Source organism: Lathamus discolor, chromosome 18 (assembly GCF_037157495.1).
Source record: "Lathamus discolor isolate bLatDis1 chromosome 18, bLatDis1.hap1, whole genome shotgun sequence".
NCBI classification, from domain to species: Eukaryota; Metazoa; Chordata; class Aves; order Psittaciformes; family Psittacidae; genus Lathamus; species Lathamus discolor.
The window spans coordinates 3,091,738-3,231,118 of NC_088901.1; the positions used below are offsets into that span (position 1 = coordinate 3,091,738).

At 52.1% G+C, this 139,381-nt stretch overlaps 5 protein-coding genes across 12 annotated transcripts in view; 1 reads left to right on the forward strand and 4 right to left on the reverse strand.

Moving 5' to 3' along the window:
• The window catches only part of TMEM200B (transmembrane protein 200B), a 9,114-nt gene extending 7,875 nt beyond the window's left edge, over positions 1 to 1,239 (reverse strand). Inside the window, 1 exon segment of the mRNA XM_065697840.1 lies at positions 1,061 to 1,239. Within this exon segment, the coding sequence (XP_065553912.1) occupies positions 1,061 to 1,153 (93 nt within the window). The 5' untranslated portion in view covers positions 1,154 to 1,239.
• Positions 1,240 to 19,701: 18,462 nt separating this feature from the next.
• Positions 19,702 to 65,491, reverse strand: LOC136023226 (lethal(3)malignant brain tumor-like protein 3). 5 transcript variants are annotated; one of them, XM_065697478.1, is made up of 21 exons: positions 65,392 to 65,491; positions 52,139 to 52,292; positions 50,585 to 50,693; positions 49,900 to 50,071; positions 48,429 to 48,486; positions 47,283 to 47,371; positions 46,293 to 46,397; positions 45,900 to 46,035; positions 45,327 to 45,418; positions 44,186 to 44,337; positions 42,536 to 42,612; positions 41,083 to 41,168; positions 37,532 to 37,642; positions 35,989 to 36,103; positions 35,782 to 35,881; positions 34,788 to 34,967; positions 33,329 to 33,460; positions 32,875 to 32,936; positions 30,319 to 30,485; positions 26,121 to 26,183; positions 19,702 to 22,804 (listed from the first exon to the last, which is right to left on the reverse strand). In XM_065697478.1, the coding sequence occupies exons 1-21, from the start codon at positions 65,482 to 65,484 to the stop codon at positions 22,676 to 22,678; spliced, it is 2,382 nt and encodes a 793-aa protein (XP_065553550.1). In that variant the 5' UTR covers positions 65,485 to 65,491; the 3' UTR covers positions 19,702 to 22,675. The 5 variants fall into 5 exon arrangements, with proteins under 5 accessions (XP_065553550.1, XP_065553549.1, XP_065553548.1 ...); XM_065697477.1 differs by lacking the exon at positions 65,392 to 65,491 and adding an exon at positions 64,947 to 65,110 and having other exon boundaries at positions 33,329 to 33,457; XM_065697476.1 differs by lacking the exon at positions 65,392 to 65,491 and adding an exon at positions 64,947 to 65,110.
• Positions 65,492 to 67,174: 1,683 nt separating this feature from the next.
• SRSF4 (serine and arginine rich splicing factor 4) lies at positions 67,175 to 77,350 on the reverse strand. Its single transcript, XM_065697482.1, has 6 exons — positions 77,153 to 77,350; positions 72,364 to 72,506; positions 71,385 to 71,497; positions 69,452 to 69,666; positions 68,569 to 68,652; positions 67,175 to 68,401 (listed from the first exon to the last, which is right to left on the reverse strand). The coding sequence occupies exons 1-6, from the start codon at positions 77,257 to 77,259 to the stop codon at positions 67,627 to 67,629; spliced, it is 1,437 nt and encodes a 478-aa protein (XP_065553554.1). The 5' UTR covers positions 77,260 to 77,350; the 3' UTR covers positions 67,175 to 67,626.
• A 4,312-nt stretch (positions 77,351 to 81,662) lies between these two features.
• Positions 81,663 to 88,355, reverse strand: MECR (mitochondrial trans-2-enoyl-CoA reductase). Of its 4 annotated transcripts, none has more exons than XM_065697486.1 (10): positions 88,207 to 88,355; positions 86,897 to 86,994; positions 86,630 to 86,761; positions 84,706 to 84,849; positions 84,518 to 84,620; positions 84,134 to 84,236; positions 83,792 to 83,865; positions 83,655 to 83,715; positions 83,199 to 83,346; positions 81,663 to 82,788 (listed from the first exon to the last, which is right to left on the reverse strand). In XM_065697486.1, the coding sequence occupies exons 2-10, from the start codon at positions 86,940 to 86,942 to the stop codon at positions 82,625 to 82,627; spliced, it is 975 nt and encodes a 324-aa protein (XP_065553558.1). In that variant the 5' UTR covers positions 86,943 to 86,994; positions 88,207 to 88,355; the 3' UTR covers positions 81,663 to 82,624. The 4 variants fall into 4 exon arrangements, with proteins under 4 accessions (XP_065553558.1, XP_065553555.1, XP_065553556.1 ...); XM_065697483.1 differs by lacking the exon at positions 88,207 to 88,355 and adding an exon at positions 87,800 to 88,045; XM_065697484.1 differs by lacking the exon at positions 88,207 to 88,355 and adding an exon at positions 87,800 to 88,043 and having other exon boundaries at positions 83,199 to 83,271.
• A 7,979-nt stretch (positions 88,356 to 96,334) lies between these two features.
• The window catches only part of PTPRU (protein tyrosine phosphatase receptor type U), a 57,972-nt gene continuing 14,925 nt past the window's right edge, over positions 96,335 to 139,381 (forward strand). The window contains exons 1-22 of the mRNA XM_065697475.1: positions 96,335 to 96,598; positions 111,653 to 111,781; positions 117,415 to 117,686; positions 117,767 to 117,848; positions 118,472 to 118,587; positions 118,784 to 118,958; positions 119,533 to 119,826; positions 120,792 to 121,100; positions 125,042 to 125,151; positions 125,535 to 125,736; positions 126,464 to 126,566; positions 126,689 to 126,962; positions 128,493 to 128,529; positions 129,011 to 129,149; positions 131,931 to 132,088; positions 134,173 to 134,363; positions 135,739 to 135,811; positions 136,195 to 136,271; positions 137,823 to 137,859; positions 138,217 to 138,314; positions 138,410 to 138,526; positions 139,168 to 139,322. Coding sequence (XP_065553547.1) covers positions 96,526 to 96,598; positions 111,653 to 111,781; positions 117,415 to 117,686; positions 117,767 to 117,848; positions 118,472 to 118,587; positions 118,784 to 118,958; positions 119,533 to 119,826; positions 120,792 to 121,100; positions 125,042 to 125,151; positions 125,535 to 125,736; positions 126,464 to 126,566; positions 126,689 to 126,962; positions 128,493 to 128,529; positions 129,011 to 129,149; positions 131,931 to 132,088; positions 134,173 to 134,363; positions 135,739 to 135,811; positions 136,195 to 136,271; positions 137,823 to 137,859; positions 138,217 to 138,314; positions 138,410 to 138,526; positions 139,168 to 139,322 — 3,221 coding nt within the window. The 5' untranslated portion in view covers positions 96,335 to 96,525. The remainder of the gene's footprint in view (positions 96,599 to 111,652; positions 111,782 to 117,414; positions 117,687 to 117,766; positions 117,849 to 118,471; positions 118,588 to 118,783; positions 118,959 to 119,532; positions 119,827 to 120,791; positions 121,101 to 125,041; positions 125,152 to 125,534; positions 125,737 to 126,463; positions 126,567 to 126,688; positions 126,963 to 128,492; positions 128,530 to 129,010; positions 129,150 to 131,930; positions 132,089 to 134,172; positions 134,364 to 135,738; positions 135,812 to 136,194; positions 136,272 to 137,822; positions 137,860 to 138,216; positions 138,315 to 138,409; positions 138,527 to 139,167; positions 139,323 to 139,381) is intronic.

The window sequence follows — 139,381 nt, forward strand, 5'->3', positions numbered from 1 at the left end:
CAGAGAGATGGGAGCCGTGGGCGCTCCCCCCAGCCAAGCTGAGCCCCTTGTGCCAAAAGGCCGGCCCCATCCCGAACTCCAGGAGCTGCTGGGATGGTTTCCACCCACTTCTCCCTTGAGTGTCCACATCGAACCCTGCGTGGGGATCAGCGGCACGACCCCCTCCTCATCCCAACCTCCTACGAGGAGACTCCATGGGACAAGGTGAGCTTTAAGGTCCCTTCCAACCCAAACCATTCCATGATTCTAGGGACTCGGGGAACTGCCAAAAGCCCTGGGGTTTGGCTGGAGCAGCCGCGTTCTGGCCGTGCGAGGGTGCTTGTGCCCACACGCGAGTGTGCGCACCCATCCGTGAGCACGCGTGTCAGGGCGTGTGCATGGCAGTGCGGCTGCACGCGTGTGCCCGCGGGGGCTCGGTGGCTGCAGGAGCACGTCTGTGTCTGTGTGCGCTGGGCGCCCGTGGGTGCTCTGGGTCCGTGCGTTCCCAGTGCCCGTGTGTGCTCCATATCCATGGGTGCCCCGTGCCCATCCGTACCCTGCATCTGTGCGTTCTCAGTGCCTGCGGGTGCCCCGTTTCCATGCGTGCCCCATGCCCACGGGTGCCCCACGTCCGTGGGTGCCCCATGTCCATGGGTGCTCTGTGCCCGTGGCTGCCCCATATCCGCGGCTGCCCCATGTCCACGGGTGCCCCATGTCCACGGGTGCCCCATGTCCGTGGGTGCCCCATGCCCGTGGCTGCCCCATGTCCGCGGCTGCCCCATGCCCACGGGTGCCCCATGCCCGCGGGTGCCCCATGCCCGTGGCTGCCCCATGCCCGTGGCTGCCCCATGCCCGTGGCTGCCCGGTGCCCGTGGCTGCCCCGGTCCCGCACACTCCCGGTGCCCGCGGGTGCCCCATTTCCATGGCCGCGCTGTGCCCGTGGCTGCCCCGCGGGCTCGTTGCCCCCGGGGCCGATGCGAGTGCGTCCGGACGCCGCCGCGGCCGCGTGTCCGCCGGGACCCCCCCCCCCCCCCCTCACCCGCTCCGCCTCCCCCCCCCCCGCCCCCGGCCCCGCACTCACCGGGGGCCTCCGAGCCGAGCGCCTCCGGCCGGGGCCGGGGCCGGTCCCCGGGGGGCAGCGGGCGCTGGGCTCCGCCGGCGCGGCCGGGGCCATGGAGCGCGGGAGGCGGCGGGGGGGACACGCGCGGCTCCTCCGCCCTCCCCGTTCGCCGCCGCCGCCGTCTGGGCGGGGGGGGGGGGGGGGGGGGGCGGGTTCCGCCCGGCCCCGGGTCCCCGCCCCGACCGGCCCCGGCCGCGATCCCGCGGGGGGCGGGGCGCGGAGCCTGCGGGGGGCGGGGGGGGGGGGGGGGGGAGGGGAGGGGGGGGGGGGGGGCAGGGATCGGGGCCCCCCGGCGGGGCCGTGGGAAAGTTGGGGCAGCCCGGGCGGGAGGCGCGGAGCCCGCGGGCCGCGCTCGAGAGCCCCGGGGGAGGCTGCTCCGGGCGGCGCCGGGAGGAGCAGAAGCTGCGGAAGGAGCCGGCTCGGAGCGGGGGCTCCTCTGCCCTGAGCTCGCCAAAGGGACACAGAAAAACCCCTCCGTGAGCCCCAGCCGGCCCCACATCCCCGTCCCTGCATCCCCATCCCTGCATCCCCACATCCCCATCACTTCATCCCCACATCCCCGTCCCTGCATCCCCATCCCTGTGTCCCCATCCCTGCATCCCCACATCCCCATCCCTGCATCCCCACATCCCCATCACTTCATCCCCATCCCCATCACTTCGTCCCCATCCCTGGGTCCCCATCCCTGCATCCCTGCATCCCCACATCCCCATCACTTCATCCTCATCCTGATCCCTGTGTCCCCATCCCTGAGTCCCCACTGAGCAGCCAGCAGCATCCCACGGCTGTAACCACCACAGGCACACCACGATGCACTGAAACAACCGATCCCAGCTGACCCCTGCCCCAGCACCCCAACCCCACACACTGCTGAGGAGATCCGACCTCATTACACCCGGAGCCACTGATGTTCCGCAGGCAGAGGCTGATGATCAGCCTTTAATTAACAACGCACCGCGCTCACATTGCCCCTTCCCCACGACTGGGGTAAATCTCAGCATCAAACCAAACGCGTGCTCCCCCACAGAGCCACAAGACACAACCCTGCCGTGCCCAGCATGACTTAGCCACCAGCAGCCCACGGTCCGAAAGCAGATGCAGGGTCCAGGCACGAGGCCCTGTGGCAGAGCGCTGCCCGGGAAAGGGGTTCAGGGATAAAGCTCAGAAATGAGGGGCAGGATGAGCCCGGTTCCTCACCTGGCTCTGGCCGAGGAGCATCATCCGGTGAGTCGAGGACGAGAGGAATAAAATCCCCACTTGTGGGTGATGCTGTGGAGACGCTGCACTGGGTCCTCCTTCCCCGCCCTCTGCCAGGCTGTTAAAGGGGTGTTTGGGAAACTTTGGAGCTGCTGCTGGGAAGAGAAGGCTCCTTAAGGGGAGAGCTTAGAGCAGCTCCAGTGCCTGAAGGGGCTGCAGGAAACCTGGAGAGGGGCTTGGGACAAGGGCCTGTAGGGACAGGGCAAGGGGAATGGCTTTAACCTGCCCGAGGGGACACTGAGATGAGCTCTTAGGCAGAAGCTCTTCCCTGTGAGGGTGCTGAGGCGCTGGCACAGGGTGCCCAGAGAAGCTGTGGCTGCCCCATCCCTGGCAGTGCTCAAGGCCAGGTTGGACACAGGGGCTTGGAGCAAGCTGCTCCAGTGGAAGGGGTCCCTGCCCGTGGCAGGGGTTGGAGCTGGAGGAGCTTTAAGGTCCCTTCCAACCCAAACCATTCCAGGATCCTGCGATTCCATGATTCTGGACTTCCAGGGAAGGGTGAGGGGTTACAGCTGCATGCCCCAGGTGCCAGCTCCACCGCTGCACTGGAGCGATGCCTCCCGCATCCTGGCCATGCAGGCAAGCTGAACAAACCCAGCTGATTGGGGGGGGGGGGGATGATATTTGACTTTGGCTTTTCACACTGCTCGATGCCACGTTCCAGGTCTCCCCTTGCTGCCGCCGGAGGCCATCTGGGCACTCCACATCCAGAAGAAATTAATGCTTTTGAGCAAAATCTGATTCCTATTCAGCGGCTGTACCTGTGCCAGGCGGAGCCGGCCAAAGAGCCGGAGGGGAAGCAGCGGGATGTCGGGAGCAAGGGTCAGTGCTGCCGGCAGCAGGAGCTGGCAGAGGCACTCAGATACTGCCCATCCCTGCACAGGAGCCTGCTCTGAAGCAGTTTTCCAAGTGCACGTCTCCCCGTGGGTCCACCATGAGCGTGTTGGAAGATGATGGAGGCGGGCGTAGGGATGAAGGCAGCTGCCTGCAGGGGTTAAAGCTGGACCACGCAGGGGACAAGGTACCGTGAAGGAGGAAGAGCTCAGCCCGGCTCTTTCCTCTTTCCCCTCTCCCTCAGTGCCCAGCTCATGGAAGGGAGATGGATGCCCACGTCCCTGCAGGCTGTGGGACCACCTCCGGAGGAGCAGAGGAGAGAAGGACCCACCTGGGACAAAAGTGATGGCAGGGAGAGAAAGGAAGGGTCCTACGGGGGGCCTCTGGAGCAGAACTCATGGTAGGATGGGAGATGCGCAGGCCCAAAGGCTCTGAGCACCCTCCCCAGCGCTCTGGGTGGGCAGCTCCTACAGACACGTCTTGGATGGGGAGGAACAGCAGCAAACAGTGCAGCGAAGCACGGACACCGAGAGAGAAAACCCAACCTCACGGCAGCTGGGAAGCTCCTCTTGGGTTTGGGAGAGGGAAGGGACCCGAATCCGCCTCGCTTCCAGGGCTGGTTTATCCCGGTGGAGCCTCCTCTGCTGCCGGCCGCCTCGGCTGAGCCTGGGCAGGAGGAAGGAGAAGCAGAGAGGGAGCGCTCACAGCCAGGCTCTGAGATCAGAGAGAAGGAATGTTCCGAGGTTGTTATGGAGCGGCCGGGAGCCCGGGGCGGGGATGACTCACGCTGGAGAGCACGCAGCCGCTGGAGCGGGACTTGGCACCGGAGGCGAGAGGAGCCCCGGACCTGGAGGCGATGGGCAGGGGATCGCTGCTGCCAAAGGGGGTCACAGCCCGGAGAGGCAACGTGGGCACCGCAGGGCTTGGATGTGAGGGTTCTTGGAGCAGGGCCCCTCCTGGGATGCGCATCCTTAGAGCAGGGGCTTTGCTGGCCTGGGAAGGGGGATTTGGAGCAGTGGGGCTGGATGGGGCTGCAGCTCTGAACGCCAGCTACGAAGCAGACACCCCTTCCCCTTCCTAGCAATGGGGGAACAGAGGCACAGAGCCAGGATGTGATGTATTCCTGCCACCAAAGCGGCTGTGGAGGTTAAAACAGGCCTTGTGATGGCTCTTGCATCCCTGGCCTGTGGTCAAACACTCCTTGTGCTGGGAAGAGGCACAGTTTTGTGGCTGGAAGCAGTCTCTGGCTGAGGAGTCACCCCCCATCCCCTCCGTGGCAGCTGATGCTTGTGGAGCACGAGGATCCATCCAGTTTCCATCCAACCTCCATCCCGTGGGAGATGCTGCAGCAGCTTCCCCGGTATCCCCAAAGGTTGCTGCAGAGAGAAGGTGGAAAACTGTTCCCCCCATCCACCAAAGCCAAGGAAGATCTGGGCAATGCATTAGGGGCTGGAGGATGAGCCAGCATCTTCCCAAAGCCCCTTTCGGAGATGGGGGGGTGTTGGTGTCATGCCTGGAAGTAACCACAGCACCAGATTCCCATCCCTGTGTGATGAAAAGCTCCATGGGCTGCTCTGGAGCGACCCTGTTCCAATGGTTGAGTGTAAATATAAAGAGGCTTGTTCCTAATCACGTTGTGCAAATGTGGAGTCATCTTTAGATCCTTGGAAAAGCGATTATCTCCAGCTTTGCAATAAGAGCTTGGAAAAGCCTGAAGGCTTGAGGAGTTCTGGAAATGTCATCTGTCCCCACATAGAAAACCTGGATGTTTTCACAGATTAATGTGAATTAACCCCACCTACAAAACGAGGGAGTTCAAATGCATTTCCAAAGCTTCCACTTAAATCCCTCTTCTCTTGCCAGTGACTTATGATGCTCTTCTGCAACCTTCTCCTGTACTGCACACACCAAACCGTCCCGATGATGCTCATTACTCCCTCCCCAGTGGTACTTGCGCAGGAGGCAAGGTGGGATCTGATTGACGGGATCTCTCCTCCAGTGCCATGGAAAGCACTCCCTCCTTGCCTGACCAGGCTCACACATCGCAGGGCTCTGTGTGAAGGACGATCCGTTCCTCACAAACACCCAAAAAGGAGCGTTTTCCAGTTGACGGGAACATGAACTTGAGGCCAAAACGCAGCTCTGCGAAGCTCTGTGCAACTGAGAGTGCACAGAAACATCTCCATGCTGGACAAAAGAACTCGGGAAGATCCCGCTGCCGGCAGCATCCACATTCCTGATGACCCTGGCTCTGCAGCAGCCACTCGGGGCAGCAGGAGGAGGAAGGAGCAAGATGCTGTAGACCCAAGCCCAGCACAAGCCAGAAGCCACTTGCCCATTGCAATTCCAGCTCCATTGTGGCGTTAGCACAAGCTGGGGGAGGAATTCTGCATGGGAGCTGGTTTTAGTTTCACCCAATATATACTGCAGGTTATGAAAGGAACGGAGGGAGGGAAGGTGCCTCTTCCCATCACTTATGTACCCCCCACCTTGGTGGAGGCCTAATTTTAAGCCACCTGAAGCGTTTCGTCTCTGGAGTAGCCACCTCTGGCATCACTTCATCCTCTTGGTCACACAAGGGATGAAGGTCCGGCTCCCGATGGAAAGAGGGGCCCATCCGGGAAGGATTATCCCAAACTGCACCAGCGCGCTCGTCCTTTGAGCTATTCCCCAGCTTCCAGAAGGGCTCCTGCAGCAAAACGTTCTGGTTTGTCATTTTAGCTCTATTCCAAATGACAAAGCATTAGCGCTTGCTAATGCTGAGGTAACACAGATAGAAGCTGGAGGGCAGAGCCTCGGGATGGGATATTTCGCACAAATGGAATATTCCGAGATTGCCTTTTCATTTCAAAATGAGCCATAACAATTCCAGCTCCACGGAGCTCCTGGGGAGAGGGAATTTGTGTTTTCAACCCTCTCTTGCTGTGCTGGAGTGGGCACAGAGGTTGGGCTCTTGCAGGTGAGAGCTGAGGGATCTTGGTGATGTCTCATCCCATAGGAGAAACCCTGGGGGAATCCAATGAAGCCATCAGGACCAAGTGCAAGTATACACCAAAGGAAATGGGCTTTCAGACCCTGCTGAACCCATTGCTGCAGGAGCTCAAGAATGAGCTCAAAAGGGCAGAACTCAATTTGAGAAGTGCCTCATTGCCAGTAAGGGACGTGATCCATAGGACGGTGGCTGCAGCCACAGAGTCCCTCCAGGCATCAGCGCTTCGAATGGATGGAGCACACTGGGAGAGCATCACCCTCTGCACGCCAGACCCCAGTCCCCAGCCCTTCCATGCTCCCCATCCCTTGCTTGGCCCCTCACTGGGATCCAGCATGGACAGGGCTTGGAGCAAGCTGCTCCAGTGGAAGGGGTCCCTGCCCGTGGCAGGGGTTGGAGCTGGGTGAGCTTTGAGCTCCCTTCAACCCAGACCACCCTGTGGTTCTGTGGCTCATGGGCAGCTTGCTGTGCGGTGGCAGAGCGAGATGCAGTCTCCTGCTCACAGCCTGACAGAGGGACCCTCCGAGCAGAGGTGACACCAACGGGTTCTGGCCATGTCCCTCTGCTTGTTCCCACCACCCTGTGCCAAACAGCCCCTTCCCAAACTGCTTTGGTGCTCATTTCACCCGAGCATCTCCGTCACACGAGACACAGCACAGGACTCGGACACTTGGGCACCAGAGGAATATGTCCCCTCACCTGCCTCGGTCCACAGGCTGAGAACACACCTTTGGTCAGCACATTAAACAGCCTCATTGGCAGTCAGATAACTGAGCCCTGTGCTCCCCAATTACTGTGAATATCCCCAAAGCAGAGATGTGCCCTTAGCAGTGTTTGCTGAGTGAGCACCGGCTCCCCAGGCAGCCATGGGAAGGCTCCAGTTCTGCTATTAGGCCTCTAAAGGATTAATAATCTTATAAAAGGAATCAAAGCATCACCCAATGCAGTTCCAAAGCCTTGGCTGGTCTATTCAAGGTAGCTCTTGCAGCTCAGGTAGGAGCAGGAGGAGCCCGAGCATCATCTCAGCTCTAACATATTTATCTGCTCCTCAACCCATCAGCTGCATCACAGCATCTCTCTAACGTTATCCCATTTATCTATGTCCCTGCTTCCAATAATATCGCACAGTGCAGAGGTCTTGGAATAGGGGAGGGCTTGAGCAAGATCCCTTGGAAAAGCCCAACCTGGAGCTCAGACACCAAGCTTTCTTGATTCGGGATATTCAGCTTCATCCCCGGATACCAGCTCATCCTCTGCAGTCCCTCCCTCGGCAGATTCGGATCCCCCACCCACATGGCTTCACAGGCACAGAGCCACCGCCAGCAAAGAGCATCTCGCACTTCCCAGGGCTTGGGAGGATGCAGGACGCTCCCTCACATTCCAAAGTGATGCTCCTGGGGGACTCAGCCAGGGATTCCAGCCCTATGGCACCAGAACCCCCCTGTAGCCCCTCAGATCCTCCCTACCCTGCTCCCCAGTAACACCAGTCTGGCACTGGGGCACCCTGGTCATGCTTAAAGGTGATAGTGGTAAAATTAAGCAGAGGTGGGGTGGAGGTGCAGGGCCAGAGCAGGGCGATGGGTTTGAAGCTAAGAGGGAACCAAAGGAAGGCGCATCCTTCAGCAGCTTCTTCTGGGGATCCTTTTGGTCCCTCTGACCAGCTCAGACCTGGAGGTTTATCTCAGACCCTCTGGCTGCTCAGTGAGATGCAATGTGAAGGCCTCCTGCGGTTCACCTAGTGCTGGGATTCACCTAAAGGCCACATTTCCACCCAAAACGAGGCAGAGCAGAGCTGCTTTGCCATATGGCATGGCCAGCGAGCAGCAGCTCTGCACAGATTCATCTCGCAGCATCTTCTCTTGAATGAGAAGATCAAGAGGAAGAAGGAACAGAGAGGGGACGTTTCCTGGCATCCTTCTCCTTCCCTGTTGGAAAGGTCGGATGCTGAGGATGGAAACCCGGCACACCAGCTCTGTTTAGGAAATCTGTTGGGCTTCAGCATCTCTCTGTGCTTGACCTTCCCAGTAAAGGCTGGGCAGGGATGCGAATGAGCTCCATAGATGGAGGAGAGCAATGAGAGCTATTAATGCTAATGGGTGGGAAGTGGCCATGAATAAATCAGCAGCATCTTTCCAGCCATCAAAACCTGAAACCCTCCAGTATGGAGCGAGAGGCAGAGGGGATGTCAGGATGATGTTAGGTGTATGACAGGGGCTGCTGGATGCTGTTACCTACAAACCCAAGGGACTTGAGCCTGTGGACCCCCACCCTGCTGCCATGGGGTGGGATCATGGATCTCACCTCCTGCCCCATGCAGAAACCCCTTCCCAAAGCCACCCGTCAACATCAGTGAGTGAAGCTTTTCATTCCCAAACACCTCCAGGCTGGATCTGCGCAGGGGTCTCATGCTTGTCCTGCCCTGTTGATGCCGCAGATGGGAGAGAAGATGCGGGGAGGCATCACTAGTTCAGACCTCCCTTTAACCAGACACATCCTTCTACCTCCAGCCATCCAGCCTGGCCTCGGTAATCCCAAATCCTAGGTATTAGGCATTTAATCTTGCATTTTATCATGTCTCCTCTTACCAGGGGGTCTGAAATTAAAAGGGAAGCCGGGAAGAGCTGAGCTTCTGCGGGTTTAATTGGTTCTGGCTGGTGGGTAAGGAGGAAAAGGCAGCGGCTTTCCTCAGCGTTTCCCAAGGATCTGTGGATATTCCGGAAGAGGGGAAGAGACGCAGCATCACGGGAGGGAGGGAGGGGAAAACATTCCCCATCCCTGGACAGGGGAGGAACTGGTGTGTGAGCCCCAGCCGGGCAGGATGGAGCCGGGCGGCTCCATGGAGCTGAGCCAGCTGCCTGCCGAGAGCATTTTCCATGATGCAAACCCGGGGAAGGGGGAGAGGGGCCGAGGCGGGACATGGGGCTGGTTCCTTTGATGTCCTCTCCTGCCTCGCAGGAAAGCGGGAGGCATCTCCCTGGCCGGGGCTGAGGCTGGTCCTGGTTGGGCTGAGCACTGGAAGCAGCAGCAGGATGAACCGGGGATGGAGGCAGGAGCAACGAGCAAGGGATCCCCATTTCCAAGCACTGGTTACAGCTCCCAGTGGTACCCAGCACAGGTCCCAGCATCCACTGATACCCTATGGACTCTGGGATATAAAAATCCCAGTTTCCATTCCCTCCCCCCAGCCTGCTACACATCCCCTGGACATTCCCAAGTTTTATTCCAGAACAGAAGTCCCAATACAGGATACTTCACCACTAATGCCACCTTGCTAGACCCCCTGCATCCTACTGCTGCTAACAGAATGGAGCTGCCCTGGCTAACAAAGACACTTGTTGAATTATTATTAGCACAATGAAGAGCTTTTAATTGCATGTCCCCATCCCCCAGATGTAAGCAGGGACTGCACTTCGACCTCAGTTGAAATATGTGTTAGCAATAGGTATATACCTTCAATACGCTGGTTTCCAGCTAAAAATCAGCAGCTCCACAGCTGATGGGATGCAAGAAAAACCCCAAACGGTGAAGCTTTAGCCCCACTTTTCCGTATTTACCAAAATAGGGGGAAGTGGGAGCTCCAGCTTCCTGACCAAAGGGAATCACTCTGTGGGATGCTGCAAACCCTCACCGCTGCCAGGCTGTGGGAGCTGCTGCAAGATGAGGCTGGGATGAACTGCACGCACTTAAGGAATAATGCAACCTGCCAGGCACTTAATGCAGCCCAGATGAATGGAGCTGACAGCTGGAGCTTACCCAGGTAACGCTGCCAGAGCAAGAGGGCTCTGGGGACAGGCGATGAGCTCTGGATAAAGTAGGACACTTTGGGAGCTGATGCTGCGAGTTCCTGCCCTGCGGGGTGTGCAGAGGCCAGCCCGGCTCCGGAGACGGGATCAGATGGGGAGGTGGGACCTTGCTCCTCGTGGTGATGCTCTGCAGCATCCCATCGCACTCGCAGGACCAGGCTGTGCTGCCACGTCCTCGCTGCTTGAGCCCTCTTCAGTTCCGAGGGCACTGCTGGTGATATGTGGGTGATAAATCAGCCAGAAATACACAGATTTAGGCCACTCAAGTGGCAAATCCCCCCCTCACACCCCCCGGCAGCGAACGCGCTCCCCCCGGCTGTGTACCTGCTAAAGACTGCAATGAAGATGAAAGTCAGTTTTTGCAGCAAGTGCATTTTCACCTTAGAAATAAGAAGGGGAAAAAAGAGTGTGATGGGTGAACCCTGCTCTCTTATATCTTCTTTACAGCACATTCCCCCTGCTCCACCTCTCCTCTGGGCCAGCATCAGCCTCTTCCATGTCCCTGGTACCCTCACCAGAAGCCTCCTGCCAGGCCAAGGGTTGGATGCAAACGTGTAACCTAAGTACAACATCAGAAGACACCCTGATCCCCTGCCCCATGCAGGGAGGTGGGGCAGACCCCCCGCACATCAGGATGGTTTCATGTCACAACACTGGCTACACACCCAACACATGAACAACCCCAAACCAGCCCCTCTGCCAGCACCCAGCAAGGAAAAGGTGCCCACAAGTAACACTTTGCAGCTTAAACCCCCTGGAGAATTAGGCTCTGCCTGCTCCCAGCCAAGCATCCTCAGCACATTGCTCCATATGGCAACCATTACTGCTCGCAGCACTGGAATCATTTGCTCCATGCTCACACACACACGTTCTCTCCCCTGCCAGCCTCCTGCCCCTCCTTGCTCATAATCAACCCCACATGGTAAGGAGCAGCCGTGCAAACCCAACCTGCCCCCCCTGCGGAGCGCTTGGCTTCCCGTGCAACTCAGCTCTGGATCCTGCTCCATCGCGTGCTTTGGATCCGGGGGAGAAACACCCAAAAGGGCTCCTTGCATCCAGTGCTGGGCTGCTCAGTACAAGAGACAAGGAGCTGCGGGAGAGGGTCCGGCGGAGGCCACAAGGATGCTCAGGGGTCTGGAGCATCTCTCTCATGAGCAGAGATTGCAGGAGCTGGGCCTGGTTGGTCAGGAAAGAGCAGCCTGAGAGGGGATCCCATCAATGCAGATCAGTATCTCAAAGGGGGTGCCAGGAGGATGGGGCCAGACTCTCTCCAGTGGTGCCCAGCAACAGGACGAGGAGCAGTGGCCATGAACTAACACACAGCAAGTTTCACCTCACCATGAGGAAGAACTTCTTAATACTGAGGGTGTCAGAGCCCTGGGACAGGCTGCCCAGGGGGGTTGTGGATTCTCTCTGGAGACACTGAAACCCACCATGGACACGTTCCTGTGTGCCCTGCTCGGGGTGGCCCTGCCATGGCAGGGGTTGGACACGATGATCTCCAGAGCTCCCTTCCAGCCCTGCTGGTTCTGGGATTCTGTGCAAGCTGCTTCTCCGTTCCCCAGGAGCAGCCCCGGCTCGCTCGGGGCAGGTTTGGATGCGGCGGTGGCGCAGCGCGTGCAGGCAGGATGAGCGAGGCCAGGAATGCTGTTTGCAATTCCAGCAGCCCTCCCCGCGGCGAGGCTCTGCTCCGTGCTGCTGGACCTCAGCGAGCTTCAAAGCCCTTGGCTGCAGTTCCTTGGCACCGGGTGAGCTTTCCTTGATCCTCTCCAAGAGCCTCGCTGGAAAGGACTCGGCTGCCCGGGCTGATGGCACGGGGCGGAGGTGAGGAGGTTGATGCATGGCAAGGGATTCGGGAGGTGAAATAGTACCAGTTCCTGTGCGGTAGTGAGGGGTTTTGCCTAGAAAACATCCAGCCTTGTACAACCCATCCCAGTCCATACGTATGGAGATAGATCCGTAACACTGGTGGGTCACTGCAGCCCAGCATGAGTCCCAGGACGGTCACAGGCAGTCAGTGCAAAGGCAATGACAGCCATGGGGAATGCTGGCTATAATCCCTGGATTAAGCCATGCCGATTTCAGAAATAAAGACATTTTATGGCCACTAAGGACTGAGCAAGGGAGGAGACACCAGGAAACAGAACCAGGATGGAGTGAGTGGGAACAACTAGAAACAAGGGATTTTGGGGGAGCACAAGGCATAACTTTCCTTCAGGGAACCTGACACTGTTTCCCCCAGTGAGTTTCCAGTTACAGACTGGCTAATGGAAAATCCTGGCATAACTGTGTCCATGTTGTAACGTTATGGAAAATACCACAATGAGATTAGGCTCCTCCAGCGAGCAGCGTGGCAGTGTGCACAGACACTACCCCATGTCCCCTCCGGCATCTCCTGCTCCCCACAAAGATTCCAGGGCTTAGGAACCTTCCTAATGCCCCCAAACACCATCACATTGTGGGTTTCTGCCACTGTAGTCACGAGCTGGAGGGAGTCAGTGAAGGTCTTGAGGGGTGGTGGCTCTGGAGGAGGCTCTCCAGACCTCGGATCCTCTCCAGCTTCACGGTTTCCATCAGTGAGATTTTTCCTGGAGACATTTCTGGCTCTTTCCGTGTTGCTTTCCATGTCCCACTGAATATTGCATGTGCTGCTGCTCCCCAAGGAGCGACGGTCTGAAGGAAGGCTGATTCTTTGCAGGCTTTTCTAGAGCTGCTCAATGGCACCTCTTCTCCTCTGCACATTTCCCACCGGTGTTCGCGGGCGTATTGGGGTGTGATCATCAGCTGAAACCTGCCAAGAAGCCAGGCTCGGTTGTTAGAGCATCGCTGGGGGCTGCAGCGGAAAACCAGGAGCAGCGTCTTTCCTTTTCACACGGGCACATGTTGGAGGCTCAGCGGAGCTGGGTGCTGGCACGCATGAGGGGTCTGAGCCATCCAACCCATTGATTCCCATCCTCCTTGCCAAGGGGCTATTTGGCTGGAGATCCTGACCCAGACATGGAGAGCGAGGAGCTAAACCCAGGGTAAAAAAGGGCAAAAGCCAAGGAGAAGAGGAGATGTACAGGTCTAAAGGGAAGGTGGGGAAACTGCTGTGAGGCAGGAACTGTACAAAGCTCTGCTCCTTACAGAGGTGCTTGTAGAGATCATTATCATTAATTTATGTAGCCCTACACTTGCACTAGAGGAACTCAAGAACTAATTAATCAGCAACTGAAGAACAGCCCTGGCTTGGCTCTCACCCAGGGAGAAGCAATTCTGGGAAGAAACAATCCTGTACCGAGAGGGAGCTCGGCTGTGGGAGCGCTGCTTTCCTCTGTGTGCTTCGTCTTCCTCGAAATGATATGAAATCTGGGATGATTTTCTGGGAAAAAGGGAAACAAATCAGTTCACAAACCCTGGAGCTCTCCCAAGGCAACAGGGCAAGCTCTTCTGGCGTCTCAACACGACCGAGTGGGCTCCCTCCCAGTGATCCAGGGGAAAGGGATCAACTGATAAGCAGTGATTTTTGACTCCATGTGAAGTCAAAGTCTCCAAGCGACTGTGTCTAGATGAAAACCAAGGGATAAAAAGGAGATGCCATTTGGGAGAGTAATTCACTAACCCTGCTAATGGTGCTGGAGCAATTACACAAGAGGCTCTAATAGGCAAGAAAACAATTAACACTCTGCCAAGGGCTCCAGTGGTGATTTTATGAGTCCTGCTGGAGCTGAGCTCCCAGAGGAGTATCAGGGTGGGGGTTATTTCTTCATCCTTTTGGGACTATTTCACACTCACACGCAGCTACTGAAGTTCTCCATCGTGGATGTACACTGAGCTGCAGTGAATTAGTGCACCCTCTTGCCCCGAAAGAGCTCCAAGGGACCTCACCTCCAGCCCCACACCACAACCCTCCAGCCAGGGAAAGCAGCCGATGGTTTCCTCAAGTCAACCAGCACTTGCTGCACATTGCGAGGAGCTTTTTGAGGTTACGCACACCCGGAGCCCGCGCAGGCCTAAGGGAAGAGGAGAAAATCCCTGCCATGTTATTGTAATAAAACATGCAGTAAATACCACTGAAAGCATTCCATACATCCTGCCTGTGGGGACTCACCACGCCTGACCTCAGGCATCTGAAAGTCAGCCGTCCTCTGGGCTCTCCCAAGAGCTAAGTGGGGGAAGTCGGTGTTTCCACACATCCGATCCCAAAATAGCTGGGTAAGAAATAGGATTCATTCATTTCCACAGATGCTGGTTTCTTCTCCCTTGTCCAGTGCAGGAGCAGAGATGCCACAGGAGGAGAGGTTCAGCTTTTGGAGGTGATGCCAGTTGAAAGGAATTGTACATTCAACATAACCCTGTTTATCTCTGGACCACACCAAGTCACACAAAACACATCCCATCTCCCTTGCGTGCCAGGGAGGAGGGATGAAAGCAGACAGCACTCACATGCAGCAGAAACAGGATCATTTGGAGTTCTTGTCCTCACTTGCCCTCGAACTGAGCAGTTGATGCTCTGTGTTGTAGCTATGAGCATCCCATCTGGGTGACGCTTACCTTGAAACCAGGCAAGAGCAACACACGATGGTCCCTCATAGTCTGAAGCTCTTAGGCTTCTGCCCAAGAAAGAAGAGCACACTGGGAGTAACAGAAGGTAAAAGCATCCACATCTCTGCCATAGCAGGTCATACCCCACGAGATCAACAGAGGACTTGGTTTTCTTTATCCCTTCCAGGCATTAATCAGTTTTAGTGCTAAACAAAGCTGCCTCTCTGAAGGGGAGGTCTCCTATTTTAAATCTTGTGGCAGAGGAAGCTGTAGATGATGTTAACCAGACGTGTCCTCTTAAAGGGATGCCGTTGCTACTGCTCTGGCTGAAGATTCCGAAGGTCAAAAGATGCTCTGAGATTTCACTTTACTACATCCTACTCCTCTGTGAAGACACCACTACCAAAGTCCTAACATCTAGGACTTAAACACGTATTCCCAGATGTTCCTATTGACAAAGCTCATGCAGAAACATCACATCCATCTCACCAGGGTGATGGAAAGCTCCTGAGGAGGAGGTGGGCAGTTGCACCCAGCAGAAAGCTCCATCACCTCACCATCAAGACTGCAGTACCCCAATGGCTTGGATACCTTTCCAGTGCCGGTGAGAGCTAAAGCTCACGGTTGACCTCTTCTGAGTCTCCAGCTGGGGTGGATATTGGGTTTTGAGGGGTATTAGCATGTTAAGCTCCTCCTGGTCATCACCACAAGCTCTTAGTGGCTACAAGAGGATAGGGTTCATTTTGATAGAAAGGTTTTACACTTGTACTAAGATGGAGTTCTTAGCAACATCAAGTTGAAAATATGGTGGCAAGATGCAGTAGTGTTATCAATGACAGCCCTCCGGGTGTTTAATGGAGTTTGGCTGTAAATGGAGGGAAACAAGCACTGGTTTTAGGGCAAGAGCAAAGCTTCTGTGGCTCCAGCGCGGAGATAACTGCAATAGTAAAAGAAGAAGATTCTGCTTCTTGCCCTGCTTACATCGAGTGCTCATGCACATTTTATAAGAGAAACTGCTTGGGTACATAAACAAAATGACTCACTCTGAAACTGATAACGGAACACCACTCTGGGTGGCTCCATCCCAGAACTGCTTTACTTATTTGAAATGTAAATGATTTATCTCCTGCCTGGTTCAGGAGTTGCTCGGGGCAGTTGCCTTCCAAATGGGTCGCTCAACACAGGGTTTTGCAATCTCCTGGGGAAGCAGGAAAGGTGGCAAGGAGCACATGGAAACCCTCTTGGCTGATGTGTGGAGAGGAGTGTGGGCAATGGGCCTCCCTATCCCTCGGGAAAGCATTCCCAGAGCTGCCTTCCCTGGAGACTTGCTGCGAGGGCGCTGCAATGAGATGAGCAACACAACCACCAGCATCTCTCTCCCACTCACTCCAGCTACATCTTGGATGCTCACTTCTCCTTCCAGCCCAGCCTGGTGAGCATCAGAGGAGCAGAGAGATCCCAACAGCATCCAGAAGTCTTCCTCCTTTGAGCACTGTGCGATTCCCACTCATTTTGGGTCACCCCCTCTTGGCTCCTGCCCATTGCCTGGTCTCTCTTAAGCTGGATGAAATCAGTGCTACTTGCTCCTACCTATTCTGGGCTTTCCAGCCACTGCAGCCCATGTGGGTTCATGCAAGTGTGTGTGGTGGTGGTCATGGATGGAAGACAACTGATGGTGGGAGAGCAGCAAGAATTGATGCTTAGGGAAGGAGCTTCACAGGGCAGCAGGGCTGAGGAGGCAGGACCAGAGAGAGGACAAACAACCCAGGGAGAGAAATGGAGAAGGTGGCACCGAGCTCTGAAGGCTCATTAGGTTAATTCTTTCAGTGTGTTGTGCTCTGGCAGAGCACAAGGAGGAGGGAAAAATCCATTTCATGGGGGGAATAAAATCAAATAAATCATTTCCACTGTCATGTTTCTTCTGAAATTAAGATGCTTCAAAGGTTTTTTTACTGAAACCAAAGAGCAAAACTTCCCCCAGCCATCGCCCAGCACCAGAGACATGCTTGGGAAAAGGGAAATTTATATTCAAGCCTCCTCTCTGGCCTCTTCCAATTGCATCCACAAGAGAGATGAGTTCAAGATGGTGTGAAAACCATCTAGAGAGACTCATTGAAGAGTTGTGTGGTCCCGCTTTGTAACACAGACATACCACAGCTTCCCAGGGCTGCATTTACTGCCAGGGATAACAAAACTCAGAGCCACGGTCCCGGGTACCTGAGTGGGAAAACTTTGCTGCAGTTTTAGGAGCTGCTCTCAGGTCTCCCCTTCAGGAGCCTTCTCTTCTCCAGGCTGCCCCAGCCCAGCTCTCTCAGGCTGGCTCCAGAGCAGAGCTGCTCCAGCCCTTGCAGCATCTCCGTGGCCTCCTCTGGCCTCACTCCAGCAGCTCCATCTCATTTAACAAGACCAGTTCTTATTTCAAAACCACCCAGCCAAGGCCAACACCCTCCCATCACCCCCAGCTCTCTGGAGGCTGCAGAATCCCGGATCCAGCACAGGGGCTCTGCTGGATCCACCAAGGGAGGACACAAAGGAGGCGAGGACGGATGGACACTTGTTTCATGGTGCAGATGTGCTGCATGGGCTGGAGGTGGTGGGCAGGATGCTCCTTTTCCCTGTTGCTGGCTCTGCCCCCACCAGCCACATTTGACTCTTTGGCCAATGTCCACATCAGCGTTGGTAAGAACAAAAGGAGCTGCTCAAAAGGGAGCTCAAAGCTCTTTGCAAGCAATAAAATCACACAATCCCGTCAGCACCACCAGTCACACCTTTCCCAATGGGAAAACAGCATGATTTCCTAGAATCATGGAATCCCAGCCGGGTTTGGGTTGGAAAGGATCTTAAAGCTCACCCAGTTCCAACTCCTGCCACGGGCAGGGACACCTTCCACTGGAGCAGCTTGCTCCAAGCCCCTGTGTCCAACCTGGCCTTGAACATCCCTGGAAGTGCTCAGGTTGGACGGGGCTTGGAACAACCAAGGAATTTCATTAAAGGAAGGCACCGAGTGAAGGTTTGAGCTCTTACCTCAACACAGAGGTGGGGATCGCCGTCCTTGATGGGGCAGAGCTGCTAGAGGGGACGAGGAGGAAGAAGCAGAGGAGAATGAGGTCTCTTTTGGAGGTGGAGGTTAAGGGGTTCACCCTCCTGCCTCAAAGGAGCTTGTGCAAATGCAGCCCTTGAGTCACAGCTGCCGAAGCTCAGGGTAATTACAAGGTTTGATGAAGCTTTGCTCTGGTGGCTGGGGCTACACTGCAGGGCTGCAGGCAGGCAGTGAGGGCAGACATCTGGCTGAAGGATGGCAAGGAGCTAATGTGTGTGGCACATCCCTTCCACCAGAAATCAGAGACCCCAAACCCCACCAGGCCATCATGCAAGGGCCTTGGAATGAGGGAAACATCAGCCCCAAGGAGCACAGTGAGAGATGACCATGGCACTACCTCAGCCTTCAAACAGGCAAAAACCAAACTACAGGTTTTTCCTGCCCAAGGAGAACTCGGGACAAAATATTCCATGTCTGCCTGAGCTGAATAATCCGCAAATATAATCAGGCATTTGGGTGATGAATGGACCCTGCTCTGTTGTCCAAAGCTTGCTTCAAAACCAATCCATTTCACAGTGAGATTCAGCATCACAAGTGCAAAGACGCAGCCAAGCATGAATCCCAGGGGAACTAACAGAGCAAGGAAAAAGTGGAATTGGATGTTACCGAGTGTGCAACAAGCATCCCAGCTCAGCAGACTGGGGATCCGCTCACGGGAATGAAAGCAAACAAGCTGAGGTTTAAATAGAAGCAAAAAGAACCTTGGAAGGGAAAAAGCAATGAGAGCAAGTGTTTACCCTGGTGATGGGATGGGTCAGGAGCTGTGGCTGGGTGCCAGCTCCCTGGTCTTAGCTTCTTAAGGGCTGCTACAGGGAGTCTGCGTCCTGGTTCCTTCCTGCCCTCGGCTCAGAGATGTGCTGAAGGTGCAGTCTCTGCCCCTTGGCTCTGATCGGGTGAAACACCTCTGAGAAGGTTGGGAGGAAAACTTCTGGCACCTGGTCTGGGGGAAAATCCCAGTGGAACGCTCATTGCACAGAGGTTTGCAATGTGTCAGCCGATTACAGGTAGAGCAGGAGCAAACACCCAGGGGAGTTAATTCAAATTGCTGTGGGGTACACAGTGAAAAAGTCCAATAGGGCATTAAGGAAGATAAACAGAATCCCAGACTGGTTTGGGTTGGAAGGGACCTTAAAGCTCATCCAGCTCCAACCCCCTGCCATGGGCAGGGACCCCTTCCACTGGAGCAGCTTGCTCCATGGCAGGGGGTTGGAACTGGGTGATCTTAAGGTTCTTTCCAACCCAAACCATTCTATGATTCTCTAAGGGGAAACTGCTGCCTGCATTCCCACTGCCAGGTGTAAGGGGAGGAGAAAGAGGGGCTAAACTTCAGTGATGGGCAGCCTGCCCTGGAGCCAGCCCTGCCTCCCTGCGAGCACGGGGTTGTCGGACCCAAACATGGGAAGAACGAGTCAGGTTTGAACTTATATTAGTTTTATTCACATTTCCAGAAGAAAGCATCAGTGGAGCGCAAGGTCAGGGCCAGTGTGACACAGAGCTCAAGGAATTGGTTTAAAACAGGCAAAAAGCCATTTCAGAGGCTGAACTGAGACAATGGGTTCCAGTTCAAGTACCAGGAATTTCAAACCTAAGCATGATGGAAAGGATGTCAAAAGCTTTAAAGCTTGCTGTGCTGTAAATCCCTAAGCAGGGCAGGAAAGTAGCAGGCAGGAAATCTTCTACAGCTGAACGAGCTTATCCCCTGGGCTCAATGTTGGCGGGGGGGTTTCCCTTTGGTTGTGGAGTTTTGCCATCAGCGTTGCCAAACGTTTCCATCCGACTTTAATGGGATTCATTACCCAGAGCAGAAATTTGCTGCTACTGTATTACCAGGATGATCACTGGTGATGGAACAGAAGGATTTTAACAGGACTTTCTAGCAAAGTGAGCAGGAGAAAAACATGATGGCTCTGGATGTCAAAATCAGGGCCACGGGAATGAAAGCAAGGAATAAGACCCATTTTAACTGAGAACTGACAATTCCCAACTGTACTGCCGGCCCATAGGAAGTTGTCCCCGCTCCGGGTTGCTTCTAAGTAACAGACTTCTATTTCTAAGTGACTTCTGGGTTCAGTTGGGCCAACAGCTGGCTTCTGCTGACACTGAGCACACAAGGAAAGCCTCTGAAACTCTGGTGGCATTAACCAGCTCCAGGGCCACTCACCACAGAGCTGCAGCTTTTGCCTTTCTGCTTCAAAGTGCATGTTTCAAATTAGACAAGAAGGCATCAGGCAATCAAAGGCATCTGCAGACCCCTCACCTCGACACAGGCCTCCCACAGCACTGGGGAAAGGCAGAGTTTGTCCAGGCAGAGTCTGGCAGCAGAAAGAAGTCACCGAGCCCCACGTGAAAGTGAGCGGAACGGCATCAGCAACCAGCGAATTCCCAGGTTCTGGGGCTCGAAGATGAGCTGTTTGTCTGGCTTGTAAGGGTTAGGGAATTTTAAATGTGTCCAGAAAAACACTGGAAATCTTTCTGCCCTCGTGTTATTGCGAAGTTGCTTGATTTGATTAGAAACCAGCTATATTTGGGAAGGGAGGCAGCAATAGATGTGTGCACATTCCTGCTTGCTCTGCAAAGACAATTACTGGATTACAAAAAAAGGCACAAGAAGCACATTCCTCCTCCTTCTCTCCCTAAAAGGGCTCCTCCTTCCTCCTTGCTGAACGCACTACTCTTGCTGTCACTGAACAACCTCCAAGTACTCATTTTCGTCTTTGATCCAGCTGGCTTGGAAGCCCCTAAGATTAAAGATTTCTCTTCTGTTTGAATCATTTCAATGACTGAGATCTCACTGCTTGTTTCACCAATTCTCTTCAACCTCTATCTATATATAGTAAAAGAGATGAAATGTTATAATTTGGTCTACTGCTGGAGGCAATCTGCTGTCCCCCAACCCAGTTTCCCAAAGGAAGGAGGTAAACCAGAAAATCTGGCAGAACCTGCTTGGTAGGAACAAGAACAAGGTGGAACTGCCCTCACCCACTTTGCTGGGCATCACAGAGGGGAAGCAGAGCAAGGGCGGGCTCAGGAATATTGAGCAGGTCACTGGACAGCCAGGAACAAGCCAGTTCAGCTACAGATCCTCTGCTCCAGTTGTCAGTGAACAATTTACTTTGCCTAGAAGGCGAGCTGTGTCAGTGCAGGACATGCCACTTACAATTCAAGTTGTTACACTGATGCCGGATGCACACTGGGATAAAGGAATGCGACTCTTTGGTGAATATCCTGGTTATCAGAGTAAAGATGTGGTTTAATAAATTAAACTCGTACCTTGCCTAGTGCTTAACACTGCATTAAATCACTCTCCTGCCATTGCCTGGCTGATAGTTAATGTTTCACTTATTAAATATCCCACCAGCCCTACGTCTTCCCTGTGGAAGGCTTAAACTCCTTAACATCTTATACAAAAATAGAAAGCAAGAAGACAAACTGCTCTATATATTAATCCAGGGCTGTATGGCTTCAGTGGTGTGGATTCTGCTCTGTTTACAGCTTTAAGGAACTTATCACTTTAGGCAAGTCACAAGGACCTTCCCAGCAGCTGGAAGGTTGGACAAAGGACATGGAGTGATGAGGGAAGGAAGATCAAGTGTGTTCCTTGTGTCACCACACAGTCACAGTGTGTTCATTCTGTTCCCAATGGCTCTCAGAGAAGCTGCAGCAACAACACTGGTGACAAAGATGCCAAGGAGGGAGTGTGTGAGGTGCCTACAGATGGATCACATCTTATCAGGAAGTGCCTGAGAAGCCCACGGAAATCCATGGGCAGAGCTGATGGCACAACACACAGCTGTGAACACACAGAGCTTGGAATGGTTCACACAGACAGGATTCAGCCTGGCAGCTCTGAATGAAGTGGTGGGGAAAGACTTCCCCAGCCAGGATGGCTCTAACTGACCTCCAGAACAGGTATCTACCTCATTTTGCTGTCTGTTTGAACCCCAGTTCCCCTCCAGTTAATCCTCCCTGTGTGCTCTGCCTGCCTTAGCAGAGCCATGCCCTGCTGCTACAGCACAGCAATTCTTTGGTAGGACAGACCCAAGTCCAGCTGGAGCTGAAAAGGCTGAAGCAAAGTGGACTGTTCAAATAAAAAGCGAATTCTTTCTAGGAACAACTGTGTATCTAGACACACAGAGTGGTCACTGCTGGGTTTCCAACTCGTTCCTATCATTTGTCTGACACTGGAGAGGCCAAGAATGAACCCATCAAATTCCCCAGTGCCCCTGATCGTGCCGTTTTGCTGTAAGATCCTCCTGGTCCAGGCAGCAGTTGCACAAAAGCACTGATGGAAAAATTATAGCTAAAATATTCATCTTTGTCCCCTGTGGGAGATACCTTTATGAGAGATCTCTGCCTACCCAAAGCCTATCTCCACAGGGCTTGCTTCCCACTCTCTGGTGACATGAGGAAGAACAGTTTGCTTGTTACCAGAAATGACGCAAGCCATCACTGACGAAACCCTTTGCCCATGCTACCTTTCCGTGGTGGAAGCAGCCCAGCAGCAAGGGTACAGTCAGGATCAGTAGGAGAAACTACAAGATAAAAATGAGTCCTGAAAAGGGCATCTCTTGAGTCACAGCATTGAAGGATACAGCTGAGTTGCTCTGAAGTGCATCTTTTCCCTATTTTCTGACATTCTTTTCTCTTTCCTACTTTCTTATTCTCTTTTCCCAGAGTTTTTACACATATATTAAACATGCTGGTGATAACTCAGTCTTTCAGGCACTCTCATCGAACACAGCAGCCATTTTACTCACAGCTTTCTTCTTCCTATTGCAGCTCCACCAGTGTTCCCCTGGATTCCCCTTAGAACCGGAGGTTTCTTCTAGATCTCAAAAAGAGATTGATATAGCAAACTCAAACTCAATTACAAAATATAATAATATCCTCTTCTTGGAAGTGAAGCTGCCCCGTATTCCAGACTATGGCAGGAGTTTGATGTCTTGAAAAATACTTTTAATAAGTTCTACTTAAAATACGTCCGAGTCCCAGTCTGCACGTTACGTTGTAATGCTCTCAGCTGAAGATCTGTTCCCTGTCAGTTCCTCGTGGGCTCTGCCAAAGGGCTCTTCTCAGATGTCTTCTGCAGACTTGAACATGAGAATGGCGTTGTAGATCTTCAGTGCGGGACCCAGCTTGATACTGAGTATTTTAACTATGTCGCTCTGGTTCAGGAGCAGGAAGGCCTCACCATCTATCTGCTAGAAGTTGGAAACACGAGAGAAGATGAAGATTAGCATGAAGAGATAAGCAGGATTCTCATTTCTGGTTGCTCAATTAAACAACGTGCTCTGAACTATGGAATAAAAGTAAAAATACTGGTCTGAACACTGAAATCTTGTACTTCTGGCACTCACCCCCTTGCTGCCTTTTCCAAGGATCTCAGACCTCATCTACCAGCCCTGCTTCTAGAAACAGAGAAGCCCAACTGCAGGCAAGGCTTCTGGAGAGACCATCAGGAAGATGCTTGTTCCATAGACTTTCTACTCACTATAATTGCTCTGAAAAGCCAACAACTGTCGAAAATCCTACAGCCCAGTCACAATCTGCAGCCAGAAATGAGATCAGGAAATCCAGACCGCGTGTTTTCAGGAGGCAGCTATCCAAGAATTAATATATTACACTGATCTACAATGATTAGGAATGTAACATCACCGTTACCTAGTACATTCATTACACACTGTCCTTGCAGAGATTCTTCAACCCCTCTTAAGCTGTTCAGGGTAAAATTTAAAGCCAAACACCCTTTCTTTTTTGGTCAGCTCTGCTAAAAACCTTAAAGATAAGCAACGTTCCTGAGATGCGAACATCTCTCACAAGCAGGAGGTACCATGCCCACAGACAAGGCTTTCTTTAAAGGGGAAATGCGAAGCTATTGTGAATTTGTGACACTAAATGGGCTTGCTTACCACGAGGTAAAAAGAGATTGTGTGCTGTATAAAACAAGGCATAGTAAAGATATGTCATTGTCTGGACTTACATACACACCCTCCTAATCCATCAGCAAGGAAGCATTTGAGTAGATTCAAAGTAAGCAAGAGAAAAACTTACTACCTTGTGAAAATACAGGATACTCTACGTAGCAGTGAGTGAAATCGACATCTGAGGTTAAAATTTACTTGGCTGTACTACAGCATCCACAGAGACAACCCAGATATAATTAATATAAACCCCAAATGCTGCAGGGAAGAAGCCAAAGATTAATGGACACAGACAAACAAGATGTGTCTCCCTGAGTTATTCCATTAAAGTCCATTTACAGAGACTGACAGTGTCTCATCCTCTCGCTTGATGTTTACCAGTGCAGCAGATCACACCAGACACTCAGCTCATCCACAATAACAATTCTTCTATTTCCAGAGTCTTCCCAACTCGGACTTTTTTGGACGTCAGTGACTGGGGGAAGAGGATACGTTGAATAAACTTGGACCAATGTATAATGAAAGCAAAGAGCTGGGAGCCAGGAGCTTTGGTTTCCCCTTCTCTAACCACACAAGACTGTTAGCAAGTTACTTCACCTCCCAGTACACACACTGGAACAACAGCAGCGTTCCCTGTCCACAGATGGTCATACACCATCCTCAAATCATATTTGCAAGCTGCCTGGAGTCTCCACAAATGCAATAACATGTTAAAATAGCTTGAAACAAATGGACTGCTGCTTAAATTGAATAATAGTCAAAAGTAGCAGAAAACTGCTGGAAAACAATCCTGCATTTCAAAATGCTTTTGAGCCCAATATTATTGCTATGCTTCATTTCCACTGTGTCGCCTCAAATATGCTTCTTTTAAACAGACCTTTCCTGAACTGGTCCTAGAAACAAGCACAGGATCAGTGCCTGTGCTTTATGATTCCTCTCTTTGTTCCAGCTTATTTGGATGGGGTTGAAAATTCTGTGCACAATTTGTTCTCTTTGTTCCTAATGTAAGCAGCAACTTATCCCTCTCCCCCCCCCCCCGCCAAGAGAAGGCTGCAAGGGATTTATTTATCCTAACCAGGAGCACTCAGAGGCCTGATTACAGCTAATGGACACTGGAGGTGGAGTTCAGCAGATGCCTCACTCACACCTATGCTACGGCCAAAGCCAAGCTGCTCAAAGGGTTTTCATTTCAAACTGACCGTTTGGGTTGAGCATAAACTTGAAATCAACCCAAGGCCCTCTCAGCTGGCATTGGGAATCATACTTTGAGGCTGCAGAGAGGAAGGTATTAAAATAGATGTGGCTGTGCTGCTCTCTGAACCAGAAAGCGGTCACAGTGTCCAGGACCTGTTTAAATTATGGCCAGAAGAAATGAAATAGGTTGTGAGTGGCTGGATTCATGAGCAGATTTGTTAGCTCCATCTCACCTCTGCATACAGCTTCACTGGAAATCAGGAGGCACCTTTTACACTCAGCTACACTGAAAGATTGGCTCATTTGAATAAAATTCATTATTCCCACTGCAGTCAAGTAAAGAGTATTCCGGAATATTGTTTATTCCAGAGCATTAAAGAATATTGTTACATTGCGAATGGTGCTTTTTACCAGTTTCTGTTTCTTTTGTTTTCTTTTGTGTGTGTGCATGTTTTTAAAGCAAGGCAAAACAAACTACAGATACATAAACCCCATAAGATGCATCACGGCCTGACTCACCCGCAGAGGAAGCCAGCCCTGGGGAGCAGTCATCTGTTAAAAACCTGCCCTTTCCAGCCACTACAATGTGCAATGCTTTTCCTCAGTGCAGAGGGTGTGCTCAGCACCACACAGAACAGAGAAGGGGCAGCCCTTGCCCTCAAGCTCTTGCAATCAGGGCGGTAGAGTGATGACAGAAGAGAAGGAACATCTGTGCCAATTAATCAGGGGCTCATAAAGATCCTCCAAGTCACACCTGCAATGTGAGTGGAAGCTGAAGCATTCACAGAGCCCAAGTATCTATGATCCATCTAAAGAAGTGAGCTGAAAACCAGGACAGCCACATCCTGTGCCTGCTGAGGTTTCTCTGAAGTCGTGGTGGTTCTCCACAACCAGGCAACAGAATCCAGCCCAGCACATGGTAGCTGTGGCAGGACACACCACACGCAGGAGATGCTCTGATACCCCAGCCACTGCTTCATCAAGGAAAGGTTCCCCTCCTGCTCTCTCCTTAGCCCATTGGGGAAGCCAGAGATTCCTGGGAAACCCTACAACTGCCAGCCTTGCCAAGAGAAGCAGGCGTATGTGCTTGTTAGAGGGAGCAGATGAGATCTCCACTGCACCATTCCAACAGGACATCTTTAGAACGATGCCAAACCCATCACACAATAGTCCAAGACAGGATGTTCAGCATAAGCTCAGTGATTGGAACTGCAGGGGAAAATTTAAAGCAGCAGAATGCAATTAGCCGGGCTGGAATTCAGCTCCATGCTGAAGTTGCCTCCTAAATGCCACAAGCTCTTTAATGATGAGTCAGAGTATGTCAGTGCATGAGTCTGTGATGGGGTACAAACCACCTCACTGCCATGAGACACGCAGTGGCACAGTGCAGGATTTGACTTACCTCTTCCCTGAATACAGATGCTTGTTCTTTGCAACCAGGCAGACGCTGGATAAAGCTTACAACCTGGAATTACATGGGAGAAAAGAGAAACACAATTCAAATGGGATAGCATCAAGCAAAAAGCTCCTGTTTCTGCATGAGAGTTCTATATACAAGAATGTTTAAAACTAACACTTAAAACTGTACCATTAATGAAGGGTACAGTTGAAAAACATTACTGGGTTGTTGCTGCAACACCTCTGCAAAGTGTATTTTGGTTATTAATAATAACTTTTGACCACTTCTCTCCATTGCTCAAAAGGGTCCTCATAAAACATCAACTAAAAGCTCTCTATGGTTAAACTGTTTTAAACCCATCCACAACTTCTCTTTCTCTGTGATACTGCTGGGAAGTAAAACTGAAGAGGAAAATGAATTTAGACAGCTCCACATGATGACATGCCTTTAAGAGACAAGATAAACCAAGTGAGTGAGTGCTGCTGGTTTACCAATGCACAAAGGAGTTTGAGGTTTATTTAATTCGTGGTGGGTGCACAGGATCCATGAAATCAACAGGATTAAATGGGTAAAAGTTTCATTTGACATTTCACATCAGGGAAGAACCTTCCTAAGCAGGAAATCTGTGAACATTTGGAATAATCTCCCCGGAGACATACAAGCAGCCCTTGGATTACATTATATAAGAAGCAGTGCGAGGAGCAGCCGTGAGCACAGCAGAGGGTGAGTTAATGTGTATTGTCTTCTCCAGCTGCAGCTTCACTGGTTCATAGAAGATTTGTATATCGAGGCATAATCAGATCAAGCATCTCATGCTAATTGGATGCTCCCTTGCAGGAACAGCTCTGTTTCATGAGGCATATTCATGCGAGTTAGTGCAGATGTGACATTTCTTTCATGAACACAAACAAACAGTTAGGATGGGTCACTCTCAAATACAAGCTTCCCTTCAACTCAGAATTGCCAGGCTCTTGACTCGTGTCACTGCATCCCCAGCTGATCCCATATTCATTCCCTTCCCCCGGTTCCAACCACGCGGATCGGAGCTGTCAGCATGGCCTCGGGCTCTGCTCTGCCCCAGCAGAAGCTTGGTTTTGGTAACAGCTCCGACTCCCGTGGTTTCCATGATGTAATCTGAAAGCAGAGCATCCCTCTCCTGCTTCACCTCATCTTCTGCTCATAGGGACAGCTCCATTTTAAAGGGAACCCCTAAACCCCATCAGGCAGTGGCTCCACATTTTCTTCTGTAGAAGTGCTATCTCCTATTATAGAGGATTATTACAGAAATCTCCCATTATAAACAAGTAACAAAATACTATTTTCTTTTTGAATTCCCCTCCCCATTCCTTATTATTATATAATATCATTGTACTATTCTACAAGAAACCTGGAGAAGGGCTTTGGACAAGGGCCTGTAGGGACAGCACAAAGGGCTTGAACCTGCCAGAGGGGAGACTGAGCTGAGCTCTTAGGCAGAAGCTCTTCCCTGTGAGGGTGCTGAGGCGCTGGCACAGGGTGCCCAGAGAAGCTGTGGCTGCCCCATCCCTGGCAGTGCTCAAGGCCAGGTTGGACACAGGGGCTTGGAGCAAGCTGCTCCAGTGGAAGGGGTCCCTGCCCGTGGCACGGAGCTGGAACTGGATGAGCTTTAAGGTCCCCTCCAATCCAAACCAATCTGTGCTTGTATTTTAGAGGTGTTGGCCAGGACAGGAGCACAGTGGGATGAGGTTCAGGATGCTCAGGGCTTTTCCTTTGAGGTGAATGCCTGCTTGCCCCTCCTGCTGGGAACAACCTCAATGCTCAGAGCTATCTGGTGGAAGCATCTTACACTATGACTGCCACTGGTAAAGGGAAAGAGGGTGAAAAAGAGCTTTATGGAATTCTGAGAACACCTCAGAAACTCCATGTGACCGTATGGAAGGCGCTGATGCAATCCCAGATACACATGATGTACTGAAACCAGCACAGTACTCATACACCTTGTTGGTACAGCTGGAAGGAAGCCTCACACACCTCTTCAGTACCAAGTTGTAGCAGAACTGACAACACCTCATGAGACTACGCAGAGAGGAGCTGGGTTTAACTGGGATTTAGTAACCCACAAGCAGTTAGCACAAGGACAGTCCCCCCAAGGTATTAGCATCTGATGCAGGATTAAGTAATGAACAATACAACTGTAGCACATCTTAATACTCTTCTGTGATTGGATATCCTTCACTAGTTGTGCTCTGAGAACATGACAGGAAGCTTTCAATAAATAACCAAGCTGCATTAAAGTAACTACTCTTGTTGTCTGTTCAGTGTTAGCAAGAGAGTTTTAGCTTGAGGGCCCCTAAACACTGCTGCTGCTCTGCCATTTCAGCTGTTCTCAACCAACAGAGAATTAAAGCAACATTTTTTTCCTTAATGTGGGTTTTATAAAATGAAAGCAGCTCTTCTGTCTGCAACCAAAGGAGGATTTTACACCCCCATTGCTCCTGTTTCAGATCAGCAGAATGGGCTCCTTTGTGCAGCAGAGTTCAAAGCACAACCCAAAGGCAAGTGTTTGCCCTGTAGGGAGATTTAGGATCCCAAATGTCGACAGATCTCATCTACTTTGGACTCACTACAGCACAGAAAGTCCTGATGCTTTCATCTGCCAGACCTGGGGCGACATTCCACGGCACATGCTGATCCTGCAAGTGCTCGTACAGTGGCCAAAGGGATTCCTAGGGGAATCTGTGATGAACATGATTTGCAAAACCAGAACCCACTTGCCTGAAATCCAAGACAAAACCTGTAATGACTGTAGCCAGCTCATTGTGGTGCTGCAGCTGAGGGGGTTCATGTGCCCATTCACACTCCTACTGACAGCCCAGAGTTCACCCCTTGATTCAGGCTGCAGCTCAGTGTATTCTGGGTTCTGAATCACTGGATCCCGAGTGCCCTGCATTCCTGCCCTGTGCTCCCTGCTTCCATTCATCCCTTATCAAACCCCAGTTAAATTTACCCAGCACTTGTTTTAAAGGTCAATGGCAAAGGGCAATTTGTATTTGGCTTGTGTCTTGACTCGTTTCCTCCATGAACCAGCCTCCATGTTTTATCCAAGAGAAAGAGATCCTGATTTCCATGTCAGAGGATTAACTGCTTTCTGCCTTTATTGATTTTCTAAAAGGCCTTTTGGAAAAAATCATTGGAAGATTTCTCAAAAGAAAGATGAGAACAGCAAAGCTTTCAAGGAGATTTTTCTCCTCCTTGCTATGAATTTAATTCTAACTCATTTTTATACCAAAACCACCAAACAACAAAACCACCAGCAGAAAAGGCCCATGTTTTAAAGCAGCAATGCTAATTGCTCTATCCCCCTCACAACTGCTGTGGTTCCCATCTCCTGGGATACTGCAGTCCCACCGGACTCCAGCATGAAGAGCAAAGTCAAGATTGGATTCCTGTGATGGAAAAGGCACTTAGGGAAAATGCACTTTCTAAAGTCTCTGAAGATCCTCCCCGCAGCATGACAAACAGCACCTTTTTCTTGCTTTTCACATTACCTCCATCCTTGCAAGTACAACATCACAGCACATCCCTCTCGAATTAAATGGGCTGTGATTAAGCACCTGGATCCAAATTGTCACCATTTCCCATGCAGAGATATAAGTATTATTTATGCCCAAGGCATCAAGGCAAAACCTGACTACTCAGCACACAAAATCTAGCGGCTTTTTCATATGCCACCTAATTACAGGAGACATCTCAAGAGCTAAGGCTGCACAGCTCCCTCTGTCAGGAATGAGGGCAGGCTGTGGGCAGTTTTGTTCCAGGGGAATCAGGAGGAGTGGCCATGCACAGTTTGGAATGAGCTGCAATGTAAAAGTGAATCAGCAGCAAAGTCACAGGAGAGGGGGAGGGAGATCAGAGAGAAACAGGAGCCTGCTGTCAGAGTCATGTTGCAGGCCTGAGGACTAAAAGATCAAGGGGTAATAAAGAAAGGGAGGGAATCCTACTCAGGGAAATAAGCCATGGACACCAGAGTGTTAGGAGGGATCCTTCCCCTCCCTTATAAAGGGACTTGGGTATAACTTCTAGCTGAGTCAGCAAAGCAAACAGAAGAGCATTTCCTAGAAAAGGAAAGAAAATAAAGAGATCTTCCAGTCTGCACTCCAGAAGAGGAGGGCTCTGCCATTCCTGCACCCCAAGAGAGCAGAACAGGGACCAGGTAACTCACCTCTTCCACAGTCCATTTGGCCACGTGTTTGGCTGTGAGGCCTGAGACCTCTGGCAGGAGCTTGCAGTGCTTCTCCCAGCAGAGATGGAGGCGGTGGGTTGGGTTAGAGGCCAGGGAAGGCATGAAGATGGACTGGTGGAGGGCCTGCTGGAGATCCAGGTCAGGGTCTGGAAAAGGAAAGAGGACAAGTCAGAGCAAGGCTTCAAGTAGGAGCAATTACAACAGAGCAGGAGGGAGGGTCACGCAAGGCAGGGTGAGCAGACGGCCAGGCAGGGCTGCTGCATGGCACACTGAGCTTCCAGGGCGTTCTTCCCACCCTCCTGAGAAGGAGAAAGCAAAAGCATGCTGAGATTGCCAGGCTGGAGGCTTTATCATTAGCTTCATCCCTGGAAAATGATGTCATGCTGCTAACAGAGAAGATGTTTGCAGCATTTTATTGACAAGGTGGAGGAGTTCTGGTAACAGCATCTTCTGCTGGAAACTAATGGCATCGTTCCAGCTTACAGCTGTAGCCAGCCTGAGAAGAGCACTGCGTGTGCCAGCTGATGGCCTGGGCTCACTACCTCCCTAAGCAGGCTCTCAGGTCAGGGGTGCTGCAGGTTACCTCCATCCATCCACTCCCTCTTGTGTCATGTGTCAGCTTTAAAAATCAAGGCAAGAAAAGAGGAAGAAATCACCCCTCCCTAATGAGATCACTGAGTAGTGCAGAGTCATGGTCCTAGGGGGACTTGCCTGGTTACACAACAGGAAGTGAAGCGGAGCAGGGAAACAAGATGGGAAACATTCCTCTGGTTTACAGCAGTTACCCTGTGCTGTCCCCTCACCGCCTGTAACTAGCCCCATCCCCTTGTAACCAAAGCTGGCCTCGGCTGCATCTGCTCAGTGTGAGCACAAAGGGCTGGGAGCAGGCTGGTGTGGAAGGATCTGTGGGGTGTGCAAGTCACAACATGTAAAGCACAGAGGAAAAACAGTGTCAGAAAGAAAAAGCTGATTTCCTAGAGACTGGTTTGGGTTGGAAAGGACCTCTTCTTTCTCTTGTAGCCCCTTTAGGCACTGGAGCTGCTCTCAGGTCTCCCTTTAAGGAGTCTTCTCCAGGCTGAACCAGCCCAGCTCTCGGAGCCTGGCTCCAGAGCAGAGCTGCTCCAGCCCTCAGAGCATCTCCATGGCCTCCTCTGGCCTCACTCCAACAGCTCCATGTCCCTCTCGCGCTGTTGCCCCAGAGCTGGATCCAGGACCTTGCACTTGGCCTTACCACCTCCCTAAAGGATGTGGGACAGCATCAAACACAGGTCTCTATTTCTAATGATGAGACCAAAGAGGTAGGGTTTAAAAAGCATGAAGCCTGAGTAAAAACTACTTAGTTCAGGAGCTGGTGCTCCTGGTGATGACAGGGCAGAGGACAGTGCTCCAGGGGGGATGTCACCCAACCCTCCCCTGCCTCCCTGCTGCAGAAAGTCCTATTCATGCCCAAGGTTTTACGTCCTGCCACATCTCTGTGGGGTGGGCACTGCCACAGACTGTCCACTTCACTAAGCCCAAATCCTCAGGGGTAAGTCCTTGTCCAAACCACGACCTAACCAAGTAACTTTCCCTTTGAGAAAGAGGCAGTGTTCTAACAGTTAAATGTTATGGGATGGAAGCTCTTGGTAATCACAAAATTACAGGTCAGTGGATTATTGCAGCATTTCCCTCCACTGATTTCCATCCTTGTCTTTCAGGTGAATGTGAAGGGAGGACAGAGCTTTCCCTGCCAGCTGCAACTGCAGCTCAGAGCTGGCCAACTTCTCCAGCTTGGAGTGCACGAGGCAGCACGAGGTAAAAAATGAGTATTTAAAAAGCAAAACCAAGCAGCCAGGCACCTGTCCCACTTTGTGCCTGCTTAGCTATTTTGGATTGAAGACTTATTACCATGTTAAATCCTCCTAAAAGCCTGGTCAGCTCAGTTCTCTGAAATGGCTTTTTATAGTAAATCTGAGAGTTAAGCATATGGTTTGCTAAAGTGATATCAGAAAGCTTCTCTTAAAACTTAACCTGTCATGTACCAGGGGAAAAAAACTCAGGCACTTTCCATTTAATTGCTCATTTTCTTTTCCATTCTCAGGAGAACCTTAAAAAAGTAACAACCAAAATGACTCAGATTATGTTTCTGAATACCCCAGGGAGTCTAAAGAAAGAAGTTGATGGAACTTAAACTATCTGCCAGGTTTTCAGCAGCAATCCCTTGCAGTCTCTGCTGCTCTGACAGCAGAATGGTCACTGTTTGGGGAACAAAACCCCCCACGCCTCTTCAGAGGAGTATGTGGTGGTACAGGAGCTGGTGCACGTTTGTCACCTCAGTTAATGAATATGAGGCTTCGCTTACGAAGTTCTTTCACTTCTAGGTCATTTTACCCTTCCTCCTCATTTTAAAGGGGCTATTACCATTACCATCACCTCTACCATGTGCTTTCTCTTGACTGTGGGATCAAAGCGAGCTGTCAAGTTTTCAGTGCTCCTTGTGACTGATATATTGCACACACAGCACACACACAGAAAAAGAAGGAAAACTGAACCAACCTTTCCCATTGCTTTCCTGTTTCACCAGCTGGAACTTTATATACGCATGTGAGCATCCAAGCCTGAAAGCATCAATTACAAAACATTTCAGAAGATACACAAATTGACCTAATTTTTTCTCTGCACAGACACTAATGGGACTTACAGGAACCAAATCCCTTTCCCTCTTAAAATAAGCAATAGCACTGCTCCATCCCTGACCCCTGTCTCCAAGCTAAGGACTGTGCTATTAAATCCATGGCTAGAACTCAGACGTGAGTTAACTGCACAAAAGAGAGGGCCCAAAATAATGGGAGGAAGCGAGGAGATTAACCATGTCATTCTACACCCCTATTCTGCAAACCTCTGATCAAATGGGGTCTGTTTGATGATTTACATCTGTATTTCAGATCTAGCAGCAGCATCAGGAAACACAACTGCTAATGAAGAAAAATACACCAAAAATCCTATTTACTTTTTCTGTTTGGCTTTGATGTCTGCAAAGGAATCCTCTTCTCCCCAGTCTCTCTCTTGATTGCTTTCAGACTGTTCCGACAGGCTGTGAACACTGCTTTGACACGACTTTTCACTGTCTTGGGCAGATCTTCTGGCAAGACACATAAATGACAGGAGCTCAGCTGACATCCCCTGTTCCCTTTTCCCGCAGGAGAGCAAAGCCGGCTGCTCCTTGCAAGTGAGAGCAGCAGCTACCACCTAGTGGTAGCAGCTTTCCTCTCCCCACCATCATTACTAGTGCAGTACAAAGTGCTTTTTCTACTCTTCAGCATGGATTGAAATTATGCGAAGCAAATCAGTCCTTGAGGACAGGCTCTGATCCCAGCAGGTACAAGAAACCCACTGAAACATGAGTTCTGGTGAAATCAAGGGATTTAAGAGTTTGAATCCTAATACCTCTGGGTAACATTTAAGGGTCTCTATGACTTGAGTCTGATGCAGAAACTGAGCTAAGAACAAGCAGTAGGATGTTATCTGCATATTGAATTCAGACCTCCCACTATCAGGAAATAAAATACTTAGGAGAATAGGAATATATTATAATTTTAGAATGCCATTTATTCTGGGAGAATCTCAAAGCTCCCAAGAGAGCTTTAGGGTAACAGTGCCACTGAAATGAAATGAGTTCTGGTGTTCAAGTTAGGAAATGGAGACTCCTGAACATCCCTGGGATGGGAGGAGGCAAACTGGCCATGGTGTGTCAGGGCGGGGACAGAAGGATGCCTTTTTCTGGCCAAACAGATCTTGAATATGTTGTAAATCTAAGCAAATAAACAACCTTTTGAATGTATATAAACCCTCCTATACAACACAGCCCAAAAGAAGTGCTGGACTTTGCCCTAGTGAGACTGGATTTGTCCGGACTAAAGGTGACAATAATAAAAACCTTCATATCCACAACACATTTTAACTGCCTCCTGCAGGCCAAGAACTTAACACACAGTTTGCTTCAGTGCTACTCAATTCCAAGCTTTTCATGTAAGAAAATAAAGTATGAAGGAGCTCAACTTGTTTGCCAACTACACATATACAGCAGTGCAATGCAGCAGGCTCTGGGGTGGATTGCAGTCACAGTGTAATAGTGCAACATAACCTTGCTTGACAGTTTTAGGACAAGGAAGCAAAGGAAAAAGAATATCTTTTAAATTGAAACAGCAAGGAAAAATTTATGGAGACAGAATGCAATTTCCTTTGTTGGAATGTGCCCAGAGCAGCAGGATTAAGGAATCAAGAAACCTATTAAGGCATATGAGGGTACGAAAGTGCACTGCTCTGGGTTAAGAGTGTCTGGGGCATGGGTCAATATTACAGACAGATGAACTCAATGCTCTGCTGCTTCTCTGCCAGTTCCTGTGGTTTTCAGCCTTGTGAAATGGTTTTGCTCCCCAGCACCTGCCCAAGAGAAGGGTTCAGCTCACCGGGACTGTGGAGAGTCCTCCTGAGAAGACTCTCCTGCTCCTGAGAGAAATGGGGCAGGAGTCTCTGGCCTCTTGGCTTTTGGCATGCTGCTGCTGGGGGAAGGTCTCTCCCCACTCAGGCGGTCCTGCAACAAGTTTTCTCTGTTGAGGTTCACCTCAGAATATGGGCAGCCAACTAACCTGTGTTAAAGAAGAGAGAGAGAAGAGAGAGATGATGATTCATGTTTTTAAGTCATTAAGTCTTCCCAGCCTCAGGCAGACATCTCCATCAACAGACCCACAAAAAGTGAGACCAGGTACACCCAGGGAGATGTTATTACCCAAGTTTAGGTGCAGGAAAGAAGCAGGGCGCTGCATGGCAGAATTAGAAACCAAAGTCATGTTATTAAAGAGTCACTTCAGAGAACAAGAGCAAAGAGCAGTTCTTCCTCTGTAACCTGCTTGTCTGAACAGTAATTCATGAAACAAGAGACTCCTGCAACTTCCACTCTGAAAAATTCAAAGCCCTTTGCCACATTATATACTGCTAGATCTTCAGACCTCCCATCTGATATGGTTTTCTTGCTCTGATATAGTTTAATCAAGAACAAGCTTCCTTTGCCAAGAGCACAGAAGAAATCAAAAGGCAGAGTACAAAACATGAGCTAGCTCTCCTCACTCCTGTACTTTAATAATCAACCCACACTCTCCCTTTTTGTCTCCTTGCATGCTGTTCTTGGGTATACTGGTTTATACAAAAAATCCTTCAGGAATGTTGGAATGTCGGAATAGGAGTGAATCTATGTTGGATTGCATTACAGTTGTAATGATTATACTGGTGTAAACAGAATCGAGGGTGAAACAGCACCTTTAGACACAAGAGGGAGCTGCAATTACAGTTACAACTCTCTCCAGACTAAACACCCTGAGGTAATCTCAGTGCAGTGCAGGTGCTTGTTGCTGCACTGTTAGCATGGACAGCAGGCAGACCCCATCCAAGAACTCCAGTACTTACGTATAATGTGTTCCATAGCGTGGTCCCCTCACGTGGCCGATCCCATGGCAGCCTGGAGTAGGACATGCTTGTCCCACTGCTCCCACTCGATCAACAGCTCCTGGGCAAGAGAAGAAAGCAGTCAAAAGAGATGTGTCTGCTCCTGCATCTGAGGAGCAGACTGCACTGAGGAAAAGAGTCAACGTAACAGTATGAGATCTACTTTACCTAGAGGCACTTGCAAAGCATGTCCAGTTTTTGCACACCAGCCTACTGGATGGACATCGGGGCTGTCTGCATCGACCCAGAAATCATAATGACGGTCCCAGCCATCAAAATGTACCTAAAAGAAGCACAGCCTTAGTGAGACACAGTTAAGGACATGACTCAGCTTTTATTTTAACTTCCCCCTTTGTTTCACCTTGCTCAGCTTGGGGCTGATTCATTCAATCTTTCAGTCCAGCACAATGGTTCTTTGTGCTCAGTGTAACCAGTTCTCTTTTTGATCCTGCACGTACGTTTTACAGAACAACCAGACTCTGGGGACACACTCAAATCACAGGGAATGCAAGAAAGCAGAGACCACGGAGTGCTCTAGCACATTCCATGCTCAGACACCAAATCTATGCAAACACAATTGCTTTATTAATTGTCTTGTTTTGCAAGAATCCCAAAACACCATGAAATCCAACAAGTTTGGTGGCCTGTACAGTGAACAAGCTAGAATTTTCTGCTGGGTGAAGAAGTAACAGAATCCCAGACAGGTTTGTGTTGGAAGGGACCTTAAAGCTCATCCAGTTCCAACCCCTGCCACGGGCAGGGACCCCTTCCACTGGAGCAGCTTGCTCCAAGCCCCTGTGTCCAACCTGGCCTTGAGCTCTGCCAGGGATGGGGCAGCCACAGCTTCTCTGGGCACTCTGTGCCAGCGCCTCAGCACCCTCACAGGGAAGAGCTTCTGCCTAAGAGCTCATCTCAGTCTCCCCTCTGGCAGGTTAAAGTCATTCCCCCTGGCCTGTCCCTACAGGCCCTTGTCCAAAACCCTTCTCCAGGTTTCTTGCAGGCCCCCTTTAGACACTGGAAGACTGTTCTAAGGTGTATGAACTGAGTATCATGCTACTATATACTGGCAAAACTTGACTTCTGCTTGCAATGACAGTGATGAGACTGAGAATCAAATGGCTAATGGGGAGCAAACTCCACTCCTGAGCACATAATCATCTTTTAGGAAGCAGACCTGTGGCTGAAAAGCCTCTATCAGTGCAGCCTCCACTTTAGCTGGCTCATCCTTGAATTTCTCAAAAGCCAAAGCACAATGCACATTTCTGGCAATATATTTACGTGCAAAGAATTAGTTCAAATCCATTTAGGTAGCAAATTTACACTGGAGGATGAAGCTGCTTCCCACATGTACCAGGGTTCAACTTGGTTTGGGTTTTCCTTGAAGTATGCTAGGAAAAAGCTGTCAGGTAGCTTCCCATCAGCAGAACATGAATGCTGCCTTCACTCACACAGACACTGCTAAAAGATGCCAAATCATGCTGTCAAATGCTATTTCAAAATAGTTACATTAAAGCAGTAACTAACAATACCAGGCAATTCCATTTCAACAGGGCAAAACAACAGGAATCATTTCCAGTTGGGCAGGACTGTGGCCTGCATCATCTGCAAGGAATTTGCTTGCTGCTTCTGAGACCAAATGGGTATTTCTTCTATGCTGCCAATCACTATATTCCTCTGGACAAGGGCTCTGCATTTTGAAGCAAGGTCATACCTTAATGCGATGGTCGTCTTTGTCAACTATTGTTGCCACTCTTATCAAGATGGGATTTCTTCTGTCCACGGCCTCTAACTTCATATTAACTTGGAAGCCGTGAGCAGGCCGCTGAAAGAGAGGATGTAAGCAGAATGCTAAGTCTGGGACTTCAGAGCTCCTCACCTGCTCGGAATGAAATGTGCTGAAGTTTACATGTACCACTCCAACCCCTCTGCAGCTTCAGCCCCTGATCTCACCAGCAAACTGCTTCAGAGGTGCACAGCTTCTCTGGGCACCCTATGCCAGGGCCTCAGCACCCTCACAGGGAAGAGCTTCTGCCTAAGAGCTCATCTCAACCTCCCCTCTGGCAGGTTAAAGCCATTCCCCTTCTCCTGTCACTTCACGAAGCAGGTTTTCATCTACTTCTTATGACAACAACTGCGTCTGCTTGTTACCAACGACTGCTGAGAACTGTGGTGCTGGGACTTGAGAACGGCTGCAGTTGCTACCTGCCCTTTCCCTCAAACCCCAGCAGCCAAAGGGCTCTGTAAAACCTCCAGCGTGGCCTCTGACCTGATGCGTGCCCCTTGCAGCACCCACAGATGTCACCTCTCAGTAACAGGCAGCATTTACCAATCCTTCCATTTATCTTGAATTGCCTGACTGCAATTCCTGCTCTGACCTCCACAGCTGGGGGGTGTGCAGCACTGGATGCTCATTCCAAACACGTCCTTCTTCACTCCTGCACATTAAGGTCAGGATTTTAGCAAGAGATGATCAATCGTGTCTTTGAACCAGATCAGGTTAATGAAAAGATGATTATAATCATTCTTCCCTCCTAATCTTCCTTACCCTTCCTAGTGCTGGGGGCAGGGAAGGAGGCCCACTTCTGAGCCAAGGGGATAACAGGCTCCAAACCTCCTTTCTCTTTAGTCTTTTCACCTGGATGCAGACATTTACCCAGAGGCTTTCAGGCACATGACACACAGGAAGCCAGGCAATCTAAACTGCTTTTAGTTTTAAGACTGTCTTCTTGAACCCAGCCAAACTTGCCTGTCTTCCTTGAGGAGCCTGAGTGCAGGAGAACAAAATCCTGCCCTGAAGATGAGCCAGGCTATTTATTTAAGTCTTGCTGCCTTCTGGCAATAGCTTATGAATGCTTTTGAATTGACAGCCCATGGAACGAAACAGTGATGCTCACAATGAAGCCGTCTCCTCCTGTGGCTTTGGGTTGGGGAGAAGGCAGAAACCCAGACACAAGATCTGCTATTTGGGCTGATGATCAGCGTCTCCAGATGATGTACAATAGCTCTTTAAACCTGTTCAAAACTAATTCAGTGAGAAATGCCTGTTCTGGCTCTCAACCTGTATTTTTATGTACTGATTTCCTGTAATTGCTAGCTGGAATAATAATAATAATAATAAAAGAAAAATCGATAACTGTGACATGTATTTGCACTTCAGACCAACCAAGCCAGGAAAATAATGAGGTTTGATCTTGAAAGAGTTCTATTAACTGTTGATATATCAACTGCCTTTTTGTGTGCATCTCATCTTCAAAACAGAGTCTTGGATGCTAATTTATATTCCAGAGTTTCATCAGAGCCAGAACTGGCCCTTCTGCTATTCTCTCAAAGCCAGATACCTGAAGGAGCAAAACAATGGCTGCAGAGATGTCTGTAAAACAGGGCAAGAGGCAGACAAGGCAGTTGCATTCCCCCTTGGGAAGACACTTCACTCTGGAAGAATCCAAAAAGGGGCCACTCAGTGCTGCAAAGGCTCCTGAGCAAAGCTCCTGTCATCTTCAGCTGACAGTTCTTAACATATATTCTGAAAATCTGAGGGAAGAATGCCACAATGAGACATTTCTGAGGACTTCAGACTGGGAGTTTTACAATGGTTGTACTTCACTGTTGCTTTTTGTATCATATAATCTCAGAGTGGTTTGGGCTGAAGGGACCTTAAAGCTCATCCAGCTCCAATCCCTGCCACGGGCAGGGACCCCTTCCACTGGAGCAGCTTGCTCCAAGCCCCTGTGTCCAACCTGGCCTTGAGCACTGCCAGGGATGGGGCAGCCACAGCTTCTCTGGGCACCCTGTGCCAGCGCCTCAGCACCCTCACAGGGAAGAGCTTGTGCCCAAGAGCTCATCTCAGTCTCCCCTCTGGCAGGTTAAAGCCATTCCCCTTTGTCCTGTCCCTACAGGCCCTTGTCCAAAGCCCCTCACTAGGTTTCTTGCAGCCCCTTTAGGCACTGAAGCTGTTCTAAGGTCTCCCTTGAGCCTTCTCTTCTCTTCTCCAGGCTGAACCAGCCCAGCTCTCATAAAGACTTTTATTACCTTTCCAAAATATTTGTCTCTACAAAATGACTTCCATTGTTCCCCTATTGTGTAGCAGCCCCATTGCTGCATTCTTTTTGCTCTTGTATTCTGAAGATTCTTGGTTTCCAGCACTGTCGGGATTTTACCTCAGAAAAAGGCTGAGTCTACCCCTAGGAGCAACAAACATGCCCCAGTGACAAGCTTCACTCATTATCCTGCACACTGGCCCCAACGTGCTCCTTCACATGCTGTGCTGCACGATCGAAGATGCTGTCTGTCCAGCGCTGGAAAACCTTAATCCAAAGGATGTTTGGAGTTCAGCTGTGCTGCAGATAACTCCAGCTGTGGCCTTTCAGCCCTCTAAAGAGGCAAAACCAGCCTCTCTCTACTTCCACCTTGCAACCTTCAACTTCAAATGGACACCTGCTGAAAACTAGCAATTATCAACCCTGTCTGGCTGGATTTTTACCTCCCTTATCTGAGGCCTCCCTGATTGCTTTTCCTCCTCAGTCCCAAAATGCTGACCAACAAAATATACAGGAGGGCAGCAGGTATTAACCTGCAGCTCTTCATGGAAAGGAATCAAGTCGAGTGTCATGTTGGCACAGCAAAGTTATTAGACACATTGCAAAGGTGAGCAAGAAGCTGCTAAGAAAAACAAGTCATCAACTTTAAGGTATGGTGTTCAAAATGAAGTTATTTTAAAGGATTTTGTTTCTGCTCACAGTGAGCTTCCAGCAAAATGCACTGAGCTCCAAGGTAAGAAACAAAACCTTGAGAGAACCATCTCTGAATTTAGATGCAGGCCAGTGATATCCACTTATGACCCCCATGAAAGGAGAGTCTGGAACCAGTTCAACCAGCACCAGTCCTGCTCTGGTGTTACCTAGGAGATCACCCAGTCAGGCCTCAAGCAGAAGACTCCTCTCTGCCCTCTCTGAAGCAACGTACTGCCCTTCACACATACTTCTGACAAGTACAGTTATCTGTGTGGACTGAAGGCCCTTTCCTTAAACCTGCTGATGGAGCAACTGAAGATGTTTAGTCAAAACTCTTCTCTAAGACAGCTCTCCATGGCTGTGTGTTCTGTTTAAGCAGCACTGAGAGATGATCTTCATTCAACTCAGGCTTAAAGTAAAGGAAAAAACTTTTTGGCACAGCCATGGTGAACCACCATCAAATAAAGCACCTTGCAGCAAAGGGTCGATAACAGCGGCTTCCCCCACCTTCCAAAGAAAGAGATTCACCAACCAGTTTGAATGCTCTTGCTGGGGCTGCCTGGGAATTCGTTTCTTCCAAGTATCTCTCCCATGAGAAAGCTTTGGAATCCTTGTATCCTGGAAAAAACAGAGAATTACCATTTCAGTAAGAAAAAACACAGGTTTATTGTTACAAACAACAGAAAGGCAGCTATGCAGCACATGGTTATTGGCTTCATTTAGCACTTACAATGGATGGCACTGGAAACTGGTCTGTTTATTCGTACACACCACAAAGGGCAAGCTTCCCCACAGGGCTTTAACCCTGACCTGAAAAACCTGAAGAGTTCATGTGTGTACAACTTTATCAACCCTTATTTGCTAGAGAAAGCTGCTGGTGAGAGGGTTCTGGGATGTGCGGTGGTATCACCTGATTCATTTCCTTGTTTCTTAAGGTGTGAGTGCCTGCAAGATTGTAGAAACTTCTCATGTCCTGCTACCTACTCACCCATAGCTGAGGAAACCTGGGGTCTGGAGATAAAAGGTTCCATCAGCGTTACCATAATCTCAGACATCCACATGGATGTGCTGCTCTGACAACAGTGGATGTCTCTCCCTGGCAACTACATTTAAGAAACTGCTCTACTTTTCTTTCCCCTTCCTATTTCAGTCATCCTTAGCCTCAGTATTGTTTCCTTTTGGCAGAGGGTGCAATGACTAAATGTGTTAGACAGTCTGCAAACTGCTGCATGCAGATCTCTCAACAGAGACATCAGAATTGACTGCAGGAGTGCTGGGGGCACAGGCACTTGTGCTCGGAGATGAGGAACTGCACGCCACAGCCCTGGTGCTCATTTCAGGAGCAGGAGCAGATGTGGTGCTGCTGAAGAGGAAGTGTTTACAACCCCCTCTGCATCAGCAGCAAAGGCACAGAGGCTAATTCCTCCAGTGCAGAGGGATGTTATTGTGCCATCCACTCTACTAACACAGGAATTCTTGCTCCAGGGCTGTCAATTTAGCAAACAGCAGACATCATTGTTTTCTAGTCGTTATTTTTAAGGTGAATGAGCACTACCGAGGACTGAAAACAACACTGATTTTCCTCTGCGTTCTGTCCTTTTTCATTTGCCAACATTCTCTTCATTTACTGAATTCCAGTGCAGCAGAAAGAAATGTGACTTCAGTTACTCCTTCACTTCCACAAATTCCATCTGTGAAATCGTAACACCGAGTCCTCTTGCTTCCAGCTCACCTTAAAAGCTACAAATACTTCAAGGTTCTTTCCCTTCTGAAACCAAACACAATTACAAATCACAACCCCCTGTCCCAGTTCTTGAAAGAGCTATGAAACAAAACAAAATGCAGAGGCAAAAAGAACAAAGACTAATATTGTTCAGTCTGAAGAGGACTGAATGGAGCCTGGAACTTGCAAACGTAATCATGTGGAAGGTAAAGCTTGCAGGTTACTTGACTGAGGCAGGAAATAAGTCTCACTCTCAACATACCAGGTGGTGTTGTCAGTGGGGTTCCAGTTTCTTGGCAGTAGCCAACAGGACGGATATATGGGCTGCTAGCTTCACACCTGAATCAAAGAAGGAAAGTTGGCACCAGTTAATTTCCAAGCACCAGAAAAAACAGCATCTCAAATGCTGTCTGATACGCCTTTGCTGGCCTAGCAGATGCTTTCAGTGGGTGTGGAAGACAAGCATTACCTCGTCAGAATGTCTAATGCCAAGTGTTCAAAGCATTCAAGCTGTCCCCAAAACTAGGGAAACATAAAAGAGAATGTCTGGTGCTTTAAAAGCCAACAACAAACTCCCCGCACATGGACTATACCAGCCACAGGGATCATCCCAGGTCATCCCAGCTAAAATGAAAGGAAGCAAAACCTAAACCCTCGTTCCTAAGTGAAACAACATCACTGTGGAAAAGGGGAAGTGATTTGTAAGGTCTTTGCCAAGACCTGCACATAATCCACTAACTCTAGCTGAAACCTAGTGGTAGCTTGCCTGGCTCCCTCTCTGGTTGCATGTTTAGGTCTTCTGGGTCCCTGAAGGAGGCAACAGGCCACTGTGAGACAGCCCCGTCTGTCACATGTGCTCCAAGGAAGGGACCAAAGCAGTCTTTCAGATGTAGGCAAAAGCCTGTGTATTTTCAGGCAAGCTGTACTTTGAAGCTTTGCTTGCCTGTGTTTCCCATTAAAATTTTCAAATTCCAAACAAAACATGGCACGGAAACAAAGCTTCCCTGGCTCAAATAGTAAAGGGATGAGATCTAAAGTCCTGCAAATGGAAACACTGGTGTTACAAAGCTCTCATGACATATTTATGGCAGAGAAAGAAAAGACAAATTTGCCACCAAACAGGTCCCTATTCTGAAAAACACAGACAAAAGAAGATGGGGAGAGAACAGAGGATACTGAGCGAATCAGTGCTGGTTTGATAAGCATGTGTCTTGTGTTGCTTTTACAAGTTCAAAGCAAGTTAATCCCTTGATGTAGGCTGGAAAACAAGAACCAAAAAGGGAAAACATTTCTTAATATTCCACCTGGCTCCAGCATGAGGGCAGGGGATCAAGATTCTCAGGTGCAGAGCAACCATCGTGCAGGTCAGGACTGAAAAGCCTCAATGTTGGCAATCATTGTTATTTTCAAAGGGGTTTAGCCAAACTCTGCTGAAGCAAATGGAAATGCTTTTCACTGATTTCAGTACTGCCTGCTTCCAAGCTTGCAGAGAGACATGCCAGCAGCCACTGCCGGTTCTGGAGGAGAGATGTTACCAATTCCAGGTGGGATCACCAGTGGAGCTTGCTCTTGCTTTAGCTCTGCCAGAGGAATGGATAACGGGAGCACTCCCTGACCTGACCCAAGTCAGCCAGATGCATTCCCTCAAATGCTTCTTACTTCAAATCCTTCACAAGCAGTTTGAGCTCACCCCACTGGTGTTGCACTGAGCCAACCTCCCCCAGTAACAGGGAAAGCTATTGGGCAAAGCACACTTGGTAAAAACCCAAAGTAACTACTCAGGTGCTTGAAAACTGATTCAAGATCCCAACTTCAGTGACTACACTTAAAATATTAGATACTACCTTTAGTGTAAGAGTGAAATAAACCATAGTCTGCTTATAGGTATGTATTAGAAACAGCATCTCTTTACCAGTAGTCATAACTCTCATCCCAGTTATCGAAATGAACCAGCAGGCGGTTATCCACCATGTCTGTGATGGTTGCGACACACATCAGTGACGGGTTCTTCTTGTCCACTGCCTCCAGCTTCATTCCCAGACGAAAACCAGAGGGGGTGACAGGCTGAGGAACAGGACATGAGGAAAGGGACATCAGCCACATTCTGGGTCAGGCCACTTAAATCACCCTTATAAACTCATTTGTTGCAGGTTGTAACCCCGAAACCGACACACCAAAACACACACCAGCTACCAGCAAGAGGGCTATAGACAAGATTTCCATGTGTTCTGGCAACAATTGCTATTATTCCTAAGGAAGAGTGGATGTAGTTGGGAATAACAGAATCGCCAAGTACCCAACACCACTACAGATTCCAAGGCTAAGAGGCACACACCTTGCAGTGATGAGTACTGGCTGAGGATAAGTGTGAGCATTGCAGGTCCTATCTTATTAGTGGAAAAGTTAAGAGAGTCTTCAAGGCAAAGAGGTGACAGTTGGAAGCAGAGCAGAGCTGCACAGTTAGGCCCCGATCCTACTGAAGTCAGTACTTTGCAGCATCAAATCTGCAGCATGAAATCCATAAGATCATGGAATTTGTGTCATCCGAGTGACACAAAATGGGAAAGAGTGCTATACAGGAACTGAGGCTAACAACCCAAAAAGAAAGCAACAGTGGCTGAAGGATGAGAAATGCTCACGATCCACAGCCTCATAATGAATCCCACGGTGCACATCAGGATGTTGCTGGAAACCAGAAATTATTTTGGAAATGATTAAATTAGAGGGAAGTGACACAAATATCTTGACTGTAGGGACACAGCAAAACAGACTGGTGCAATATATTGACTAAATGGTAGTGTAAATCTTCTCCTCCAGTATAAAGGAGGAAGGGAAATACAAATTCTCACTCTGGAAAGTCAGTGCCTGGGGGAAGAAAGAAAAATTGTACTCGTTTCCCATCTTCAAAATAAATCAGAGCAGGAAGCAGCTTGTATCTGATTGTACCACGGCTGCACCTCTGCCGTGAGCGCATTAAAACCATGTCAATATTCTGGTCAAAACTCACTCTGCATCAGACCTATTTGTAACATCTTATATTCAATATCACTCACAGTGCTGAGGGTCTTAAAAAGGCTTTTTGGAGCTGCTTGAGCTTTGCAGTTCTTCAAATAGGAAGTCCAACTAAATTCTCCCTCCTTGAAACCTAGAAAGAGAGATCAGAAGATTGTTTTACACAGCCCTGTTAGGTTCAGATTGGGTTTTCAGAACCGGAAATGATCTGGGTGGGATATGAACTTTGCACAGTCACTGCTCCTCCCCAGTCTTCAAGGCTATGCATTTCAGCTAAAACATCTCAAGTCCAATCATTAATCTCAATCTTCAGATGTTTCTAGAAAATGGAATGCAGGGAAGAAGCAAGTTCTGAACCCCAAAGAGACTCCCTGCTTTCTGCACTCATCCAATAGCTCCTAATTTGCCTATCAACATCAATCTTTGACAATATCAAAAGGAAGCTGTTCTGTTCTTTTGTGATTCACTCCCTTAGTTCCACCTCTTCCCTTTAAGCCATTCAGAGCAATTTTCACACTGAAATCATACTAAAAATGAAACATGCAGAGTCAGGACAACCAGTTCTCAGCAGAATTTATGGTTTCTTGTACACCATTCTATGTGTTGTTCCATACCTTTAGGAGGGAGCAGCTTATGACTTGTTTTTTCACACCAGCCAACAGGATGGATGTCTGCGGAATCAGCATTAACCCAGAAGTCATAGCACTCTGGATAACCATCAAAGTGTAATCGCATTCGGTACCCTTGTACCTAGAATAAGGGGAGCTCTGGTTATCATAAAGGGTCATACAGAAGTTAAACACTAATCGTTCCTTTCATTTTTGGATTTAGAGATCTATCTAAGATCTCATTTATTTCCCCAAAGCCAGCTTGATTTTTCCTCATTTACATCTCCCAGTTTCCATGCTCATTCCTCATTTCAAACAGTTTAGAACAAAACTGGTCAATGTGACTTCCCTGCCTAAAGTATATGGACTTTTGGAATCAAAGTCAGGAAGAGCAACTACCTCAGCCACTGTGAGAACGCAAAACCGAGAGGGGTGTTCAGGATCCAGCCCTTCCAGTTTCATTCCAGCCTTAAATCCATTTCGGCCTTGTGGGAATGACTGATACTGTGATGGGGGAAAGAAAGAAAGATTGAGGTTTAATGCCTAAGATGAAACCTAACAGAGAGCAGCCATTATGTTCACTTAAAGCTTCAAATTTTCAACTCAGAAGAGAATTGCATCACTAACTGATTGCTGCTTTAACAGACGGGCACAGGTACAGAGATCAATAATGCCATAAGCACCATAGGTCACATTTATTTGTCATTCTAATTCATCTCTTGAAAGAACTGAACCATGAGGGTGCTGCAATTAGCTACGAACAAATCTTCCAGCAGATTCAGAGCCCAGTGTAGCAGGGCTGGCACAACTCAAGAACCAGGAAAGCTAAAATCCCTTTGCCTGTGTCAGCATGAGGTCAGCAGTCCAGACTTCCCCAATGAGTAACTTCTCATCTCCTAATGGTACAAGGAACAAGACACGTTTGATCTGGAGCCCAGGTACACAGTTGTTCCAGAAAAACCACAGCACTCACTGACTTGCAGTTTTCTACTGAGGAAAGCTGGACAAGGTGTTGTACAACCACAGATGAAGCACAGGACACGTGAAAGACATTAAGCTCTCTCTCTCTCCAATGCTTCCTGGAGGTTGCCTAACAGCCCATTTATTCCGAGCAGCCCAAAGCAGATTAGAACAGTCATTGCTTATTTGGGAGTGAGATCCAACCAGCATTTTTACACCCTGGTCTGGGACGAGTCTCACAGGGCAGATGCTTGTTTCCACAGTGCTTCAGGGCTGGAAACAAACATGTGGAGGTTTTACTGCACCAAAACAACTCATAAATGTAACTGCTGGCTTGAGGGTAGGCTCTAATTCTACCTCCACTGTGTTAGTAATTCTGTGATGCTGCCTGAGAAGAAACATAGCAGAAGAGTTGAAAAAGCTGCCAACCTCTCTGAACAGTTTTAGGGGAGCAGCTGGCATCCGTTCCTCTTCTAAGTAGGAAACCCAGTTCCATACCTTCTTCTTTCCAGGAACAACTAAGCAATCAAACACAAAGAGAAAAATGAATGTTTCTCTCTGATTCCTCCCGCTCTGCCCTCTCTTTTTCTCCTCCCATGTACACACCAATGCTGTTCTGCAGTTGTACCCCAAAGGAGGCAGTGTTAGCCAACTTTTCAGGCAAGGAATGAATTCCAGCAGGCGGAAACCCGTGCTCATTTCTCATTAAAATAAAAGAAGTTATTTATTATATCCCAGGTCCAATGAATTGTGGCACTCGGATTGCTGGCAAGCTGCCTGTGGAGAGTTGCCACTGTAAAGTTTGGACAAGATACAGTAACTGAAAATTGTGGGAAAGAATTCCTTCTCCTGAGATGTCACAGAGGAATAAGGGGTTAGATACAAACTAGAAGACAGCATAGAAGAGGCATATAATGACAGCTGAAATAAACCTAAAACAAATGAAAAGCCAAGTGAATCTTTGTTCAGTTCACAAGATTTTTTAGGTACAGATATACACAGATATATTTATAACCTGCTAATACCACAATGCATCTACTAGAGAAGCAGCTATCAGTACACAGGTGATGAAAACAACATCCTGGGGAGGTGCTTGGATTCATTCTAGTAGGACCATGGTTACAACACAGAAAATTACATTTTAAATGCACATTAGAAATCTCCCCCAGTTACATACGCTAACTCTTTTAAGGTATCTAATGAAGATAACCCATAGTCTATAATCAATCACATGTTGTTCACAACTTATTTGCTATTTGGCATTTGTAGTCTGTGGCTACGAAGCTCTCTAAAGCCAAAAGAGGAAAGATTCTTGTTGTCTTCAGTGAGCTCTGATCAGGTTGTCTCCTTCCAGCTCCTCTGCACTGTGCCCATCACAGAGGAAGATCTGCTATGTTCTTGCTAATACCCTTCAGAAGACTGCTGTGGTAAGAGGGTTATGTACCTCATCAGCTATTCTGCATGTGAAATGAGCTCTACTGTCCTTTCCTCTCCTGTTTACTATGATTCATTTTATAATAGCTAGTCAAAATAATCTATAAACATTAAAGAAAAGAGACTATGAGCTTAGCTCACCTTGTTTTATTGGTTTAGTGTTTCTGCGGCTTTTCATATTATTTGATTTATTCTTCTCCTAGACACAGATATGTTAAAAACAAGTTTAGCAATATTGTTTTTTCCTCCCTCTTTGATCATCTCACAATGCAGGTACAATAAGGATGTAACATGTAACTAACAGGACTATTAGCTATCATTATTTTCTTCTGAATAACCCTGCAAGAACATTAGTAGGGTATGTTACATACATAACTTTGATCCTGCAGCATCCCAAAGTGCTTTACAAATTATTTTATATACGCTACTAAGGTTCATTTCAATGTGGCTACTGAAGAAAAGCAAGGGCCCAAAATCTCTATTACAATGCACAGGATTTGCTTTCTGCAATGCAGAATTTACTGCTCACGTAAGCAACATCAATGTAATCCTCCATTTCCTTTCACAGGTCTTATGTCCATCTATGCCAGGGAATAGATACAGCAAAAAAAGTCATTTATGAAGCCCTGAAGGAAGCAGAAGCTTCAAGTAACTACTATCATAGATGAACATCCCAGAAAACATGGTCAGGCTCAAGCCACACTGCCATTCCCATTTCTTCTACACGGTTTTCAAACTCATGTTTAATTCACCCAGGGTTGTTGCTTCTCAAAGCAAACCCAAAAGGGCACAATCTGAAATGCAAAGCTGCCTACCAAACATGGCCCAGAAGAGACAGGGGGGCAGTTTCAAACAAGGAGGAAGGGAAAGAGACAGAATGCAAGGACTTCTGAGAACATACAGACTTTACAACATCTTATACACAGCACAGGGAAAAGCTGAGCAACAAGATGAGTTCAACTGCTCATGACATCAGAAGTTCCAGCTTGCATTCCCAACAAACACCTGCCCCAGTGTCTCTGCATTACAAAAGCATGTGCAATACGTGAAGAGAAAGAAAATGGTTCAAGCCTGAGATGCTACATATGAGGCAGCTGAGTACAGGCTTGCACAAAAAAGCCCCTAAAGGGAGTAAGGTGCTTAATGAAGGGTAAGAAAAGATCAGGTCAGGACTGAGGTACTTGTGTTCATCTGTCATTAATACAGGTTTCTAGTAGTGCAGCGAGTGTACTTCCAAGTACCTAATAAAAGGGAATCAAACTCTGTGGTTTGACGCTGATCTTCAGCATCACATCATAGTCCTGAATTGTAGTTTGGAGGCATGCGGGTTTATTGCTGTGAAATACACTTGGCGCTCAGGGCTATACCTACACCTATACACTCACTGTCTGAAATCCTGACTCTGACTTCACACAAGCTATCCACCCTTCCAACTTCCCAGACTTCACACCAGATATTCTTATTACTGATGTAAATCAGGCTCAGCCCTGGACCAATCTCCTGGGCACAGCACAACCTCCCTCGGCTCAGCCTGCATTGCACACTGAAATCTGAGAGAGCTGGCCCAACTTTCACAGTTCTCCTTAAAGAAAACACATGCAGCCTTATTTACCTCATCCTCATCTGCATTTTCCTCGTCATCCTCAGACTCCAGAAGCAGTCTTCTCTTCCTCCTGAGACGTTTGACAGGTCTGTCAGCCTCGTTCACCTGACAGCCACTGCTGGGATTAACATTTCTACTATTTCCCCTGTTTCTGCAATCATCTTGAATGTCTCTGGTATCGCTAAACATCCAAAATTGAAAACAAAGGCAAATTAAAAGTGCAACAATTGTCCTGCGGCATTCCCAGTGCCTCTGTGCCTCTTTAGGAGAGTGAACAGCTGAAGAAGTGAATCCCATCTGCAGGATTTGCCAGACAGGTATCTTTTCAAAGCATTCCAAAGTGCTGGCACATCTCCCACCACCACAGTTTGAAAGGGGTTTTAATTCTGCCCTTTTACAACTCTACAGGAAGTTAAGACATCATCCTTATCTGTAAGGTGGGGAACTGAGACATCAAGCAGGCAGCCAGTATTTCTCCAGGCTGTGAAGAGAAGAGAAAAAGGGATGGAGCTCTGGAGAGGAGCTTCCCTTGGTCAGGCACGAGAGCTTCAAGGGAAAGAGGAAGGTCACTGGCAGCTCTGCCATGGTAACACTTGTTTTGAGGACTTCATTCTCCTCACAGCAACACTTTTCTCTACCACAATGTTCTCTTTAGATGCTTTCAAACACAGAACAAGAATCTGGGGTTTTTTACCTGTCCCTGTGCTGCTGGGAGCCCATCTGAGTACAGAACTTTCCATTCCCAAAGCAATCCATTGGCTCACACAGTTGGAAACCGGAGCAGGGCACGGCTTCTGTGGGCACTGTAGAAGCAAAGACAGACAACTATTACATTAGAATGTGAAAGCACCTTTCATGCAATTAGTCCTGTCAAAGTCCCTTGCAAACTTTCATGAAGTGACCCTTGGTAGCCCATTGAGAGGCAGAGTGAACCCGTTTTGATCTGTAATGTTTTCAGTTTGGAGCAACCTGCCTCCTGTACAGGTGCTAAAGGAGGATGTACACTCAAGGCTAGAAGCAGGACACTGCTACAAATCTTGTTATAGTTCTGCCTTGAAAGTAGTAACCCTCTCCCTTGAAAGAAGACAAATGTCAAACAAGTCCATCTTGCTTGAATACTTTTAATATGGTTGGTTAAGTTGAAAAACTTCTGCCTTTATATATACTTTGTGCATGGGAAAATCATTCATAGGCAGCCGCTAAAAACAGCACATTATTGATGGGAGAATAGAAACAATTATTTCTACATCTAGCAAGAGATCTATGGCAATCTTTCATCTGAATGAAAGCATGAAAATGTAAGGAATAACTCCAGCATCTCATTTACGTTTATTTTCTCCTATGATCTGAGTTCTTCCTAATGCAAATTACACAGTGATACCCATTACCAGGCATCTGCTCTGCACTGATGCTCAAGTAACCTGACGTGCCAGTTGTGCACAGTGGCTCCTCCACACACGTCATTCCTGTTCTGCATTCAGTGGCAGTGCTTGCATGCACTGGTTTGATCAATCCAGTTCTGAACGCACCATTAAACACTTTAGAAGACAAACCCCCCACACTCCAGAACACCGAGATATGAGTCACTTTGCTTTTTCTTTAAAGCCATTTTCTTAGTCTCCCTCCCAGCACTTGCACTCATTCTGTTACGACAACTGACGTTACTCATTTTTATTTGATTGCTCCCTCTAGCCGAATATGGATGTCAGATGGTCTTGGCTGGAATTGGGCAGAGAGGCCGCTTGCACACAGACGCCATGCATACCTGCCCGTATCACAACTTAAAGCCTCTCCCTGTGCTGTCAGGGACCAGTGATTCCAAGCAGGGAAAAGAGAACAGGGAAATCTTGGAAGAACAAAGAGCACTTGAAGAGCTCTGCTCAAGTGGAAGTCACACTCATCCATGGAATAACCTGGACCGGCTTCCCAGAATCACCCCCTCAGGAGATCCTAGGACACAGGTTAAAATTCAGCATGAGAGGGATGCTTGACCTCATCAACAATCTAGTCCAGATCACTTCTACAACCAGTTACACTTCCCCTGCACACAGGTGAGTGCAGTGTGTGCACCAGCTACCATTACGACTACACAGTAATTACACTCAAACTACTCCTTAAATATTGGCGGTCAGACAGTGACTCATCCGCCATGCTGCACCTGGAGCTCCACAAAACACGCCTTTCAGTCAGACCCGCTTCTAGAAGCTGTTTCAGAAACAATATTCTCTCCCACAGCAAAAAAGCTCACCTTCCAAACCAGTGCTAGAGGCAGCAGAAGTGTCGGGAGCAGCAGGAGCAAAGCTGGTTGGGCTGGCATTTACTGCTAAGGCTGAAAGAGTTTTTATGGCTTCTGCTTCTGCTTCGGTAATGACTTCTAACAGTCCAAACTCATTTAAACAGAACTGTAGGTTAAGAGAAGAAAGCAAGCAAATAAGTAGGAGTGAAAGGGCTAGGAAGGGGGGCAGGAAGGAACAGGATTCCCTGAGGAGCAACTAGGTATGGGACAAAAAGAAGTGGCTGAATATAAGTTAGAAAGCATTAAGTAACAATAAAAGCCAGAAACACCCAACAAAGCTTTCCCTCAAAGTGCCACCAACAGGCCCCAAAACTACCCCAGCAATACATTTTGTGGTCCATGAAGGAAAACAACATTAATTCTACCTGCACTGCATGTGCTCCCCTTATAAACCCCAGACATCTGATGAACACATCGGGAGAAACACCCTCAGAAAAGCAGTTTAAGCCAAACCTCTGCTCTGATGGTTCAAATTCATCCAACACAGCACCATTACATTTATTTCAGCTAGGACATACAGCAACTTCCCTAAAATCTCAGTGCAAGCAGAAACCACCCAGCCATTGACAGAGATGTCACATTCCAGTGGAGAACTGGTCCAATACGTCTCCCAGCTGGTGCTGGCTGGGCTTTAATGATGTCAGCATCTGGAGCTGCAAGAGGCCAAGCGGTTCCCAACCCTTCTTCAGTGACACTTGACAGTCTGCTGGGAAATGAACTTCCCAGAGGGGCAGAGGAATGCAGGGATAGGCAGAGGCTGTTGATGAACAGCCGGCACTGAGAAGTAGCCTTTCATCATATGGTAAGTTCTTTCTTGCACAGCACCTTCTTAGTGAAAGGCACAGTGGAGCCCTGACTCAAAGACAGAAGGCAGAGTCTCAGATCCAAACCAAGCATTCCCAAATAACCTAGTGTTGTAGTTTAAGCCCAGCCAGTAACTCAGCACCATGCAGCCGCTCACTCACTCCCGTCTTTCTTCCATCCCTGGTCCCAGTGGGATGGGGAGGAGAATCAGAAGAATGTAAGTCCCATGGGCTGAGATAAGAACAGTCCAGTAACTAAGGTATAACAGAAAACTGCTACTGCTACCATTAATAAGGGAAGTAACAAGGGGAGAGAATAGAAAACTGAGAGGGGAAAGGAAAAAAAAAGGAACACAAGTGATGCCGAATACAACTGCTCAGCACCAGCCAACCGATACCCAGCCCAACCAAAGCAGCGATCTGGGCCTTCTGGGTACCTCCCCCCAGTTTCTATAATGGGCATGACGTGCTGTGGTATGGAATACCCCTTTGGCTAGTTTGGGTCAGGTGTCCTGACTCTGCTCACTCCCAGCTTCCTGTGTCCCTCCTCATTGGCAGAGCGTGGGACTGAAAAGTCCTTGATGAGAGTAAGCATCACTTAGCAACAACTGAAAACATCAGTGTGTTATCAACACTGTTCTGAGGCTAAAGCCACAATAAGGAACCACACCAGTTACTAAGAAGGAAAAAAATAACTGTTACAGCTGAATGCAGGACACCTAGAAATATTCCTAAGAGAAGCCACAGGCAGCAGGTAGGTAGATGACATGTACCAGGAGTAAGTAAGACCAGGAGCTGCAGTTTCCGAGCTCCCAGTCTCAACTCCCTGAAGTTTAGACCCTCAAGAAACTACGAGCTGCCTTCCATGGAGGCTCTGCTCCAGCTCAGACATGCCTCCCATCCCTGTATATTCCTTATCCTACTGCAGGCCGAGAGTAAACTCAGATGCAGAACAAGACAACCCTGTGCACACACAGTGAAGCACTCTCACCGTGGGGCAGCTATGGAAAAGGAATGACAGGCAGCAGACTTCAGACTCACATCCTTTAAGGTTAATGAAATCTCAGGCAATGAAGGAACACTTCATCTGCCCAGCTAAAATGATTAAAGTGTGTCAAATAGTGTCAATGTGCATCTTTTATTAGTCCCCATCTGCAAACGCAACCGAGCACCGAGCAATAGATAAATAAATGAAAGAGTCACCTCTGTGATGAGCAAACAGCTCTAAAGGTCACTCCCTCCTTGATCCTACTGCCTGCAACACAGAGTTACTGAACTCCACATTGAAAGAGACAAGTCAGAGGTGGGCTGCATTAGCAAGCTCTGCTCCAAAGCTTTTATTCACAGCACTCGATTAGACCGAGATCTTTTCTCAGCCATCTGCTCTGCTCAAACCTGCTAAACCCAGTTGAAAAGCATTTGCTTCACCTCTGAAGCAGGCTCCTCATTGTATTGAGAAGCACCGCTCTTCCTCTACTCCTGCATGCTTCCTGAGCTCAGGCTCCCGCCTCCAGCACACTATCAAAGCCTTATTCCCAATGTTCTTCCCTCTATTCCCTTTTCTTTATCTGAAAACTGTATTTCTTAAAGGTTCAAAGATGTTGGACTTGCTTCTAAAAAGCTCCCTTCTTCCTCTGCAGCCCTGAAGAGAAGAGCATCATTTTTATTTCAGCAAAAAGAGAAACAATCCATTGCAGAGAAAACAGAATTCCAAATGGACCAAGTTTCCTGCAGGAGACCATCCAGTTTAAAAGAGAAACCTATCGCCTTCCTCAAATGCTGCCAGAGAAGCAGCACAGGGGTGCAGGTCCCTGGGGTGCTGTGGCTGGTAAGGACAGCTCAGCATCACGAGCTGGAGAGCAGTGGAAGGAGCATCTCCAGAGCATTATGTGCCATTAAGCAGCAGAGCTCACACGGAGCAGAGCTTGCAGCTGGAGGTGGGGAAGATGCCAGGGTCGCTCTCAATTAGCAGATGGGGCTCTGCATAAAATGACCTGTTCTGATTGAGCCCGAACCAGGCAAGACACAGGCTGTTACCTCCTCCTTTAATGATGTGATGGTGTCCCTGCAGCCACATGAACTGGGGGAGCCCAGCACCAGAAGCCAAAAAACAACAAATATCTTTATGAGCTGTTGCTGATCTGATGGTGAGGACTGGCTGAGCCATGGAAGCAACCTCCAGTGTCATTCCGGGCCTCTTCAAGGCAGTATCCCTCATTCCTACATTCTGGAAAGGCGTAACTGTGCTATCAGGACTGCATCTTCCTTTACACAGCGGAGTTCAACAGAGGATGGTTGCTAATATGAAATCCACACAAATAATCTGTCTTTCCTGAGAATTTTTTGAAGGGAATTAAGGAAAAATATCTTTGTGCACGCAAGAACTGGGATATAGCAGGAAGGAAGGGGGAAAAGGATTAAACAGCAAAAAAAGTGACATTTCTGGAAGGAAAAAGAAGTGCCTGGCATCTTAAGAATGAAACAGTTTCCTGTGGAGGCAGTTACCATGTTTCAGCTAAACCTTTCTACCTGTGGTACTCAGTGCTCTTATATACCTAATATAAAACACAGTGTTATCTGGTGTCTTTCAGTCTAATAAATAACACGGTACTTTGTTGATTCTCTACTCTTAAGAGGAATCAATACACAGGAAGCTGCTTCCGCAAAGGAATGGTACTGCTGTTTAAGAGAAAACACGTGGCAAGACACTATTAAGCTCTTTTAAGAAGCAGAAGTATAATGACTAATTAAATACAGGGCAAAAATTAGGCCACTGCAAAATGATCACCCAAAGGACCTCCAAGAAAGCCAGTGGAGCCAGTTCCACATTAATTGAGCAACCTGGTCTAGTGGAAGGTGTTGGAACCGTGGCAGGGGTTGGAACTGGATGAGCTTTAAGGTCCCTTCCAACCCAAACCATTCCACGATTCCATGAGTTTTATGGGAGTGTAAACCAGTGATTCTGAATGCTGACGCAATACCAACAATCAGATTTTTCAGAGCTCTCAAGTCCCTTCAGCTCCAATTTATTTCACTTGAAATTAATCTTTCTCCCCTCTGAGATTCAGAACTTGCAGCCTGGAGGGTAATTTTATGCATTCATTTTCAGCCATCAGAAGTGCAATCGAACTGAAATAACAGTTGAAAGCAATCTGGGAAACAGTCAACAGTCACTCACCCTCCTCTAACAGAGAACACCACGTCTGTGACCATCAGATCTTGGTTCTGATTTACATGAGACCTCTATTCGTCACTATCATGAATAGAGAAGATACAGACAACTGTCAGAAGTTGCAAACCCCACAATTACTGATATGAAAAGAGCCTAAAGACTCAACCTCACAACTTGAGAACATTTGCCTTTCAGAGAAAATGTCTTTCTCATGCTGGGCTGAAATTAATGGGATTTCATGCCTGTGTTGTGTGGACATTACTGAGAATGAGGAAGATCAGGCCCATAACTTCTATTAGCAGAAAACAATTACTTAAAACACTTCCTGCCTTCAGAAATCAATTGAGAAAAAAAGGAGAAGGGGAGAGGGAGCATCATCAGCCTAAATCGGCACTAACACTTCACCAGTTTCTCAGTATTGCGGACCCAGTTGTTTAAAGCAAAGTGTTTTCCCTGCGTGACTTTTCTTTGCAACCATAGACTATATTGCAAATATCCTGTGCTGCCAAGGGCAGGGTGGCCTCTTGCATTGTGTGTTCCGTGGTTTCTTACTTGTATGTTGCTACCAGGCAAGGTACCAGAGCTGTCTGTCCAGTCTAAGGCATTCAACATATCGCAGTCTTCTGTTGGGACGTTGATGAATCTCTCTGAGAAATCCTGTTCCACCTTTCTGCTTAGTCTTTGGGCTCTTTATTTAATGATAGGAAAGAAAACTGGGGTGTGGAAACAAAACAGAACAAAAGAGGCACAGAATAAATAGGCCTGTTGCTTACAGTTCACAAAGGCGTTTTTAGAGCAGTATTTGTTTCAAAAGATAGGGGAAAAACATTAAAACTTGTATTTTGTCCATGCTATTTAACTGGAATGAAAGTGAAGAGCATTAAGCAGATGTGCAGTTTGAGGACAAAAAGATGAACCAGTTGTTTGATTTCTATGATGTTTTTGCCAATCCTGGCATCTCTGGATTCAGCAGGAGCTTTGGTCTGGATATGAGGAGTACCAGGATTTTAAATTACAGACACATAACTACCCAGGTGGATGCACAAACTCACACACTATGTACAAATAACAAGTCTGTACAACCTGGAGGAGAGCAGCAGCAACACACAGCTGTTGCCAGGTCCCTCTATACTGCTGCATTGTCACAGCTCTGCTCTAGAAATGCTATAAAGCTCTTAAAATGCTTAAGCTCCACATACTGCTTTTGCATCCCAGCAAATAAACTAATGGGCTCCATTATAAGACTTGACTAAAAGCCCTACTGCTGCATGGGATCCCTGTAGCCAATTACTCAACTGTTTTCTGCAGTAGACATTAACCAAGCTCTGACCATAAATTTGCTGTACGTTCCTGCTCTTTAAATGTAGTTGGAATATTTACAATCTCAGAACGTAACTGCTTGTTTAAAAAATAATAAAAACAAGATTCACAACCTTCCCTTCAGCTGTCAGCTCAACTCAGTTTCCATTATGAGCAAAACCATTGGTGCTGAGGGGGAGATTGAGATGAGCTCTTAGGCAGAAGCTCTTCCCTGTGAGGGTGCTGAGGCGCTGGCACAGGGTGCCCAGAGAAGCTGTGGCTGCCCCATCCCTGGCAGTGTTCAAAGCCAGGTTGGACAGGGCTTGGAGCAACCTGTTCTGCCTTCCATATGCTCAACCTTCTACCTACAGGTTGAAAGTGTTTAATTCAGCCAAAGGCAAAACCACAGAGCTGATGTAGGATAATAATGCTGTTTTGAGCACGCCTGCAGCTCTAACTCAAGCACCACAGCTCTTCTTGAGGATCTTAACTGGGTCAAAAGCAGGGCAGATGTTTGTAAACGGCAATGTCAAGTATCTTTGGGTATCACAAGGAGGAGGAGCTCCTCCTTTTCCCCCAAAGTATAAAATCCCAACTACTCACAATCCTGCATCATAGGGATCAGTGGCACACTGGCTGTGTCCAGGGGGTGGAAGCTGGAGCAGAGGAGCATGAACTGCAGCACCACTCAGCTTCCAATGGCTTTAACCGAACTTCAAAAACATGGAACATCTGCACCCCATGTCCTTGGCTACATGCACAGACCAGACCCGTGCCACGGCTGTGGGGAGAGCCATGGATCCCACTAAACAAGCCTTATGGAGGGTGCTATGGAACAACTGCAGCCTCCATCCATTAGTGTTTGATGTACATCTGTAAACCCTTGTTTGTAGCCAGTGTTTTGCTGCCAGTTTCAGCAAAGGAAAAGGCATCACTTTTTAGATGTTATTCTTTGCATTTAGGCTTTAAAGCTCAAGCACCAAGGCTATTTACAGAGCTCCCTCTGGGACAAGGAGTTTGGAAGATATTTGGACAGGAGTAATTAAGTTGTAGAATTGACTTAAAACTGGGCCAGGAAAACTGTCAAAAATCACAATGTAGAAAATAATCTTGTACTAACCAGAGAAGACCCAATACAATAATGGGCCTTTTCCACTCCTGTGTTTTATAAATCCAGTAAAACCCCTAAAACCATATATAATAAAGAAATTACCTTCCTTATAATGCTCTGAATCAGTAAAATCTACACTAAAATCAAGATAGCCCAATAAAAGGAAGCAAACTGTGCAATTAAAAAGACAGCAGAACTAAGTTGGAACATTTAGAAGAGCTGTAGCGAGGGAGGAATGTTCCCCATTTGTCCCTCTCTGTGATTGCTTTTCATCCTTCACATTTTAAGACTCAGAAACATTAACACAAGAGAAGATAGAGCAAAACTCATCAGAGTCATTCAGTCACAGATTCAGACCTACACAATGAGCAGTGACTACCATGCTGGCAGAGATGATGCTCCCACCCAGAACTCTGAACCTTAGATGGGGAACCCATAGGCAGAGGAGGTTGGAAATACTCAGGTTTTGGTCTCATTTCTGCTTCTGAACCACACAGCAGCCTTGAGAAACTGCTTCATCACTAGTGCAGAAAACCAGCAATGGCTTTTCACATCCATCCTGCCTTAGCTAAGAGACAAAAAGAAAAGCAAGCAAGCAAGCAAGAAGGTGCAAGTTCCTACAAACAGATAAAGAGTGAAGGCTAAATGGGTGGATGGGGGTTTGCTGTAGTTCTCTACACACCATCAGACCTAATGGGAAGGAAACATTTCACCAGAAATCCCATTTCAGGTTCATTTCTAAGGACATAAGGATTTCAGTGTCTTTATATGAGGGTACATGTGAGAAGCACAACGGTGCAATAAACCCAAAGACTATAAATCAAGCAACACCACTAAAGCTTGCAGCCCTTCTGGCTAAGCTGCCATGTACCAGGAGGCAAAATTCCATTTGAGAAGCAGCTGGCATCCAGAAAACCATCTGATCCTGTGCTGTTCCGGGAATACCCGACTTCCAAATCACCTTTCTTCCCTGAAACAAAGTGGGAAACCAAGCAAAGCTGGTCGCTTCAGTGTAATCTATGTGCACTCACAGCGCGCTGGTGTTCAGAGCCTGCTGCATGCCCAGGTTCTGGCAGGACCTGGCAGCAATGCCCAACACCTCTGCCAGTCTGACCTTAGTGAGAAGCACACAGCAATTTAAACGGAAACAAACAGTATTTCATGACTTGTTGCAGGGCACAAAGGATCTGCTCTCACGACCTGCTCTGCACACTCACCAGTTCAGACACAAAAGTCATTTGCTTGTCCTTTGCTATGGTGGTGAGTGATGACACTTGACTCACTCATCAAAACCTACTACTGGCCTCAGGCAAGCAATATTTTGCAAGGCTGAACTAATAACCATTACCAAACCCCAACCAAACAGCTTTACCTCCAGGAACCTCATCAGTCAGGGATTGAAATGAACCTTCAGACCCTGCAAGGGAACTGTAGCAATGCCTCAAGAGAAAGTGTTAGTAGCCCCCAGCAAGCATTTAACAGCATGAAGAAGTCTGAAGTGCCTTCACCATCTGTGTCAGTGAGGAAAAGAAAAAGATACAACTCAGAATTAAGGAATTCCATGCTCCATCCATTTTACTTCTTTCTAATTTTTGTTTCTCATGAAAAGAGAGAAAAATTGTAACTGCACACCAAGGAAAATACTGCTCTGAAAGATCAGAGGGAGAAAATGGTCTATGAAAGGAGACGGACGCCTTGAGCTTGCAGCATAAGGAGAAGGAAACGCTTTTTGTCTCAGGTCTGCCATGGGTCATCTAAGACAAACCCCTCTGGGTTTGGGGAGTTTTCCATGTTCATTTGTACCATACTGCCCTTCCCAGGTTACCCTGAGTTCACATATGGATTATGCTTAGGTAGTGCTGAGCTGGGTGACAAACAAACAGGCACTGTGACAACTTAAATCCATTTATAAGATCAGGCAGCAGCATTGTGAGTTTACTCTAAACCCAGCAGCTGATCCTAGCGCGAAGCCCAAGCCAACATCGTACTTTGTAAGCTGCTATCTCTTGGTTTCTTGACACAGTTGTGTCAAACATACACACGGACACACAGTTATGTCAGCTGCTGAAGAAAAGCAGCGCCCTTTCTGCAATGCACTGAGAGCATCCTGACCTAGTCCAAAGGGAGGGATGCAAAAGAAGGTACAAAATCAACCTCCATTCCCACAGTTAACACTTTCTGTTCATTGATGGAAAGCAAGGGACCGAAGCACATCAATTTTCTGACAACATAACCACTGCAGTGCTGGGGAAGGGAAGTGACTCTTCTAATGGGAAACTAAAAGTTCACTCACACCACTGACATATTTAAGGCACAAAGAGTTAATTTTGCAGTAAGACATGCTCTTAAAGTGGAAATAGTTGATGAAAACACTAAAGAGGAGGGATGTCAAACCTCTGCACTGCTTATTTTATTCACTTCTGTTCTAAAGCCACTTTTATTCCATTGGACATTTCTGAACACTCATCATTTCCCAGGGAATGATTTGGGTTGATTATCTAAACCCCAAACATCTGGAGTTAACAGGACTAGTCTGAAGCTATAAAATAGAGAAGTAGAGAATAAAAGTGCACTAAATCGATGAAGCAAGCTTAAAAACTGCGATGAAGTGTAGGCTTGGCTTGCAGCTCCATCTGATGCCAAAGTCAAGAGGTAGAGCCAGGCCAAGCGCCCCAGTTCTGCACACATCATGTGCAGCACAAACTGCAAACCACATTTTTCTTCTGGTATTTGTTTTCTAAATAGCTCAGGCGAGCGTTGCAGTGGAATTGTTATTTGCAGATTTAGCATTACAACAGAATGAAGGAATTAGAGGAAAATCTGGCACAGATGGTCATATAAAAACATCCCAAGTTCTTTCAATTAAGCATCACATGCTTCTTTGTGTTAAATACAAAGAGAAATTGCTACAATATCGCTGTCCCTGCTGCAGAAAAGATCAGGTCAAAAATGAATCTTCCTAGAAGATCATGGGAGTGCGAGAAGTGAAGCGTTTCGTCAAGGAACTAATGAAACAACCACCTGGAGAAGTCAGTTTTCAGATAATAAGTAAAAAAGCCCAAGTTGCACCATTTCCCACCCCTCCTTTCCCATCCGGGGTTCCAGCAAGTACAGCTGGATTGTTATCACAGCCAGGAAAGGTGCGTCTGGAAAGAAAATGGGCCACCTTTGTTAGCAATCCAACACTGCACTAAGTATGTACATAGTCCTTTTCATTTCCTAAAGGACTTTGTGTGTACTTCAGAGCTTCACCCCCAAAACCAATGTAAGCCACCCAGTCCTATGCCCTCTCATCTGAAATGCTGCATTATACCAAACATAAATATATTCCACCCCCAAAGTGGACGTAGCTCCAGCACCAAGAGGGAAATGAGCCCAGGCTGTGTATTCAGGAGTAGACAGGATGGAGCTTTTGCTGCCAGGTCCTGCATCACGCTGCCATCCCTCTCTATCCATAAGGACATCCCCTGAACACAGTACAGGGAAGGAAGCATCTCCTTAGAGCCATGAGAAGGGCACATGTGCTTATTCACAAGGGAAGTGAAGGCTGAAGCTACTGTAACTTACCCCGTAAGTTTTCTGCAGCTATTTTCTCCCTGCTCCAGCATTATCAGAATTCATGTTCCAGCTTCTGGGGACACCGTAAAGTACCATCAGAGGCAGTAAAAACCAAACAACAACCCAACAAACTATGTGCAAAGAGTAAAGAAAGGGTCACACAGGGACATGGAGCAGCAAGAATGCAAGATGAGCCAGCACATACTACCTGAAAAGCCATTCTGATGCAGGTTGAAAGACACAGAACCTGCCCGCAGGCCTCCCAAAACTCCTATCACCATAGTCCACCTCAAAGACACTGTGCCTTGGATCATCAGAGGTGCCGGCAGGGCCCGAGCTCCGCACTGCCCTGCTACCAAACAGCAGCAACACGTGAGGAGGCTTTGATCTGCTTCACAACCGGCCAGAATAAACTCTGCTGCTGTTGCTCCTGCTCATGGCTTTTGCTTGAATTCAGTGTTTTGTTTGGTTTAAAAGCTACAGCATAAATAAGGTTATCAAAACAAATCCTGCTTGGTTCATGAATACGGCTTCTATCTCTGTTTGCTCAGATCTACCACGCTTTCATCCCATCATTTAGCTGGATTCAATCAGAAATGAAAAAACAAAACAGGAGATGAGCCAAATGATGCTAAACCTAATAACAAAACATCCACTCCTTGGAGGTATTTTACCAATAAGCTGAACCAGCCTCTGGAACTAATCTGCCAAATTGAGCAGAGCACATCTGCACACAAACCTCACCTGCAGAGCTGTTAGTGCTACTAATGAGGACAGACAGGGCTTGGTCGGATCCCTGCTTGCTTTGACACCAATGGATTCCATGTGTCAGAGCTTTCAGCCTTCATTAACAATAAACGTTTGGTCCTTTTGCCCCCCAGCATCTGATCTTGTTTTTCAACCCATGGTGCAACCTTCTTCCCTCTCCTCTACCTCCAGACAATGAGTGCAGGCGGGCTTGAGAGAAGGCTGAAATGGATTCAACATTATAAACTATGAGAGAGAGGGGACAGTGTGTGTCTGGGGAAGAAGATCTGACACTGCAACTCAAGAACCACCTTGTTATTCCACATAAAGGCTACAAAGGTCCAGAGCTGCTGCTGCTGGGGCTCAGTCTGGTTTTGTCCCAATTTAATTATGTTTTCCTAATACTCAAACTGTGCAGTTGTGATAATGGGACTTAGGCCACCATAACCTCTCTGTGTAGAGGTGAGGCACGGGAAGGCTGAAGAGATGATACTCACACCTTCATCTGCATCTCCAGCATCATCCTGGGAGAAGCTTTACCCTGCTCCCAGCATCAGGCTGGCAGCCTGGGGCACTTCTCACCTCTCAACAAATACCAGCATTCATATGGAAGAGGACAAGGAGGTTATACAGGGGCTGCACCCTCCAATTCATATCCTCCCCCCCCCCCCCAGAATGTATGTATACCTAGAAGTGTGTGTATATATATATATATATATGTAGGAGTGTAGATTAAAAAATATACCTGTAAGTGTCTAGACTAAAAGCTTTGCATGAAGGTAGAAGCGAGATAAGGGAGAGCCAGCCCATCTCCCGCAGATAAAACAACACAGTTTCAAGTCAACCATGATAAAGTAAAATTACAGATGTTGTATTTAAATGAATTCTACTTTGAACGGTCCAGCTAAAGACCTGTGCTCCTGCTACTGCCTTAAAATACCAATCAATAAGGAACTGGTGGTAAAAGGTGCAGACAAACAGCGCGGCTGAGGCAAGGAAAGCTCACCCTTGGGCACAAGAAGTCAGTGGGTCAGGAACTGTCTTGCAGAGCACATCTGCCTGGCACCGCTCACCCTCCTTCAATGTACTTATTATGGCAATAACCCCACAAAAGCAAGATAAATGGGTACAAACCGGAGCTGTGCCTGGTGGTTGTAGCCAGCAGCTCCAACCCCAGCCCCGTTTCCACCTCTGTCCTCGTGGTGAATTACAATTTATTTCACACACATCCAGCCTTAATGGGATTATTCACAATGAAGGCGCAATCAATTTTAGGCCCAAAGCAGAGCGCAGAAGCCAGAAGTGTTCTCCGCTTTAACTGCATCTGTAATTACTTTCTAAGACTACAATCGAGCAGCTTACCCTGGGGACTCCTCCTCATTATTATTACATATCTTACATGGCCAAGTAGAACACACACCGAGGAGCAGACCCTCAGAAACGGATGATCTAAATAGACAGGACAAGAGCAGGGAAGCAAAACACCAACACTAAGGAGACACCAGGCTCTTGTTAATTGCTGTGCACAAGGATGTCTGCAGCATCCAACATCCTTTTCCTTGTGCTGCAGGATACAGTAACACCTGAAGCAAGGCGCTCTGACACAGTTTGGCACAGATCTGAGCTCTTTATCCCTTCAGAGTAATGACAGCCCAAAGCACGTGCAGCTCTGGTTCTGGTTTAAACTTATCTGCGAGAGAAGTGGCTCAATTAGAGTCAATGTTCTCATATTAGAACCCAAATCAACTCCCTGTGGCACCGAGCATCAATAGAACTGTCCTAATCCCTTCCTTCACGCACCAAACAGCATTGAGATTGTCCTATCCTGATCAACACTTTGAACATGGTGCAGTTATCCTCTACTACCCGGCACCGGCCTCCCCTCTGCTCATGCATTAACGCTGTTACCATTCACCCCGTTAGCATCAACTCTCCTCCTTGAACTTGCTGTCAGGAAGTTTCTTTCTTCTCCCCCCCCCCCATGCAAAAATCGCTATTTTCAGCCCTTTCTGCCCTCGGGGAGGTCTCCCCAGCGTCTGCTGCACTCTATTTACGCCTCTGTTTTAGTACCTTTTGAGTTTCCACGCTCCCCAGCGGCTCCTCCGGAGCTGGGCACAGCGCTGGGGAACCCCGATGTTCTCCAGCACCTCCCGTGGCCCCGTGACAAACGGGACCCAAAACCCCACCCCGGAACGGTAAATACGGGCTCATCCTGCCCCGTATCCCGTGAACAACTTCCGAGCGCGTCCTCAGCGCCGCTTTACCGCGGTCTTTCCCCTCCACAGCGGTTTAAAACACACTTTCCCCACCCCGCTCGCAACTTCAAGCCGAGGGGCACTGCGGGGTTTCCTCAGCGCACAGCGGCAGCGGACCCGAGGGGCCGGGCCGGGGCTCCCTCAGCCCCGCGGCGCCATTTCCCCTCACGGACCCCGCGGCTCCGGCCCCGCCGCCCCCCGCCACAAGATGGCGGCCGGCGCGTTCCCTCTCCGCCGCCGCCGCCGCCGCCCGCACTCACCGCGGCCCGGGCCGGGGCCTCTCCCGGGGACCGGCGCTGCCCAACTCCCGCAACAACTGCTGCCCCGCCGGGCCCGCGGAGCGAGCGGCGCATGCGCCGAGGTCCCGGCCCCGGGTGAGGCGGCGCCGCGGGCAGGGCGGGACGGGGTCTGAGGGGGAACGGGGCGGCGGCGGTGGTGTGGGGATGGCTGGCACCGGGATGGGGATGAACTGGGACGGGGCAGGCATTGGGATGAGAATGAACTGGGACATGGAAACACTGGGGCAGAGGCACTGGAATGGGTTGGTACTGGGACTTGGAGGTACTGGGATGGGGAGATAGTGGAACAGAGAGGCACTGGGACAGGCTGGCGGTGGGACTTGGAGGCACTGGGACGGGACTGGACACTGGGACATGGAGACACTGGGACATGGAGACACTGGGACAGAGGGGCATTGGGGCAGGAAGGCACTGGGATCAGGCAGGCTCTGGGACACACAGGTACCGGGATGGGAATGAACCAGGACACGGCAAGCATTGGGACAGGCTGGCACTGGGATGGGGATGAACTGGGATAGGGGCTGGCACTGGGGTGGGGATGAACTGGGATAGGGGCTGGCACTGGGGTGGGGATGAACTGGGATAAGGGCTGGCACTGGGATGAGCTGGTTCTGGAACAGGCTGGCACCAGGATGGGGATGAAGCGATCCGTGTAAAATACTCCCCCCTACGCCCTGCATTTGTTTAACTCCTTTTGCCTGTCATCCAACATCATTTCCTCTGTGCTTGAATCCTGAGGCAATAAAAGCAGCGCTGGTGGGATTTTTAATGGGGCTTTGGGGTTTTTCCATGGCGAGGAAGGAGCACGAGCAGGCCCCAAGCTGTGACCACTGAAACGCAGTTGGGATTCCAGGGGAATAACAAAGGGGATTTGAAACGGCTCATTTGGAATACACAGGATAACGGCCTGCATCCCTCAAAACACCCGGCTTCCAAATGAGCCAGAAAGCAAACCAATTCCTCACCTCCTCTGTGCCCGCCAGCCCCAGCTAATCCCTATTGCTGCCGAGGGGGTTTGAAGCACACGCTGGGCCCGGGTTTACTCAAGGAGCCAAAGGAGATCACAGCTAACAAACCCATCCCTGTTCAGGCTCATGGACTGGTTTTAACTGCAGGGAGCTCGACTGGAATCCCTATTTCGGGGCTTCTTGCCCTTTTCTCTCACTGCTTTGACTTGTTTGACACAAGCAGCCCTGCGATTCAGAGCTGGCAGGGTTTCCATGGACCATGCATGGTCTGAACCTTCATTCCCGGAAATTCCTAAGCAACAATTCCCCCATTTGGAGGGGCCATTAAGTGCTGCTGCACAGTGCCCGGAGCAAAGACTGGGTTGTGCTATCCCAGTCTGCAACGTCCTCGTCCCACCTGGGCCTTCCCGTATGGATCACGAGTGAAATCCCAACCGCACAATCATGGACCATGAAATCCCATCAGAAGCAATAGTAAAGGGGTTTCCTAAAGCAAGAAACCATTCGCTGTGAGGAACACTCCTGCAAATTCAGGCTTACACCGGTTGATGTAAACCACCACCAATCCCAATGTCATGGAACCACCACCAAATGTCATCAAGCAAAAATAGTCTTTATTCAAATCTCATGGGCACAGGAATCACTGTACTTTGCAAGACAGGGAAAACATAAATAGAATAAAAAATAATACAAAACAAGGATATTGCCACAATACAGAACTCTACTTTTCCCCATGGATTGCTGCAAGTACTTCTTTCCCCCCTCTCCCCCCCCCCCCCCCCACTTTTGACTGTGCTATTCACAACTTTAAGTCCAAAAAACATGGAACAAAAGTAGTATGAAACTGAAGACTCAGCACTTCCACTAAATGGTGTACATCAAAGGGCATCAGTTCAAGGGCAAAGTCTGCTGAGGCCATCGTACCCACCTATCAGTCAGCACTGCAACCCCATCTACCCACCACGGGGCAGTGCACACTCCCTGCAAGGCTCTGCCTGGAAAAACAGGGCAATTTGGGTGCTCTGGAAGAGGTGGAGTTAAAGAGAATGAGCAGCCTTGCACCAGTGAGCACTGCAGGGAGGCAGCACTGCATGAACACTGAGACATCCCATCGGGGTTCCTGAAAATATACAGCATCAATGTGTTCTCTACTTCAATCACTTGCGCTAAGACTACTACACATGTACAAAAGACTCCTCCAACTGGTCCACGTGTGGATGCAGCAAGGTTAGGACGTGGAGCGAGACCTTGACTGCGATGGGGAGTGTGACCCAGAGGCAGACCTAGATCTAGACTTGGACCGGGACCTAGGCTTTGAAACAGACTTAGACCTGGAACGAGAATCTGATTTGACATTTAGGTTTGGCTTGGATATGGACCTAGACCTGGAGCGAGACACTGGGCATGTGGCTGCATCCTCACCCTCACCTTCTGTCTCCTTTTTGACAGGCTCTGATTTTAGATGCTCCTCTTTGGAGTCTGACCTGGACCGCTCGTGGCCATCCTTCCTTTTCTTCTTGCTACCTGGTTTGCTGTCTCGCTTGCTGCGCCTCTTGCTTTTCTCATACTTGCTGCGGCTCCTGCTTCTACTCCTGCTATTACCCCTGCTTCTCTTCCGACTTTTCCTTTTATCCTTACTGTGGCTCCTGCTCCTACTCTCATCCCTGCTCTTGCTCCTGCTTCTAGCCTTGCTGATGCTCTTCTCCCTGTCTTTGCTTCTACTCTTCTCCTTGCTCCTGCTTCTCATGCTCTCCCTCATCTCTTCTCTGTCCTTACTCCTGCTCCTGCTCTTTTCCTTGCTGCAGCTCCTGCTCTTTGCTTTCTCATCACTGTTATGGAGAGTGCTCTCAGATTTATCTTTGCTTTTGTTTCGGGATTTCTCTGCACTCCTGCTGCGGCTCCTACTTTTATCCTCTTTACTCGGAGTCCTGCTTTTCTCTTTTTGGCCTCTGCTATGGCTCTTGCTTCGACTATGGCTCTTGCTTCTGGAACGGGACACAGACCTGAAAGCAACAGGGAGATCCACTTTAGCGTGTCTTGGACTTGACTAGCACTTAAATAGTGGGCATAATATGGTTGGGGGAAGGAAAACAATGTTCCTACTGCAGATTTGGGATGATGCTTCTCATTTAAGTGGACAGCCCCCGTTTCTTCCAACACAAAGACATACCTGGATCTTGATCTACTCTTGGAGTGACTGCTACTGGCACTGTGGCTCCTGCTCTTATGGGAGTGCCTGCTTCGAGAGCGAGACCTGGAACGAAATCAATCAGCTCAACATTAGCACATGCCCACAGAGAGCTGGTGATCCCCTGGTCCCCTGTGGGTAAAACCCCACAGCATTAAAGCATCTTTCAAGCAGCTGTACGGTGAGAGTGCTACACAATAAAGTTACAAACCTAGAGCAGCCTCCTCCCCACTGCCACATCTGGAAGTGAGCAGGGTTGCTCATCTGGAAGAAAACAGGCAACCTTACTTAAGATAAGGAAGCACGACTCATTTCCCGGAGTCTGAATCCAGTGAGACACTAGGACAAGGCTTTGCCTGCAGGCTCTGGTTTCCTAAGCAAGCTGTTCTGTGAACAGGAGAAGTCTGCTCAAGTTTTCTTGCAACGAGTTCTACCCCAGAATGGAAAGGGGGAAATACCTGGGGTTGTGTGCTGCACCAGTTCTCTCCATCAGACAACAATCGGCTAACCTCTGAGTTAACAGGGAATGGGTGAGGGGTTCTGAGCTGAGAAAAAACTGTTGGTCCTGGTGCTTACAGCAGAACACAATGTTCAGAGCTTAAGTGTTAAAAGCACCTTCTGTCTCATCCTGTGTGCACAGCTCCACCTGCCATACAGCTTTCTTCTGCCAGACAGCAAGGAGTATGGGCTTGATGGAGTTGAGAAGAACAGCACCATACTGCAGCCAGCAGATACATTCACCAAGGGAGACACTGCTGAGCAGAGGCCTCATGGCCCTTGGTTACTTGCAGGTTACAACAGGGACATGCTGTATATTCATGTCACTGCAGCTAGAGTGAGCCTGAGCTACATTATAGACACATACCTCGAATGGCTTCGGCTCCTGGAGTAAGAGCGGCGCCGTCTCGATCCAGGTCTGTCTTCCACTAATCTAATCTTCCTGCCATTTACTTCTGTCCCGTCCAGCTTTTCAAGGGCTCTTTTCATGTCAGAATAGGATTTGAACTCAATCACACCTTCATTTTTCCTTCCTTTGTGTGCATCTGCATATGTCACTTCCCCTGCCTGACGCATATAATCCTAGAGGAAGAGGACAGAATAACCGTTGCCTCAAATCCAGAGACAGGCTTCCAGGTTGACCCTGTCCATTCCTGCAATGAGGTCCACTTGGCCTCTTCTGTTTACAGCAATGGCAGCAAAGGGTTTAACCAAAGAGCATGTGCAGTGCCAACGCCAAGGATTCTGAGCAAGCCAAATAACAGACTCTGCTGTCAGGATTAGAACCAAGGTGGTGATAATCTGGAGCCAAACAGTTATTTAAGGTTTCCCATCTCAAGTCTAAAGGCAAATAAACTGGACTAGGATAATTTTCCAGTTAAAAAGTAATTAAGGATATCAAATGCTTGCTCTCTAAATCATGTTTTCAAAGGTAGCCTGGGAGAGGTGATAAAGGTTGAATGTGAAGAGGCAAAAAGACTACAGGCAAGTGGACTTCCCTTTGTCCTGCACTTAGGTAACATCTTCTGGAAGAACCCTCCAGTAAGTAAAAGCTCAATTCATTTTCCCACTTCATGCTTCCTGGCTTCCCTGTTTCATTCATTAAACACCTCTGTTTAGCAGGGAGGGCCATTCTGCCCTGCTTTGAGCAAGCCCTCAGCCACTGTAGACTCTGGCTGCGATGGAATGAGGGCACAGAACCCCAGCTCAGTCTGTTTTCAACACAGCTACTCCCAGCTGAAGTCCACTGAAATGAAAGCTATTCAGACCCCAAAGCAGTGCATCCAGTAGAGGATTAATCATGCCATGCTCTACTTACAAGTTTTAATACCAGAAGCAAAGACAAGCTACTGATGGTGTGAAGCATTAACAACAAAAGACATTTGAAGAATCTCAGTACATACCTGAACTAGTGTTACATATTCAATTACAGACCAGTTTCTACCACGTCAAAGTTAGTCTAGAACAAGTTTTACACATCCTTAAAAGGGAACCATAAAAGAAAGCGTTCCTGTAAGATCAAGGGCTTTTAACCATTGCTGCTGTGTTTGATAAGGAAATAACTATGCTAAGTTTGAGATGGATAAAATATCTTTTTGCACCTACTATTGAAATCCTGCTCCCTCTATCCATGATGTAGATAAGTGAATACTTCACCTCCAGTATACTCAGAGGTACTGGGGGCTACACAGCATTACCCAACACTTCTGATAATCCCCTTCCACTCTTTTGGACTTCAGGAAATACTAGCTTTTGGCAGAGGCTTTGCCCCATTGCTCCCTCTGGAAGCATCCTTTCCCTGAAACTCTCTTTACATGGTGTGGAAATTCTTAATAGAGGCTGTGCAAGAACAATGCTGCAATTCCCAAACAGCTCCAGCACCTTCCAAGTGGAGGATGAAGGTCCAAAGGGACAAGGGGAAACTTCTCCATCACTACTGAATCCTACCCCCGGCATGATCAGAGTCTGTTTTGACAGGGCTTAAAGATAAAACACATCTGTACGTGATACAGATGGCTGGTTTGTGTTAAGGGAAAGAGTTATTCTCCCACTGTCCAGACGCTAAGTCTGTAGGTGCAGGTCCTGATGTTGCATTAATGATTTGACATATGCAAATACACTTCCGTATCAACTTAAGGTGTGTATTGCTGCCAAAAATCTACTTGTATGCCTAAGAGCACAGACTATCGAGTTGGAATAAAGAACATGGGTGCATAGGTTTTCCTTGTGGAAACAAGACACTAGCTGTTTTACCCTTTGTGCTCTTTACTAGCGAGAGGGTAAAGAAAGGGGCCCCATACCTTAAGGTCTTGCCAACTGCAGCGGCTTGACAAATTTTCCACAATCAATCTGTATTCTGTACGGGTGGGAGGACCGTACTTATCTCTTCCGCTTCTTCTATAACCATATCCACCTTTAGGAGGTGACAAGCAGACAGCAGTACTTCAACTGGGGCAATGGAGCGCTCGCTCTACATCCACACAAAGACTTTTCTGCCCCGTATGCTTGCAAAGACATTAGAGATTCCCCCCCATCCCCAAGCCTAAATTCCATCCCCCTTGTAGCAAACATTACATAGACCCAAAGCATTCAGAAAAGTTTACTACAAGCACACTATTAAAGCAAGGCACGTCATTAGAATTATGCTATGAGGAACATGCAATTAAGTTTAAAGTTAATCTTTAAAACAGTTGGAAAGAAGCAACCGAATTGAGCCAGTTCACTCATGTTACTTACATTGCTTAAAGGCTTTCTGAATATCTGACATGAATAAAGCTTTTCAGGCACCTATTTCAGATTAATCTCATCTGTCTCTAACCCTTGGGATCCTCACCACCCAGGTCTAATGGGAAAAGGTTGCGGTCGTCAGAGGGCCACAAAGGTCAAAGAGCCACTCATGGAAAGGTAACCCAAGGCCAGCAAATGGAACGGGCAGTCATCTTAGCCTCAAAGGACTCTTTCAATTAAAACATTGAGGTCTTTGTTAAACTATGTTAAACATCACAGTGCAAATAAACCATTCAAATAGTTAAAATGAAATGATAATAATAATAAAAATGGTACGAGAAACTGTTTTATTAAGTTATCCATTAAAGTCGTTTAATACAACAAACAAGTTAATAAAGATTGCGATCAACAGTTACATTTACAGTTACAGAACACTAGGCACAACTTGAGAGCAGTTTCTTTTAAAATTACTTTAAATAAAAAGAAAATCAGCAAAAAAACCAATGTTTTATTTAAAAGAAGTCACGGATACAAATGCATGGGAGTGCTTACTGCGTCCGGAACCGTAACTGCTGTCGCGCCGCGGGCCTCGGGCGTGCTCCACGATCACTCTCTCCCCACAGAGATCTTTACCATTGAGCTCATAAACAGCATCATCTGCATCCCGGAGATCATCAAACTCAACAAAGCCGTACCTAGGGAGAGGAGAGGAAAAGAATCACCCCAGGAACTGATCCCGAGCTATCTGCGCTCAAGGACATCCCACAGCAGGCTTCTGCGGAGCCCCAAGGGCATCCCTCTCTGTGCTGTTCTTCAGGTGAGCACTGGTTGTAACCTCCTGAAGACTCCCTTGGCATTTGATGGATATCACAGTCTCCAAGTTCAACGGATCAGGATTTATCCAGATATTTTAAAAGCCCTGCGTTCATTCGTGGTTCTATTAGGAAGTTACCTTAATTCCTACGCTTCAAATGAATTTGTTCATCTCCACAAACACAAGTGGTCCGTACACCTATTTAAACCCCAGCATTGTGTAATGCCCATTATCCCGATGGATAAGGGGAAGAGGACAAAACGCAGAGAGCTGTTTACTGGAGTTCAGAGTCCACCTGCAGCTGAAATCACTTCTCCAGTCAGATTGGATCCCAGAGTCCCCCAAGCAGCAGCCAAGGATGCTGCAGCCCCATCACAGCCTCTTTTCAGCTGCTGTAGGCAAACACATTACCCTGAGCTCAGGTCTTAGCAAGCCACGGGAGGGAACTTTGGTGAGTGCTGGTGTTTTAAACAACTCAGAACGACCCCAGCCTCCTCTCTCAGGTCCCCAGCCATGGCTCTATCACCATTGCTGTGCGATGGTACCTGTGTTAACAAACCCCTTCAGAATGCCTCTCAGCACTTCAGATAAACGGCTGCTTTCACATGCAAGCACCGCAGCTTCACGGAAAGAAAGAGTGATTGATTTATAACAACTGAAACAATCACAGTCATTATAAAACCATTCCAATTGCAACTTTCTTCCCTTCAATTCCAAAAATAGAGCAAGCAAGCGCAAAGGTTTAAATGAGCTCTTACAAGAACAGGAATCACTGACGGCTGAAGTGCCTGGTACCACCAGCACTTGCAATGCCATAAAGGCACAGATATTTGACGCTGGAATAATGGGGGAATATCTGAATGTGATCGGAGCACAGCATGGAACTTGGCCTTCCCAGTTGTTTGTTGGTCACCCATGTTACACACCAAAGTATGGCACCCCCAGCAATGCCCTGCTGTGCAGCACTAGTGGGCTGGCACCAAATTCCAATGGGAATTTGCTCCCAAGATGGTCCTCCCTCGACAGGATTCTGTCCAGCAAAACTGTGATGGAAAGTGTTAACATTTTTCCTCTCTTCACTCATTCCAAAAGGGAATGCTTACCATTCACCTTTACAGGCTTTTTCACCTGGGGATATAGAATCATAGAATCAACCAGGCTGGAAAAGAACTAAGATCATCCAGTCCAACCATTCCCAGCACTGCCAAGGCCACCACTGCCCCATGGCACTGAGGCCTCGTCTCCACGGTGTGTGAGCACTTGCAGGGACAGTGCCTGCAGCCCTGCCCTGGGCAGCCTGTTCCAATGCCTGAGCACCCTCTGGGGCAGGAATTGCTCCTCAGCCCCATCTAAACCTGCCCTGGTGCAGCTTGAGGCCGGTTCCTCTTGTCCCATCCCTTGTTCCTTGGGAGCAGAGCCCAGCCCCTCCTGGCTCCATCCTCCTGTCAGGCACTTGTAGGGAGCCATCAGGTCCCCCCTGAGCCTTCTCTGCTCCAGACTGAACCCCCCAGGTCCCTCAGCCGTTCCCCATCACCGCTGTGCTCCAGGCCCTGCACCAGCTCCGGTGCCCTTCTCTGGCCCCACTCCAGCACCTCAATGTGTAAAATGCAAGCAGCCCTGGAATAAGCTCTTACTCTGATGGAAAAGGAAAAAGCAGGAGTTACAAGAAGAAACTTCCAACTTCTTTTTAAGACAAACAAGCTCATACAAACCTTGAGATCACTGCATTCAGAGAACACTAAAAGTCACTCCCCACATCACTCATACATGAAAGCAATACTGACCCACCTGTTAAATGTGTGTAATGTTGCACTGTCTGATCTAGAAACTGAATAAAAGCCTTCAGAAGCAGTTTTACACCACAGACAGCCACAACTGCTGACACAGCCTTAACTACAGCAATCTGAACCTGCTGGTATATGACAGCGGTGCAAGTAAATCTTCTCTTAAATGTCTACTATTACTACTTCATATGTGGCATAAAATTACTTTCTAAAAATGCCAGTGCGATTTACTCCAGGTAATGTGAAGCTCCACCATTTTCTGTCCACGTCTCAGAGAAGGGAGAAGCTACAGGAGCATGTCTTCATCCCAAACAATCCCAATATTCTGAACCTCCTAAAAGGTGGGATTTGAAGTGAAAGGAAAAAACATGACTTTCTAAAACTGCTCAACACCCCAAACCAAAGGCAGACCTCATCCTTCTCCCCCACCTGCATCACTCCTCAGTCCCACTGCATCATCCCAGCTGGCTCTGCACCCTCCTCTCCACACCAGCCCACAACCCACCTCTACAGCATTCCCTAGGTGCCAGTCTTTTTCTCCGCTGCTCAGGAATGGCTGGTGCTGAGATGGAGCCCAAAAGCACCCATTCCACATGCCAAGAAGGACCTCGAAGCTGCTCTCAGCCAACACACGCAGAAATCCATGAAGCTTCCATGGGTGGCCACCTGCCTGAGCTCAACCTGCAGCTCCAGGGTGGATCAGGAGGCTCCCAATAAAGAGGGATGCACTCGACTCCCACCCTGCTCTCCTTGCAACAGATCAAGTTGATGGTTTGGCAGCTTCCTGAATCCCCTGGTACACAACTGCTGGCTATGGCCAGATGCTCTCAAAGTGTGCTCACTGCACCTCCAACATTCCCCCTTGTCCTATGACTACAGTCCCTGATGAAGAGCCCCTCTCTGGCATCCTTGTAGCCCCCTTCAGATACTGGAAGGGCTGCCTTAATTCCACTGGAATTAAACCCCAATTCATTAGCAGGTCACCTGAGCATCATTTGGGTGCACTGGGTATCATTATGTTGTGAAACCAAGTTGATTTTGTTTTAATACCAACTGCTCTAATTGAAGTTAATGGCATTAAATATTTTGGTGGGGACAGTGCAAGGAAATCAACCCAAGAGTAGCCTGATGAAAGCACTTCAGAATATAAAGCTGTAAGAGGAATTAAATCATTGAGTTAATCCTAGAAACACAGGTTGACCTCTAACTCACAGCGGAAGCAATCTGCCACAGAAGCAGCAAAGAGCAGGTGAACAACTCAACTACACTGAGCTTCCTTCTGTTACCTACAGCTTTAGAACTCTGTCTCCCCCAGGTGAAGTCACCAAACTGCCTCTAGATCTGGAACAGAAGTGTTATCACACACAGAACTCCTGGATTTTAGATACAGACCAGCTGTGCCTTCCTCCCCCCTGTATCTGTTACCATTCAGACTTAAGACGCCACAAGTTCGGGCTGCTCAAGCACACCCCAAAGTCCTGCACCCACAGCACCTCCCTGCAGGTGACACCGAGCTGGCATCCTCAGGCTGGTCTTTGGTAGGTATTTATCAATAAAAGCAAGAAAAGAAGTCCATTAGGCATGTGAGTCATAACTCAGCAGTGCTACAGCTGGTAGGAAAGGTTGGTTGGTTTGGGGTTTTTTGCCCCTATTAAAATGTTACTCAGCAACAGGAAAACTGACCTCCCAGTAAGCCACTTTCAAGGATACGCAGTGGGACTGAAGAGTGCACTCGGATATTCCAGTTATGGGCAAGCTTTACCGCAGCCTGAAGCTGCTGGTTAAAACACTGACACATGCACACTCATTGGTTTCAATAATGGATTTTATTCACCTTATAAACCTGTTGTATGTCCACCTACCAGTACAACCAGTGGTAAAATTTAATGAGCCTTTTTTTTATGCTCAAGGACTAACTTTTACGAGAAATTCCTCTTCTCCACTTCTAAACTGAAATCAAGACATCTGGGCTGATGATGATGATAATAATAATAATAATAATAATCCATCTCCCACTCCTCCTTCCTAAGCAACACTTCAAGAGGGGTTTCTTGTCAAAAGTAAAGACTCCAACACTCACAGGGGTTAAAGTGTTGGGGGAAAAAAGACTACCAAAAGGAGGAATTTGTGTTCTCTTGGAAAATCCACACTTGCCAGTCCCGGGGAGCAGGATCCGGACCCTCTAGAGGCAGCCAGGGCCGAGCTGCTGGAACAGCACAGGGGTGAGAACACGCAGGGATGTGGGGGGCCTGGGCACCCCCCAGGGGATGATGCCTCCGCATGTGCAAATAGGTGGGGGTCCAAGAGTGGATTCCTGCTTGTGAAGGGGGGGGGCTCTGGCCACGTGGGGTGGGTGTTCACCCCGGGGTGAAGAGCAGCCTGGGGAGCACAGGGGAACCACCACAGGGGTCAGGACATGGATGATCTCCTCCCCCGATACCTGCAGCAGGACTCCAGCATCATGCCCTCCTCCCGTTGCCATGGCAACCCATTCCCCCCCCCCCCAAGGCCCAAAGCATCCTGCCCTCCCTCCATGCAGGCCCAGCCGCCTTGCCCACCCCGTTGCCGTGGCAACCCAGGCGTCCTCACCCCTTCCCCATCACCACAGACACCCGGGCCCACAGGGAACCGGTGGTGGCGAGGGGGGGGAATCCTTCCCTTCCGTCCCAGCCGGTACCGGGGGCCGGGCCGGGCCGCGCTCCGCCGGCGGGCGGCAGGAGGGGCCGTGCCGGGCCGTGCTCACCCATTCTTGAGGTCGACCTCCAGGATCTTGCCGTAGCCCTTGAAGAAGCGCTCCACGTCCCGCTCCCGCGCCTGGTAGCTGAGGCGGCCGATGTACACCCGCGGCATGGCCGGCGGGGGGGGGCCGGGGGAGCGGCCCGCCGAGGGGCGGGGCTGCACCGGCGGCGCGCCGCGGGCAGGGGGCGGAGCTAAGGTACGGCGTCACGTCATGACGCAGCGCGGGAACTGGAGGGCGTCCTTAATAGGAATACAAGGAAGGCCACGCCCCCAACCCCGCCTGCCGGCTCTTAAAGGGGCCACTCCTCTGTGTAGTGTGGGTCTCACTTAACCGCATATAGGGGTATCGCCTTTCCCGTATGGAGGGGCAGTATCGATTTCCTCTTTCCCTATATGCAGGGCACTAACGAGAGGCCCCCATGCATCAGGGCGCTCGTGGGGTGATAACAGGGTGTGTGGGGGTCACCCTTCTCCATGGTCTGGGGGCTTATGTGGATGCCATTCCCCATGAACAGGGTGGTGTTGGAGCCTGCCTTCCCGTGGTCAAGGGCATGTGGGGGTCTCTTCCCCTATGTACGCCCCCCATGGGGACGGTGGCAGTTCCTCTTCTCATGGGTTGGGGGCACCCCACAAGGTCCCCCATCCCCACATGCCAGGCATTGGTGTGGGGAGGTCCCCATATACCAAGGTGCTTATGGGGTCCTCTATAGGGGGACCCCATATACCAAGGTGCTTATGGGGTCCTCTGTAGGGCAGGGCCTTGTGGGGTGTCCCCAGTACAACAGATACTGATAGGCCCCTCCTTCCCCGGGCACGGACAGGGAGGGGTGTCCCCATCCCCACACCCGGGGTGCTCAGGATGCCCCATGGCATCCCTCCCTGGGGACACCCCCCATTGCCGGCCATGCTCAGCCATTCCTCATTCCCATCAATGAGCTGCGACACCCCTCTTGCCGCTCCCTAAATGCCATTTGGGGGGGGGGACACACACACACATATTTCCATTGACACATCGGGTGCCTAAATCCCACCGAACCCCAGCAGAGGCTCGGGGGAACGTTTCAGCTTTAGCAGCCCCCCCCCCCTAAAGAACCCCCACCCTCACCCCCAAAACCCCCATCCTGTGCGTGTGCAACGCCAGCAGCCGCTCATCCGACAAGTGGAGTTAAACTGCATTACTTATTCCTTCGCGCCCTGGTGTAGGAGTAAAGCGCTCGGGAACATCACGTGCGAGGGAGCTCTCAAACGCTTGTTAGGTTTTATTGCCGAGCCAAACGAGGGGATTAAAGCTTTGCATTAATTTGTCTGGTTTATGTCATCCTTAGTGGTGCTTTTAACCCTCGCAGAGTCCTCTCCATGCTTTTTCCATCCACTTGCGGCATCGATCAGGAAAGCTCTGGGCCGCACGACGCTGCTCTGCCTCCATAGTGATGGGAGAGCCCAGAGGAGACGCTGGGTTCGATGCTCTGCCTCTATGGGGCCATTTCCCTGCTGGGATTTTACAGCAGCCCAAATTCTCCATAGGAAAAGCCAAGAGGCCAGCGCTGGGTGCAAAGCAGCCTGGCCCATAATGGACCCCATCAGTTCAATGTAAAGGTTGGAGGCTCCGAGTTTGCAGCAGCGGAGAGCTGAGCTCCTGTGGTGCCGAAAGAGAGCTGAGGGGATGGGAACATCCGCAGTGGAGCACAGGGAATACCACAGAATGATGGAAGCGTTTAGGTTGGAAGGGACCTTAAGGTTCATCCAGCTCCAACCCCCTGCCGTGGGCAGGGACACCCATAAAGGAGCTGCAAGTCCTGGCCAGGCCTTCCCCAGGAGCCGCAGCTCGGCTGGAACAGCCACCGAACGGGCAGAACATTCCCATAGGAATTCCCCCTGGAGCAGCAGCGGGTGCACAGAGCGGGCACACACAGGCGCGATGCTCAGCACCCAGCTCAGGGCTGTGTCCCGGTGCTGGAGCCCAGCCCTTGCTGCCATGGCGGTGGCCGGGGTCACCACCAGCCAGGCTGGGGCCAGGGGAGGCTGCGGAGCTCAGGGTGCCCCACGTGTCCCTGCCGTTGTGGCTGGTGCAGCACCTCCTGCGGCAGTGGGTGAGCTGCGGGACACAGTCCCCAGCCTGAGGGACACGAGGGAAGCTGAGAGGGAGCTGGATGCTGGCCCCGGCCCCAGCTGCGGGGACCTGCAGGATGCTGCAGAGGCCACGAGCATCCCCCCGGCGCACATGGAAAGGAAGGGCATTAACGCAGGGGTCACTTCTGGCCTCACAACAGCTCTCTCCAGGAGAAGACAACGCGGCTTTCCAGCAACTTCTGCTGCCTTCTGCTTCCAGGGGATGGGCGCCATGCATGGAACCGTCATGGAACCATCATGGGCCACCGGTGTCACGGTGATGCTGGAGGATGGAGAGGCCGCCGGTGCCACGGCCGCTCAGTCTGCTGAGCGGCAGGACCCAGCCGGCCTGCTCGGGTACCACTTGCAGCCAAGCCCAGAAACCAAGTGGTGATAGAGATGCCTTCACCAGGGGCATCCTCAGCTGCGGCCAAGCATCAAGGAGCTGACACGGGAGCACCTTGGGGTGCTGCCGCCGCACCTCCCACAAAGGAAAGCACCCGTCAGGGTTTGCCTGATGCATCCTGCGCCCTGCCCATGCAGTTCTGTGTCTGGGAGACCTCTGCCAGACCCAGCCCGTCTGCACCCTCCTGCTTCCCCTTTGCGCTCCGGAAGCTTGTCTGCTGCTTCCAGCTCAAGCCCATCTGCTGGGGCAACAATGGAAGCTGCGGCCATTGCAGGGAAACCCTTCCAAAAGGAAGGGCTCAGCAGAGGGGAGCCCATGAGATCTTTGAGGCCAACGTGAGCGGCTCCCCTGCCCAGCTCCACCTCCATGGCTTCTGCCGCATGGAACAGGGTAAGGGCATAGGCACCCCATCAAGGAGCTGCCGCAGGGCCTGCGCTGGGGCAGGTACGTGGGTTCCTCCGCACACAAAAGACCCCCCAGGACAGCCGGGGAGGGAGGTTCGTGTCCAGATGAGCTAAGGCTTGCCCACGGAGGAGATGGGATGGGAGCAAAGGGCTCCTGCTCCGGACGCAGGAGCAGGAACGCTGACAGAGGAACTTTGGGTTATTTCTGCTGCCTTCGTGCCCCCGAAGCACAAAGACTGTGCCATCACCCGCCGCTTTTCTTGTGCTTGCTCCGTATCTGCCTGCACCAAACAGATGTTTCCATCGCCCCATGGCAGCTGCTGCCTGCTGACAAGAGACGCCCCAGCACCAGCACCGTTCCAACAGGCCACGCGCAGGCGCTCCGAAACGAGAGGTTTTGGGGTTTCTGGACTGGATTTGAGGCTTTTGAAGACCCTGCACTTCCCTGCTCCCAGCTGCACCCACACGGGTGGGTAGGGCTGGCCTAAACGCTGTCCTAACCCCAGGTTTGAAACGCACCAGGAGGTCCTTTCGAATCCTCGTGTTTGCCATTTCCGATGCGGATGCCGAGTTACCGGATCCCTGCCTCTCCTTGCACCCATCGCAGCTCACTCCTCTCCTTTGCACTTCATAGGTGCTCTTCTACCACCACCCCTATTCCCAGAGGGATCACCCCAACCTCCTCAAGATGGAGACGGTGGCAGAAGGTGCTGGTGAGCGGTTGGGAACGGCCGCTGCAGCCCCCCCCCGGCCCCAACATGAAGGACACCCATGGGAGAAGGCAGCAGCCTGGTGCTGAGCCAGTGCAGAGGAGCAGAACAGCGCCCAGCCCTCTGCAGCCACCCCGATGTCACCCCCCCGCCATGGGGCTCCCCGTGCCCCATCTGCCCAGCCCGATGCAGGTCCCCGGCGATGCCCACGGTGGTGGCAGCTTCTCCCCTTCCACGGCAGGGCCAGGCTCCAAGCACCGCCATTGCCCAGCCTGGGCAAACCCTGCAGCTGAGGGCAGCGGGCTCCATCTCGATGGCGATGGAGTAGAGGTGATGGAGCTGAGGGAGCAGGGAAGAGCCGTGGGGCAGGAGCAGGTTCATGCAGGAGGAGCAACCGCGCTGCTGTCTGGGGAATAAACCTTTCCCAGCCGTGGCCATTGCCTCTGCAGCCTCGCTGTCTCCTCACCCTGGCTCGGGGCTGATCCAGACCACGGTGCCCACTGAAAGCCCCCAGCACCAGCACTGCATTAGGCAGTGAAAGGCTTTGCGATGCCTTTTGGAAGGGACTCCAGGCTCTTGTCCCCCTGCCCTGTTGCTCTTAGGATGAGCCCCATCGTTCCAATGGCTGTCGGGAAACAAAGGTCTTTGCCTTAGGGCAGTGCTGGGTTTGGTGCCCAGGAGGTGCTAATGCAGGAGCAGTGTCTGCCCCAAACCACATCCGTCCCCCAGCTGCCTTTAGCGGGACGCTGCTTATCTGCAACTGTAATTGAAGCTTTATAGGATAGAAAACCCTGGCATTTGTGTCCCTGCTTGCGGTCCTGAAGGTCCCTTCCAACCCAAACCATTCCATGCTTCAGGACGAGGAAAGGCCCAGGCAGCCAGGACCACTGGTGCCACCCTCATGGCGCACATCCCCTGCCCACCCTCAGGTGAGCACGGAGACATTTATTGTCAGCAGCTTGGAGAACCAGCCTTGTACCGCACATTGAATTCCATGGGGTTCTCCTCACAACCAGCAGCAAAACTCAAGTCAAATCCAGGCCTGGCAAAAAGCCCCCCTCGCCCTGCATGCAGCCGGCCGTGAGCTCGATGCCACCACCCCAGCATCACTGCTTGTTCTCAGTGCTCCCGTCCATGGGTAACTTGAGCTTCCTCCTCCCCTTTCTTTGCTGTTTGAGGTCGGGTTTGGGATCAAGTGTTGCCAAAGGCAGGAAAACCCCCTTGTGCTCAGGCTTTCATAAGCCTCCCCTGCCCCTGTCCTGCAGCACAGCACGGGCCGGGTGGGGAAAAACCATGTTAAAAGGTAGAAAAACCCGTTTTTCCCTGCGTTTCAGTGTAGGGAATGCCCTCAAACCATGCTGCTGCACTGGGAGGGGGCACACAGAGGTGGCGCAGCGGCTGCAGTAGCGAATGCGGCTGGGAGAAGGGCGCTGCGATACCCTGCAAAGTGACCCCAAAGCACCCAAGCATCACCCATGGGGGCAGTGCGAAGAGCAGAACCACACTGGCACCACTAATGCGGGCAGGAGGCAGCCCCGAAACACTCGTGTGAGAGGGAGCTGCTGCTCTCCTGCCTCCCTGAGCTGAGCCAATGCAGCCCCTGCGCTCCCCGAGCATCCTCTTGCAGCCAAGCTCCCCCCGGCTAAAGCGAGATGCAGCCTCCCTGCACGTCGATGGCGCACGCTGCCAGCCATGCGGAGCTGCGGAGGGCTTTGAACCTTGAACTAGGCTCCTCAAAGTGTAAAAAAAGACAAAAATCAACGGATCTGGAGGTTTCCCCCCATCTCTGAGCCCCTCCGAGGCAGCCGGGGGAAGCGTGGCTGTGGGGAGCAGCACCGAGCTGCAGCTCAGAGGAGCAGGATCTGCTTTGAGGACGTGAAGGGCTTCATGGCAGCTTCCAGAGCCTCCTTGTAGTCCTGGAATGGGACCTGGGTGCAGGCGGGCGTGGTGAGGTGGCCCCCGCGGATGAGCTGGCACAGGGCATCCATCATGGTGGCCACGCTCTGCTGGTCTGCGAGGGAAGGAGGGAGCTCTCACCCCTGTATCCCGGGCCAGAGCCCCGCACGAAGCCATGCAGGGTGCTGGGGTGTGATGTGCGGATATATGGGATGGGGCAAGATCGCCGTGGTGGAATTCCAAATCCATGTCCCAGCCGCAACACCCAGTGCGGGTGCTTCACCAGCCCCAAGGACTACACAGCACCAGAAGCACAGAATGGTTTGGGTTGGAAAGCACCTTAACATCATCCAGTTCCGACCCCCTGCCATGGGCAGGGACACCCCCCACTAGCCCACATCACCCAAGGATCCCTTCATCCCGGCCTGGAGCGCTGCCAGGGATGGATGCTCTGCAGGGTGGTTCGGCACCTATTCCGGTGCTCACCCATTGCATCAGTGCCACCCCTCAGCACCCCAAGCTCACCCTGCTCGTGGTCCTTCCTCCACTGCGTCATCCAGAAGCCGCGGAGCCGCACATCCCGGAAGATGAAGGCGCTCTGTGGGGAGAGTGATGGGAGAGCCCAGAGGAGACGCTGGGTTCGATGCTCTGCCTCTATGGGGCCATTTCCCTGCTGGGATTTTACAGCAGCCCAAATTCTCCATAGGAAAAGCCAAGAGGCCAGTGCAAAGCAGCCTGGCCCATAATGGACCCCATCAGGTAAATAAAGAGAAGATTGGAGGCTCCCAGTTTGCAGGCATCTCCGTGGCCTTCTCTGGCCTCGCTCCCAACAGCTCCACATCCCTGTTGTGCTGCTGCCCCAGAGCTGGACCCGGACTGCGGGGTGGGGGGGGGTCTCCCCAGAGCGCAGCAGAGGGGCAGGATCCCCTCCCTCGACCTCAACATGCCCTGAGGGACACCAAGACCACCTCCAGTACTCACCGCAGGCACCATCACAGGCTGCTTTGCCATCCCACCATAGGTGACCATGGTGCCTCTGGGCCTGGAAGAGGAAAGTGGGATTTGGTTATGTGGTCCCCAGTTCCACCTTGCCCAAGCCATCACCCGGTCAAACTTACTGCAGATGCCGCAGCATCTCCGTCGTGCTTTTGCCTCCGACGCAGTTCAGGGCGAGCCGGGGCTTTGGGATGCTCTGCAAGAGTTTATTGAGGGGATGCCCAAATTTTAGGGCTCCTTTTAAGGCTGGGATCATGGCCCTTGAGAGAGCAACTGCCTTAACCTCAACATGTACTTGGGGGCAGCTAAGATCTGTAATCCGGCCCTCACAGTAGCACCAAAAGGCCTCAACTCCTGGAGCTAAGTCCTGATCTAGAGAGAGATTTGTCCTTCCCACCATTCCTGCACCACCGGGCTGCAGGGAGAGCCCTGGACGGTCTCAGGTGGCATCAGCATTGGGGTACCTTAAATATATCTTTCATTTCTGGCTTCCTCAGCATCTCCTCTGTGACAACATGGTCAGCACCCAGGGCCATCAGCCTCTCCACCAGCTTTGGGAGATCAGGCCTGGGGGGGAAGAAAAGAAACCAAAGACTCAATGAGGCAGAAAGCAGAGGGTCACCTTCTCCTCCCTCCTGCTTGGACTGGGGACAAGAGGGCAGAGGCTGGGGGACCCCTTGGAGCAGCAAAGAGGTGAAAACCCTGGGCTGGATGAGCAGGATGACCAGATCCAGCTCCTAAACATACCTAAGCATGGCACCCACCAGCTTGCCACATGGCCACCTCCAGCCCAGGCTGAGGGCAGCTCCTGCCCCACAGGAGACCTTCTCCTCTCCCCATGGACCCACCTGTCCCTCACCACGTTGATGGTCTTGATGCCAGAGGCTTTGGCAATCTGGATGACAGCCTGGCCCACGCCGCTATTGGCAGCGTTCTGGATGACGGAGTCACCTGGATATGAACAAACCCAGAGCTTCACTGCAGGAATGACTGGCAAATCCACCTGGAATACTCCTTCCACCCAGCCAAGCCGTACCTGGCGCCAGGGTCTCGAAGTCAGCCAGCATGCGGTACGCTGTGCAGGGGTTGACGCTCAGGGTGGCAGCGCACAGCACCGGGATGTCACTGGGCACCTTCAGCAGCATCCGCTCAGGGAACACCCCCTGCGTCCGCCACGTCCCTGGGTACCAGCAGCATCGCAGGCAGGAAGGTGGGCGAGGAAAGGAAAAGGTGATGAGACCTCAACACACGCCACAGCCTTGACGCCGGTCACAGCAGCATCACCACACGTGCGGAGTGCTTTATGAAACATACTCCCCTATGGATACGGCCAAAACATTGCAAAAGGCAGGGGATGGATCCCCTGTTGCCTGCTGAGATTTATCACCCAGCCAAGTCGAATCATTTCCCAGAGGGATAATGAGACCAGGGCTCCCTGGGTGCAGGGAGTGCGCAGAGATAATGGAAATACTCCCCATCCTACAGATGAGCCCATATATTCAAAGCCAATTTAGTTAGATTTACTCCCTCTATACTTAGATCCGATTTAACCCCCTACCATCCATTTACTTCTCCTTTTTATGTTTAAAAATATCACATTTGGATCTCAACGACATCACTTGCCTTCTCCCATTAAGCAAGAAAAAAAAAGCCTTTTAAGAAGAAACAGGCAAGGAACAAGCTGCTGCACTAAACCAGAACCCATCATTTGTCTGGCCATTGGCATTTTGGAGGAGCACAAGAGACATTTGTTGGAAAATAAATCCCCCTGCTTTCCCATCAGAGCACTATTAAAGAGAACACTGTAATGAGATGTAACCATGACCTTGCACAGGGTAAATGCTTTATCCCAGGTCCTTAAAGAAGTTCTAAGCAGATGTGACAAAACATGCTTGTTCGGAGATGGCTGCGATGCTTTTTATTGGCACAGAAGCCCCATAAAGGGTCTATGCTATAGAAAAGAGAATTATTTCTAAGTTCAAGTTTAGCATAAGTAATGGCATCGCTGTTGCAAGTGCTCCAGGTTTCTGCACTGCACGTGTCCCATGCACAGGAGCCTCTTCCCTGGGGACCCCCATCATCCCTGGAGCCCCCCTGCATTCACAGAGCATCACTCACTGTGGTCAGCGATCAGACACTAAGCCTGCTTTGAAAAGAAACATGTTAAAACTAAAAATAACCCCTGGAAATAACAGAACTTAAACCAAGATATAAAGAGGTGAGAAATGAAGATGCCTTGGATGCAGGCTTGGGGATCCCAAAAATCCCGAGAAGATGCTCTGCAGGTAGGGGGGATGCAGGAAGAACTCACCAGGGAGCAAGGATCATAGAATCCCAGCCTGGTTTGGGTTGGAAGGGACCTTAAAGCTCATCCAGTTCCAACCCCTGCCACGGGCAGGGACCCCTTCCACTGGAGCAGCTTGCTCCAAGCCCCTGTGTCCAACCTGGCCTTGAGCACTGCCAGGGATGGGGCAGCCACAGCTTCTCTGGGCACCCTGTGCCAGCGCCTCAGCACCCTCACAGGGAAGAGCTTCTGCCTTAGATCCAACCTGAACTTCCCCTGTTTCAGTTTAAACCCATCACCCCTTGTCCCATCGCTACAGTCCCTGATGCAGAGCCCCTCGCCAGCATCCTTGCAGCCCCCTTCAGACACTGGAAGCTGCTCCGAGGTCTCCACGCAGCTTCTCTTCTCCAGGCTGAACAGCCCCAGTGTTCCCAGCCTGGCTCCATATGGGAGGTGCTCCAGCCCCTGATCACCCTCGTGGCCTCCTCTGGCCTTGCTCCAACAGCTCCATGTCCTTCTGATGCTGAGGACACCAGCACTGCACACAGTGCTGCAAGTGGGGTCTCAGGGGAGCAGAGCAGAGGGGCAGGATCCCCTCCCTTGTCCTGCTGCTCACACTCAGGTGATCCAGCCGTGCCGTGGCTCCTGGCCCTGAGGATGCCGGGTGCGCACTCACCAAGTCCGGAGATGGCCGGGATGACCCAGTCCCCGGGTTTCAGAGCTGCCACACGACTCCCGACCTCCAGCACCTCCCCGACACCTTCATTGCCTCCCACAGCCGGCAGCGGGGAGAGGATGGCGTACGTCCCTGCCAGGAAGCCGGAGGTGAGCATCACACCCCAGGCCTCCCCATCCCAGGTTCCACCTCCAAACCCTCTGAGACATCCTGCTGGGAGCATCCCGCAAGATCCGACACGCACAAAGGATGCAGCCGCAGCGGTACCTTGGATCATATTGATGTCAGCGGGATTGACTGGAGCTGCCAACATCTTGACATGGACATCGGTGTCCCCCAGTTGGGCCACTTCGATGTCCTTCAGTCTAAGCAGGGAGACACAAAGGAAAAGTGCATTAACACAGGCTTGGCTGATGTTCTACCACCAACTACTTGAAATCCCTTTCTTTTTCCTAAGGGAGGTTAAATACTGAGGTTAAAGTTAATACCATGCAGCACCTCAACCCTGAGCCAGCACCATGGCTATGAACTGATTTCCATCCCACTTAAAGCCCTACCAGACAGACTTTTGATGGCAATAGCCAACCACCCAACAAAACCTTGGGTCACCAAGCAAGCAAGTCACTGATCTTAACAAATTCAACTGGTTACATACAAAAATGCAGCAGTTTGGGGATTTTGGGGCTTATCCTGCCCCGCTTGAGCATTACAGGAAATTGGGTACCAGCAGCAGAAAGCAGAAGTGATGAAGCACAAGACTTGCAGAAGCAATGGGGCGAGGGCAAATCAGCAGCACTGTTGCACAATGGCCATAAGGGAAAAGCAAGTGTCCCTGCCCCAGAAATCCCCCCGGGTTTGGCGTCTGGCTGCACCCGGATGATGTACGGGCACCTCCTGTGTTCTTAGGGGTGATCTGAGTTGGCGCAAGCAGGGCAGCGAGTCCTCGAGGTGTCCTCCCTTGGGAAAACAAGGCACCAAATCCACCAAAATGGGACTTTCGCCATACCCCCCCCGCAGTGCACCCCACTGCAGCCCCCCTGCGCCCCCCTGTACCTGCACCCCCGCAGTGCACCCCACTACAGCCCCCCTGTACCCCCCTGTACCTGCACCCCCGCAGGGCACCCCACTGCAGCCCCCCTGTACCCCAATACATCCCATGTCCCCCCTTACTGCACCACGGCAACGGGCTCCCCGTGTCGCTCATAGAGCAGACCCCGGGCCGCTCGCAGCACCCCGGCTGCCGCACGCTGCATTTCGGATCGGCTCGGCTGGGCTCGGCTCGGCCCGGTTCGGCTCGGCTCGGCTCGGCTCGGCTCGACTCGGCTCGGCTCGGCTAGGCTAGGCTCGGCTCGGCCCGGTTCGGCTGCGCTCGGCACCACTCGCTTGAGCCCGGCGCGGTCACCAGCAGCGTCATGAGGGTAGCTCCGCCTCCTCCGGGTCGGCCCCGCCCTCCGCCCTCCTTAAGGCGGCCCGGCCACACGTGCGATGAGCCGGTGGGGTCTCTGCGGGGCAGCCCGAGGGTCTCCCGGCATCACCGGGGCCGGGCTCCTGCTTCGGGGCTTGTAAAAAGCTATTACCTGTGACATGGGCAGAGCCGTGCCAGCCCGGAGGCCTCGGGGATGGGCACAACGGGAGCTGTTTTGGGGAGAATATCCCCTTTCCGGTGATTTATTAACTGATGGCTCCCGGCCGCACAGGAGGGGATGTCCGTGCTTCCCGTCGCTGGGGGAAGCCGTATGGCAAACGTGCATCAGATGATTCCTTCAAATAGCAGATGCCTGACACAAGTGGTGAGACAAGAACAAGTAATAAATCCCGATCGTGATTTAATTCACTGTTTTCTATAATTATCTTGAAGGAAAGGTCTCATTTATCCTTCTAATTAAAACTGAAGAGATCGGAGGGGAAAAAGGGAAGCGCAGGCGCCTGTCTCGCTGATCTAGCTGTCACACAGAACAAGCACCGGGTTTAAAACTAATTCCTGCTTCCATAGAGGGGATGGAATCCTGTGATGGTGCTGGGAGAGCTCAGTAAATCCCGGTCTGCTCATCACAGTCTGCTTCTGTGTGCGATTGGCAGGTTCCTTCGTTAATGCCATCCCTCCCCTCGCCCGCCTGGCACGTGCGGCAGTGGATGAGAGCACCCAGGGCATGATGTGGGGGTCTACAACCAAACCCCTTTGGACAAGGGCCTGTAGGGACAGGCCAAGGGGAATGGCTTGAACCTGCCCGAGGGGAGACTGAGCTGAGCTCTTAGGCAGAAGCTCTTCCCTGTGAGGGTGCTGAGGCGCTGGCACAGGGTGCCCAGAGAAGCTGTGGCTGCCCCATCCCTGGCAGTGCTCAAGGCCAGGTTGGACACAGGGGCTTGGAGCAAGCTGCTCCAGTGGAAGGGGTCCCTGCCCGTGGAACTGGATGAGCTTTAAGGTCCCTTCCAACCCAACCCAGGCTGGGCTTCTGTGATTCTAAGATTATCCTGCTCTACTCAGCCCTTTTCAGGCCGTACCTGCAGGTTTGGTCCCAGCATCTTTACCCCTGGGAAGGAACAGTGCTCAGGTGGCTGAGCGTGGTGGGCACCATCTCCACCACGACCGCTGCTTTAAACCAGCATTTGGATTGAATCACAGCAATGAAAAATAGGATTTTGATCTCCTCAAACCCTGCAGCTTCCCGAGGATGCCCAAAGCGGCTCCGGCATGGAGGAGGATGCTCGCCTGATGGGAGGAAGTGCCCACACTCTGCACCATGTGGCAAAGGGTTAATCACTAATTACACCAGCATAATGAGCTGCTTTTCCATACCCTTGGAAAAGTATGGATTCCCAAAGCCGGGCTGGCAGACGATTTATGATTATTTTGTTAATGTTTCTCTTGTAACAAGCACAGTTTCCTGGTGATTAATGGCCACTTCAGAGCCTGGAATTGCATTTTTGTGTTAGTTAGGAGAGCGGCATGAAAACCCACTTTGTAGCTGAGGCTTTTAAGAGTAGATATTGAGAGGAGGAAGAGGAGACGGTTCCTCAGCACCCGGTGCCGCATTGGGTGCTCCAGCCAGGGGAAGGAGCGATGCTCTTGCTCCCCTCTCCTTTAACCCCCCAGCATTGCTAATGAGCTGTAATTTATCACAGCATTGATTAATTAGAGTTATTCGTTCTCATTCGTGGCTGGAAAGCAAACCCACTGTTTATAAGGTGGGTTTACCCTTGCAGACATGGAGCCTGGGTGGATGCAGGGATGGGTTGGGGAGAGCTGGGTGACACCAGGGTGACACTTGCTGTGATTTAATCCCTACACCCTCAAGAGCTGGTTTAAAAGGGACACCTCAAGCCCAGTGGGTTCAGCCTGACCCCAGGAGCCCCGTGGGTGCTGCCCTACCACCGGCTCTCCCGGCCTGCATTGAGTTAATGTGGGACTATCCATTAACTGCTCACAAGATGGACACGCTTTTTAATTAAGGAGAGCAATAATAATCCGTTGCCTCTTTGGTGGAGAAATGAAGGCTTTGCTTAGGAATGATGAAGAAAGTTGAGGTTTTCTTTGGGAGATGCTCAGTGTTGCGTCTCAGCGGCTTTCCCATGGCAACCAGATGTGGTCCAAGCTTTGCCGGACCTCCTGGAGACCCAACGCCGTTGCAGGTGATCTGGGTTGGGATGCTGGGCTGGGATCCAGCATGGACGGGGCTTGGAGCAGCCTGCTCTAGTGGAAGGTGTCCCTGGCCATAGCAGGGGGTTGGAATTGGATGATCTTAAGGTCCTTTCTGATTGAAACTATTCAAGCTCTGGCCTTGAGCACTGCCAGGGATGGGGCAGCCACAGCTTCTCTGGGCACCCTGTGCCAGCGCCTCAGCACCCTCACAGGGAAGAGCTTCTGCCTAAGAGCTCATCTCAGTCTCCCCTCGGGCAGGTTCAAGCCATTGCCCTTGGCCTGTCCCTACAGGCCCTTGTCCAAAGGGATTTGTTTGTAAGCCCCAGCACGAGGTTCTCACCCGCATCATGCCCTGGGTGCTCTCATCCACTGCCGCATGTGCCAAGGGAGGAGAGCTTCCCCCTTGCATGAAATTGAATCAAAGCAAACCAAACAAGCTGTAAACCCGAGTGAAAAATAGTAATAAATAAATGCTGCACGCGATATTGCTCCCTCCTTTCCTCCCAGCCGGGCTGTAACTGAAGGCTGGATGTTCACCCTGCGCTCAGGCTCCAGCCTGTCAGCGCTGAGACATGATGATGAGAAATTGGAGCAATATCCAAACCCCAGGCCTGGAAATAAAGAGCATTTGTGAGCTGGGATGTGATCAGAGACCCAAAATGCCCCTGCTTGATTTACACCCCCCTCTCCCTAAAAAAAGAACCATCCCGAGGCGATACCAGAGGCGATGGCACCGAGAGTTTTGGGGTTAAAAGTGGTTTGTAACAATCCCAGGAGCAAACATTGATGCTCCCAGACAGCTCTGGAAAAGGGGAGGGAACTGACTCTGACCTTTGCATCCCAAATAACGCGGGTTTTAACTGTTCTGCACAGCACCGCTGGTGGATGCTGGGTTTAGGGAAGTGCAGAGCTCTTCCCTCGCTTCACCCTCACCATCATAGAGGTCTTTCCAAGAGGTATAAAAAGAGACAAAAATGACCCAAAATGAAATAAATAAGCCCCAAACAGGCTTATCCAAATGGCATGGATCTTTAGGCTAGGCCTGCCTAGATTTTCCAACGAAATCCCTTTAAAATCCCACAGGGAGAATGTGGGGACATGCAGAGATGAGTCTGAGGTGGCCGGGGCAGTGCTGCCCTATGGGACAGCTCCAGAGCATCTCCCTTGTGGGCCGGGATGCTGCCATGGGCCCTGCTGGTGGTTTCCTTTGTAGACTTAGGGCAGAATGCATGCAGCTGATGGGAAATGCAGGAGTAGCTTCAGAAAGCTCCTTCTGAGATGGAGAACAAGGTTTCCTCTTGCAATGAGTGCCTGGGGTGTAAAGCCAGCAGTTTCCTGGGTGCATGCGGTCCTCACGCTCAGCCATACATTGCACAGCTATGAGGCGGTGCCACTCAGTGCTGCTGGCGCAGCTCCTGGATGAGGATTTCGCTCTGGGTGCTCCACTGATCCTTGGGCTTCCCAGTTCACTGCGGAGAAACACCAGCACCCCTTGAGCACAAAGCAAAGGGTGGGTTGGTGAGGGGACGGGTCTTAAATAACACAGAATCACAGAAGGGTTTGGGTGGGCAAGGACCTTAAGATCCTGCAGTTCCAACCCCTGCCATGGGCATCTTCTAACATTTCCCTGGCTATTTCCTCTGGGAAGCTTTGTTCATTCTTTGCACTGAACAGGAATAGGGAGGTTTATTTGGATGAGGACACAGAAGTTATTTCATCCTTTCAGGCTGAGATAACTCATCTAATAGCTCTATTACATCCGGCCACGGCACCGCGTCGGGTGTCTGACCACTCGGGGCTGGACAGACGGGGAGGAGAGCGGCGGGATGAGATAATCTATTTTGTCTGTTAAGAAAGAGAAAGGGGTTTTGAGCATTAGTAAAAGGCAGGTGATTTGAGAAAATAGCCGAGACTTATTAGAGAGAAAGAACAGGATGGGGGTATAATAGGTGGAGGTATAGGAAAGGCAAAAGGGGAGGGAGGTGGAGGGAAAGAGGGAGACTGACTATAGGTATAAAGGGAAAAGGGGGGAAAAAAGGCAAAAGGTAGAAATTTGGGTGTGAAATTGCTTAATTTTCAATGCAAGGTGCTGGGGGCTTTGTCCCTGCAGCACTACAAGAGCTGTATCTGCTCCGCTTGGAGTGATGCTCAGGGAGGTAATGACTGACTGGATGCCCTATGGGTTTAATGGGGGAAAATGGGGCATTATTGTGCTGGCAGCAAAATGGGGTATTCTGAAGTGAAATTAAGAATTAAAGGGGTTTGGGGTGGAAGCCTTGGTCAGTGTGGAGATGTTTGTTCACTGCTTTGGGTGAGGCGGGTGGGTGCTGCAGCTCCATCCCATGGGTGCGGGATAAAGGCTTGGGGCCTCTCCTCTCCCTCCATCTGCCTTTTGATGGGAATAACTGGGAGCAAAACAACCCTCCCCAAAGCACAGTTGACTCCGGAGAGGTTCAAAGCCCCAAACCTCAGCTTTTTACCCTCAACCAGGGAGAAGCCAAGAGATGTGATGGGGCTGCGACGGCTGTGATTGAGGCTGCTGTCACCAGAGCTGAACACATTTCCCCTTCGGATGGGAGGGATGGTTTCAGTCGAGACCATTGCAATCACAGCAAGGCCTGTATTTCCCCTGCAAATGACTATATTTGAAGAGTGATTACTTCATTTGAACTCGATTGCTCCTGCAAAGCACTCGGGGGCTGATGGCAGCAGGGAGAGGGGGCTGGGAAAGGGCTCGCCCTGCAGGGTGCTGAGTGGTCCCTGTCCCCCAAACCCTTGGCTCAGGGTGGAATCAGGGATGGGATTTGCACGCCAGCAATGGGACGGAGCTGGGTCCTGATGGGTCGTCACCATAGCTTGCATGGAGCAGTGCTGTGCTTCCGTCCCCCCTGCTTCTCTTTGTCCCTCCTTCCCTCCATGCAGGATTAGGGCTGTGCGGGATGGGTGCTGTGCTTGCACCCCCTGTCCCTGGGGTACTGCGACAGTCCCTTTGCCAAGCTTTCCCAAGTTACACAAAGGGGATCGAGCTGGATGTGCTGGAGAGAGAAATGTCCTCCCCCAGAGCCCTGGGGGCAATTCCTGCTTGTCCCAAACCTGCTAGCAATGGGAATGCACCCCCTCAGTGCGTACGTGCATCCCCTTGATGCAGCCCCTCTGTGCATGCATACATCTCGCCCGTGCATCCCTTCCATGCCCCCTTCACAAGTCCCTTCCATACACCTTTCCATGCGTGCGTCGCCTCCATGGATGCATGCATCCTCTCCATGCACGTATGCATCCCCTTCATGCACGCATGCATGCCCTCTGTGCACACATCCTTTCCATGCGTATGTACATCCCATCTATGCAACCTTTCCATACAGACATCCCCTCTATGGATGTGTACATCCCATCCATGCGTGCATGCATCCCCTCTAAGCATCCCTTCCATGCATCCCCTTCACGCATGCATGCGGCCTTTCATTGTCCCCTCCATGCATACATCCCGTCCGTGCAGCCAGCAGTGCCACCCTGCCGGGGGGCTCCTCCAAAACCCCTTTCCTGAGAGGGATCCAATGGGAGCTATTGGATTCCTGGGGCCAGGAACAAGGCGCCTTTGTGAAGCCGATGTTACCCTCCAGCTCCTCTCATGCAGAATTGGTCCCCATGGCGGTGGCAGGTCCTGGGTTTTGGATGATCCTGGTTACACGGATCTAGTACCAAATCAATCCCGGAGCTCACCCGAGGAGGTTGGGATTGGGAATTCCCCCGCTGTGGGGTGATGGAGCAGGATGGTGACCCACTGGGGGATTAGGGATGTCTTTGCTGTGACAACAAACCCCTTCTTAATTTAGGGGGGGAGAACCTGCAGGGCCAGCCCCATGCCAGCCCCCTCCTGCCTTCACATCCAAGTGGCTTAATTCCTTTATCAGGGCACTGTTTTAACAGGCTTTAGCCTCGTAGGGATAGGATTTGTCCCAGTTGCTCCATCCTTGGCACGGGACAGCCCTGTGCCTCCTACCCTGTGGCTTTTCTCCCCTTCTCCTCCCCCGTGGAATGAAGGCCCTGCAGAGCATTCCCGGTTTTCCCGTGCGCAGTCATTAACTGATGCTCCATCCTATGATTCACCCAGCAAAAACCTCCTCAGCTCCCAGGAAAAACATCATCTTTGCAATGAAGTTGCACTGATGCAGCTGGCGCTGGGGTTAAACCCACGGGAGCCACAGACTTTCCCCACTGGGTACCCCAAAACCCAGCTCCTGATGCTTCCCTGTTTCCCTGCTGGGTGTTTCTCCAGGTCTGGATTTGACCCCTGATAAATAAGCCATGGACACGGAGGAGCAGCACAGCAACATCCCTGGCGATGAACCTGGAGAAACCTTTTTGGTGCTGGCAACGGCATCATCCCGCTCCCAGGGCCGGGATCTTCCCGTTGGATTCACCCATGTCTCTTGCTGGGTGCCGGCACTGATGCTGCCGGCTCAGGGCTGCATCACCACAGGGCGCTGCTACTGCTGGTGCTTCCCGTTGCGTGACTGGGGGACAATGCCCCATATTTCCAGCATCATTCCCTCCACTTCCCAGGTTTTCCTCTGCTGGGGCAGTTTCCCCACCCTGGAGCCGCACGCGGTGACGCGGGCACGGATCACGCTGGGAAAGCTGAGGGAAAGCTCCCCCTTTCCTCACCCCAAACCTTTGGAAAAACGTTTTCCTCCTGAAATAGGGCCGGAGAGGATGTCGTGAACAAGGAGCCTTTCATCCCCGCTGGCACGGCCGATGGGGACACCGGGGGCTGCCAGCGCTGTGTCCCTGCTGCAAAGGGACGGAGCTTTTCCTCCTTCCTGCTTGCTCCAGGATCCATCCTGCACCTCCCACCCTCCCTCACCCCCTTCCCATGCAAGGGACGGTGGCTTTGCTGGGTGCCCCCGCCACCCCCATGGAGCCTTGTCCGTGTTTCCATGTCACCATCCTGCGGAGGAAGCATCAGACCCTGTCCGTTGAGGCCATCCAGCGGGACACGGCAGCATCCGGGGGGGATTCGGGGGCTGAGGACCCCCGGGGTGGGCAGGACCCTTCATCCACAGGGCCCTTGGGTGCTGGGGAGCACCCACCCCGGGGGGTGTCACCCCCTTTGCTCCGCTCTGCTACTGCACCCATTGCCCTGATACCCCAATACTCCCTGCCCGTACCCCCCCCCCCGAACACCCACTCTGCAGCCGGGCACCCCTGAAACCAGAGACCCCCCTAAAGCTTTGCACCCCCTTGTACACAGTGAGCCCCCCACAGCCTCCCCCTGTACCTGGGGCACCCCTGCATCCTGAACCCCCCCTTGCATCTGGGGACCCCCCAAAGCCTTGCACCCCCCTGCATCCTGGACCCCCCCTGCATCTGGGGACCCCCCAAAGCCTTGCACCCCCCTGCATCCTGGACCCCCCCCTGCATCTGGGGACCCCCCAAAGCCTTGCACCCCCCTGCATCCTGGACCCCCCTGCATCTGGGGACCCCCCAAAGCCTTGCACCCCCCTGCATCCTGGACCCCCCCTGCAGCTGGGGACCCCCCAAAGCTTTGCACCCCCTGCAACTTCCCACCCCTGCACTCGCGCACCCCTGGAACCGGCCCCTCCCAAAGCCTTGCACCCCATTGCAAGGGAGCCCTGCCCACACCCAGGGACCCCCAGACCCCCCCTGCACCCCCAGACCCCCCCTGCGCCCCTTTACACCCGCAGCCCCTCCTGCAACCGGGACCCCCGGGCTGCCTCCCCCCGCGCTCCCTCGGGGGTCCCGTTCACCGGCAGCCTCCCCCCCCCCCCCCCTCGGCTCCATTACCGGTAACTCCCCCCCGTCCGGTACCGCCCCCCCCCCCCCCTTTCCCCATCCCACCGACAGGAGGCGGGGCTGGCACTGCTCGCGGCGGCCGGCAGGGGGCGCCCCCGGCCTGCCCGCTCTGCCGGTGCCGGTGCCGGTGCCACCGGTAGCGCCGTGTCCCGCGCGGCGGCGCTGACGTCAGCGCGGAGCGAGAGGCGCCGCCGCCGCCGCCGCCGCGCGGGCACCGCCGCTATTTGAGGCGCGGGGCGGGCGCGTGGCCCCGCTGCGCCGCCGCTACCGGAACCGCGGGGCCCGGACCCATCCCGCACCCCCCCCCTCCCCCCCCACCGCACCGGTACCGGACCCTCCGTGCACCCCTCCCCCCCCCACCGCACCGGTACCGGACCCTCCGTGCATCCCCCCCCCCCCATCCTCCCGGGCCCCTCCGGTCTCTCTGCGCCCCGGCCGCACCATGCGCAGCGCCCCGGCGCTGCTCCTCGCCCTCGCCCTGCGGGTCTGCGCGCTGGACACCGAGACCCCCGCCGGTAAGAACGGAGCGGGGTGTGTGTGTGTGGGGGGGGCACCCGGTGCGAGCTGGTTCCTGCCCGTCCCGCCGCGGGTGAGCGGCCGCCGAGTTCGGGACGCTGGGGCTTGAAGGGGGGGGTTTGGCTGCGCCGCCCGCACCGGAGCTGAGCCCGCGGCCGTAACGGGGCGGCCCCGGGAAGGCAAAACTTCCCCCTGCGCTCCGGGTGTTACCGGATGCGCTCCGGTGCGGGGCTTGGGGACCCTCACGGAGGAACAAGTGGCGGCCGGGGCTGGTGCCGCCTGCACCGCCCGGCTCCCTCCGTCCCTCCCCCCGCGGCTTTGGGTCCGTGTCCTGCGGTGTTGGTGTTTTACCACGTCCCCGCCGAGCCGGACCCTGCGAGGGGCTGAGGAGGAGGAGGCACAGGCGGGGTGCGGGGAGCCTCGGGGGGCAGCAGCGGGGCTGTTGGATCGAGGGGCTCCCGAGCTGTTACCGGGGGCTGCGAGTGCGTTTTACAGCGGGGGGAAACTGAGGCAGGGGGAGAAGGAGCTGGTTCTTTGATCCGAGAGGACCCCGGTGCTGCAGCCTCCGGCTCCTGGGCGATGCTCGGTGCGTTAAGGGGTGGTTTGTGGCTGGTTCGTCAGGCTGTTTCACCTCTAGAAACCTGCGTGTTGGTGCATTGATTTTTAGGGGATTTTTGGTAGTGGCCTCCCTCCAAACAACTATAAATAGTGGCACCCACCAGCAGAAAGCAGAATAAGTCTGACCCGTGCGGCGGGGAGACGAGGGATGGGTGGATGGGGGGAATATGAAGTAGTTGAGGCTCTCTGTGGCTCATGGAAGGTGGAGGGAATGGGCTTCTGTGCGTGCTGGGTTTGGGGTAGATGCTGCTCTGTGCATGGAGCAGCCCCTGCTTCAGGGCAGAGCAAGGAGGCAATGGGGAAACTGAGGCACGCAGCTGGGGAGGGTCTCGGAGCCCTCTGCCAGAGCAAGGGGGTTCTGCACCCATCCGGGTGTCGGGGGGGGGTCCTGAGCTGTGCTGCTCCCCGGTCCTGGGGTGTGTGGTGTTGATGGCTGAGCTGCTGCAGGCTGTGAGGGGCAGGATGGGGAGCGGGGGCTGGGGGGGCTCTGTAGGGAGCAGAGACCCCTTTCCCCTCTGTGAGCTTCCTTCCCGGCAAGATGGCACTTGCAAAGGGCAGGATCCTGGTGTAAATCCTGGTGTAAATCCAGGTGTTTATTCCAGCGCTCCCCTGGTAGATGCGGAGCAGGCTCAGCGCGGCGGTGAGGGGCTGCCCCGGCGCCCCTGGCTCTGTGGCAGGCTGCTTCCTCCATGAATCCTGGTGCGTTCCCTCCTGCCGATGTGGCTTGGCTGGCGGCAGGGATGCTGCTGCCTGCAGGGACCCCAGAGCCAGCCGTGGGGCCAACCGGCTGCTTGTCTCTGTGGGTATTTGGAACCTGGGGGGTTTCTTGCTGCTCCTTTGCATGGAATGGGTGTAGTGTGATCCCTTCTAACCGAGACATGGAATGCCTGGGAGCTATGGCCCCTCCATGGGCAAGCGGCTGAGCTGGGGGAGAAGCCGTGTGCCCTGGTCACAGCCTCCCCGCTGCTTTGGGATGCTCCTTGAACAAAGTTCTGCGGTTCATTAGGATTTCCCAGTGATGAAGCTGTCGGCACACGGCTGTGTCCTGCTTGTCCTAGAATCCTAGAATCCCAGAACCAGCTGGGCTGGAAAAGAGCTTTATAATCATCAAGCTCAACCATTAGAGTCCGGGAGGAGGTTTGGATGGTGGGTACCAAACCGAGCAGTCCCTTGCGCTGTGCGTCAGCGGTGGGGACCCGCGAGCTGTCCCCGATGGGATGCACCAGCTTCATCTTTTCCCTTCTGGGCTCTTTGGAATAAAACCCGGAGCCTTCCCTCTCCGAGCTCGGAGCAGGCTGGGTTGAAGGGCTCCAACCTGGACGGGCTCTGCTCCTTTTCCCTATCCCTGCTAGGAGAGGGCGCATCTCCACTCCTCTTGCACTGGTGCACCCCAAAACTTCAGCCCTAAGTTGCATTCCCTGTGGACCCCAACCCGCATCCCGCCATGCTCCCGGGCTGTTTTCCAGGCGCTGCGTGGCACTCCCGCTGTAATTATGCGGAAGCTGCTGGCGCTTGGCTTTGCCTTCGTTAGCAGCAATTAAACACACGCAGTATTTGGGTTTGCGGCTTCCACTTCAGGGCTCGGTGCTGCTGGGGGGCCCTGGACGTTTGAGGGCGGCACCTCCGGTGGCACTAGGGCTGGTTTGGGGGGGGGGGGGTCTGAGGGGTGCTTGGGTCGGAGGAGCCCCTCAATGGGGTTCCTGTCACCCCCAGGGACAAGCAGGCTGGAGGCAGCACGGGTGACCCTGACCCCTGTCGCTGCGTTGTCTTGGCTGAGTGAATGGGAACTGCGGAGCAGACGCCGTCCCCGGGGCTGGGATTGGGGTTGGGAAGCACAACGACCCCGTTAACCGTTAACCACAGCGTCTGCAGCAGCGGGGTCACGGGAGGATGCTCCGGGAAGCGGGATGCTGTGTCTGCCTGCCCCTGTGCGGGGGCTGTCCCCAGGCAGTGCGGGTGCTGGTGCTGGGGTCAGTGTTTTGTGCTCTCTGTGTGCTCGGGTGCCTGATCCTGCTCTTCCCGGCGTTTATTTCCCTCCACCTGGCTGCCGATGGGCATTTTCATGCCTCCCCACCCCATCTGGCATTACGTGTGCCTTGTCTGCTTGTTTCAGGCTTGGATGTTTTTCTCCTCCCTGTTTGTTCTGCCAGGGAAGAGTCTCTTTCCCTTGCTTGCTCCTTTATGTGTGTTTTTAATGCCGTGGCCTTTCCTGGAGCATCCAGACAGTGCAAACACCCCTCAGGCTCCTGCGTGCGGATGCTCCGGAGAATCCCATTGATGTGACCAGGGCAGAGGCTTCCAGCTCCCAAGCCCTTGGCTCTCCAGTGTCCTCTCTCCACGCACTGGAGCGTGGTGGATCTTCCTCATCTGAGAGGGTGAAGAAGAGTTTAGGGATGCTTCAAGTGATAGGGATGCTCTGAGTGATGCTGATGCTCCTGGGTGGACCTGTCCCTCTGGTTCCATATCAGAGATCCGCACTGGGAGGTGGCAGTGCCCGTTTTTCCTCCCCACCAAGACTCACTGTTGCATTTGCCCCGTTTTTGCCCTCTTCTTGCTCCAGATCTCCCGTTTCATGTCTTGACTCTGGGTGTTTGGACCTGCCCTGGTCTGCTTTCGGGAACAGGGATCCTGGTGAGTCACCTCCTGGCTCAAACTGCACATTTTTCCCTTTATTATCCAAACTAAGACAAACCAGCCCCATTCCAGCTTCCTTGGGAGCTTTCCCGGAGCAAAGCCCAGCAGGAAGAAGAGGGGAAGCAGAGACACCTCCTGGAAGACAAAGGCAGAGGCTTGTTGGTGGCTCTGGCTGCGACAACCTCCCTGCTGGCTCTAGGCGCTGGTTTCCCCTTGGATGGAGCTTTTCCATTGCATACAACCCATCACCCCATCCTCGCTCTGCGGAAGGGCTCCGAGCCCAAAGCATCCCATACACATCCTCTCCTGGGATTTGCTGCTTTGCTTTTAGCAGCCATGCAAGGGTTAAGCACGAGGAGATGGGGAGGCAGAGGCAGGTAAATCCCCGCCGCATGCTTGGAGCTGGGAGGTAGCGCAGGCTCTGGGAGCCTTATCCACACATCTCTGCCATCTGCCTGCTTAAAGCTCCATAAATAAGCTTTTTAATAATCTATTATTAACATGCACTATAATTGTCTTATTAGACATGTCTGGGAACCTTTAGTTACCGCATGATTAAATGTCAGGATTCCCAAACCTCTTCTCCCTGAAGGCAGCTTGGGATTTGCTTGGGATCTCACCCTCCGGTTCCAGGCTGGAGAAACCCACTTGAACATGGGGAAACTGAGGCTTTCTCCTCTGGGATAAGGAGGATTCCCAGCAATTAGTGCCCCGGAGCTAATTGCCTCCTCCTTGGCAGCCTTAAAATAAATAAGTCCTGGAGATGGAGCTTTTCCTTTCCGCTGCAGGTGGCCTGGCAGAAGCTGCTGCTGCTTTTTCCCTGTGCTGGGATGGATGCGGATGGGTGATGGGATGGATGCGGATGGGTGATGGGATGGATGCGGATGGGTGATGGGATGGATGCGGATGGGTGATGGGATGCCGGCCTCCATGCCTAGAGGGGTCCTGGGGACATGGGCCCTGCCTTTCATTTTAAAGGCAGCAGTGTTGGTCCTGCTTCCTGGATGATCGTTTACTGCAGCTCATCCCCTGGCTGCTTTTATGCTTCTCCAGGTCCTGCCTGCGTTGTTATGGCCCTGCTTTGCAGCCAGGCTGCTGGTGATGGGGTTACAGATATCCTGGGGTATAGCATAGCATGGGTTTCCTATAGGTTTAAGAGGCTCTTTGCACCCCAGTTTCTCTTGTCTGGAGAGCAAATCCAGGCATGGACTGTGGCAGCTCTGTGAGCTGGGATGGGGCTGTCCCTGTGGACCTCTGCCAGACCCCACATCTGGGTGCTGATGCTCTGCCCACTGCTGGAGCAGGCCAGCAAAGCTGCCCCCATGGATGTGGGGCTGTTCCCATGGGGAACCATCCGTCAGGGTGCCAGGGCAGCCCTGAGGTAACGGTGGGGCTGCAGTGGGAGTGCGGGGAGCGTGATGCTCCTGCAGTTTGGGGTTCAGTGGGGTCCTGGTGTGTGGTTTCCTCCCCTCCTTCCCTGTCACACTCACAGTGAAAGAGCCTCCTGACTGGTTTTGGCCATAGATCTGTGTATCCTCACCTTCCTGCAGCCCCAAAGTGCTCCAGATGTTGAAACAGGAACCAGGGGAGGCTTGGTGGGTGCTTGGCACCCCTCATGTCCCCTCACTGCAGCTGGATGTGTGGCAGGCAGAGCAAATCTCAGACTGCTTTTGTCTTACCCTGTTTTCTTACTGTGTTTTACTTGATTTGGCTTAAAAACCCTTGGAGGATCACCCCCAACAAGGTGATTGTGCTGGTGCAGGGCTCCCTGGGGCTGCATGGGGCTGGCAGAGGGTCCATCCTTCCCCATGCTGGGTACTGGGCACCCTTTGGTCTGGGAGCCCTACATAAGCCAGTAGACAGCTTTGACTTCCTAGACCCCCTCCTCCATGGCTCAAACAATATAGAATCAAGTCTATAGAATACAGAATCAAGGTTGGAAAAGACCTTTAAGATCATTAAGATCAATCTTTACCCCAGCACTGCCATGGCCACCACTAACCCATGGCACTGAGGGCCTCATCTCTGCAGTGTGTGAGCCCTTTCTTGCCATCATTAAACCAATCAGGGTTGTGGATGCAGCTTGAGATGCTCGGAGCTCTCCCAGGCCAGGACCAGGGGATGGCGATGACCTGATGGGTCTTAATGAGGCCACTGTCCCTGCGGCTGCTCGGGGTGGCTGCGGGTGACAGTGTGTGGACATGAGCCGCTGGGCACTGGAGCCTGGTGCGCGCTTCGTGCCAGAGACCTGCAGCCTGAGGAGCCCAATTAGCCCAGTGGAGGAGCGAGTGCTGCTCTGCTCAAGGTGCTTCACCCTGCGATTGGCTCATAGGCTGCTGCATGGGTCACCGGGAGCAGGATGTCACCGGGAGGAGAACAGTGACCAGTCTGGAACAGGAGATGCAGTGCTGCAGCCCAGCCACTTCCCTAGCGCAGAGCCTCATCTCTGGGATGCTGCCCGGGGTTCATCTTGCTGCCTGACAGGAGATGATGGAAATGGCTTTTTCTCTGATGGGCCAGAGGCGATGGAGCAATCGTGGCCGCTCTCTTACGGAGGTGAAGGCAGGCGGAAGGATGGACTATGGACAAGCTGGATTTTGTTGCTTGGATGGACTTGGAGGTGTCCATGGAGCTGCTGTGGTTTGGGGATGCTCTGAGGGGATCTTCAGGGTGCAGTCTCCTCTCTGTCCCATGCTGTGTGCCCTGATGCCTCAGTTCCCCCCACATCTCGAGCTGTGATGGGGCAGCAGGTCCCTGCGGATCCATCCAAGGATGGTGTCTCCTCTGAAGCCTTTCCCCTGCAGCTGGCAGCCCGCTCATGGGGACAGGGAACTGGTGTGGGGCAGGGCAACCCCACACATCCTAAAGTGCCAGGCCCTGGGTCATGCACAGCTTCTAACCCCTCCACAGCGCATCCCTGCCCATCAGCAGAGGCACATCAACATGTGCTTAGCACAATGGATGCTCCTCACATCATGGCTGGGTGCTCTAACTGGGGTAATGGGATTAGCAGGGTTGGGGGATCCCTGGTCACCTCAAAGTCCTCTCTTCTGTGGGTTAGGTGGCAATGGGGCACCCATGGAGGTGGGTGCTGAAGCTTTCCAGGGTGTTTATGAGGAAGGAGCAGCTCGGGATTGACTTTCAGAGCCCCCCTCCACTCTCAGGCTCCGTCCTTTCTCCATGGGGATGCGCTGCAGGTTTGGCCACTGCCCAGCCAGGTTTTTCCCCAAGGACTTTCCTATTTCTGCTCATTTTGGACCATGTTTTCCGCTGTCTCCTGAGTGCTTACATCCCATTGATTTTTTTTCTGCATCCAGGAGCCAGGCTGCTTTCCTCGGGTCCTGACAGTATCAAAGCGAAGCAGCGCATCCCTGTGTTGGCCTAGTTCTCTTTTCATTAGCTGAACTTCTCATTTCATAGCTCACCTGGGCTCCTGCCTGGGGAGCTGCTGCTCATCGTGTCTGGCTCTGTGCAAAGGGCTGTCTCCTGCCTTGGTTCCCATGTTCTGTTGGGGGAGGATACATCCCAGTTCTTCCCTGTGTGGAGGCGCTGGCACAGGGTGCCCAGAGAAGCTGTGGCTGCCCCATCCCTGGCAGTGCTCAAGGCCAGGTTGGACACAGGGGCTTGGAGCAAGCTGCTCCAGTGGAAGGGGTCCCTGCCTGTGGCAGGGGTTGGAGCTGGATGAGCTTTAAGGTCCCTTCCAACCCAAACCGTTCCATGATAATCGGTGTAATCCTGGTGGTTTTAGCAAGGATGCTGCAGGTCAGGCCCCCTGCCCTGTGTGCTCGCTGCTCAGCAGCGGTTTTCCTTTCCCTGTAGGATGGAAAGTCCTGAGCCTTCCCATGGGGAATGTGGTGTGGGTGCTGCATTGGGCTTGCTGGAAATCCAGCTTTGGAAGGGGGCTCCAGGCTCAGAGGGAGCCTTGGTGGGTTGAAGAAAGGGGGCTTGGGGTGCTGCTGGGGAGTGGGTATTGGAGCAACCAGGAGGAGGGAGTCAGGATGGATGGATACATGGATGAGCCCTCTCGGCTGCCAGCACCATCCATGAATCCATCCTGCACCGGGCCACAAGTTCATCTTTGTGTGACCAGCCTCGAGGTTTTGCTGTTGGGAGCATGGATTCGAGCCCGTTGTTTCTGTGCGCTGAATCTGCCGGGTCTCAGCAGTGCGGCAGCATCCCTGCTGGTGCCGTGCTCCTGCCTGCTCACTCTTAGAGCCAGAGCAGGCAGGGGCTGGTGTCTGCCTGCGTCTCAGCTGGGTTTTTATAGGACCTATGAAAACAAAGGCGGTGGGGGCAGACTTCGAGCAGCTTCCTGGGGATAAGGAACGGGAGGTTTGATTTGGTTTGGTTTTAGCATCTGCAAAGCAAACCTGGTGCTGCCAGCGACGAGGGGAGGTATTAAAAGCAATAAATAAGCTGGTGAGCAAAGGCATCCGCAGGCTTCTGCAGCTCTGGATTTACAACGTGTTGTCCCCAAGTGCCACTGCTTTTATACCCGATGTCTGCATAGGTGTCTGCACCCAGGGCGCTGGGGGAGTGGTCTGAGCAGTTAATAACCTATGGGTGGCACTGGGATGCTGATGGAGACCCTGAGGTGAGTTTGCTGGAGCTGCTGGGTTTTAGCACAGCCGAAAGGATGGATGAACTGAACGTGCTGATGGGGTTGTGGGGCTCGGTTGGTTGTATCCCCCCCGTTTGCCTGGCTGTAGGGTGCCTGGTTTGGTCCAACGCTCTTCCCCCAGAGCCATGACAGGGACTCCCTGGGCACAAAGGGGCTCAGGGGGTTGATTTTTGCATTGCCCTGAGACCTGCTCCTGCTCTGCCCTTCCCTTCCTCCTCACTCCTCTTCCTCCCACCCTGATCTCCCCCTTGGGGCTGGGGAGCGGATGCTGGGCACGGTGAGGACCGGATGGCTCTGCCGCTGGCTGCTTTTGCCACGTGAGGGCTCCTGGATAACGCAAGTGGCTCCGTTTTCTGCCTTGAAAGGCCATAAATAACCCAGGCGAGCCGCTCCCCGCGGCCCCGTGTGCTGGCACCCGCTCCATCACGGGAGGATTAGCCCACCGGTGTGCGTCGCTCCTGCATCCATCACCACAGAGGTGGTACCCGGAGGGGGGATGACGATGGGAGGTTTCCCCCATCTTTCTCCCCTGCAAAATGGGGTTAATTTGGAAAACTTGGTCTTTCCCATGATTTCTGCAGCTGGTGTCGGAGCCCCTCGGGGCTGGGGTGGTGCTGCTGCTGTGTCATAGGGCAGCTGCTTTCCCTGCCTGAACTTGTAGCAGGGACCATCCCCGTGTCCTCAGGGATTCCCCAGAAGCACCTATTCATCCTTGGGGCTCACGGTCCTGGTCTCTCTGGGTCCATAGGCATGTATGGTTGTTAGCTTTTTGCATTAGCCATGGGGACCTCGTGGTGATAAAGGAGTCAGGGGACAGCAATGAGCTTTCCTCTCCCTCTTTTTAATTTCTTTTACCATTTTCCCCCCTTTTATACCATTTCCCCCCCTTTTTTACCATTTTCCCCCCGGGTGCCAGGTCACTGCATAGCCCAGGAGCTGTAATTGCACAGTGAGGATCGATACCAGCAGGATGGAGGTTTCCAAAGGCCTGCCTTGTTTTCCTTTGTATGGAGTCGAAGAGGCAGCCCTGAGGGTGTTAATTAAGTGATGGTTCATTATTAAAGCACTTGTGTTGCAGGTTAGTGGCCTCCTGGCCAGGCAGCCCCAGGGGGTTCCTGTGCTGCAGGACCCGGGTGTGAATAACAGAGGAGTGATGCTGGCCCTTCCCAGGGGACCAGCGCTGGCCAGATCCTGGTGCTGTGCAGGGACAGCACTTGGATGTGGTGTTAAATGCACGTAGCCACCTCTGCCATGGGGCTGGAACCTCTTGGCTTGTGCCCCACAGCATCATTGCAGGACAGCCAGGGGGTGCAATGCTTGGCCGCATCATTGGGGTGAGGCAGCACCCTGGTCCAGCTGTGCTGATCCCTGTGGGAGCTGCTTTTTGGGGTGGGAGGGAAGGGGAGCTGCGTTTTGCAGCTGGATGCGCCCTAAGGAAGGACTCTGGCCAGCAAGATCGGTTACTGCCCCGTTACTTTTAGATGCATCTTCATGGTAAGGGGATGCGTGGTGCACCTGGTCCTTGCCCATGCACAAGCTGGCCCCGTGGCATTGCAAACCCTTCAAGACTGGTATTTTCCTGCTTATATTTGCTCCCCTCAGGCTTGGGAATACCTGTAACACATCCCCATCTCCCAATTCCACCTCTGTCCCCATGCCAAAGGTCCTTGGAGGCTTCTGGGACTGGGTTCTTGCTGCAGGAGGTTTAACACCTCCATGGGAATCCACAGGTAGAAACCATAAAGAGTCTTTAACAGGCGAAAAGAGGGAGATTTATGTCTTCTGTAGCTGCTGGTAGATGGATATTGTTCTCCTTGTCCCATGCTTTCCAAACACTGAGGTTATCAGGCATAAGTGACTTATTATGCAAATCCTCCATCTTAATATCGGGCTGCTCTCTCCCTGGAATTGCGTTGGCTAAACCCCATGTGCTATTGGAGCTGCTAATGTTTACACATTAGCTTCTTTTGGCTAATATACGAGGCTTCAAGTTGCAAATTGATGTTTCTTACAGCTGAGCAAATTATTTTTCTATTAAATGCAATATTTAAAACGATTTGGAGAAGCAAAACAAACGACTGGTGAGCATTCCAATGGAGCTGCTTTCCATATTCTTCTAATCAGCTTTTGGCAGGGCCAAGAAATTGGGTGGTTTTTCCCCTCAAACATTTCCATCTTATAGAAGTGGGGAGCAGAGAATGCAGGGAGGGTGTTCACTGTGATCTCTATGTGATGCACAAACCCACTTGGAGGTGCCTGTTGCCCTTTGAGAGTGCAAAGTGCGGCGAAGGCGGGGATTTAGCTCCTCCTTGCTTGGACTGGAAGAGGTTTCCCCACTGATGAGACTGAAATCCCAATGTGTTTGGGCTTGGCATGGAGCTGGTGGGATGCCCGGTGTGGAGGGGTCTCCATCGGTGGGCGATGGGGGATGCTGCAGTGCAGGACCCGGTCTGCATCCTGGTTTGCTTGGTGCTGTGAGTCCTGTAGCATCATTCCCTTGGGAAGTGTGATTCCCGTGCAGATAGGAACGCGGTTTCTGGTCCCATATCCGTTAATAACCTCGCCCGGGAGCCTGTGGTATGGTACGTACGAGATGTTGCTGGATAAGAAGTAAATCTCATTTGCAGTATGCGTTCCCTATCCCCCGTGTCTGCTGGCGCCCGGAGGAAAGCAGCTCCCACTGTTTCCTTCCCAGGGCGCCTTCCCGTAGGAGTGTGCCGAGGAAATCACCTTTAAATAGCAGCCGGGATCTGGGAGGTGGGAGGCTGGCTCGGCTCCACCGGGGTGCTGGGATAGGGATGGCATCTCACCAGCATCCCAGCAAAGGGATGCTGTCCTGGGGGATAAGGCCGGGCTGCTGGTGTTGTGGGATGTCTGCCAAAGCACCTCCGCACCTCAGTTCCCCCCATGCAGCAGTGGCATTAACCACGTATCCTTTGGTGCAGGAAAAGAGCATCTGATACGCACTGAGAGGTCTTAGGTTTGATAGTCCAGGGCTGTGTGACTTTGTGTAGCCTCCGGCTCCGTCCCTGCTCCTGGGAAAACTCTGGATATGGGAGACTCACCCCTGCCTCATCTCGGTGTGCTCACGGGATGGGTTGTAGCCCTGATTCGCTGTGTGGGGTGTTTGGCTGCTGGAGTGATGCATGTTGTGTCCTCTGGGTACCCGAGTCCTCATTTCCTCCTGATAATTACCTGGGATGGGGGAGCAGGAGCTGCTGGAAAAGGCCAGGGATGAAAAATGAATGCTGATCCTGAAAGCTCACCTGTGTTAGCTTTCCTGGCCGGTGCCTGCATGGCACAGTGTGCTAGGGGCTTGTGTCCCCAAGCTGCATCCTGAGGATGACCATGGGGCTAATCCAGTCCTGGCTAAGCCAAGATGGGAGCAAAACGGGCTTTTTCCCATTGATTGGCTTTGCTTCGTGTTGGACTGGGAGTCCTGGATGCCTGCCTTTACTCTTGGGAGCCCATGCTTGCTAAAGTTTGGATATAAACCCTTTCTTAATAAAGCCTTCCCACTCTGGGACATGTTATTGCTGTAGCATCCGCATCAGATGATGCTCTGAATGGTGCAATGTCATTACTCTTGCGGGATACTGCGAGCCCATCGTGGGTGGTGTCAGGCCGCCCTTTAGCACTGGAGCCTTTTCAAGGCTGCTCGGTAAAAGCAAAGAGAAGCCCATGGAGCACGTCCCATGGTGCAGGAGGTTAAACAGAAAAGGTCTAAGTATATAATTAACTTTGAAGTGAGAAGAGCGTGGACCTGGTGGATGAAAGAGCGCAGGGCGGGCTGGTGGGCAGGCAGCCACATTCCTCAGTGGCCACGGAGATTTGATTGAATGCCCTCCATTGTGCTTGGTAGCTTGGTCTTCCTTTTCCTCCCTCTTCTTTGTGAATCCTTCATTCCTCCTCTTGCCTCCTTGGTTTTCCTCCTCTCCAGCCCCAGGGAGGGGGATGCTGAGCGGCAGCGGTACCCAGGGGATGCTGAGCGGCAGCGGTACCCAGGGGATGCTGAGCAGCACCAGTATCCTTATCCCTGGTGAATGCATTAACTCTCCTCTTCTTTTTTTGTTCTTTTAAAAGAAAAATTGGTCCATCTGGTGTTTAACCCCCATATTATTGCATACATCTCTGCTCCCCTTTGCCTGGTGCTGCAGTGGTACCCAGGAGGGGTGCTGGGTGGCACCAGTACCCAGGGAGGATGCTGAGCAGCACTGGTACCAGTGTCCCTGGCAAGCCCCTTAAGCCGCCTCTTTTTACTTTCTATCTAAGGAATATTGGTCCATCTGGTGTTTAACCCCTATGTTAGTGCTCATCCCTCTGCTCCCCTCTGCCTGGGCATGCCAAGGTGCCATAGGGGTTTGGAGTGGGGTGTTGAATGGGGTCCAGCTCATCCTTAGCATGGGGTACTTGTCATGCATTGGGGCAGGCTCTGGGTTTAGGTGTTTTGGGGTGTTCAGGCATCCTCTCGGATGCATCACCCCCCCGGGAGCACAGCATCACACCCCCAGCAGTATTTATAGCTGCCTTTGCGCTCACATTGCACCTCCTGCGCTCGCTGCCTTCATCACACTGCCCGGAGCTGCTGTTAGCCTGGCCTCCAGCCAGCACAGGGACTGGGAACTGGGGGCTCCTTGTTTCTGCCTGGTGATTTTTAGGGCACATCCAGACCTGGAGCAGTGCCACAGAGCCCATCCTACTGCTATTAGCCCTTAGCATGAGTATAAGCATCCCTGTTGCTGCAGATGGATGTTGCAGGTCACAAACACTTTGAAAGCTGCTCTGGGTTTAACCCCTCTGATTCCCCTCCAGAGCGGGGGTGTTGGCATTTTATTGTTCAAGTGTTAATCTTTATGTCCCTCTTAATCTTGTGATGGGGAAGGAGAAGGGGCTGGAGGTCAAGCTTCCCCCAACCCTGCCCTTGGGATGGGGAGAGGTGGTGCCAAAAGCATCCCATAGCTCATGGAAACTGAGGCTCTGCAAAATGCTGCTTATTTCTTCCCCTGTGTGTACAAATCAGAGCCGAATTTGTTGGTGAGGTGGAGCTGCCTTCGTTTCACACTGTGGATGGGGGGAAAGCTCATGTTGGGAAAAGCCATAACAATAAACCTGTCCGAGGAAGGAGATGGGTCAGCTCGGCTGGCTGCGCCTCCATCAGCGGAAGATCTACTCCATGTAATTGCATTTTAAGCTTCTGGAGCCTGGGAATCATCTTGGAGGTGGCCAAAGATCCAGCCTTGGAGTGGTGGAGCAGTGGGGAAACTGAGGCACGGGAGCAGATGGAGCCAGGGGCTGTGCTGGGGATGGCAGCGAGATGCAGGTGATGGAGATGCAGCCCAGGAGAAGGAGGTTTCATTGCCGCTGATGCCATTAGTGGCAGGGAATGGTTTATTGGGAGCAGAGGAATCGCTTTTCCCTGGGAAATGGGGCTCTGCTAGCCTGAAACGCTGTTTGTCTCCACTTTGGTTTCTCACACCAAAAACCCCAACACTAAGAAATGCCTCCATCCCAGAATATCCCATTTCAGCAGAGCTTGGAAAGAAACACTTGGGTTTTTTCTCTCTAAACCACTTGGCGCTTGGTTCCTGACACTGTTTTATTTGGGTTTCTTTTATTTTCTTCCCTTTCCTTCCTGGAAAATTTTGACAGATTCGTGCTCCCCCCCCCCCCCCCCCCCTTCTCCCATTGGGAATCAGAGCCAAGTTTCAGACTCAAATCCGGAGTGTCTCAGGACGGTGCGGGGGCACATCCGCACGTGGGCTGGGCAGACGCTCCATTTCGGGAAGGAGTTTAGGAAAGCTGTGATGTCTTGGTGCCTCCAGGCATGTGAATAGGAGAGAATTTGTGAAGAGGAAGCGTCTTGTGCTTCCGAGAAGAAGAAAAACAACTTGGGGGGTGTGTGTGTGTGTGTGTGTTGGGGCTGGGGGGGGGGGTGGTGGAATTGGTGACTTTTAAAGTCCTTTCCAACCCAAATCCTTCGATGGACTTGGTGATGGCGCTGGAGTGTGCCCTTGTGCTTTAATGTATGAGTGTAAAATGGGGGGAAGAGAGCGCCAGATACGTTCTTCCTTGTGAAATTGTTGGGAATCATCATTTCCTGGGCATTTCACAAGCATTTCTGCAGTGTTTGGACTCGTGTTTGCAGAAATGAGGCGTCCGCATCCGAGCATCCCCCACCATGGGGAAGCAACAACCGGTGCCTACAGCAGTGGGGCCATTAACTGGCAAATCCCCCCGTGGTGGTGGGGAATTACTGATGTAATTTGGGGATAAACCAGGAAAAAAACAGAAGAAATAATCCCCTGGCCCTGCTCCGCTTCAATGCGGGCCCATTAGGGGGATATTTGCCTTTGTTTGTTCTGCTTGCTCAGGGCTTTCTTGCCCTCGTCAGCCCAGGGGCTTGTATGAATTAGTGCTGGTGCCCTGCTCCTCCTGTAATCTGTGGGTTTAATGGAATAATAGGTCAGTGTTAATGAACCAGCCCTGAGTGGCCCCATGGCAAAGCTGGCTGGATGCAGCGTGGGGGGTGATGGATAAGGATGTGGGATACGGGGCTGGATGCGGGATGTGCGGCTGGTTGGCATCGCAGCGTGCTGTCTCCACATCGCCTTGGTCTGCATGGGGACGAATGGCCTCTTGGCATTAATTCCCCTCCTCAGTGCTCAGTCGAGCACCTTGCAGATAAACCCCAGCCCCCTGATAGATAAATGGAAGGGCTCAGAAGTGCCAGCCCCCAGCTTGGGGGGGGGTTCAGCGGGGCATTTGTAGGGCTGTGATTGCTGCAGAGGTCCTGCCTGAGACCTGCTGTTGTTGTGTCAGGCTATGGACAGACCCCCAGAGAGCTCAAGGTGAAATCACAAATCCTCGTGTCACAGTCCAGTACCTGTTTGTTGGGAGAAATCCCTTGTTCCGTGGCTGGCCCCTGGGAAGCGAAGCTGGAAACTGCATCCTGCTCCCATGGCTGAGCATGGGAATTGAGACCTGCCAGCTCGTTTCACTGGTGGGGGGACCTGAATGGGAGAACTGGGGGATTAGCAGCAGATGGACCATAACCTCATTGCAGATGCATGTAAAGGGATGCTCTGTGTTTTGGGGGTGCTGCACGCATCCAGCAGGGCTTCGGGGAGGGCCCAGCCATGCAGAGGGGTCTCAGTGATGCTGATGGTGTCTCTCTCCGCAGCTGGCTGCACCTTTGAGGAGGACGGAGACCTGAACCAGTGCGAGTACAGCCAGGGGGAGGACGATGACTTCGGGTGGGAGCTCATCCGCAGCTACATGGTGCCACATCTGACGGCTGACCTGCCCCACGGTGAGTCCTGGTTCCCCTCTGTGTCCTCAGGGACCTCTGCCCTCACCCCTTGGTCCTGTACCCCAGAGCAGGACCCCGCGGCTCCTCCTGGTTTAATCCCTGCAGTGTTTTACCCTTGACTTGTCCTCGGCTGTGCGGGCAGGGTGCCATGAGCTGTGTCAGTCCTCAGCAGGATGCTGCGTGGCCCTTGGGGACAGGGGATGTGGGTCCCTGCTGCTGGGGTGGAGCAGCACAGCAGGGACCACGCGGTACCTGGAGCACTGTGTTCAGCTCTGCGGGCCCCAGCACGAGGGACGTGGAGCTGTTGGAACGAGTCCAGAGGAGGCCACGGGGATGCTGCGAGGGCTGGAGCAGCTCTGCTCTGGAGGCTCGTGCTGCTTTTGCTGGCTCGTGAGAGATTCCCATCTCTGGAGGTGTGGAAAAGAGACAAAAACGTGTTTCTGGCTTTTGCAAGTGTGGGAAAGGCTGTGGCTGCGAGTTGGAGGCATCTGAAGGCTCAGGAGCTGTAAGGAGGAAAATGCAAATGGACTCTTCTTTTCCCTTTTATCTTTTTAATCTGATTGCTTTAAAACCAGGTTCTGTTATTTCTGGGTCCAGGCTAGGGGAGCAGAGCCGTGGGGGGGAGCTCCCTTTCTCCCATGGTGTGGGCATCATGCCTGGGTGGCATTTGGGGCTTTGCTTACTCTTAGCTCCTCACTGTGACCCGCTTGAGTTGGTGCCCATTTGCCCTAAGGGATGCACTGGGCTCGAGATGCTCCTTGAGTCTGGGTCTGCTGTCTCCTGCCTGGTCCCAGTGCTCCGGCTCCTTGTCCAGCCTGCAGGCGGGCAGGTCCCATGCTGACGATGGGGGTTGCTGGTGTAGAACTTGAGAGGAAAAATGACTTTTTTCCTCATTAAAACATTAACTGCTTAATAGAAAACTCTTTTCTGCTCCATCAACCTGCCTCCAGCTGTTTATCTTGTGCCTTGTTCATGCCAGGGCTTAATTTGGCTTTTCCCCTCCACTACCCTTCCTCTTCCTTTACCTTCTCCTCTTTCCATTCCTTTTCCTTTCTTGCCTGTGCTGATGCAGGGTGAGGGGGAGCAGCCCTTACTCTGCCTCTAGAACTGCTCCTCCCTTGATGGTTTCCCAAATAACTGCTTTTAATGGGACTATCCCAATTCCTGTGTGTCCTAGGGGAGGTTTCCCAAGGCTGCTAGGAGGGAATCAGAGCTGAGGATTGAGGTGGCTCGGGATGGAGAGTCTGGAATCGTGTAATGAGTTGGGTTTTCTGCTTGGTTTTCAGCTGTAATTTAATATCACAACAAACTGCCTGCGTTCAAAGCCTGCGGGATGGAGGGGTTGGGTGGAATGGGGCTGCATGAGGAAATCGCCGTGGTTTTGGGGGTTGAAATGAATGCAGTTTAACTCGACGTGGATGTGACCATCCCAGGTTGGATGCTGGAAGCATGGAGCATTGCAGGCTCCAGCCTCGGGGAAGGGCACCCATCCCCGATGCTGATTGACAGTGACACCCAAAGGGGCGCTCATCCCTGTAGCTCCCTGATGCTAGGTAGGGACTGTTTGCTCCTGGTCCTAGGGCACCCAGTGGGTGCAGGAACCCTGTTTTGGTGCACTTTACCCCAGTGCGGGTAAAGGCTCCTCCAGCCTTATCTCAAGCTGGTTCCCCCCCAGCAGCTTGGTGGATGAAGAGTATTTCACATCCCTGGGCCTCTCCAGGGAGCACTTTCCAAAGGAGTCTCGTGGTCTTAGATTAAAATGAGTTTTTCTTGGAGATCAGCCAGTTTCAAGGAGCGTAGGATTTATTGGAGCGGATGCTGGCTGCCGGCCACCTGCCTCTACCTTTCCATCCCTCTTGCTTTTTGCTTTCTTCTTTGGTTATGGGGCTTTTACCCCTTTTCTTGCCTTCTGGACTTGTCTCTCTTACACCCATAGACAATGGATGGGTGTCTCCCATGTTGCAATTGTGGTTGTTTCATTCTTTGAAGTGATTTAGTTGTTGTTTTGTCAAGGAGCAGCTGCAAGGAGCCAAGTAAAGCAGGCAAATGAGGCTGCACCGTCACTGCATCCGCACCAAAATAACTCTCCCTGGGTCCTTTGGGTGCCTTTTGCTCCCGCTCTCCTCCACGCATCACCTCTGTGTGCCAGGCTGATCCATACCTCCCTTCAGGTTCATGTGGGGCTATGCAGTATCTACCCTCGTGGAAGCCCTGCTCATCTCTGCAGTGTCCCTCGGAGGACAAGGATGCTCTGTGAAGCTCCAGGTTCTTCCCTGGAGGTGCAGGAACCTTTTCTTGCAGCTGATTGAATTCACAGGTGGAAATTCATAGGAGATGAGCTGGGTTGGGAGAAAGGGGCAAAAAGCCTCAGTGCAGGCTGTGACCAAGCCATTGTCCCCATCCCAACAAGCTCTGCTGTCCCTCCGTCCCTCCGAGGTGTCATTCCTTCAATAGTTCCAATAGTGCCAATAGTTCCAGCATCACTTCCCAACCAGCTCCTGCTACATAACCCATAAAACCTTGGCAAATTCAGCTTCATTCTTGGCTCTTGGGGGGGAGTTACTGCAGTCTGTGGCTCTTGGTGCTGGGCCTCCCCTGGGAGACGGGGCTTGGTGCACAAGTGGGAAGCGGGTACCCCATTCCCATGACACACTGAGGATGAAGCCAGCACAGGAGGAGGCACTGCTGGGCTTCATCTTCCACTGGGATTGCCAGGAGGCAGATGCTGCGGGGCTCAGACCTGCTCCCCTGGCACCCCTTGGCTGGCAGAGCCACCCTCTGCCTGTCATCCTGCCTGCTGCTGCTGCTGCTTCTAATGGCAACAGGGATCGTTGTTTAGAGTTGTATTTTTATCTCTCCGTAGTTTTGGAGGAGGAAGAACTTGTCGAGACAGGGACAGGCTCCTCTTCCTGCTGGGCTGCTTTGGGGTTTTCCCAGAGGGATGCAGGCAGGACGCTCGGGAAGGGCGGTGTGATGGGGCAAGCACAGCCTGAGCCTGAAGCTGGAGATAAGATCCTTTGGAGCTCACTCATCGTGGCCAAGATTATTGGAGGTTATCCTCGAAGACCTGATTTGAATCCCAAGGAAGAGGTGATGATCCCACAAGTGGGAATATCCAGCTGGAGACCCTGTGTGAGGATGGGCAGGCAGGGGTACCAGGCTTTCTGTTCATAGCCCCCCCTGCTTATTTTGCAGCTCAACCCTCATCATTATTGACTTCTGCGTCGCAAATTGATGGCTTTTCCTTAGGGAACATCGCTGGGACTTGTTTCTCTTTTCATTTGCTTGATTGAGATGTTATTTAGTGCTTTTTGAGTCTTTTTCTCTTTCTCCACAGGGCAGTTGGGCTCTTCTCTAAAAGCACACCTGAAAACTGCATTAAATCATATTGCTGCCGCTGAGCTGGGGGGGGTGCAGAGGGGCTGACTTGGTCTTTGTTGGGGATGAAGGGGTGCGACAGCTCCCTTGCACCTGCATCTTCGTTCAAACTGTGCTTAAATTGAGGATCAGAGGAAGGATTTAAGGAGCTAAGCACAGGTTGATGGGTGCTGAATCCCATCCTTCAGCTGGAAGTCTCAAGCAGGGAATGCCCTGGGGCTGTTTCCACAGCTCCCATTTCGTGGGAGGCTTGGAAAGGATTTTCCCCCATCATGATGTGTGGAGCAGGTTTTTTTTGCTGGCGATGCCAACACAGGGATAGGGCTCAGAAACAGCCCCAGCAGTGATTGTGCAGCAACCCTCTAGGGGCTGCGAGCGTTCCTGCCTGGCTCTCCCTATAGCTCTGGGCTGCAGCAGGGCTGGGACACCCCATTGCTGCTGGTGGGAGCACCCAGGCAGGGCTCTGGTGCCATTTCATTGGGGTGCATTAAAGACAGCAACCAAACCCCCTCACTGCACCGGGAGCAACCCCAGGGGCTGACAATGCGGTTTGGAATCCCCAGCCACCTCTCTGTGAGGAGGATTTGTCTGGGCCATGGGATGCTCCTGTGGAGGATGCAGCACCTCAACACAGGTACCTCTGCTTCTCCTGCAGTAAAAACCCCAACCCATACCCTGGTTTGAAGCTGGAGCAGTTTATGGTAGAGGAGGATATAATTAGCACAGAAGCAAGTGGTGGGATCCTGCTTTTTCCAATGCAGCAGCACAGGGAAGAAAAGTAAGGGGGGAAACAGCGTGGGGAAGCCCTGCCAGCTGCGCGCTGTCTGGATGGATTGCCAGCCTTGTGTGTCCGTGCCGACCTTAAAGAACATTTTCAATCTTCTAAAATAGCTCATCAGTGGTTTAATTTTAGTCTTGGTCTCTTTATTTTGGTCTTCGGGCTGCATGGATCAACACAGGGTGAAAATGTTCCATTTTTGGGGAATTCTTCCCCCTGCCGCAGCTCCCATCCCTGAAGGATGCACTCGAAGATGCGCTGTGGTGCAGTCCTGGGCGCTTTGTCTCCCCAGCTGATGCTGTGACCCCCCCGCCTTGGTGTTTCAGGGTCCCCACAGGCATTTTGGGGGTCACCCCAGATGTAGGTCCCAGTTATGTGAGGGGATGGATGGATGCTCCCTATGATTCCCCATCACCTTTATTAGGTTTTCCTTGGTGTTACTCACTGGGAGCCGAAGGGAGGAAGGCGCATGGCTTAGTTTAAATTAACTGGTGGTGAAAGCTATTAATAATGAAGCTTCTACTGTCAGGAAAACAATGGTAGACCTGAATAAATGGCCCAGCTTTGTTACTTACAGTTTCTGCTGTTATTAAAATGGAAGAGATATTAATAATCCCCTTGCCTTTGGTGATGGGAAGGGTTTGGCAGAGCAGCTTCCTGTCTGCCCTGTGTCCTGGCCCCATTGCCATGTTGGGAGCTGCCACAATGAACTGGGATTCCTGCATCCCTATCGTGCCTCTGAACTGCTTGGGATGGAGGATGCAGGGCAGAAGGATGCTGCCTTTGGGATTTTCATCCTGCCTGCCCTGTAAGTACAGCTTTGGGGTAGCACCGTGACTCCTGGTTTTGTTGCTGGTGGTTTTGGGTGATGGGAGGTGGGGTACCAGGGGATGCTGGTGGTGAGGAGCTGGGTCTGGAGCTGGTATCCCAGAGAGCCGTGGTGCTGCTGCTTGTCAAGCTGATGAGTGCAGTCCCCTCCCTGCAAGCGCCTGCTGAGCACAGTTTAAACTCGGCGACAACTGCGTGGTAAATGATACGAGGCAATGGGAATGGAAATGAAACAGCTGGGGCCCGGCTGGGGACCGGAGTGTTGACGCAGCCGAAGCTGTGAGCATTAAAGGAAAGCGGGCGGAGGGGCTCTGGTGGCATTGAAGCCGTTACCGACCCCAGCTTCTTATCCTGGAGGCAGTGGGTCTGATTCTTCCCTCCTCATCCAGTTGATCAGCTCCTGGTTTGGTGTTGTGCTGCTGCCCAAATAAGCATCTGACACTGACTCCATCCTGGTCCCTTGCTCTTGTTCTGTGTGCTCCCATGGGCTGGCATGGACCGATACCGAGTGGGACCTGAGCGTTACTGCTGGGTCCTGCGCATCTTTGCAGTCCTGCATCCTCCACCTTCTCCATCCCTGCTGGCAAAGCTCAGGAGATGCAGAATGGGGACTATTCCATGCTCTCCCCTCTTCTCCCTCCCACCACAGGCTCCTACCTGATGGTGAACTCCTCGCAGCACGCCCCGGGCCAGAAAGCTCACCTGCTTTTCCAGGCGCTGAGCGAGAATGACACCCATTGCCTCCAGTTCAGCTACTTCATGTACAGCCGGGACGGCCACAGCCCCGGCACCCTCAGCGCCTACGTGCGGGTGACGGGGGGCCCGGTGGGCAGTGCGGTCTGGAATGCCTCCGGCTCCCATGGGCGGCAGTGGCACCAAGCCGAGTTGGCCGTCAGCTTGTTCTGGCCCAATGAATACCAGGTGAGCCCCAGCAAACCCCCCTTTTGCATCATCCGGACCCCCCCCCCGGCAATGGGTGACCCCTGTGTTTGGTGCCGCAGGTCCTCTTTGAAGCCGTGGTCTCCAGCGAGCGCAGGGGTTATCTGGGCTTGGATGATATCTTGCTCCTGAATTATCCGTGCTGTGAGTGTCGGGGGAATGGGATCTAAGGGTGGGTGGGCTGTGGTGTGGTGGGTGCTGCTGGGCTGGGCGGCAGGGTTAATGCCATGGTGCAGCCGGGGAGCACTTGGATGTCTTTGTGTCACCTGGGCTGATGGAGCTCCATCTCCTGGGGTACTTCTGAGGCTGCTTCTTCCCTCCCCATCCCCACCAGCTCCAATAGCTTCTGTTCTTATGGAAGCCTGGAGAAGAGCAGGCTGAACTTGTGGCCTGAATGTCCCCATTGAGAGGGGATGGTGAGGACCTGGAATCCCAGGCTGTTCCAGTATATTGACTGTTATCATTCAACCCTTATTTCTTCCAGGCTGGGGTAGGAGACCTACCCCCTCTATGAACCCCGTAGCCTGGACCATGGTGGGATGCTGGAGGGGAAGGCTGCATCCCTTCCTGGGACACTGGTTCTTGCATGGAGCCAGGAACTAATTCCAGCCTCCGAGCTGGGCTGTGAGGATGGGGATCAAGCCTGCCCAGAGCTCGGCTCCAGGCCTGGCATCCTGGGTGGGTTTTTGGGCTGTGGCAGGACTCTTGCAGCGATGCTGCTGTGGGTCCCCATAGAGCTCAGCCGCTTTGTCACCTCTCCTTGGCAGCCAAAGCTCCTCACTTCTCCCGCCTGGGCGACGTGGAGGTCAATGCTGGACAGAATGCCACCTTCCAGTGCGTGGCTGCTGGCAAGGCTGCTGAGGCTGAGCGGTTCCTCATGCAGGTGAGCAACAGCAGTGGTGAAACCAGCATCTCCATCACTTCTGCAGCACCTTCCGTGCTTTCCCTTTGGGAGAAAACCCTGCAGGGCAGTGGGGAGAAGGACGTTTCACTGCTCCCTTTTAAGCCGCCATCCATTGCGATGAGCTTGGTGGCTCTGGATGCCTCCCGGTGACCCCTTGTCTCTCCTCATGGGGCAGAGGCAGAGCGGCGAGGTGGTCCCCGCTGCCTCGGTGAAGCACATCAGCCACCGGCGCTTCCTGGCCACATTCCAGCTGGATGAGGTGTCCAAGGAGGAGCAGGACCTCTACCGCTGCGTCACCCAGTCCAGCCGTGGTGCTGGTGTCTCCAACTTCGCCGAGCTCATTGTGAAAGGTGGGTGCCTTACTGCTGCCCAGCGCTGCTGTGGATGGGCTACGGCTGCCCCGCTGCATGCAGAGGAAGAGGAAGGATGCTCAGGGTGGTGGGGTTGAGGTTTCTGGCTGCAAATGAGTTGCTGTACAGGGATGGTGAAGCATAAACCAAGGAAATTCCCTTTCCTGGTGGCCTCAGATTGTGTATTTTTGATTGCAGTAGATGGGAATTAATTAATGATGGTGAAACTGTGCGGCACCACGCTGGGCAGCGAGTCTTAGACAGATAATTATGGTTTGATCAGATAAAACCCTATTGCAGCTGTTAAAGCCTTACTAAAAGTGATGGAGGGCATGAGAAGCTAAAGACTGGATGGTGCCCTCCTGTACTTTGCTGTTGTCCAGGCTGGATGGGGCTTGGAGCAAGCTGCTCCAGTGGAAGGTGTCCCTGCCTGTGGCAGGGGTTGGAACTGGGTGAGCTTTAAGGTCCCTTCCAACCCAAACCTTGTGATTCTATGATTCCATGTCTGGAGATGATGCAGGGCTGCTTCTGGAGGGGGGGATGCTCCATTTACCCCTTCTCTGCTCTTTTCCAGAGCCCCCAACACCCATTGCACCCCCTCAGCTGCTCCGGGCTGGCTCCACTTACCTCATCATCCAACTCAACACCAACTCCATCATCGGTGATGGCCCCATCGTGCGCAAGGAGATCGAGTACCGCATGACCTCGGGGCCCTGGTCGGAGGTCCACGCTGTCAACATGCAGACCTACAAGCTCTGGCACCTGGACCCCGACACGGAGTACGAGATCAGTGTCCTGCTCACCCGGCCTGGCGAGGGGGGCACCGGCAAACCAGGGCCACCCCTCATCAGCCGCACCAAGTGTGCAGGTGGGTCCCATAGCACATCCTTAGGCCTTAGGCAAGGTCCTGTACCCCCCCAAGCCCCAGGCAGGGGGCATGGTTGGGGCTGGATGGATGCTGAAGGTATTTGCTGGTGCAGTCAGGGAGCTTGAACCCTCCCTGCTCCAATGGATCCACCTTGAATTGACTTTTCAATGGCTGTATGCAGCATCTCAGGAGGGACCACTCGGTAAACCCACGCTGTGGTCATGGCTGGAGGGCATCAGGGGACGTGGATGAGGCTGGATCCTGAACCAACATTATCAGCCTGTATAGAGGCATCACGGCTGAGGGTTCGTGGTTTTTGGTAGAGCCAGATGTGGTTAAAGGCTGAGCTCCTGCAGTGTGGGGCTGTGTGCCTCTTGCTGTGCTTGTCTCTCCAAAACCAACTGGGGTTGTGCGCAGTCCCTGAGGGCATCAGGACCTGCAGGATGCTAAAGTCTTGTGCAGCCCTGAGCTGCCCCAGCTCCTCCAGCCTGCAAATCCCAGGGGAATCACCTGGACAAAGACTCTCCATCCCTCTCAGTGTCCTTCCCACCAGCCTCGGCTGTGGAGAGGAGTTTCCTGCCATTAACCCAAACCACCCGCATGTGTGTGTGCTGCTGGCTCCTCATTTAAGCTGTGTCCTCCTGTTCACGCCAATTAGAGCTAATTAAACTCCTTCCCAGCAATGGCTCTTGCTCTCTGTCCTTTCAAGAGCCTGACATGGGCTTGATGAAAATGTGAGGGCTCCCATCATGCAGGCACGTTTATGTGATTATTAGGGGCTGTTTGTGGTGCGGATGCTCCACCGTGGCAGGGGGTTGCAGCTGGGTGAGCTTTAAGGTGCCTTCCAACCCGAACCAGTCTGGGTTTCTGTGATCTTGTTTGTGTGCTGTAAAAGGGTTTTCCTCGATAATACACATAAACCCACTTTGCTGTCACTCACCTCTCCCCATCTCTGCTCCCCACAGAGCCTATGCGGGCCCCCAAAGGCCTGGCTTTCTCCGAGATCCAGTCCCGGCAGCTGACGTTGCAGTGGGAGCCACTGGGCTACAACCTGACCCGGTGTCACACCTACACCCTCTCCCTCTGCTACCGCTATTTTGTGGGCACCGGCCACAACCAAACCTTCCAGGAGTGCGTGAAGATGGAGCGCAACGCCAACCGCTACACCATCAAAAACCTGCTGCCCTACAAGAACATCCACGTCAAGCTCATCCTCTCCAACCCCGAGGGTCGCAAGGAAGGCAAGGAGGTGGTATTCCAGACGGATGAGGATGGTGAGTCTGCTCAGGGAGGTGCATCCCCATCCCTGGCACTGTTCAAGGCCAGGTTGGATGGGGCTTGGAGCAAGCTGCTCCAGTGGAAGGGGTCCCTGCCCGTGGCAGGGGTTGGAGCTGGATGAGCTTTGAGGTCCTTTCTAACCCAAACCATTCCATGATTCTGTTGTCATCCCCAGCAGTGGGGCTCAATAGCTGATGAGCTGCTGGGGTGTTTCCCATGGCATGGTGCACATCTATTGTTCCCAGCCAGGGGCACGATGGGAATATCTCCTGTGGCCACTGCACTAACAGGGAGGGGAAAAGGCCATTGCAACCCCAGGGCTGTGCAAGGGGAGGTGAGAGAAAGGGGCAGCGATGTGGCTGGGGATGGGAAATGGTGAATGTTTGGAGTGATGTGGGGGGACAAGAGGACAGGATGGGGATGTCACTGCAGAAACATTGCCCTTGCCCTTGGAGCAGAGTGTTTTACCGTGCCTGGTCTGCTGGTGGGTGCAAGAGCTGGGTGATGGGTAGCTCCTCCCAGCACGAGTCATCCTTGCTCATCCCTTAGTGTGGAACCAAAGCCTGGCAGCGATAATAATAACAATTAAAACAATTAATGCTTTACACTAAGGTAACATCTTTTGTCTGCTTGGTTGCTGATTAATTCAGCATTGCTTCATTCTGCGGTTAACCAGAGCCCGGTGCAGCTTTGCTCGGCTTCCCCCACGCTCCTCCTTCATTAAGTTTGCTCTTGGGCGGGTTTGGGTTGTGAAACAAGCTCTGTGGATGAGCGTGTGTTGGTACAGGGTGTCCGGCCCTGGTTTGCTGGTTGTTTACCAGCAATATCGCTCCTGAAGAGCCGAGCTCTTCCTCTTCTCCCTGCACTTGCTGTGTCCTGGGGCTGTGTCCCCACTGCTGCCACCTGAGCAGGGCTGATGTCCTCACTGGAGGTTCCAGTGGTGCTCCAGGACTCCTGGGTTTGCCATCTCTTGCCCCTGCCCCTGTGAGGATGTACTGGAGCTGGGACTACTGGAGTGGTCCCCGAAGCCTGGCCTTACCCTGCACTGTGGTCCCTGGCTCCCCATCAGCAAGTGCTCAGGTCATTTTGGGCTCTGGAGATCCAGTGAATGCAGCAGGAGCTACAGGGCTGAGCTGGCTCCATGTCTCCAGTACCATCCATCAGCGATGGGCCACATCCATGGCTGGCATCTCCCTGCCGATGACTTCTCCTGCTCATCACATCCTCTTTGCTGATCCATCAGTATCTCCTCCCCATACCATGGTGACTTGGCCTTCAAGGACAGCTGGGCAGCCCCACAAGTGCTGTGGACAGTGGGGTGAGGGGTCTCATCCTGCTTTTTGGAAGGAAGCCGCAGTTGGAGCTTGCATGGGGTGCAAGGAGCCATTGCAACCTGGGTGGGTCCTGAGTGCTGGAGCATCCCTGGCTCTCTGTGTCACCAGCACAAACTGTTAAGCAAGAGGTAATTAATCTCCAGAGCACTTCTTAGCATCAAGAATCAGTGATTAAGGTGGAAGAATTGATAACTGCAAAGGATCCAGCTGGCTCCAGCCCCTTGCATGATTCCCAAGGAGAAGCTTGCCATGCAATCGCCCTGCATGGGACTTGCCTTGATTCGGACTCAGTGAACATGCGGCTTTGTGTCCACATCGCTCATCGCTCCCGTTTTCCCAGGCTGGACAGCACAGCCTGCACAGCTGGAATGGAGCTGGGACCATCTCCAGGTCCCGTTTTCATCTCTAAAGCCTGAATTTGGCATCTTTTTCTGCGCATCAGCACTTTGTGCATCCCCAACCCTGAGCCTGCTCGACCGGGGGCACCCAGCTTCACGCTCCTGATGCTTCCTTTTCCAGCTCTAATTGCTTCAGCTGTTCTCAGTGTGCTGTGACTGTTCCAGCTGTTTTCCTATGGAATATTAATACAGGAGCTCCAGATGTCTTTCTGCTATACTGTAATCACTCCAGCTGCTTTCCCCAGTGCCTTGATTAACCAGGGCTTGTGGCTTCCCCCTTGGATTGAACTTGCGGCTGTGCATAGGTTTGGTCTTGGGGGAGATGGGTTGATGGATATCCACCTGTGGATATTACACGTGGGTATGGTCCAGCATCTCCTTGCCTTCCTGTGAGGGGGATGAAGATTTGAGCTGTTAGAACTGGGTGATAAGCAGCTGCCTTGTGAAATTAAGCCGAGGTGGTGAAAGCTTGTTAATAATAGGATCTTTGATTGTGGTTTGTATTGGTGTGAGCCCAGCTTCTGTTGCAGCATCCACCAGTGCAGCACTGAGCTTGTCTCGGGGTGGGGGAAGCCCTGGTGTGGGCCTCAGAGATGCACCCCCCATAACAAAAGGGTAAATCGGAAATCCCAGCCTGGTTTGGGTTGGAAGGGACCTTAAAGCTCATCCAGTTCCATCTAGGGACACCTTCCACTGGAGCAGCTTGCTCCAAGCCCCTGCGTCCAACCTGGCCTTGAGCACTGCCAGGGATGGGGCAGCCACAGCTTCTCTGGGCACCCTGTGCCAGCGCCTCAGCACCCTCACAGGGAAGAGCTTCTGCCTAAGAGCTCATCTCAGTCTCCCCTCGGGCAGGTTCAAGCCATTCCCCTTGGCCTGTCCCTACAGGCCCTTGTCCAAAGCCCCTCTCCAGGTTTCCTGTAGCCCCTTTGGGCACTGGAAGCTTTGGGCTGTTTCTGGAGCATTAATAATAGGGCCAGTCAAAGGGTGTTGCTCACAGCATCCCCCTTGGACCTCAGGCAAAGTCCTGCTGGCTCCCGTGCAGGGCACTGGGAGAAGAGGATGCTGCATCCATAGTTTGCCCAGCTGGTACTGAAGGTCCCCATAGGGATCCAGGGAAGGTTGGTGACCCACAGCTGGAGAGTTTGGTCTATGTCCGCATGAAAGAAGCAGACTCAATCCTGGGTACCTATGGAAATACCACTGCAGCATGTTGGTGCTGCGGGGAGGTGCATGCAGGGGGCCAGTTCCCTCCCTTGCAGGCAGGGTGCATGCAGTGCACACCAGAATAAAGAGATATAAATACAGACGTAAAGAAACCTGTGTGCGCATGGATGGCAGAAGGGTGTACACACACCTTGCGTGCCTCTGCTGCTCTCAGTGCATGCTGCCTGTATATATAGATATATAGGTTATATGTATAGGGACACATATTCCTGCCCTAAAGGTTTCCATATTTCTCTGTGAGTTTAATAAGTGCCTTGTGTACACGTGTAGGACATGGAGCCTCTGATTAAATTAACTTGTAAATCAAGTGGAAATCTGTATTTGCACGGTGGGAAGTGCATGGAAGGTGATCCCTCTCTCGGCCCTGTAATTAGATGTGAACGAAGGGGGTGCATGTTTCAGGTACTCAAGCCCACAGTGGAGGATGCTGCTGGTGAATCGGGGTCTTTCCTGAGCCGTCGCCTCCTCAATGACCCCCTCAGGTTGAGAAATCCGTGGTAAAGGAGCCAAAATTGATGCCAGAGCTGCTGGTGGCTGTTAGTGTTTGTAGTTATTAGTGGTGGTGGTGTTAATTAAAGGGGAAGGCTGGGGCATGTCAAGCCTGTCTGCAGCTGAGGATGTTATTGCTCGCCATGGGGAGTGCTGGCAGCCTCCCGAGGATGCTCATGGCTCCGGGAGGGAATTTGGGTTGTCTGGGAAAAGGAAATCTGTTGCTTTTGCTTTCCTTGCGCTGGTGAGCTCAGGCACTGGTGATGGCACACGGGGGTCTTGCTGTTGTGAGATGCCAGGAATGGTACCTGCAGGGTTTGTGCCGAACCTGCCCCTGCCATGGCAAAGTGTCACCAGTGGGCTGGAGCATCGCTGCCGTGGGCAGCATCTCCCTAGGGAGCCGCTGCAGATGCCTGGAGGGGTTTCCTGGAGGATTTCTCCTTCCAGCCTTGTTTCTTGCTGCATCCAAGCACATCCCTTCTCCTTCCCCAGTGCCCGGCGGCATCGCCTCGGAGTCCCTCACCTTCACCCCTCTGGAGGACATGATCTTTCTGAAATGGGAGGAACCAGTGGAGCCCAATGGTCTCATCACGCAGTACGAGGTACATCCCGGCTGGATGCAGCACCCGCATGGGACACAGGGAGGTCCTGTTGGGTATCTGGGGCAGCTGCTGCTTTTGGCTGTGGGGATTAAAGGTGGCTGGAGCATTGCTTCAAGTCATTTGCAACAGGGATCCAGCCTGTGTTCATCCTGCTCCTAGCAGGGTTTGTCCCTGATGGGGAATCCTTCCTTTGGGGTCGCTGGTATTAACCCGCAATTGCTCTTCTGATGAGCCTCTGCTTTTGATTTACCCCCAAAAGCATCTGCCAGGCTGCCCCTTGACCATCCCCTGCTCAATTCATCCCTTTAACCCCTTCTCTGCCCACGTCCGGGGTCTCTCCCCTCTCTTGTGGCCGCTGGTGATGCTCTGCCCTGTCCCTGCAGATCAGCTACCAGAGCATCGAGTCCTCTGACCCGGCGGTGAACGTCCCCGGCCCGCGCCGCACCGTCTCCAAGCTCCGCAACGAGACCTACCACGTCTTCTCCAACCTGCACCCCGGCACCACTTACCTCTTCTCAGTGCGGGCCCGCACCGGCAAGGGCTTTGGCCAGACCGCGCTCACCGAGATCACCACCAACATCTCTGGTAGGTTCCCTTGGCTCCCCGCCTGGTGCTGGTGCTTCTCCTCTGCAGGGCTGAACCCAGCGTGAATGGATGCTGCTATGGAAGGATGCTTGTGGTAGCCCATGAGCAGCCTCCAAACCCATCAGCTGGTCTCTGGCTGAGGGCAGCGTGGCCAGCCCAGTGTGCTGGTGCTGCCTGAGCTATCTGTGGACAAGCAAGGGATTAATTAGGTTTCGTTAATAAGCCTTGCAGTACCTGGGGCTGTTTGCTCATGCCCGTGGCATCAGTGCAAATGGGCTCAGATGAGTCCTGATTGGGACATTGAATGGCAGAGCGGATACTAGTGATGCCTTGGGGACCATGAGGCTATGCTGGGCACGAGGGGGTCCCCCATCTTGCTCTGGGGGTGCTGCTGGGCTGGCTTGGGTGTGCTTTGCCCTGCAGTGGGATGCTCACAGTGTGCTGATCCCAGGGTGTATCTTGGGGAGCACTGGGGTTCTGCTGAGCTTGAGCCCTTCTCCCATCTCCTCCCCTCTGCCAGACTGGTTTTGGTAACCCATGGGTCCTCTCCCTCACTTGTTGAGGGGTTTTCTTTATTTGGACTAGCTCACACAGCACCATTCAGTGATATCTTGCTATGGTTAAGGCTGCTCATGCCTCAGTTTCCCCTCCTGACTGAGGGATGGCCCCAAGCGCATCTGTGGGGACCAGGACTCACCCTTCCTGCTGTCTCCTGCTCCCTTTGCAGCTCCCACCTTCGACTACGGGGACATGCCATCACCGCTGAGCGAGTCGGAGAGCACCATCACGGTGCTGCTGCGGCCGGCGCAGGGCAGGGGGGCTCCCATCAGGTAGGTTGGGGTTGTGCGAGGGCGAGATGCCCGCAAGCGGGATGGCACGGCATGGCTGCTGGGGCTCCAAGGGAAGGGCAGGACCCTCTTCCTCACAGAGCTAACCTGTGCTTGGTCACCAGCACCTACCAGGTCATTGTGGAAGAAGAGCGGCCCAAGAAGCTCAAGCGGGAGCTGGGTGGGCAGGAATGCTTCCCGGTGCCACTCACCTTCGATGATGCCGTGTCCCGTGGCTCCGTGCACTACTTTGGGGCTGAGCTGCCTGCCAGCAGCCTCACTGAAGCCAAACCCTTCACCGTGGGGGACAACCAGACCTACAGTGGCTACTGGAACCCACCCCTGGAGCCCAAGAAGGCTTATCTCATCTACTTCCAAGCCATGAGCAACCTCAAAGGGGTGAGTAGCCGTGGGATGGCTGGGGTTGGAGCAGGCAGGAGCTCAGTGTGGGGCTGGGGAGGGTGTCATTAACAATGGGACTCGTTATAGATCCCCCTCCCTTGGGGCCCTGCTCTAGGCTCACCCCCAGTGTCCTGGGCAGGGGGAAGTGGTGCTCCGGGCCACCCTTACAGCACATTGGGATCATGGATGTGGCACCCCTGGGCTGTGCATGTCCAGCATGCTGATACCAGGGGTGGAGGAGCCCAGCCTCTGCCATGCACTGTGGTACGGACTGGAGCTCAACCTGTGCTGGAGAGACCGCATTCCTGGAGCTTCTCCTGGGTTGGAGAAGGACCATTTGGGCAGCAAGAGCTGGGTGCACAGTGCTGGGACTCAGTGCTGACAGAGCAGCTGCTGCAGGGAGCTCTTGGGAAGCTGCCCAATTCCCGAGGTGCTCTTTCCCTGCCTGTTCTTCTGCCGGGACCCCTGGGGACCCTTCTCAGCTTCACCTGCTCCAGCAGCTCCCATCCCACCCGGAGGAGGATGAGCTGTGAAAGCAAAGCAGCAGGACCACGGCAGCATCCTTGTCCCGCCCAGCTCCGTCTTGCTGCAGCGGGCTGGCTTTTGGATCCTTTCCTCTGCTCTGGGATTGCTTGCACCTCGCTGGGAGCCGAGATGGATGGGAAGGATCTCCGCTCTGGCTCACTTGGGCATTGCTGGATAATGACTGTAGCTGATGCTGTTTTATAGCATTCCTCTTGGGAGGCAATGGATCTATCCCAGCTGCCATCGGACATCATGGGAAAACTGGATCCCAGTTTGGGTTTTTTGTGGGTTTTGTGCCAGATGGAGCGAGAAGCAGGAGAAACAGGAACTGGTGACCTCAGGGAGAGCAGTGCCGGAGCCCTGGGCACATTGTGCACGCAGGTCTGGATGGAGCAGCGCTGCGAGCACTGGCATCCCGAGGAGCTGGAGGATGCTCTGGGAAGATGGCAGTCCTGACAAAATGGTGCTTTTTGTTTCGCAACAGAAGCTGGATGCTTGGAAAGATGGAATGTTTTAGCTGAACCCATCCCTAAAGCTGCAGATGCTCCAACTGTTGGAGACCTGGCCTGGAAGCCCTCATGGCAACCTTGGCAGCATGTGCAGAGCAGGGGGCTGGGGCTTGAAAACTTTGATTGATGAAAACCACCCCCATGAAGCTCTGAATGCTGACCTGGGAGTGTTTTAGCTGCAGATGGTGGCATGCTGCTTGACTGGGTCCCTCCTTTGATGATCTGGAGCTTTGCTGTCCCCTCTATGCCTGGAGCAGTGACTTTGGTTGAATCTGTGGACACTGGTTTAGGGGATGCTGGGGACAGATTGTTCATCAGCATCTCTTGGTGTGCGTGTCCCCAGGAGCTCCCTGGGCTCAGCAGTGGGTGCTGCAGCACAAAGCACCTGCAGGCTCCATCGATGTGGGGGTCAAAGCATCAATGGACCAGCCTGGCTCGGAGCGGAGCTGCCGGGATGCTCATCCATCACTGATCCCTGTTTTTTCCTCCATAGGAAACCCGGCTGAACTGTGTCCGGATTGCTCGCAAAGGTGAGCCCTCCCTTTTCATCTGGTGGGAACCCACAGAGGTTGTGGACCTGAATCTGGGGCCGTGCTGGTATGTGTCATTACCAGCACTGGTGCTGATGCGATGGTTTGTCATAGCCCATCCCACACTCTGGGCTCCCACTTTCTTTGGTGTCTGGGGTTTTCCCTTGGTTGAGTTTTTCCTCTTAATGCCATGACTGTGGTGACGGTGGGAGGCTGGAGTTGGTAGTGCTGAGTGCTGAATCCAGGCATGGGCAAGTTGGGTGTGATGGAAGGTGGCACAAAGGGACCTTCTCACCCCATGAGAGCAGAGAGAGGGACTTACCCATGGTCGTAGTGTGGCACTGCAGAGCCCCATAGCACCTTGGTGGTGTTCAAGGAGCAGCGTGCATCCGATGGGTAAAACAGTGTTTTCCTATGTGATGCTGCCACCCAACCTGGAGCCGAGCATTGACCCCTCCTGCCTGTCCTTATCCCCTGGCAGCTGCCTGCAAAGAGAGCAAGCGTCCCCTCGAGGTGTCGCAGCACTCGGAGGAGATGGGCCTCATCCTGGGGATCTGTGCTGGAGGCCTCATCGTCCTCATTATCCTCCTGGGAGCCATCATCGTCGTCATTCGGAAAGGGTAAGGAGACCTGGTGCCTCCATCCGTCCCTTCCTCCTGGCTCAGCCCTCCACCACCACCCCAGCACTAACTGGGAGCTGCTGGTGGTGATGCTGATCCCTCTTTTTCTGCTGTTTCTTGGCTTTGTGCTGCTCAATGGCCAGGATCAGGCTTGGAGGGGCATTGGCTGTTCGCATCCCACCAGCTCTCCCTCTGCTAAGAGCAGATGGGGACCCTGGGGCGTGCAGCCCTGCACCCCTCCAGGCTCAAATCACTAAACTCAGCTTAATCTGCTCTGAGGTATTGTCCCTGGGCCTTGGATCCATCCATGGGAGCGCTGCTGGTTCTCTGCCATTGGGGTGGATTAGGGATGGGGCTGTGTATGGTTCCCTTGCATGGAGCGGGTATTCCTGAGATGTGCAGGGAAGGGAAAGTGTTTTTGCTATCGCCCCTCTGCTGATCCCCTCTGGGATGGCAGAGGAGCTCCCAGCACTGGGTCTTCCTGGGGCTGCCTGCACTGGGTGCCCCAGGGTGCAGGTGCTCAGAGCATCCCAGCTCCTCCTGGGCTTGTTTTAATGGGGAACCACTGAGTTTCCAGTAAATGGGAACAATCCCTTGGCCAGAGCCTCCAGCAGGCTCTAAATGAGGGGTCAAAATGTGGGTGGAGGGGAGGTTTTCCCAGTGCTGACGATCCTGGGGGACCCCCAAACCACTCTCCCAACCCCATGGGATCCCCCTGCTCCGCAGCATGGGGTTGTGGATGCGCCCATGGGAGCTTTCACTTGGGCAGCTCAGTGGGGTGGCAGGGAGGAGGACAAGGGTTTTTCAGGACACGCATCCCTGGGAGCACTCAGGATGCGGCCGCTGCTTTTCATTCTGGTGCAGTGCCCTGGGAAGTGGTGCTGAGCCGGGAGGGGGCTCTGAAAGGAGGGGGGGGAAAGGGCAGCAATTAAATACCTTCCCCATGTAGGGCTCAGGGTGACGGGAGGAGGAAAGTACATAAAGAGCCAGGGGGAAGATCTACAAAGCTCTTTATGGCTTCATTCACCCTGAAAGGGCTCTTGCTGGTTACACCCTGTGCACTGCCATTGCTCTGGGATGATTCCTGTGTGTGCAGCGTCGGGTCTATCCCTGATGGAGCAAATGCTGGTGGTGCTGATGTGATTTTGGGAGTGATGTTGTGGGTAGGAAGCCATGAGCGCGGCTGCCTCCTTCTCATCACCAGTGCTGCGGGCAGGAGGAGGAGGAGCAGCTGCTTTGATTCAACACCCCAGGGTGAACCTGTTGAAGGACAAAGCAGAGCCACAAATCAGACCTGGTGCTGAGGGCCTTGAGTTTGGGGCTGTTGGGAAGCTGCAATGAGCTCATAAATCTCCTCTGGAGTGTTTTGCTGTTGGAAAAACACTGATGTGGTGGAATGGAAATGCACCCCTGGAATACACTCGGTGGTAATAAATGGTGCACTGGAAACGTGACATCCTGACCCTGTCTCCCACTGGGCTTGCCTGGCCCCTAACTGGCTCCCTGCATGTTTGCTGTTCAGTCTTAAAACCTGTGGAATAACCCCTTGGACCAAGGGTGCTATGGACACCCCACTGCCAGTGCAGTGATTGAGGTCACCCTGAGCGCCGGTGCTTGGGCTGTGCTGCTGGGATCAGCTCCTACCCGGAGTAAATAACTATGGATGCAAAAGAGGAGCCAGGTTTCTTTACGGTGCATTTAGTTCTCTGGCAGCTGAGTTGCCCCAGTACCCCCTTCCCTATGCCAGAGAAAAGCTGCTTATGCAATTTCTGCTGTTCCCTTTATTTGCACGCTTGCCAGGAGGAACTACTATTCTTATTCCTATTACCCGTAAGTAATTGTCATTCTCTCTGTCCTTCACCCTTCCTCCCAGCCATCCCCCTTGCCCTGCTGCTCCAAGTCCTTTTCTCTGCCTGAGTACACTTTAAGCCTCTTTGGCTCAGGGAAAATAATGCTGCTGAGCTTGTTAGAGACTGAAGGCAGCGTGAAAGGGAAGGGTCAGTGATTCCAGGTTGAATTCTGGATTTTGGCAGTGTCCTGGCCCAGCCAAGATGCCAACATGGGCTCAGATCTCTGATTGCTCCGTCGCCTGTTTAATCCCTGCTCTGGCTTCTTGGGAGTGTGATGCTCAATCAGTTTGGGTTGGTTTTGCCTAAATGTCTTGAATTTGGATGTGAGGCTCTGTTCCAGTGAGAGCTGCTGGGCTTTTCCAGCATCTTCATTAGGTGCCTAATGGGGCACAGGAGCAAAAAGCCTCCCTGGTAGGTGCTGAGCGCATGTGCAGTCAAGGGGGTTCAGCCCATGCCTTGCCGTGGATTTGGCCCCCAGCAGGGTTGTAGAAGCATAAAGTGGTTTGGGTTGAAGGGACCTTAAACCCCTTGCCACGGGCAGGGACCCCTTCCACTGGAGCAGCTTGCTCCAAGCCCCTGTGTCCAACCTGGCCTCGAGCACTGCCAGGGATGGGGCAGCCACAGCTTCTCTGGGCACCCTGTGCCAGCGCCTCAGCACCCTCACAGGGAAGAGCTTCTGCCTAAGAACTAGGTGATATTGGGGAGGGGATGTTGAGGAGGAGGAGCTGGAGTTGCTGCAGCCAATGAGGGATGCTCCATATGGGGCTGCAGCCAGCCTGGGGCACCAGAATACCAAAGCATGATGGAAATAATCCATCCTGCTCCCTGGAATAACTCGGTAGCTTTGGGGGGGGGTGGGATCTCATAGCACCATGGGGTCAGTCCTGCTTATTGTGTGCTTCTTCCCCTTCCTCCCCTTTGCATCCTGCAGAAAACCCGTCAACATGACCAAGGCCACCATTAACTACCGCCACGAGAAGACACACATGATGAGTGCCATCGACAGGAGCTTCACTGACCAGAGCACGCTGCAGGAGGACGAGCGGCTGGGGCTCTCCTTCATGGACACCCACAACTACAGCAACCGAGGTAAGGACCGGGAGCTGCAGCATCCCCTCTGCTCCCATCCAGGGGTCCCAATACTCCCAAAATATCCCAGTCATTCCAAGTAGCAGGCACTGCACCTATTTTAGCCTAATGTGCGTGATGTGTTGCAGGCTTCTCCCTGCCCTGCCTAAACCTGCAAGGACATCAGTCTCATCAGTGCCTATAGTAGCTTTTACTATCATCCATCACTTGTGGGTGTCTCAAGCTGGGGCTCTGCATCTTGACCTCTCAAAGCAGAGATCTGAGCTTGTGGCTGGAAGGATTGAGGCCATCTGGGGCTCAAAACACTGGCTGCAGCCCCCTGAAGCTGGGTGAACCCCAACTCTTCACTTATGCTGAGGTTGAAAGCTTTGCACCAGCCTTCACCCAAGCACACCCAGCATGGTTCTGCTCCGTGTTCTGCACAGCCCTGGGCTTCGAAGGGTTAAAGAGCCACCACGTTGGCATCAGAGGGAGACTGATCATTTAACACCCACTGGAGGATGCATCTCCATGCTGATTTAGTTGTAAAATAACTCCTTGAATGCCCCAGTTTCAACCATATGCTAATAACATCTGTTACAGTAACCTCAAGATGCTGCTTACGCACACGGCTCTTTGCCGCCGGCTGCGGGATTAATACACTTCGCGGCATTGTCTCATGGATAATAGGAGCCCAGAGGGCAAACTTTGCCTCCTCTCAATACATCTAGGTGTATTATTTTCCAGTTATTGTTCCTGAAAGGCTCAAAGCCTCTCAGGGGGCTGAGCTGGGGATGCTGCTCCTCAAATCCTTTAGGGAAGGGGGCTTTGGGGCTCCCATCCTCTCCCTTGCTTTGCTGCTCCTCATCCCTCTGCTTGGTAAAGGGTGGAGGAGGAGATGTGGGGAGCTCAGGCTCTGCTGTGGCATCGTTAGTTAGTGAAGGTACATGAATGGGGTGCTCCGTGGCTGGGGGGCTGTTCCCCACCATGCCTCAGTTTATTTGCATTCAAAGAAGTCACTGATCCTCATGGACACCTGAGCAGGTCCTCAGCACGTGGAGCTCTTGGGAACACCTGCAATTAGTTTCTCATTAAAGCCAGTAGCTGGTGAGCCCATCAGCGGGGCCGCAGGGTGCAGCATGGCCCTCCCTTGGGGTGCTGTTGGCTCAGCCGAGTGGTGGCATCTTGGGTGGGAGATGTTTCTGGTTGCAAAGGCTGGAGCATCATCCCCTTTGGTGCCTGCTGTGTGTATGTGCCTGCGCCCATGGTGCACCCACATTGCATGGGAGCGCAGGCAGGGGCGAGGGGCTGCTCCTTGCATTCGAGCAGACCAAAAAAACCCAAATCTGGGAGATCTGTGGGCGAGATGGCTCTCTCACAAGGGTGGTTTTTAGAAGTGTTGTTAGGGGAAACCACATCCGGGCTGCACCGTCTTGCAAAGCTGCTTCCCAGCAGCATGTGGATGGCATTCCAGGCCCGGGTGCTGTGGGATCCGTGCCTGCCACATCTCTTGGCAGCAGCGGAGAGCAGCAGGTTTTGTGCAAACGCGGATTTCAGGATCCTGTGTGGGACCTTGCCCTGACAAGTGAGGTCTTAGTCTGGCTCTGCTGGTAATGACACAGCAGAGGCATAAACCAGGTAAATACTGCATAAACCTCCCCATTAAACAGCAGCTCCCTTTGTGTCAGTGCTAGGAGTAAGGCGCCGGTTTCTAGCAGTGAGGAAAATTACCTGTTAAGCCGGGCTGGAGACTTTGGCAATGTGATTGTTCAAGTCAGGACTTGGTGTATTTGAGCACGTAGCTCTTACTTGTCTGCATGGGAGTTAATTGCCTCAGTCAATGCAAAATAAGCTTATTAAGTTCTGGTTTCTAAGAGATCTGCTGTGGTCCTAAAAGGCTGTAATGGGCATTTTCAGCTTGTGATGTAGGATGAGCTGCAAAGAGCGCAGAGGGGGCTCTGCCTGTGGTCCCCAGTGAGAGACTGGCTGCGGCACCAACATCTCCAGGTGTCCTCTCATCCCTGTGTGGGTGCGAGGAGGTGACGGGGATGTGGTCCAAGGCTTTGCTCCCCTGATGGCCCCTGCTTCTCCATCCCCATCCGCAGGTGACCAGCGCAGCAGCGTGGTCAATGAGTCCAGTAGCCTGCTGGGGGGCTCCCCACGCCGCCAGTGTGGCCGCAAAGGGTCCCCGTACCACACCGGGCAGCTCCATCCCGCCGTGCGGGTGGCGGATCTCCTCCAGCACATCAACCAGATGAAGACAGCAGAAGGCTATGGCTTCAAGCAGGAGTATGAGGTGAGAGCACCTTCCGCTGGTGTCTTGGGTAAGGCAGGAGGTGGGATGGACAAGGTGGCACGGGTAGGACCTGTGTGCCAAGGGGAAGATGCTCCAGACTCAGCTGCAGTGCTCCGGGCAGCAGGAGCTGGAGCTCACAGCTCTCTGGGCAGGTATTATCAGCATGTGGCATATCCATGGGTCTGGATCAGATCCCTGCTCCTGGCAGCTCAGGATTTAATCAACAGCTTGAAGAGGTCCCTGAGATGAGCCCAACCAGCCCTGCCAGCCCGCACCTCTCCTGCCTGCAGTGCATCATCCTGCCTCTCCTGCAAGGGCTGGGGATGCTTCTCCCTTCCTCGTGTCCTCCTGGCCGTAGCCTTAAGGACAGGCAAATCCTCTGCAATCTGGCAGCTCTTGTGTAGATCCTAGGACAAGGGGGAATGGTTTTATACCGAGATGAGCTCTTAGGCAGAAGCTCTTCCCTGTGAGGGTGCTGAGGCGCTGGCACAGGGTGCCCAGAGAAGCTGTGGCTGCCCCATCCCTGGCAGTGCTCAAGGCCAGGTTGGACACAGGGGCTTGGAGCAAGCTGCTCCAGTGGAAGGGGTCCCTGCCCGTGGCAGGGGTTGGAGCTGGATGAGCTTTAAGGTCCCTTCCAGCCCAAACCAGTCTGTGACTCTATGAGAGGACATGGGAGAGGGTGACCGCAGGTTGTTGGTTGCCCTGTGTCCACCCCACCTCGCTGGGGCAGAGCGTGTGTAACAGAGCGCGCTATTGCCGCTCCTGTGCCGCAGCGCACCCGGTGGGGTTGGTTTCCCGAGTCCTCGGTGTCCCACAGCTCTTGCAATTGGAATTTCCCAGTGAAATTAATGCCTGGCTCTTTCAAGTGCACGAGCTTTTGCTTTTCCTTCGCTCCCCTTTCATGTGTTGGACAAACCAGGGCTTGCGATAATCGTTAGTGCTCCTTGAAAAGCTGCTGTATGTTCTTGGAACTAGTGATTTGAAAGCACTCAGATATTATAGGAGGGGAGCAAACATGTAATTTCCTTCCACTTTCCTCCTCTTACACCAATCTAGGAATGTTACTGTTATTACACAGAAACCTGTTCTGTGCTGGGGAGCGAAAGGGGCTGGGGAGGTGGAAGAAAAATCCACAACCAACCCTGGGGAAAAAAAACCAACCCGGCAGTGTGTTATTTGCTGGAAAATGGGACATTTTGTGGATGCAACAGAACGTGTGACTGGGAGAGTGTTCTATGGAGCTGGGGCTGCAGGGCACAGGTGGTGGGATGGAGGGGCCATCCTGTCTGTCCTGCTCCTCAGGGAGGTTTGGAGCTGGAGAAGGGGGACCCCACAGTCTTGCGCTTGGGTTGTGATGGCCATCCTTTCCTTACAGAGCTTCTTTGAAGGCTGGGATGCTTCGAAGAAGAAAGACAAGACCAAAGGGAGGCAGGATCATGTGTCGACATGTGAGTGCCTTTAGCAAAGGCTTAGACACCCCAAAGGGACTTGACCCTGCTGGAGACAGGATGCTCCTCACCAGCTCTCTCCAGTCAGTGTGGCACGGCCACATTGCCCCCTGCTGTATTTAATGCCATGGGTTAGTGGTGGCCTTGGCAGTGGTGGAGAACAGCTGGACTTGATGATCCTAAAGGTCTTTTCCAACCTGTTTGGTTCTATGATTCTGTGATCTCTGGTGATGTTCCTGCAGGGATGGAGACATCAAGCTCCAGGAGCTCTGGCGCTCTCCACCAGAGACATCAGGGAGATCCCAAGCCCTGGGACCCATGGGTGACACACTGTCTCCATGCTCACAGGGGTGCTGATAGTCCCTTCTCTCCTTGCTCTGCAGACGACCGTCACCGGGTGAAGCTGCACCCACTGCTGGGTGATCCCAACTCTGACTACATCAATGCCAACTACATCGATGTAAGTGGGGATGGTGCCTGTCACGGGGGGGGTCTGAGCTGGAACAGGAGCTTCAGATGGACCCTGTGGGCTGTCAGGGTCTGTCCAGCAGCGTTTGGAGGAGCTCAGGGTGGGCTGATCCGTGTATCCCTGAGACGCACCGTGAAGAACCTGCCTGATCTATTTGTGTTCATCAGCAATGTCTGCTTGCTGCGTGTCTCCCTTCTCTGCTCTGCTCTGTCCTTCTGTCCTCATTCCCTCTCTTCTCCCCTATTCAATCCTCTCTTCCCTTGCCTGCTCTTGTGGCCAGGGATCTCCATCCTCTATGGACGGAGGATGCAGAGGTTGACAAATGACCAGCTTGGGGATGCCTCCTGATCCTGTCAGTGCATGTGGGTCAGTGCAGAGCTCAGCCCTTATGTCCTCCAAGAGTGATGTCCCTGTCACCTCCTGCAATGCTGAGACATGGGGAGGTGCAAGAAGTGTCACTTGGGCACAGGCTTGAGCATCTCATGGAAGCAGCAGCAAATCCCACTCTTCCTTCCTGCATTGAGGACATAGTATGTTAGTGGTGGCCTGATGCCACCATGATGGGTTCCGTGTGCCCAAGCAGCATCCCAGTGCCTGTCCCCTGTCGCCTTGTGTCCTTTCTCCCCTGTGGCTCTAACCTGTCTCTTGTTCTGTGCCTCACTAATGGCTCTGTCTGATCTTTTTCTCTCTCAAACCTGTGTCCCAATGGGATCGTTAAGATTCGGATTAACCGAGAAGTAAGTAGATGGTTTCCCTCTTCTCCTTTCTGCTCCCATCTCCTCCCAGGCATCATACTGGGCAGTGTGGTATTAAATAGCATTAGGGAGAGGCAAGGCTGGTCCAGGGAAGGGGGAATTGAGGTCTCCATAGCATGTCCTCTATGGGGTGGTGAAGAGCAGAGCCCTTGTGCTCAGGTTGAAGTCAACCCACAGAAATCCCCTGTGAAAGGACCCATGGTGGGATGGAGGAGTGACCGTTACCTCCATGTGTGTGATGTGCTTTAACCCTGCAGGACCCATGGCCAAGGTGTGGGACACTGGGTCCCTGGTCCCTTTAGCGGTGGCCTTGCTGGGATGCACATCTTGGGCTGGCACATCCCTGTTAAGAGCTGGGAATGGCCCCAGCAAGCAGCTGGGATGAAGGAGGGAAGCGGGGCCATCACTCAGAGCCACGTGGCTGCTGTGGGATAGGATATCAGTAACAGGGCTCTCGTGGTAGTGGTACCACGCTACCAGTGATGCTGGTGGTAGCAAGAGCTGGGATAAAGCTGGTGGATCCTGGGATTGCCTGCAGGATGCTGCTGGGGATTGTGGTGCAGAACAGGGATGAGGATTGGACTTTACATGAGCCTCTCATTGCTGTGGGAGGTGCAGGGTGGCTGCTGGGCAGCCTCCTCCTGCTGCAGTGGTGGGTAGCACCGCACGAGGGGAGTTGCTACCAGTTGGGTGCCACAGTCTGCCAGGGCTGTGTCTCAGCACCTGAGTATCCCAGTGTATCCCAGTGTTCCCCAGCTTGGGACTGATGTCTCTGCTTCCCTTGCAGGGCTACCACAGGTCCAACCACTTCATAGCCACACAAGGTGAGTTGCTGCCTCCATCCTCACCCTGCTCTCTCAGCCAGCAGCTCAGCAGCTCTTGATTCAGCAGCTGGGTTTCATTGCCAGTGGGATTTAACGTTCCATGCTTAAGAAGGGGAGGGAATGGGCCAATTTGAGGCCAAATGTGGAGCAGCTCCCACCCTTCCTGCTGCCCCATGGTACTGCACAGCCATGGAGGAAAAGGGTGAATAAATGGTTTGGGGTGTTAGGGCTGTGGAAGCAAGAGGGGAAACTTGGTGGCATCGTGGTGCTGCCGTGGCCAGGTTCTACTGGTGCTGCCTGATCATGATCCTGAGGTTGAGGCTGAGGATGAAAGGTGGCCTTTCCTTCATCCCACAGGCCCCAAGCAGGAGATGGTGTACGACTTCTGGCGCATGGTGTGGCAGGAGCACTGTTCCAGCATCGTGATGATAACCAAGCTGGTGGAGGTGGGCCGGGTAAGGACCACATCCCATCCTGCTCCCTCCGGACTCCAGCTCTGCCAGAAGCCTCCTCCACGGAGCCAAACCCCCATCCCATCGTCTCCTTGCAGGTGAAGTGCTCCAAATACTGGCCGGATGACTCCGAGATGTACGGGGACATCAAGATCACACTGGTGAAGTCGGAGACGTTGGCTGAGTACGCCGTCCGCACCTTTGCTCTCGAGAGGGTATGGACCTGCTCCTGCCCTCACAGGGGGAGAACCGACCACCTCTGCCCTCTACCCATCACTAGACTGGCATCTACCAATACCCTATTTATTACCCTAATGTGGGGCTTTCGCCCTTGCTTGAGGTGCAACTTCTGAACCCTGGGGGTACCGGTAGCTTCTTCTCTTTGTGTTTTCCTTTCCTCTGTGACCTACACTGGGGTGAGCGGCTCAGCCTTGCTTTGGTTTGGGTTGTGTTTGATTTCCATGGAGCATCGTGTAGATGTGACAGAGGTAAAGGATGCTTCTATCCTCCAGGCTGGAGCACAGGTTATGTGCCCATCACTCTCCAGCGTGGTACCTGGGGATGGTACTGGTGGGATTTACCCCTTAATCTATAGGAATGTGAAATGAGTCTAGTTATAGGGCAGGTAGCAAAGGTGCTGATGAAATGGACCCGAATGAGACCTGTGGCAGCCTCCTCTTCCTCTTTGGCTGATTCTTAACCCTCTTACAGCCAAAGAGGAGGGAGCTGTGAGGCTGCTGAAGTGGTCCGGGTTCATCTGAGCTGGCAAAGTCGTGGATTCACAAGCAAATTCCATGCTTTTGGGGGGGATTTCCCTCCCCGAACCTCCTCACTCCATCTCACCCTTCCCTTGCAGCGGGGCTACTCAGCCCGGCACGAGGTGAAGCAGTTCCACTTCACATCATGGCCTGAGCACGGTGTCCCCTACCACGCCACGGGGCTGCTGGCCTTCATCCGCAGGGTGAAGGCATCCACGCCGCCCGACGCGGGCCCCATCGTCATCCACTGCAGGTACCTGTGGGGCAGAGCCAACTGTGGGGGTCTGGGATAGGGTTTGGGGGGTATGGATG

Bases quoted from the DNA above. Each gene is read 5' to 3' on its own strand.
- LOC136023226 (XM_065697476.1), bottom strand. From the start codon at position 65,087: ATGAGCCCGTATTTACCGTTCCGGGGTGGGGTTTTGGGTCCCGTTTGT. The intron at 41,169-42,535 runs GTATGTTGAGAG...TGTTTTTTCCAG, and splicing joins CCCACTGACAACACCACCTG to GATACAAGGATTCCAAAGCT. The intron at 37,643-41,082 runs GTTGGTGAATCT...CCTCTCTTTCAG, and splicing joins CAGCAAGAGCATTCAAACTG to CGGCCTGCTCACGGCTTCCA.
- SRSF4 (XM_065697482.1), bottom strand. From the start codon at position 77,259: ATGCCGCGGGTGTACATCGGCCGCCTCAGCTACCAGGCGCGGGAGCGG. The intron at 69,667-71,384 runs GTATGGGGCCCC...CTCTTCCTCTAG, and splicing joins GCAGTTGGCAAGACCTTAAG to GATTATATGCGTCAGGCAGG. The intron at 68,402-68,568 runs GTATGTCTTTGT...TGTTGCTTTCAG, and splicing joins AAGAGTAGATCAAGATCCAG to GTCTGTGTCCCGTTCCAGAA.
- MECR (XM_065697483.1), bottom strand. From the start codon at position 87,882: ATGCAGCGTGCGGCAGCCGGGGTGCTGCGAGCGGCCCGGGGTCTGCTC. The intron at 84,621-84,705 runs GTACGGCTTGGC...GTTCATATCCAG, and splicing joins CTTCGAGACCCTGGCGCCAG to GTGACTCCGTCATCCAGAAC. The intron at 83,866-84,133 runs GTACCCCAATGC...AAACTCTTGCAG, and splicing joins AAATGAAAGATATATTTAAG to AGCATCCCAAAGCCCCGGCT.